The sequence below is a fragment of the Rhododendron vialii genome, chromosome 10a, assembly GCF_030253575.1.
Source record: "Rhododendron vialii isolate Sample 1 chromosome 10a, ASM3025357v1".
Taxonomy (NCBI): Eukaryota; Viridiplantae; Streptophyta; class Magnoliopsida; order Ericales; family Ericaceae; genus Rhododendron; species Rhododendron vialii.
In genome coordinates this window covers 23,420,654-23,564,832 of record NC_080566.1, presented here as the reverse complement: position 1 = coordinate 23,564,832, position 144,179 = coordinate 23,420,654, and the positions used below count along the sequence as shown (strand labels likewise).

The 144,179-nt window shown below is 41.6% G+C and overlaps 4 protein-coding genes and 1 long non-coding RNA gene across 8 annotated transcripts; 1 reads left to right on the top strand and 4 right to left on the bottom strand.

Moving 5' to 3' along the window:
* Positions 1-43,828: 43,828 nt before the first annotated feature.
* LOC131303373 (histone-lysine N-methyltransferase SUVR5) lies at positions 43,829-73,490 on the bottom strand. 4 transcript variants are annotated; one of them, XM_058330212.1, is made up of 13 exons: positions 71,048-71,120; positions 70,804-70,957; positions 68,095-68,649; positions 66,570-66,872; positions 66,358-66,468; positions 59,729-59,839; positions 52,468-55,203; positions 51,620-51,781; positions 50,953-51,069; positions 50,762-50,865; positions 50,528-50,665; positions 46,717-46,804; positions 43,829-44,232 (listed from the first exon to the last, which is right to left on the bottom strand). In XM_058330212.1, the coding sequence occupies exons 3-13, from the start codon at positions 68,578-68,580 to the stop codon at positions 44,125-44,127; spliced, it is 4,464 nt and encodes a 1,487-aa protein (XP_058186195.1). In that variant the 5' UTR covers positions 68,581-68,649; positions 70,804-70,957; positions 71,048-71,120; the 3' UTR covers positions 43,829-44,124. The 4 variants fall into 4 exon arrangements, with proteins under 4 accessions (XP_058186195.1, XP_058186192.1, XP_058186196.1 ...); XM_058330209.1 differs by lacking the exons at positions 70,804-70,957; positions 71,048-71,120 and adding an exon at positions 72,931-73,490; XM_058330213.1 differs by lacking the exons at positions 70,804-70,957; positions 71,048-71,120 and adding an exon at positions 72,931-73,490 and having other exon boundaries at positions 68,095-68,550.
* A 10,867-nt stretch (positions 73,491-84,357) lies between these two features.
* On the top strand, positions 84,358-86,131 carry LOC131303372 (uncharacterized). Its single transcript, XR_009191998.1, has 2 exons — positions 84,358-85,229; positions 85,794-86,131. It is a non-coding gene; the product is annotated as an uncharacterized LOC131303372 (long non-coding RNA).
* A 32,505-nt stretch (positions 86,132-118,636) lies between these two features.
* LOC131303371 (thioredoxin-like protein HCF164, chloroplastic) lies at positions 118,637-123,095 on the bottom strand. Its single transcript, XM_058330208.1, has 4 exons — positions 122,819-123,095; positions 119,711-119,929; positions 119,226-119,329; positions 118,637-119,039 (listed from the first exon to the last, which is right to left on the bottom strand). The coding sequence occupies exons 1-4, from the start codon at positions 122,993-122,995 to the stop codon at positions 118,757-118,759; spliced, it is 783 nt and encodes a 260-aa protein (XP_058186191.1). The 5' UTR covers positions 122,996-123,095; the 3' UTR covers positions 118,637-118,756.
* A 14,770-nt stretch (positions 123,096-137,865) lies between these two features.
* Positions 137,866-138,955, bottom strand: LOC131303369 (uncharacterized). The gene is made up of 2 exons (XM_058330207.1): positions 138,102-138,955; positions 137,866-138,023 (listed from the first exon to the last, which is right to left on the bottom strand). The coding sequence occupies exons 1-2, from the start codon at positions 138,741-138,743 to the stop codon at positions 137,886-137,888; spliced, it is 780 nt and encodes a 259-aa protein (XP_058186190.1). The 5' UTR covers positions 138,744-138,955; the 3' UTR covers positions 137,866-137,885.
* LOC131303009 (protein MAIN-LIKE 2-like) lies at positions 138,796-139,493 on the bottom strand. The gene is made up of 2 exons (XM_058329801.1): positions 139,068-139,493; positions 138,796-138,969 (listed from the first exon to the last, which is right to left on the bottom strand). The coding sequence occupies exons 1-2, from the start codon at positions 139,491-139,493 to the stop codon at positions 138,796-138,798; spliced, it is 600 nt and encodes a 199-aa protein (XP_058185784.1).
* Between the last annotated feature and the right edge of the window lie 4,686 nt (positions 139,494-144,179).

Sequence of the window (144,179 nt, the reverse complement as noted above, 5' to 3'; positions counted from 1 at the left end):
GGCTGATCATCGTTGAATGACTGATATGGCTGACCGTCGTGGATGATATGGCTGACCATCGTTGAATGACTGATATGGCTGACCGCCATGGATGATATGGCTGACCATCGTTGAATGACTGATATGGCTGACCGTCATGGATGATATGGCTGACCATCGTTGAATGACTGATATGGCTGACCGCCATGGATGATATGGCTGACCATCGTTGAATGACTGATATGGCTGACCGTCATGGATGATATGGCTGACCATCGGGTTGATTGGATCGGACGATATGGCTGACCGTCGTTGATGATATGGCTGACCATCGGGTTGATTGGGTCGGACGATATGGCTGACCGTCATTGGACTTGACAGGACCGGCTGTCGTGGATGCGGACGGAGAGATCAATGAGCTGAGTGATCAAACCGTTGAAGAATTTGACAGGATGGGACGATCATCAGTATAAATGATCAAGCCGTTGAACATTGGACAGGACCGACTGTCGTTGATTTGAGATGGGCGGATCAGTGTGCAGAATGATCATGCCGTTAAGTTTTGGACAGGACCGGCTGTCGTTGATTTGAAATGGGCGGATCAGTGTGCAGAATGATCGAGCCGTTGAGTTTTGGACAGGACCGGCTGTCGTGGATTTGAGGCGGGCAGATCAGTGTGCAGAATGATCGAGCCATTGAGTTTTGGACAGGACCGGCTGTCGTTGATTGAGATGGGCGGATCATCAATCTAAATGATCGTGCCGTTGAAGATTGGACAGGACCGGCTGTCGTTGATTTGAAAAGGGCGGATCACTATACAAAATGATCGAGCCGTTGAATTGGATTGAATTCTGATTCCCCAAAGTGCATTCTAAGTGCCAACAGAGCAGGACAGCGAGGTTGTGTGCTTGATGGTTACCATGGCAAATGAGACAAGGAAAGTGGTGTGTGGCATTCCCCCATACTTGCACTAACCCACAGAAGCGATTCCGTCATAGAATTTTCCTGCTTTAAACATTTGATATACAATATGCAAAGATGCATACTAAGAAAATGCACAAATTGAAAATGTAGATGCAAACTAAGGGCGGCTCCTACGAGGACAACGATGCCTAAGGACTACCACTAAGCCTAAGTACTTTACTGCCTTTTGCCCTGGAGATGCGCACCAAGATAGAGAGACATTGAGCGGGCTGGCGTGCCCAATTGACATGTAGCAACAATAGTGGGCCTGCGTGCCCTTTCTTTGATGCTTGGGCGGACGAGCCCCATGGATGTGCTTTGCTTGGCCTTGGGCTGATGCGCCCTTGCTGCTTCAAGAGATTCCGCTGCTTGCGGATTACAGATACTAGGGCAGTAATGTAAAAATTGCGTTTTCCAGTTTATTGACACTCTTTTACAAGTGTTGAAGAGAATGCAAAAATTAACCACTAATATCTAATTTGCATTGACAAGTGATTTGAATCGATACACAGACGTGCGCACATAAACAGACTCGCCTAGCTCGAACGAAAAGGGAGAAAGAGCCCCAGGATACGATGCGGATCCTTAGACAAATGGAAGATAATGAAATTTTGGGCATTAACGTGCCAAAACTCACAATATCCCTTTAGACAGGTGAAACTGACACTTGCGAAAGACGCAAAAAGGCACAAAGACCTGTACAAACAAAATCGAGAAAAGCATCTCGAAACGACAGTTGATTGAAAAGCTGGAAAAATGTCGCAAAAACGGACATAAGACGCAGATAATGACTCGTATAGGCCCGGACTGAAACCGACACCCCCGTGCAGTCACATTAAGTCCATATGACTTGCATGGTATGACAAGACTTGGCAAAAGCCCCTAGAATGACATTCGAGGGTAGTAGCTAACTGCTACTGTCTGTTGCAAGAAGCGTGCGCAGGTTTGAGACCAACGCGCATCACTTCGAACAAACGCGCTACGGTTGCTTATACCAGACTTCGCTGAACTTAGAATAAATTGTGAGCCGGTTAAGGCCTCTAGCATTTCGTTCTGTTTTTGATGCTTCAAATATTTTAAGACTTATGCTCAGCCTGTAAATTGAAGAAGCAGTTTGTAATAAAATTGAAAGACAAAAGTTTTCCCCCTTCTGATTCCTCCAATGCAGCTTGATCTGATCTTCGATCCTCTTCGACCTTTGATGTGTACCAAAATGTCAACCATGGATCCAATTGATAGAATGTGACCGAGTCTCAAAGAGAGACTGCCTACGTATCCCAAGCTAGGGAATCAGGTCAGAACGTAGTTCAGGCTAAGGTTCACTCCAGTATTTTACCTTACCTTTTACGCTCTAACTTTTGTCTAGAACCGCCCATTCGGGTTTTCAGTCTAGCGAGCTTTCAAATGTTGCCTTTACTTTTGCCTAGACCTCCTTCATAGGTTCTTGGTCTAGCAGGCTGCTCTAACTTTTGCTTGGAACTGCCCACCCTTGGGGTTTTCAGCCCAACGAGCTTCTCTCAGGGAAAAGACTTTTGAATTGATCCATGTTGACCAAGGTATTTGAAATTGATTGCCATCGAGGTCGTCGAGATCGATGATCTCTGGCCACAGCCTCAGATAAAACGGCTTTGATGGCGCAGAGTCCAGTGTGCTTCGGTTGACATGTCTCGTTCCAGACCAATTTTGAACTTGCTAACTTGTACTTGGTGGAACGCTGTTCCTTCAAACTTGAACATGTATGAGGCGCTGGACCTTTTGAGCTTCTGCTTTTTGGCTTGGCATCCGGTAGCAACAAGATTTGATGTTCCTTTATCTCAGGGTCTACGTTAGGCATGTCATTTGAGAGACCATGTCAAAATATCGATGCTTGTTTGACCGGGCGCAATGCTCCTTTGGGGACAGTGTTGAACCAGTTTGAACCATTTGGAGGTCTACTTCATCTTTCAAGTTTATTTGAAAACTATTATTTCAATTTATAGGCTGAGCATGCCTTTCGTCTTCCCTTTCGCCGAGGGAACACATTTCCTTGGGAATGATCCCATCGAAATCTATCCCTTCGTCGTCTGGGTCGACACAGTTTATTCACAAGCCAACAAAGTACTTAGAAGCAAGATAATGCATATCATAAAGAAAGCCCCTCGGGGTTGCCAAGTACAGCAGACTCAAAACTTGAAACAAAAGCTACGATGTGGAGGGCCAAGAGGCACAACCTCCGACTCAGAGCTAGACTTAGACGACTCAAAAGACTCTGTGTCAGACTCAGACAAAACGCCAATGCAAACTAGACATGGTTTTGAAAACGCAATATTTAAAAAGCTACCCATAGCTTCCATAAAAAGAGGTAGGATCCAGCGGGTGTCAAGCCCAAGCAACAGCACTTCGTCTTCCTCAGCTTCTTGGACCAAACCTACTCGGTGCTCCTTTGATTAACGGACTTCAACCGGCCAGTCCGCTCCTTTGTAAGTTCCTCATTACTGTCAATCCAGGTGTCGGCAGTGAAGACCTCAATTGCCCAACCTACAGCCATCATGTTAATCTCCGATTCGTACGGGATGGATACGATTGGTTTGGGTTGGCTCTCTGGGACGATATAGTGTCTAGGGTTGAATATGGTGGAGCTCGGGTTGATTTGAGTGGAGGTGATAGATATCTGACCAACCAGAGGGTCAGAGTTGTGTTGAGGCAAGGAGTTGGAAATGACGTTAGGCTTTGGTGGAACTTGAACCGTGCCATTGTCAATGAGATCTTGAATCTCATGTCGAAGACGATAGCATGCGTCAGTGGGATGGCCAGGCATTTGGTGGAAGGCACAGAAATGGTTTGCATTGCAGTTGGCTGGTAAGACTTTGGGTGGGGAAGTCGGGGTCAAAGGCTTGAGATGCCCGGATTGGAAAAGCTTCTCCATTACTGTAGATAGAGGTGCCTCGAAGACAGAGAAACTCCGGGGTTGGGTTCGGGCTCGGAAGCTTTGAGCGTTTTGAACCTGATTGGTATCGGCTGTTGATGGTGGTGGGGTTGTGATGATACCACAATCAACGAGATCTTGAACGGCATGTCGAAGCCGGAAGCAAGCACTGGTAGGATGGCCAGGCATCTGATGGTAGGCACAATAGAGGTTATACTTGAAGTTGGGTGATGGATTTTTGGGTAGAGGAGTTGGATTGAGGGGCTTGATGGAACCAGTATCGAGGAGCTTCTCATAAATTGAGGCCAAAGGTGTAGAGAAGCGTGAGAAAGTCCTTGGTGGGTTTCGGCGAGTGTACTGAGAATCCAAAGCGGAACCCTTGTTTGCTTCGCAGTTGTAACACATTGCCTCATCAATAGGATGCATTCTTTTGCCTTCGGGGCTGAATTCATCACTAAGTATGTCCTCCCCTTTGGCAATGGCTTCGACAAAGGAATCAACATCCTCCTTCGAGTGAGTCTTAGCCTCATGGAATTCAACCAGGTCGTTGAACATGTCTCCTGAGCACAGTTTGATTCCGACCGTTGGAGAGTGGTAGGCTTGAAGAGGTTCTTTGACTAGCCCCATATCTGGCTGCGGGGCTGTGGAGGTAACGAGGCCAACGAGTCCCTGGACCATAATCATCTGTTTGTCCATCTTGTGACCCAATTCTTCTACAGCCTTCTTGAGCTCAGCCAGCTCCATTTGTACTGCCATTCTGAATTGATGAACGAGGCAGGTGATATGACCTTGGAAGCAAAGGTGCAACAGCTCCGGCAAATGTTCCCAAGCAAGTTTGGCTCTTCTTTTCGGTACTCTCCGACAATGCAATGGCCTTAAGCTTCGGACAGCAAAGTAAGACAAAAGCTCAGTGGTGTTCCTACAGCAAAATGCAATGTACACGTCGTTGTCGGTGTCAACCCTAGACTCTAGAACTAGAGACAAGTCTGTCTCATGATGTTCGGAGGCTGCCAGAATCCTCGGAATTCTTTTTGGGGGTGTATCCTTTGAATAGATCAAACTGATCCTAAGAGATGTCAAAATAGACTAAGTCTTCGACTAGTCCCATTTGAAGATTCGACTTTGAATTAGAAACAACTCGGTATTGATGGCGTGACACCTTAACTGGGGTGGCGTGAGCAACACTATGCTTTAGCCGGGGTGGTTGTAAGTGACAAGGCACTTGTAACCTGAATGATATCAATGTCACAACATCAATACTTTGTGGTTCCTTATTGTCGGTCGAATCCTTAATCGGGCATGAGCCAAGGACTTAATAAGGTTTGATTTCTCAAAGTCTCGCTGATCTAAGGACTTTGGAAAAAATTAACAACGTGCACCATCGAGATACATGACTCTTCATCGGGTCTAGCAGCGTCCTAATAAGCATAAGACAGACTTGAAAGAGAGAGACAACCTAGAAGCCGCCCTAGACATGCTCCTACGCAAAACAGAATGTATGTATGTACAGTTCCAGAGACGAGTTTGCCTCACGAGTTTCAGACGTTGCCGAAATCCTCAGAATTCTTTTCGGCGATGTGTCCTTGAGTAGATCGACAGATCCTAAAAGAAGTCAAAATAAACTAAATCTTCGACTAGTCCTATTTAAAGGTTCAACTTTGAATTTGGAACAACTCGGTAGTGATGACATGGCACCTTAACCTTGAACACGACGGTGTATAGTGACTTCGCACTTCAACCTGGGTAGTACCGGTGACACGACATCCATACTTTGTGGTTCCTTATTGTTGGTTGAATCCTTAATCGGGCATGAGCCAAGGATGTAGTAAATTTTGATTTCCCAAAGTCTCATTGAACTAAGGACTTTGCGATTGATAACGAACATTCGACAGAATGAACGACTCCTCATCGGGTCCAACAACGTCTTAGACAGCGCATGACAAACTTGAAAGACCAGACAATCTTAAGCATGCTCCTATGGATGTACAGTACATGCGATGGGGAAAGCAGTAACACGTAGACAGTATATGGGGGTTAGATGCAAGTAATCTTACCCTGTAGGTACCTGTCCTAGTTTGGAGAGTTCTAATGCTTTGTATATGCAAAGGCTGGTTTTGGCTTGTAACGGGTTCCTCGGACTAGAGCCAAGATATACCTCCCGCTGCCCGCGTAATCGCAGAGCAACAGTCAAACGGTAGAATGACTCATCATCGTCGAAGGTTGTTGGTCATTCGGGGTCCCCGAGCTCCGGTAAACCGTGCCGGATTGCCAAAACGATCCAACGAGGCTTTATCCCACATCGATGCATATGAAAAATGCTAAAGAATTTGATTAATCGAACAGAATCGCAAATTCGCAAATGCCTTTTCAAACTTGGCTCTCTTTATTGATCCATACTTAGAAGAAACTACACGAGAGAACAATCGGAAAAGCCCCAGATTGGATGGCCGGACATGAGGTCCTGTTAAATCACCAATCCTTTCTTTAGCAGCGCGAAGCTCACTATTTTGACAGACTTTTGTGGGATTGTTCTCGAGCGTATTGAAATCTAAGTATAGACCAATATTGATTTACATCCCCAGCAGAGTCGCCACTGTGGGCATGCGTGCCCTTCGGAATTTCCGAATTCCGAGACGCGAGGGGCCCAGATCGAGGGAGCGCGAGCGGGGAAGCAAGCGCTCGCAAAAATACAGAGTCGCCACTCGGGTTTGAAGGTCCGACACCCAAGGAACCGTATTTCGAAGCACTTGTCGCGCTGTTTGATTTGAAAAAGTTAAGGAACCAGTCCGTCATAACCATATCTGGGTTCGGGAGCCAGGTTACGAGAGGGGAAGGGTTTTATGGCACCCCTCTCGCCCAATCCGGAGATCGGTCTCTACTTAGGCATTTGCGAAAATGTGTTTGTTTGCGATTCTGTTTGATTAATCAATTTTTAGCCAATTAGGGCGGGGGAACAGTTAATCGGGGATTAATACTGTAACATGTTTGCAGGATGTGATAGATAGCATGGACGAGCAGTTAGTATAGGATGAGAACAGACTGCTGTGGGAGCTTAAACAAACTGGGAGGCCCCTGTTTTGGAGTGACGTGCGTAGGAAGAAACCAGCATGCACTGAACGAGTCACTGCATGCTGTTTACTCATGCGCGCACAACTCCAAGACACGCGCGCGCCGGTGAGCTCAAACCCACAACTCTTATTCTCAAACCATCTGGGCTCTGGAAGGACCAGTGCACACCCAGGACAAACCACGCAGTTCATATAGCAGCATAATATACAGTTTAAAGGTTGTAAAGCCCTATAAATTAATAAAACACCCCATAAACAGTGTGGGGACAAAATAATGACCTAAAACCAAGCTACCCGTGCAAGGCCACTCACTAGTCAGAGGCATACTATCGCGCGACGGAGCCAGTCTGGCGCGCGAGGATGCGCCCTGGCGCACTGTCGCGCGATGGAGCCACTATGGCGCGCGAGGATGCGCCTTGGTGCACTGTCGCGCGATGGAGCCAGTCTGGCGCGCGATGAAGCGCCCTGGCGCGGGATGACCGCGCCCTGGCGCAACCAGACCAGTGCTTGGTTTACACTTTTCTAGGTTCTCCAAAACAACAGAAACTCATATTGAACTAAGACTAACAATTTATACTAAGGAAAGCAGTAAACTGATTTTTATCATGCTTAACAGTGATCTATAACATAATAAAGCATAAAACGGTAGGAACCAATCCCCACGCGGACCAGCGAGCATAGACTAGAACAGTCGCGCGCGTGAGTGGGTCTGTCGCGCGCTGATTCGTACCACGACGGTTTTTGAAACCTTGCCAGCGTTAGGACCAGAACTGGTATTGATTACCAGCCTTGGCCCTGCCAGCCCCCCTCAGAGATTAGAACAAAAAACAGAACAAAGGTAAGCTATACCTTCGGTTTTGAGTTTGAAAGGTGTTTGAACTTTGATGTTTGAAGGCTTGATTGAGGAGTTTGAGTGGTAGAAGCAAAGAACAAGCTTTGTTCTTGGAAGGTTGAGGTGTGAAAATGGGGAATGGTGACCCAAAGTGTATTCTTTTGAAATTCTTGAACCCCTTTAATGGAAGAAGAATGGGGGTATTTATAGAGAAGGATGGAGGTGAATCTGGTTGGTGTAATGAGAGGAGCTCAACCAGTCCACGAGGCTGGTTGAGGTTTGCTTGGTGGCTAAGCATCCCAGCTGATAAAGGTGATGGGGACAGCTTTGACCGTCGCGCGACATAGTGAGTCTGTCGCGCGATGGTGCGCCCTGGCGCGGGATGGTTGCGCCCTGGCGCACATCAGTAGGGTTTTTGGTTTTTGAAGTGGCTTAGGCTAGGTTAGGTTCAAGGATTTTTCAAACACTCAAAGCTCAAACACGCTATCATTCCCAGGGTGTTCTTGATCCATTTTATCATCGGGGAATCAAAAACCGTAAGTAAACTAATCTGGAAGCCCAGATTGGGGTGTCTACATATAACATGGGGTTTCCCGCGCACCCTCGGGTCAATCAAATATGGCTAGACCAGTGGGAGGGAGAATGGAACGCGGCACAGGCTGACCCTCTAGATGGTCTTTATTTGTTCGCGCTCTTTTACCAGCCCGAATTAAACCAAGTCGAAGTGGAAGCCGAGGAATACGTGTGGGATCCACAGCCTGATGAATGGCAATTGGGTCGGGGTCTCGAGACCGATGTGAACCAAAACGACATCAGTGAGGAGTACTGGGACCAATTCCAAGAAGGGAAGATTGTGCCCGATATCCGTCGCCCACTAGGCGCCATGTTACCTGTGGTGAATTCTATCGCTGACACGGTCGACCGTCGCATCCATGAGTTCGATCCTACTCTCGACATTGTCTCTGTGGAACAGCCTCGCCCTATTGTTTCTGCTCCCGGAGATGATTGCTCAATCATGGTCCTGGATGCGCCTCCAGCCGACCTCTGGGATGCGGAAGAAACCGTTAAGACCCTTCCGCCTGCTGATATTTGGGACGTCGACAACATTGTTGACCTAAACATGGGGAGCAAAGTGTGGACCGTCAATGCTGCTCTCGTCGATGGAGGATTTTGGGACATTCCGTTCGTCACTAACCCGGGGGCACCATTTGAGGAAGAGGCTGCACAGGATCCTGCCTTTTGGGAAGGTCTAGTGATGGAGGACTTGGAATGGGACACCGCTCTGGGGACAGACTCGTCTGCAACAGTGGCATCAATGGACAAGGGAAAGCGCAAGCTGGAAGAAGTACCGGCCGATCTGTGGGATTCTATTGACTCGTCTTCTTGGTGGGATGTGGCCAACGTCACTAGGAGCGGCCGAGTGTTTCAGCCGTCCAACCTCCAGGCTGGAAGCTCATCCAATCCGCCCGGTCAGAAAGCCACTGCTCCCGCTGCTCAGAGGACTGATCCGCTCTTTCCGAATGGGGTTCCAGAAGAAGACGCCATTTTGAAACAGCTCGAATGGATTCCGGCCGCTGTCTCTATCTGGGGTTTGATATCGTCATCAAAGGAGCATCGTGAAAAGCTGTCCTCCGCGTTGGCCCGGCTCACAGTACCGATCGACATCACTCCCGAGGCCATGATTGCCCTCGTGCTGCCACTTCTCTCTAAGCACTCCGTCACATTCACCGAAAGGGATCTGCCCGTCGAAGGAACCGCTCACAACCGCCCACTGCACATCACCGTCAAGTGCCGGGGACATTGGGTGCCAACCGTGCTAATTGACAATGGCTCAGCCATCAACGTTTGCCCAATGAGGGTTGCCTATCGTTTGGGGTTCTCAAAGAGCGACCTAACGCCCTCCAATCTGGCCGTCAAGGCATACGACATCACTCGCCGCATGGTGGAAGGAACTTTGATGCTGAAACTGGATGCTGAAGGCTTTGAGATGGACGTAGAATTCCACGTGGTCGATGTCCCTGCCACCTTTAACCTGCTGCTGGGCAGGCCATGGCTTCATAGGGCCGACATCATGGCCGTACCTTCAACCCTGCACCAGAAAGTCATGCTGGGGCTGCCTACCGGAACTTTAACAATTTGCGCGGACTCTGGGATCCGCCCGCTCACAGATGACGGCACACCTGTCTTGGGCATTATGCACGGGGAAGAAGACTCAGACTTCAGGGGATTCTCTTTCGACACATCCGGCTCAGTCCTCGCCATCGCCATGGATGATGACTTCACCATAAGCTCAACTGTCCTCGAAATGATGAGGAAGATGTCATTCATGCCGGGCCTAGGACTCGGGGTCAACCAACAAGGGATCGCTGAGTTCCCTGTCTTTCCTTCCACCAAAGGTCGCTTTGGTCTTGGTTACACTCCGCCGGCTAAAGACGCCGAAAAGAGGAAAGACACGGGAAAACCTCGAACCCTTTTTGGTAACCTCGACAGCTACTTTGTGCGAGAGGGAGGAGGCTCTGCTTATTCGGGACAGATAGAGCCGTTTTGGGATCCGAAGACTTCCATTTGGCTGCCGGGATTTGAAATCTTTGCTGCGGACACCTGGTCCGATGAGGAGACAGCCGAAGAAAAATTGGCCAAAAGGGAGTTCGAGAAGCAGCTGGGTCAGACCAAGGAAGAGTTTGATTGGCTGAAAGCTTTTGATCAAGGGGGTCTGGAGATGCTGTTCTCCCAAGTAGGTTTGGTTGGCGAAGGCGAAGAAGCTGAAGTGCTGATGCTCGGGCCTGACTCCTCAGATGCTCTCGAGGATCCTACCTCTCTCATCGTGAAGGCACAGGGAAGTCTCAATAACTGTATTTTCACTCCGCGTCTAACATGCATTGACGATGAGTCTGAGTCTGACACAGAGTCTGTCAAGTCTAAGTCTAGCTTAGAGTCGGAGTTTGTGCCTCTTGGCCCTCCACGTCGTAGCTTTTACTTCGAGTTCGAGTCTGTTGTACTTGGCAACTCTGTGGGGTTTTATGAAATGCATGACCCTACTTCTGACTACTTTGCTAGCTTCTATATAAACTATGTCGACCCTGACGATGAAGGAACAGACTTCGACGGGGACATCCCGGCTGAGTTGCGTTCCCTCATCGAAAAGGAAGACGAAAGGCGTGCTCAGCCTCTAAAAGAAGAAGTAATTTTTGTAAATTTGAAAGACGAGGATGACCCCCGCATGATGCAAATCGGTGCAAATCTATCCCCGAAAAATCATGTCGGAACGATCGAGCTTCTCAAGGAATTTCCCGAGGTTTTCGCGTGGTCTCACAAGGATATGCCCGGCATCGATCCTGAAATAGTGCAGCATCGAATCCCGTTGGAGCCTGGGGCTGTCCTTGTCAAACAGAAGCTCCGCAGGATGAGGCCGGATTGGGTTCAGAAGATCAAGGAAGAGGTTACAAAGCAGATTGATGCGGGATTCATAAAGGTTGCAGAATACTCCAAGTGGGTGGCCAACATCGTGCCTGTCCCTAAGAAGGATGGAAAGATCCGAGTCTGCGTCGACTTCAGGGACTTAAACAAGGCAAGCCCCAAAGATAGTTTTCCCTTGCCACACATTGACGTGCTTGTGGACAACACGGCGGGGCATGCCTTGCTCTCTTTTGTCGACGGATTCTCCGGATACAACCAGATCTCTGTGGCACCCGAGGACCAAGAGAAAACGACGTTTGTCATGGAATGGGGCACCTACTGCTATGTGAAGATGCCTTTTGGGCTGAAGAACGCCGGGTGCACTTTCCAACGGGCTCAAACGACCTTGTTTCACGATTTTATCCATAAGACCGTCGAGATCTACGTCGATGATATGATTGTAAAGGCAAAGGAGGAAAAGGACTATCTTCCCTTGCTCAGGCAGTTTTTCGAAAGGCTTCGCAAATACAATGTGCGTCTGAATCCACAAAAGTGCACATTCGGGGTCACGTCAGGCAAGATGTTGGGATTTCTGATCACCTCGAGGGGAATTGAAGTGGATCCTTCCAAAATCAAAGCGATTCTTGTGATGGAGCCGCCCAAGTCTGAGAAAGGTGTGCGAAGTTTTCTAGGGAAGGTCCAGTTCATCAGCAGGTTCATCTCCAAGTTGACTCTAACCTGCGGGCCGTTATTCCATTTGCTCAAGAAGGGGGTCCCATTCGAATGGACAGAGAAATGCCAGGCCGCTTTCGAGTCTATTCAAAGATACTTGTAGAACCTACCGGTACTGATGCCGCCAACGCCGGGTCGACCTTTGATTCTCTATCTATCCGTTTCTTCAACAGCCATGGGATGTCTGCTAGCACAAGAAGGAAGCAATGGGGTCGAGAAGGCTGTTTACTATCTGAGCAAGAAGATGGTGGGATCTGAAGAGCGCTATACCCCTCTGGAAAAGACGTGTTGGGCGCTAGTTTGGGCTACCAGAAAGCTTAGACACTACATGCTAGCCTATTCGGTGAGACTGATTTCTCGGATGGACCCTATCAAGTATCTATTCGAGAAGCCTGCGCTCACCCATAAGCTAGCACGTTGGTTGCTTCTGCTAGCTGAGTTTGAACTCCAACATGTCACGAGGAAGTTTGTAAAAGGGCGAGCTGTGGCCGAATTTCTAGCCGATCACCCGATCGACAGCCCGGAAGACGTGGATTTCACTTTCCCCGACGAGGAGGTTCTAGCAGTGGTCGAGGAAGTATGGACGCTCTACTTTGATGGGGCTGCTAACCAGAAGGGATTTGGGATCGGGGTGTTGCTGATCACGCCCGCCGGCGCTCACATTCCGCTCGCCTTCAAGCTGAATTTCGATGTCACCAACAATCAAGCCGAGTACGAGGCCTGCATCGTCGGAATGGAAGCAGCCATTGCTCTAGGGGTCGAGAAGTTGGAAGTAATTGGCAATTCGAACTTGGTGGTTTCCCAAGCCAATGGAGATTGGAAAGTTCGTGAGGAAAGGCTGAAGCCTTATCACCAAGACTTGGAAGAACTGATTCCTCGCTTCAATAGGGTGACTTTCACCCACGTCCCACGCTTGAAGAATCAGTTCGCCGATGCCTTGGCGACTTTGGCTTCAATGATCGAACTTCCAATTGGTGTTAAGTTGCGGCCGATTGTGATTGAACAGAGGGACTTGCCTGCTTACGAGTATGTCAACGCCATTGATGATGTCGATGATGGCCTACCATGGTACCATGACATTTGGAACTTTGTGGAGCGTGGGGAGTTTCCTACCGAGGCCACAAAGAAGGATCGTATTGCTTTGCAGAGGTTGGCTTCTCAGTACATCATCTGTGGGGGGAAGCTGTATCGAAGGTCGCACTGCGAGACACACAAGCTCTGTGTCGACGGCGTCGAAGCAACAAGGATAATGGAAGAGGTTCACGAAGGAGTCTGCGGGCCTTATATGAGTGGCGTCATGCTCGCTAGGAAGATCCTCAGGCAGGGTTATTACTGGTCTACAATGGAGTCTCAATGCATCGACTACGTCCGGCGCTGTTACAAATGTCAAATCCACGCGAACTTGCAGCATGTCCCTCCGTCTAAGTTGTATGGCATGACTTCACCATGGCCGTTCTCTGTTTGGGGCATTGATGTTATTGGGATGATCAGACCGTCTGCCTCAAATGGCCATAAGTTCATACTAGTGGCGATAGACTACTTCACCAAGTGGGTCGAAGCCGAATCCTACAAGACGCTGACAACGGTTCAGGTTGCTCAGTTCATTCGAAAGAACATCATTTACCGGTACGGAGTTCCTCAGGCATTCGTATCCGATAACGGAAGTCATTTCAAAGGAAGGGTTCTGGAGCTCTTCGAGGAATTCGGTATCGAGATCCACCATTCAACAACCTATCGCCCACAGACAAATGGAGCGGTCGAAGCTGCAAACAAGAATGTCGAGATGATCATCAAGAAAACTGCCGAGTCTGCAAGGGATTGGCATGAGCAGCTGCCTCTCGCCCTTTGGGGGTACCGAACGTCTATCCGCACTTCAACTGGTGCAACTCCTTTCTCCTTAGTCTATGGGATGGAGGCAGTACTTCCCATCGAGCTTGAGGTACCGTCGCTGAGAATCATGGTCGAAAGCGGTCTCGAAGAAACTGAGTGGTTGAGCGGGAGGTTTGTCGAACTGATGTTGTTTGATGAGAGAAGGCTCCGAGCCTTGTATCACGTTCAGGGGTATCAGCGTCGAATTGCCCGCGCATTCAACAAAAAGGTGAAGTCCAGGGGCTTGGTCGAAGGAGACATGGTCACAAAGAAAATTCGTGCCCCAGTGTTTGATCCCCGCGGGAAGTTTAGACCGAGGCGATCCGGGCCGTACATCATCAAGACCATCCTATCCGGGGGTGCTGCTAAGCTCATCGACCTCGACGGCAACGAATTCAACACCCTAGTCAACCTGGATCAGCTCAAGCGTTACTATCCCTGAGAGATGCTCGTTGGGTCGAAAACCACAAGGGTGGGCGATTCCAAGCAAAAGTTAGAGCAGCCTGGTAGACCGAAAAACCTAAGGAGGTGGTTCTAGGCAAAAATAAATAGGCAAGAGTCGAAAGCTCGCTAGGCCGAAAACCTGAAAAGGCGGTGCTAGGCAAAAGTTAGAACGTAAAAGGAGAGGTAAAATACACGAGTGAACCTTAGCCTGAACTACGTTCTGACCTGATTCCCTGAAAAGGGATACATAGGCAATCTCACCTCGAGATTCGGTCACGTTCCATCAAAATTTCGATCCAGGTTTGACATTTTGGGTACGCGTCGCGGTTTGGGAAGGTCGAGCACAAGTCAAGGTTGCACTGAAGTGAATCAGAAAGGGGAAATCCGCTGTCTTTCAACTTTAATTGCAAATTACTATTTCTAATATATAAGCTGAGCATAAAAGCCTTAAAAACAGTTGAAGCATGAAAAACAGAACAAAATGCTTAAGAAGCCTAACGGCTCGCAGTTTATTCTAAGCATAGTAGAGTGGCCCGAAGTCAGTCAATATTTTCCCTTGCATTCACATCGGCTCTCAGCCACTGCCTGTAGCGGCTCCTTAGCCCTGTTGCAAAATCCGGCATCTCAGCCTGAAGGGCTCTAAGGCCCCAGCGCCTCTGGTAACCGTTGAGTGTTTGAGCGTTGAAATTCGGGACACGGAAGTCCCCAATGCTGATGCGGTGGTTCTCTTGAGAAGCGCCCAGCTGTCGAAGAGCACGGCCGGGAATGTAGAAAGTAAAGCTCGACAGTCCCGCGATCACCACCCTGTCGAACCCATCGGAGTGAATGGCCATGTCCGGGAGGTCCAGCCAGGGGCACCTCCAGGCAATCTCGTCAGGCTGCATTTGTCGCATGAACTCGTACCAGCCTTCTGTGTCCATGTCAGGGTATCGCATCTCCCTTTGATGAATCCTCTTCGGAAAGAGATTCCAACCCGCCACCGGAGGATGCAATAGATTCAACTTGTCCGACAGCCACAACTGCATGAGAGAAAAAAGACAAGTAAGAAGTCAGATAAAACCTGAGCGAAAAGACAAGTAAGGAGCTAAGGAGCAGCCTAAGCCAAGCGTCGAGGTAAAATGAGAACGTGCGAAAAACCGGAAAAAGGTGAGCTGAGTGAGATTACCTGAAACAAAAGCGGGCTGCCGCTGAAAACGGCCGACTGGCCCGTATACACCAAGTCCAAACCCGAGAGTGTCTCAGCCAGGACCAAAGGGATCACGTTCCTTCGTGCCCCCATCTGTGCAGCAACGCTCACCAGTGAAGGGCTAGCCTGCCCGTGGGCCGGCACGAGCAAATAAGCGGCAAGCAAGCAGATTACCAAGGCGAAGCGGCGGCGCGCCTGAGCGTCATCATTATCCAAATTGTCGTCCGGGCTGTACATCTCAATCAGCCGCATGATATTCATTTGGCCACCCTCGAGGATAGTATTCGCCAGGCCCCGGGAAATGTTGAGCGAGCTGGCCAGCAGTTTAGGCATGCTTGCTTGATAAGGCGGAACTACAAGCATAGGGGACGAGTAGGTCCGAAGGTACACCTGGAATTCCTCAACAGTTGGGCACATCTCGTCATCGCCAAAGCGAAAGACATGGACGTCAGGATCCCAGAATCTGAGGGCGGCCTGCAGGAGCGCTGGGCGGAGTGGCACATGCCGAAGAAAACGGAACGAAGCAAGGCCGTGATATTGAAAGTTGAGCCAGTCGACACTTAGAAATTGGGCTAACCAGGGCCTAAGCAAAGTTGGGAGGGGGTTATCCATGGCAAATGTTGAAGTATACTGAGGAAAAGAAGAAGCGGAGCAAGCCGTGGAGGCCTCAGTGTAATCCCTCTGCTTTATAGGCCTTGGCCTTTTCCTTCCCATTACCAAAGATCAATGCAAGCATCATGCTAGGGTCCAAAACACAATGCAGCAGGGTACACTGCCCTCTGAAGGATCAGAAAGCGTGTGAAAACCGCGTGGGGGTAAAAAACAAAAGTGGCCCCTGAAAAAGGACAGTTGGTCAGTCAAGTGGATCTGGCGTTCAGAAACCTGGCGTACGCCAGTTTATAACTGGCGTGTCCGTGTCCCCCACTTACTGGCGTACGGGCCTCCATTTCTGGCGTACGCCAGTAGGTTTCACCAGAAACCAGTTTGCAACAGCTACTGCCTCCACATGGTCATTTTCAATTTCGGGGCTGGCTTTGACCGTTTGTGGGTTCCTACAAGTCACAAACATCATTTAAGGCTATGGCAAGGCGTCGGATTCTAAAAGCCATGCCCGATGGAGAATTTGGACCCTCGGTGGCCCATTTCAAGCTAAAACCAAGGATACGGGAGGTCAAAACTCGTTTCCAGGGCTTTTGCCAAATTTTGTCATACCATGCGTGTTACATAGGCCTTATGTGACCGTATGGGGGTGTCGGTTTCAGTCCGGGACCATATCAAGTCTTCTTTTGCGTCTTATGTCCATTTTTGCGGCATTTTTAGCTTTTTTTTGGTGTTTTCCTCGCACCGGGGCAATCCTGCCAGTTTTGATGGTTTGTGCAAGTCTCTATACACCTATGTCACCTTTTACAAGGGTCAGTTTCTTTCCCCGGGGAGAATCTCGGAGTTTGGCTTGCTAACGCCCAAAAATCCCGTATCCCCCGCGTGTCTGGGATACGTGTCGTATCCTAGGGCCTTTTTGTCCGTCTTTTCTTCAAGCTAAGTCAATCATGTACATATACAAGTGTCTATTGTCGAGTCAGAGCGCTCGTCAATGCATGTTAGATATTAGAGGAGGGTTTATTCTTTTCCTTTATCGAATTTCACCAAAGCAAGGGAAAAACAATAAACCAAAAATGCATATATTACGTACTACTGTGGTAAAGTGCAACGGTAGAAATGTGTCAAGTATCGAACGGCACAGCGGCCCAAGCGGAACTAAAAGTAGCAAGGCACACTCGCCCAAAAGTCAGGAGGCACGCAGGCCCCATCCAAAGCGTCAAGTATCAGAGTATCTGTATCAAGGGTATTAAGTGTCAAGTAGCAGCAAAATAACTAAGGCTCGGTGATAGCTCTCAGTCGTCAAAAAGGTCCTCCTCCTCGTTGTCCTCCTCGCTGTCCTCCACCTCTCGAGGGTCTATGCGGAACCTGGGGTCGCTCGCTGAGTCCGAGCCGCTGCTGAGGGACGTCTCCTCCTCTTCTTCTCCCTCCGCCTCTTCCTCTTCTCTCCTCTTCTTCTGTGAGGGTCCCTCGGCAAGCCTTTTCTCTACAGGCCTCTTCCTCAGCTCTCGGCGGAACTGGAGCTCCTCGCTAGCCGGAGTAATCTGCGCTCCCCGCTGTACTCTCGCTGCTGGCTGAGAGGAGCTCGGTGCTACCTTCTTTGTTGGGGGAGGCCGCACGTTTTTCCCCCTAGGAGCCGCCCTAGCATGTCCCTGCATGATCGTTCAAAGTCATTTAGCATACATTGTGCATATTGTATATATTGAAATGCAAAGTGCAGGAAATTTCAAAAGCAACCCTATTCAAAAAGCAGAACGGAAGGTTAGACCTGAGGCTGTACAGCAGGAGCTGGAGCTGGTGATGGGTAGTGCAACTGCAAAGAAGCGCCGCCGGCTATCCTGTGAAACTCTTTCTCCATGGCTTTCATCAGGCGAGCTGCCTCCCGTACCCATTCCATCGGAGCCTGTGGGACGATTTTGGGCAAATTCAGAATTCAAGCCAAGTATACGTGCTGGAAGTAAAGTACAGGAACTGCAAAGAGATGAGGAATGTCTTACCGGCCCTGTGATCTCTGTCGGGTCTGTCCGGGCAGGCTCAAACTGAACTACGGCCTCCTCCCCTTTGGCGTCCCGCACTGCTAGGGTCCAAGAAAGCCGAGGCAGCCCGGTTGCGGTGGCATAGTCACTCCTCTCTCTCGGGCGAGCTGCCCTGCTCTCCCGGCTCCGCCTCTCCTCACCAGCCTCAAGCGCCTCCCTCTGCACGGCGACATGCTCCAACACCCCAAGCGGCCTCGCCAAGCGCTGCCTCCGGTAGACAGCGTAGTCACGCTCGGGCCTCAGAAAAGCAGCAAGCCCGGTCGGAACAGTGAAGCGCCTCAGCTCGGCCAAAGTGTACCTGTCCGTATGAGAGGCGTGAGGTGGCAGTGGCCCCGGAACCTGGAAGTCAAGAGCGCCCAGTGACTGCCGTGTCACCCGGTCACCCAGGTACCACCGCCACCCGAAGGCCGACTCCAACAGCACCCGGCTCGCAGTCACCACCCTGCTCTGTGCCAGGTACTTAGGCTCAGGCTCGGCGCTGCTCCATGGGTTCCACTCTACCTGCAGGACAATGGCACAGATTGTAAAGCATCAGCGACAGCATTAAAGCAATTCAAAAGGGCAGGATAATCAATTTGACATGTTGCATACCTGAGTACCGGACAGCTCGTCAAGGTACGTTCGAAAGGCTAGGAGGCTCCCTCTTGATTTCTTCTTGCCGCTATACATGGGACCCCAAATCATGGCACGAGGGAGCATCCGCAGGTTCGGGCACTTGTTCTCTGGCGGGTACATCTTTAGCACCTCGTAGGCCCATAACTACAAATGGTCAGACAATCAAAAGCATCAGAATACAGTTCATATGCAAATCAAATACAAAGTGCAAGAAATGGAAAAGCGGGAAGTAAACGACAAGCCTTGTTTCTTACCTCCCACACCCTCCAGTAGCCGGCCGTCGCCTTCTTTCCGCGCGAGAACGCCCCCATGAAGCCATAGCAGGTGCCCAGCGCTGCTCCTCCCCAATCAAACCTCGACGCTGTGCTCAAGTCATAAAGGGCCGGCAAGTAGGACAGGTGCACCGTGGATCGCTTGTTCGGGTACAAGGTAGCCCCGAACAAGTACAACAAGTAGGCCCTTGCCATCTGTTCCGCCTCCAAGTCTGACTTCGGCTCCCTCCCATGCAAATACCGCTTGAACTGGTCATAATGGACGGTCTCCGCCTCACCCGCCGGCGCCTGCCCCAAAAACCATGCCAGAGCCTCAGGATCCCTGTAAATCTCTGAGTCGAGCGGGATAGGCTCTCCTCCTACCCTCAGGCCAGTGAGCGCTGCAAAGTCAGACGGAGTCACCGTCATCTCTCCAATCGGCAAGTGAAAGGTGTTCGAGGAGTCCCACCACCTTTCGGCCAGCGATGTTAACAGAGCGTGATCGCTCTTCACAGGTGTCAGCGTAAGGATAAATGGACAGAACCCTGCAGCGTCGACCAAGGCCCTGACTCGCTCGGGCAAACTCTGGTACAACTCCAGAGAGCTCGCAGGACCTCCATGGCCCCGAGTGCTGGCTGCTCCCCTCTGTACAACAAAGACAGGCAACAGAAAGAGTTTCATCAGTATCGTAAAGGTCGAACAAAACTATCAGGCACCTATATTATCCTATCCCGCTCTGCTATCAGTTGAATCAATTCAAAGGTATTTTTCAGTCGAGTTTCGGGCTCCGAAGGCTTTATTTCTCTCGAGGCACACCTCTCGGTCGATTTCACAAGTATTCAGTTTATCAATATGGTCGATTCAAGCTATTGGGCACGCCATCCGGGCGTTCGACGTGTCGTGGCAATCTACATAGTCGAATTCAAGTTCAAAGGACAGTCTTATTGATCAAGGCAGCTTATGGTTCATTCAAGTTAGGCACCAACGATTTTGTCAAAATCATGGGCATTCTACGAGTCGATTCAACTACTTCAAGTGTTCTATCATTCAAGTTAAGTTTCAAAAGTCGAGGCATGCTATTCAAAGTTCTACTTTCTCGGTCAAGTTACAGTTCAAGGTTTTAGCCTACATGCATTACAAGTTAAGCTACAGCAGTTCAAAGCTACGTATTGTTACAAATGACAAGGCATGCATATCAAAGCAAGTCCAAAGGAATACCTGCGCCCAGTCCACGAACAGGTGTCTCTGTGGGTCTCTCAGAACAAGCTCCGCGTCATAGCTCTCTCTCAAAGGGGCAAGACTCTCAACCCCAGACGGGATAAACACATGTGGCTCGGGCAAAACGTACGTGGCCGCGTCGAACCTAGCACGGGGTGCCAGCCGTATGGACTCTGCGAGCGTCACTGCCCGCTCAAAGGACCACACCTCCCCCTGAGCCTCCTCGGCTGCCTCAGTCTCGCTCACAAAGGCCTCCTCCTCGGCCCTGGCCCTCTCGGCCTCCTCCCTCAAGCGCTCCTCCTCCTGCGCTCTCTCAATTTGCCGGGCTCTATCCTCCCTTGCTGCCAGCACTGCAGCCACTACCCTCGGGTTCTCCCAGAGCAAGCGACCGAGTTCCTCCTTCGATACAAACTAGGCAAAGTCACCCCGTGTAATGGGTACGTGTGCCGAGGACTCCGCTACAGGCCTGAACTCAACCATTGGTACTTCTCCGAGTGCTCCCTCTTCAACCACAGGACCTTTGCCCCTTGCCGGATCTCTCACCGGTGTCTTCGGCCGACCACCACCGTCACCACTGCCACTACTACAGACGCCGGCTTCAAACGAGCCCAAGCCGATGATCACCACACCCTCTACCCCACTGCTTGGATCCAATCGACGAACCTGTGGACCCACTATGACAACGGAGCCTGGCGTACGCCGTATCCCTCCTGGCGTACGCCGTATCCCTCCTGGCGTACGCCACCCATCATCACCACCAACCTCCGCTGCATGGCCATCGCCGCCCCCATCACCGCCTGTACCCGCTGCACCAGTACCCGAAGCAACCTCCCCTACTGTTTGATCGTCGATTTGGGGCCCCGGAGTCTTGGTTTCATCTTTGGATCGCCTTCCTTCTTCTCCACTGCCGCCATTCCCGCCACCTTCACTGGGCTCCGCCATGGTTGCACTGTTCCGAGCGAATAATGGAGAGGATGAGAGATTGGGTAGGAGATTGAAGAGTTTTTGAGAGAGTTTTTGGGAGTATGGAGTTCGAAAACTGAAGACTGGCAGTTTTCCTGCCTTTCGCAGGAGTTATATGACGTATGGAGCCACTGGGCTGGACCTGGGCCGGGTCTGGGCTCGGATCTTTTTATAAAGTGGCGCACGCCAGTCAGTGTGCGTCGTACGCCAGTCATTTGTGGGCCTCAGGCCCAAATCGTATCCTGTGCCGAAATTTATCCGCAATTGAAAGCCCGGCTCTTCCTAAGAAAGTCTTGGGCCCATCCCCAAGCAGAGATCCGTCCAATTTCAAATCAACGACGATCTATCCGTCCAATTTCAAATCAACGACGATCTATCCGTCCAATTTCAAATCAGCGACGGTCTATCCATCCAATTTCGAATCAACGACGATCTATCCGTCCAAAATCTCAAAACAAACAGGTCTTTTAAAATTCACGTATTCTGGATAGCCTCGAAGAGGGTGTCTAGAAAAACCTTTGACGTTACTTGTCTCCAGTCGATGGTGCCTCAAGTGCCGTCAAAGGGGGGCTTCTGTAGACACCCCATTCTGGACTGTCCAGATAACGTTATTTGTCGATCCTTTATTGCCCCAATGATGATTTTAGTCGAAAACAGTTTGAGGACAAAGGTGTGTTTGAGCTTTGAGCGCCCTTAACCTTTCTCAAACCCGTTTCAAACCTTTCAAACCATAGCCAAACAGCCCCAGCAAAACCCAACTGGCATATGCCAGTGTATTGGACGCGTACGCCAGTTATCTGCCACGTGTCAGTCATCGACCGTTGACTCAGCTATCACTGGCGCACGCCGGTCCAAGTGTGGCGCACGCCAGTCAAACCCAGTCAAATCAACTTTATTCAGCCACATGGACGAGACTTTTGTGCCACCCTGACGTCGGCCACAGTAGCCCTTGATGATTATATCGGCCAGGCCCGCTCCCCCTCTCTCCTACACCCCCCATCAACTAGTCCCATGCATTTAATGCATGGGAAGGCTCTCTTCTTGACCCAAGCCAGCCAAACAGGCCTTAGCACCAGACTGATCTCAGTCTCTCTCCACTATAAATACCCCCCTTGCATTCATTTGCAAGGGGTTAGCCTCATTAAGAAGCATAAAGCTCCCTTCTCCTCTCTTCTTGCTCTTCTTCTTCTTCTATTGAAAGAGAAAGGAAAGAAGTCTACTTCCATACACCCACTGATGTTCAGTCGCCATACAACCTCCATCTTCAACCTCTAAAGCTCAACACAACCTTCAAACCTCAATACCAAAAGGTATTCCACCTTTACGTTCTTTTCTGTTTTCGACCCCTGAGGGGAACCAGTAAGGCCCAGGCTGGTAAACAATACTAGTCCTGGCCTTAAACTGGCGAAATACAACAATCGTATGAGATGGAATATGGCGCACGCCAGTACTCCTATGTCGTACGCCAATAATGGCAGAACGAGCACTACTGGCGTGGGGATCATGGATCACTATTTCTATCATCTTATCTTTCTGTCAATCACCCTTTGCATGCTAAATAACCAGTTTTATTGCTTTCTGTATGTTTAGAACTGTTTAGATATAGTAGTTATTGCTTACTCTTTGCTTGTTTAAAAGGCCTCTGGGATCCTTCTGGTCATGTTCCAGAGCCCAGATGATGTAAAGCCAAGCATTGGATCAAGGTCAAAGTGGCGTACGGCTATCCATAAGTGGCGTACGGCAGTTTGTCCCAGGATCCAGTGGCTGGCCCTTGCATCTTAGCTTAATCTTGGCCTCTTTCATGTCCCCGCTCTGTTTAGGGGGTTTCTCGTCTATTTTCATGGCTTCAAGCCATCTCATCTGTCTGTAAGTATATATTCCGCTTTATTTAACTGCATGGTTTGTCCTGGGTGTGCGCTGCTCCCTTTCCAGAGCCCAGAGGGTTGAAAACAAAAACTGAGTAAACAAACAAGTGGAGTATGCCACTTATGTTGTGGCGTGCGCATGTTGTATCAGCATGCAGTGGCTCGGCCAGTGCATGCTGACACAGAATCTGCTCGCGCCCCTGCAAGGCAGCGTACTTCAAGTTATCCAGTTTGCTCAGTGCTTGTTCTCAATCTATATTTAGCATTGCAATCAAGTCATCCATAAACATTTTGCCACATAAATCACAACTTGTTATAGTTTTAACCCCCGTTAACTGTTCCCCCGCCCTAACTGGCTAAAAAATGATCAAATGAGAGAAAAATACAAACGTTTCATAAAATGCCCGAGTAGAGACCAATCTCCGGATTGGGCGAGAGGGGTGCCATAAAACCCTTCCCCTCTCGTAACCTGGCTCCCGAACTTCAGATATCGAAGGTGACGACGGACTAGTCTACAAGCCTTTTTTTTAAAATCAAACAAACGTGACAAACGTTCTCGAGTTCGGTTCCTTGGGTGTTTTCATCGCTAAAACCCAAGTGGCGACTCTGAATCGAAGCGTTTCGCCGCGCTCTTCCAACGAAAAGGGCCGCACCCAAATTTTGCAAACAGAATTTCCGGGGGCCGCGTGCCCACAGATATGATCAATTATAAAAAAACTGTAAGAAAGTAGAACTGTGCCAAGCAGATGGACGATTTATGCCATTGAACATTTCAACATATATTTTTTATGCAATATGCTCATTCTGTGTGCAAATCAGATATTTCACAAAATTCAAAGGAAAGATATACCTTCTCAGTGAATCCAAACACTTTTCTTTTCCAAGCTGTCCAACATTTGTGGAGTGCAAGAATACTTGACAGTTTGTCTATGCTTTCAATAATTAATGTTGCAGATTGGGATTACTATAGACAAAATAATCACAAAATAAGTGAATACAAGTTAGAGTAAAGCGTTCAAACACAGAGTTAACATAAATCAAATTCAACAGAATTTAAGAAACCTCAAAAGTGAAGGTTAAACATAATTACAAAATTAATGGAGTACAACTTCCAAAATGCAAATGTACTGTCAGGCCTAACATAAATAGGCAAAAGTTAATGTTGTGTACAAATAACTACCGAATTTTGGACTTAAATTCCATGAACAATCTTTTGAAATAGCTCCATTTGTTATCTATCAAATTGTACTTCTCTTAATTTTTCAAGAAGTCACCCCTTGCCACAGACACCATGACTTCGATCTCTTGTTCGTCATAGTTGATGTTGGCCAACTCATGGTTGAATGATTCCTTCTGTGCCAATAGCGACTTTCTTTCTTCTTTGAGTTTGCCCAAATGGGTAACAAGTTCAGCTTCTTCCATATCTATTTGATGTAATTTATCCTTCAGATGTTGAATGTTATTGTAACGCCCCTGAATTTTGGTCAATAAAAATTTCGTTAAAAATTTGAATTTTATTTGAATTACTTATTTTCTCTTGAGTGGCTATATGATTTCTTGCTAATTTTCGTCGTAGTTAGATTTTGGTCGTTGGTTAAACTCTCGACTAGAAACCCTACTTGACCAATTTAGTTAGTTTCTAACCAACTACTTGGAGGAACCGAGCAACCAACTCACCTAGTCACTAGATGAACCTTTTGGACCTTTTGAACTTTTGCCTTTACCCATTGGTCAATAGAAGTTCGGGTAATCTTTGTCCATTGGACAATAAGCTTTTCATTATTATATTTGACTAAAAGTACATGTAGTCTTTCAAAATCTTATTTTAAAGATAAAAAGTACTTGTACTTCTATTATCCTTTGGTTATTAACCGCTAGGGAATTTATTACCCATTGGGTAATAGCTCAAATCTTCCAACAAGGTACAAGGTTCTATTTAAATAATCAAGTATGGATTTCCCATGTGATTTTATGCATTAAAATATTGGGGTATATCTAAACCCTAGATTTCCTAGTACTTTATTGATTAAACTAGTACTTGACCTTTTTTATTATTCTAATGGGGAGAGAGAGAGAGAGAGAGAGAGAGAGGAGAGGGCCGAGAGAGAGAGAGAGAGAGAGAGAGAGAGATGGGCCGAGAGAGAGAGAGATAGGAGAGAGGGAGAGAGATTTTGTTGTACTACCTTGGTACTTTCTTATTCTTTCTTGTAATATATATATATATATATATATATATATGTGTGTGTGTGTGTGTGTGTACTTTTGCAGGAGAGAGAGAGAGAGAGGAGAGAGGGGCCGAGAGAGAGGGAGAGGAGAGAGAGAGCCGAGAGAGGAGAGAGAGGGAGAGAGAGAGAAGGGATTTGATGTGTACCTTGATCCTTGATCTTCTTGTACTTCAAATCCTTGGCCATGAATATCCTTCCTAACCAAAATCTTCTAGGATTGTTTAAAGACCAAATCTTGTACCATTGTCTCCTTTCCTTCCAACAAATCTTCCAAAGATCAAATCCAAGGACTAACCTAGCCTTGCAAGCTACCTAAATAGGCCTAAGTCTATTTTGCCTAATGACAACCTATGATGGGCCATTATGACACAATCCTAGCCTTTATTAGCCTAAGATTTTGACTACAAGCTAGACCTAGGTTATAATTACCTAGATTTACCTAAAAAGCCTAAGATCTTACTTGATTCTATAGCCTTACACCTAAGATATGATTGGACAAGGCATGGCATGACATGTGAGGTGATTTGATAACTTAATGGAGCAAATCCATGGAGGATTTGGAGAGAAAGAGGGCCAGCCATGAGAGGGGAGGGAGAGCCCAAGATTTTGGCTATAAATAGCACCCCATGTTTCTCATTCAACTCACACCTTCACCTAGCAACTTCTCTCTCTAGAAAAATCTTGTTCTTTCTTTGTTCTTTCTTTTGTTCTTCTTGTTCTTGAGTTCTTCTTGTGTTCTTCAAGAAACTCATCCAAGACCGCCACTAAACCGCCACCCGACCACCCTTCGATCCATAAAGTAGAGTAGTGTTAGTCAATAAGAGGTTTCGAGAGAGACCATTCTCTTTCGAAGCTCCCGAAGGCATACCGTAGGAAGTTACTCCGTCCGACCACCGACTAACCTTCCGTAGCCGACTACCGCCAAGAAGTAAGGTAGGAATTCCTTATCCCTATTCCTAAGTATAATGTAGGTACCATATTTACTCGATGAATACGTAGGTTATTTACCATGTGAATCCAAGTATTCGTATTTTGATCTTTAAAGATGATTATGAGCATGCATATATGAATTGCTTGTATTACTCGTGGTATGATAAAGCATAAGTGATTTCACTCCAAAGGCATCTGTACATGTGGCGTTGTGCTTTGAATAAGCATAAGTGATACACTCCAAGGGCGTCCGTACATGTGGCGTTATGCTGTAAGTGGTGATTGAGCGTGATAAGTAATATAGAATTGGATGATCTTGTTAGCATGTTTCATGCTTACTTTTGTCCTACCGCGGAGTCTATGCATGATAACGTGACACGAGAACCGAGGAAGTAGAAACATGACACCTAGGGTGTGGTTAATGAAAGGAAATGTTTTTCGAGGAAGAAAATATTTTTGAAACTACATAATGACCTGTTTTGTGTGGCATTGTGTGTGTGTGTTGTGTGCCAATGGGAACCCGGGACGGCGGAACCATTGTGAGGATACTCGGGAACCCGGAACGGTGGAACTGAGGTTGGGTGTGTTAAAAATGAGTTTTTGAAAAGGTGATACGTTTATGAAATGTGAAAATGTTGACACGGTCTATGATGAGTCGCGTAGGAGAAACAAAGAGAATCATGGACACCTACGATAGTTCGAATAATGATTGCGGATGTGTTTTTGACATTGACTTTTGTAGCTGTGTATATACATATCATGTGGAAATCGATGTCTTATTGTTTGTAAGTTAAGGTTGGTGGGTAAGGTTTATCCTATTGAGCGTTGTAGCTCATGGTGTTACCTTTTGGTGACCCTGACATATTATATTGGCGGTGACGCCAGTATAATGTGTCAGACCTCATAGATGAACAGGGTAAGATGTACACCTTGGAGGCTTTTGGAGCTGAGGAGCTGGCTAGGATGGAGGAGCAGGTGGAGCTGTAGTTAGGAACCCTAGAACCCTTTTCATTTGTGTAATTATTGAACTCTTGTGGGAGTTTTGTTGTAATAAGAGCCAGACTCTATTTTGAGGTTTTCAATGAAATTGTTTTTTTTTTAACGTACCCAAAATTCGGGGCGTTACAGTTCTTTCCCATTGTATCCACATTCTTGGAAACATTGACAAATTGATCTACGGTGTCACGTTTTTCCTTCATCTGCTTCTGGCAAATAGCTACTGCAGTCAAATTTTCGCTTAGAGTTGACCAAAACTCTTCAAGTCTAATGTGCTCTGACAATGGAAGCACCTTCTTTGCTATCAACTGGCTCACAGAGTTAGTGAAAACTGTGGTATGGTCAGTAGCAATTTCTGCCAAAGGAAGTTCTAACATCCTAAAGAAGGATTTCAGTTCATCTTTGGTGTCTTCTCTGAGCTCATAGAAAGCAGAAGGAGTCAGGGATTCAGAAACTTAGTTACAGACCTAGAAAATGATTCAGAATATAACTTGGCCTTGTTAAGCATGAGATCCAACTCAAAAATAGGAGTCCTAATCAGTTCAGGATTTACTTCATTGACTGAAAAACGTGAAGCAATCGGAGCCTTTTCAGTTGTCAATTCTTGGCCAGCACTTGGGAAAACCTCTGTACCTCGTGGTTGCTCTTGCACTTCAGTAATCTCGGTCAACAGAAAAGGTTCGCATCCAATATTACGATTGGAATCAGTGATTAACTGTCCATCTGTTTCCTGTGCAGTCTGGAATATCAGAGGGATCATATGAAAGGTAGGAGAAAGAAAACCCTTGTTTTCCATATCAATGGTATCCTTTTCTTCAGAAAGCACTGATTGAACTGCTTCTTTATCTTTGGAAGACATAAAAGTATATTGGCATTCAAGCTCAACAATGGATTGTATTTCTTTATTCTTGTGAAGTATTTCTTCCTGTACAACGGTCGCTTCAGTAGTTAGCATATCTGTCATTGAGATGTCAGCATTTGGTTCGATCAATTTCTCAACAACTTCAGCAGATATTGTTGGTTGGCTAGGGCTGGTATCACCAACATTGGGAATTGTTGTGAATAACTGCGGAGCTGAATTTTGTACTGAGACAATAACTATTTTGTGGACTTTGATTGGTCTGAAATTTCAACCTTCTCAGATTCTTTTTTCTCTTGGCTTATTTGAACTCGATGTTCGAGAGATAACTGAATATTGAACGTGACGTTCAAAGGTTCAAAGTCCACAAGACTAGAAAGCTTCATTGGTGAACCTTTATCGAGACCATTTTCTTCATCTAAAGTGGGTTGCAGCTGTAGCTTTCTTCTTGTTTTCTGATAAACAAGATATCAATATATTTAAATAAGCTAATAAATGACCACACAATGTATTCAAATGGTCATCTACAAACAATTATTTGACATAAAATTCATACCCTTCTGTACGTCCCTATGATTTCAGAATTTTCAACTTCTTCCTTGGAAGTCATTTCTTCTTGTTGAATGGCTGCTTTATAGCTCTTCATAGCATCGGCCATTATTCGAGGATTATGAATAACGTCTGCAGCTTTAGAACTCCCAGTTCTTTTCTTTAGATTACTTAAATCTTCTGCATATGTAGCCTTATTACCCTTCTCTTTGCCCTGGGCTTGAGGAGCACGTAGCTTTTTGAGAATTGTAGCTATAGAAATAACTCGGATAGAATTAGTAAGTGAAACAAAACGTGCTGGATTAAACAACTGAATACAGGTAGTATCATACCTGACTTGGTATTTTTGGAATCTAGCCTCAAAAGGCAATTCTCCAAGTCCCTGGTAAATAAAATTCCTTGGGTACATTTCCACCAGAAATTGAACTCTGGTGTAGATGTAGGGGTAGCAACAAAGCTTTCAAACTGAAAAGTTGTTATGCTTCCTTTGAAATGCCTAACCAATTCTTTGATAACAGAAGTTTCAGTCACATTTGGCCTGGTTTTCACCAAATCTTTAATCTTGGGATGCGTATAAGGAACAGGAATCCCTTGAACCAATCCAAACTTACTAGCACATTGGTTAGGACAATATACCTCAAAGCTGCAATTGGAGAAATTTGTTGTCAATGGAGAAAATCCAACGAAGATGAACCGAGGAATCAAGATGGTTGCCCAAAATTGGTTCACCACTCCATCTGGAATCATTAACTGAAGTATGGGTTTTATCCCCTCAGATGTTGGATAGGAGCATTCCTTAAAAGGGAGCCAATTTGGTGTATCTCCGATACCAGGTTTGTAAAAAGTCTTGAATTATCTTTTAAATGAAATATTTTCCTGTTTTGGCTCGTGAGATAAGAAATATTCAGCATAACTTAAACATTGTTCACCGTCTTTTCTCCTGGCATAGTTGCTAAGAGGTTTAATGGCCGAAAAATAAGCATATAACCATGCCTGAAGAATCCAAAGGGCCCACCGCAATTATTGGTTATTTTCTTTTGTACAAATGACCAAAGCCCCTTATATAACGTTCCTAAAACAAATGGAGCCAGAGCCAGCTTGGTATCTTGGGCTAGACATATAGCCCAACAGATATATTCATTGGTGATCTTTATACCAGATACACACATAAGGTATTTATTGAGCCAGTACAAATAGAAGGCAATTTTCTCATTAAAACAAGGCTCTTGATCATCAAACCCACTGTACTTGGCAATGAAATTTGCATAACTACATGGACCTTCGGACATTTTAAATGGTGGATCATAGGGTTTATGATAAGGGCGGCATTTACCTCCTCGCCCAAACATGACAGACCAGTTAGATGAATAATATCCAATACATTAAGAGTCATTGGTCCACAGGGGAATACGAAAGCATTTGAAGAAACAGACCAAAAGCATGCAGCAGCAGCAATTAAATTTGGGTTTAATTCAAATGATTGGGTAGACAAATCAATAGCCTCATAAAGGTTCATCTCTCGCCATGATGGAGCTAAAAACTTTTCCATTCGACTAACCCACCTTTCCCAAGATAGAAAAACAGTTGGCCATGATCGAATGGTACCCTTAGAAACCAAGCCAGTTCGATGTAAACCCGGAAGTGAAAGGAGCAAAGGCTCATCAAAATTTACTGGATAATAAGTAGGAAGTTCCACTGGTGCATGTGGGTAATAGATTGGACCAAGCACAAAATTTGTTGGATTATCGATTACGGGGATAAGATATTTGTTCCTCACCTATTTCGCCTCTCTGAGGCATTGAGGATATCTTGGTGGATAATTTTCCATCAAAGCTTTGGGCTTTGGCGAACTTTGTTTCTTTGCCTTGCTCTTTCGTGAAGCTGATGATCGAGAAGAAGCTTTCTGTTTGGGCGCCATTGTTTTGCTCGATGGATTTTTAAACTAAGAGTGAATTAAAATAACTATGCCCTAATTTTTTACAGTGGAGGAGTTATACATGTTTGAAACCCCGTATGCCACTCACGTCTTTTAGGTAATTATTTACTTGGGGTAACTATTTTTACTCAACTAAATAAGAAGCCATTGGATTTTACTTCTCTTTGTCAATTAGGGGACACGTGATATGCATAAAAGGATATAATTGGAAAATGAAAGGTAGCTTCGGTTTACCTAATAACAACAATAAAACTATAATAAACCTTTATAAAATTGTTCAACTATCGATTGACCAGTGTATGACAAATTTTTTCTGTCGATTATGTAATCTAACATTTGTTCCATCTGGCGATCCAATTATAGGTGGTAAAACGCAATAAATTTAGATGTCCCTTGATCAAACACGCAATTATGCATCATTCTAACAACAACTATACATGTTTCTTTTACTGATCAACCTTTCACACTTGATTTTAACATGGAAGTTATGCAATCAAGAATAAGTGATATTGTTAGTTCTATCTTCTTGGACAAGGGTCCAAATCAGGTCTTGAAGTTGTCTAACACTTTACAGCCTTTTCTTCTAGAACATTTATTTTTTCAAGAATTTAGTGTGGGATTAGAAGATTTTTTCATTCAAAGAGCTGTCTTAAAGGACATTTATCATGGTCTTGAGGAAATTTCCCCCTCACTTGGTAGGTTGCATTCGACATACAATGAGTTAATCAACCTCCGACTAGTGAAAAAGTTACGATTTCTGCAATTACCTGTTGTTAATTTTACTACAATGAATTTTCAAAGCAAGAGTAAAGTACAAGAACTATGCCCTAACTTTTTGCAGTAGAGGCGTTATGTACATTTGAAAGCCTATATGCCAATAACATCCTTTAGCAAATTATTTAGCTGAGTTAACTATTTTTAGCTCAACTAAATAACGGGAGCATTGTTTGCTCCATATCTGTCATTTTACTTCTCTTTGTCAATCAAGCGACACATAGCCCAAATAAAACGGCATAATTGGAAAATCAAAGGAAGGTTCGGTTTATCTAATAAAAATAAGTTTAAGATCACAGCTTAGTTAATTATAATAAGACTATAATAAAGCTTTACAAAATTATTCTACTGTCAATTACCTAATATATGATTGGTTTTTTCTATTGATTATGTAATCTATGGGTTGTTCCTTGTCACGCCCTCGATTTTCAACATAAATATTTAAGGTTTTCCATAAATAAAAATCCTCACGATAATAGAAATATTACCCAAAAGCCATTTCTATTTCCCCTTGTCGCAAATCATTTCCAAAGTCCAAAGCATTTCCAAATTTACATCATTGGCCCAACAGCCTAAAACCACTAGATCAGGTTAAAAGAAAGTTAAAAGTTTACAGGAATCCTTCATTTAATAAAAATAATCAGATTACAACTTCTTCATCCGAAGATAAAGTTTATAAAAGATGCAAAATTAACTCTCCGAAGTCGCTTTCAAAATGTAGGATCACATGCAAGCACAGCATCCCATGTCACAGCCTCTAATTGTACCTGAAAAATGATGGGTTTGAGCAAAACACATGCCCAGTAGGAAAATCTCTACAAACTTTATATGCAAATGTGAAGATTTGAACATAAAAGGATGGAGTCGGAGACTATGATAGAGAATGCAACCAACATAACTTCATGAGGGGAATTTAGGATTCAAGGGACACTTCACTGGTCATTCATCGATCTATTAGCCATCTTTTTCGTGTTCTTATTGACCAATTTCATTTTGTACACTTCTGCGGTTATTAGCTTACATTCCGGGTCTTAAGGACCCCGTACATCTCTTATTGACTTCCAATATGAGCTCAAGTAGTTCTTCCTCAATTAACATACCGAATAGTGAGCTTAAGAACTCTTCCGGGTCTTAGGGCCCCATATACCCACAATACCTTTCCGGGTGCTTGAGACCCTGTATATCCATTCTACATTCCGGGTACTCATGACCCCGTACGTCCAATTCAAGTTTCGGGTACTCATGACCCCGTACATCCAATTTACATTCCGGGTGCTCATGACCCCGTACATCCGATTCAAGTTCCGGGTACTCATGACCCCGTACATCCGACCACAACTCATTTCATTGTTTTTCGACATATGTAGTTCTAAGGCTCTGATTGTACGATTATAAATAAAGAGAGGGATTGATATCGAGTCAACGGTCCACATACCAATTCATATTTCCATTTTATTTCCAAACTTGTTATCTTCGTACGATATGGCATCAAGTGTCAAATTCTCGCATTGCGTCTCTTGATCTATCCATCCTCCTATCTAACATTCAATCTTATCAACACCCACATTTAGCTCAAGCATGATCACTCCGTCTATCTTAGCATCTCACATTACCACTAATAGTTAAACAAACGCATCAACAAAGCATTAGGACGATAATTTATTCCATTTGATATTTGTGCTCAATGCGACGAGAACCAACGAATGAGGATGACCAGGGGATCATTAGAGTGCGAAAGACTATGTTTAGAAGTCATTTAGAATGGCTAAAAGTGATCGAAAACCAAAACGGTGAAAAATATAGCAAAAACAGAGAAAGCTGGAGATAAGTAACAAGTATCGATACCAAGGGACAAGGTATCGATACCTTTGGACTAAAAATCTTCCAGACGCTAGGGTATCGATAGCAAAGGCTGAAGGTATCGATAACAAATGGTTTTTTGGCTTTTGGAACACGAAGGTATCGATAACAGTGCTATGGGTATCGATAACAATGGGTTTTCTGGGCTTTGGAACACGAAGGTATCGATGACAATTACAAAAGGTATCGATAACATTGTTGTTCGAGCAAATTCTCAGCAGATTTTCATGGGGTTTTCAACAACAAACACATCAACAACCACAACAATGATCAAAAGCACGATTTCATGCACAAAACCAACTCAAGAACATATAAAGAGTGAGAGAAATCCCTACCTCGAGGGTTAAAGCCGAAATCAAAAGATCACCCAAGCTCTAGAACTTCAAACTCCGAACCAAGCCGAATACGAACCACCGAGCTCTTACAAACGCAATTTGAGCTTCAATACGCGAAGAGATGAAGGTTTGGAGGTTGATTGAAGAAGGGAAGGAGTTGATTTGTTGAGTTTTGAGTGAAAATGGGAGAGAGAGAGAGAGAGAGAGAGAGAGCGCCGAGAGAGAGGGAGAGACCGAGAGATAGAGAGAGAGTGTGGAGTTGGGATTTTAATCCCCTACTCCTCCACACACCTATATATACTCACACACACACACAACTCACATTTGCACTCCCTCCGCTAACAATCCTTGCACATTGAACCCAAATCTCATAAACACATATTTCACGTATTTCTCAATTTCTCATATTAATAAACCTTTTAATATTTTTTTTGAAATTACGGGTCTCTATATTTCTCCTGACGATTCAGTTACAGGTGGCAAAAGGGACTATGTTTAGTTGTCCCATGATCAAACAAGCAGTTATGCATCACTGTAGCAGCAGTTATGCATGTTTCTTCTGTCAATCTACTTTTCGCAATTGATTTTGCTAGGGATGTTATGGAATCAATAGTTAGTGATAATGTTTCTTCTATATTCCTAGAAAATGACCCAAATAAGATGTTGAAGTTGTGTAACTCATTACAACCTTTCATTGTGGAACATTTGTTTTGTCAGGGATTCAGTGTTGGATTAGAAGATGTTTTCATTTAGACAGCTACTTTACATGATATTCATAATCACCTTCAGCAAATTGCGTGCTTGCTTGGCAGCTTACATTCGACATACAATGAGTTAATTGACCTCCAAGTACACAAGCAGCTATAACTTCTGCAGTTACCTGTTGTTAATTTTTTTACGAAGGTTTTTCAGCAAATTGGATTTTTGAGGCTTCAGCTTTTGACAAGGTGAAAATTTTACACAGAGTTCTTGGTTGACGATATCAATGCTCTCTTCCATAACAAGTATTTCATACATGCTAGCTACAAGTTACGGGAATATAAATTGACTAGAAGCTACCTGTTTAATAGCTTGACTCCTATCAAGAGATAGCTTATTCTATCTATTGGAAAAAAGTTATTGTCCATTCATCCAGAAAGTAGGTAGAATCGTATACTTTATTAAATAACTTAACGGTGATTCTTTCCCATGTTATTATCTGTTATGATGACACGGTCATGAACATGTGGATTAACTCAATCACACAATTTGACTATGGAATTAAGAATATGTTTGTTACTGGTGAATCAGTTGGTAAGTTGCCTGCAGTAACTCAATCAAACAATTTGAGCATGGGATTAAGAGTATCTTAAATTGCCCGCTTGCTTGGTCACCTGCGTGCGACCTGCAATTAGTTAGTTGAGTTGCAAGTAGACATTGCACTTACGGCTTCTGAAATTACCTGTTGCTAATTTTATTCTCACATTATTAGCAATAGGATATATTATTTACCCCAAGAGTCGCTACTCTTTTGCAAATTGGATTCTTCGAGCTTCAACTTCTGACTGGGGGGAATTTTCCAGAAAGGCCTGAGTTGAGCACATGGGTTCTCTCTTCCATAACAAGAATTCTATACATGTTGATTACCCATCAGAAGAATTTGGGTTGGCTAAAAGTTGCATGTTTCATCGACTAGACCCTATTAAGAGATGATTGATTCTATCTCTTGGAGAGAAGTTATTGTTCGTTCATCCAGAGAGTTAACAGAATCAGGTACTTTATTCCAAAACTTAATGGTCATTCTTTGGAATGTTGTTATCTGCTCTGATGGCACAAGGTGGAATGTCTGAAGTGACTCAATTATACAATTTAAGTATGCGAGTAAGCGTATGTGTGCTACTGGTGAACCAATTTGTGTATTAGCTACAACTTCGATGTCTAATCCTGCATATAAGGCTGTTTTGGATCTTCTCCCAACAGTAATCCCATGAGCGAGATGATGAAGATAATGTTTTGATAGATACTGTAACATAGAGTTGTTTTTTAATACCTGGTTTAATTGCAACACAATATGTTGTTTTTCTGTTTGTTTAGGAAATAATACTTTGCTCAACAAATTCTAAGAACAATGTTTCTGATTGACGTGTACTATTGTACTTGAACGATTGTGAATGCCAAAGAAAATATTGCCGAGAAAATGCTACATATTTCGTGAAGGACCAGTTGAAAAAAATCAATCTTAAGCATATTACTGATGAGCTCTTGATTGAGTACGTTTTTAACGTAATTGAGCTCTTCTTGGTTTTCTTTCTTTGTCTCTAAATGCCTTTGAGTTGTTATGCAGTGAATGTTGCTAGAATATAATTGTTCTCGATGTATTAGTTAATTTTTGTTAAGTTTTAAATAATATGCATGATTTGGTCATGGTTTAAAAAAAATAAAAACCGCGTTATATGATTTTCTCTGGAGATCTAAGTTTGTGGTTATGATTCCAACTGATCTGAAACGTATAACATATACATATAAATATATACTCCATATTATTTTATTATAGTTTGTGAAATAAATATGGGAGCCTTAGTTAAATACTTCGCTAATTTATTGATCCTATTAAATTTGCTACAATATTTAGTGTTCCTTTCCTATTGGATAATTTAAATCAAACTTATATTGTAAACTCATTATGAATTTCGCATATTCCATTCTATTTGTTTATTATTTGGGGTGATTGTTGGTATTCTACTATTAAGCAATTGATCAATATTAGTGCGTTTTAGTAATTTCATTCAAATTGGTTTTAATACAGTATAAGTTTTAATTTAATTTATCTTTATAATTTTGAGTACTTTAAATGTCTCTCATAACATAATACTTTTCTTCAAGGCGAAACATGGCTTAAAACTGAGACACAACTGTATTTTAGTGGTTTAGATTGCTTTCGTTATATCCCTTCTGTGAATTGGTTTAATTCTCTAGATTCCTAATCCATGGACATTGATTTTGTTCTTAATTTAATATAAAACTGAACCAATTCGAATCATAGTCAACCCAACTCAATGTCAAACAAGTAAAGTAATCGATTAATATTGCAAGAGAAGCGATTCAAATTACAGACGTGCAAAATTAATTTTATATCACTAAATAAATGATATTTAAAATTCAACCATTTGACATGCTATTTATGTGAATGAATAAACTAGCTTATTTTTGTTTTCGACTTGTCCAAATTTTAGTTGTATTTGTTAGTTTCTCATAAAGTTTATGAACATTATTGCATCCCCATGATCAAACAAATCCCAAAAGGTGTAAATTTTGAACGAAATCCAATACTAGATAAATAAAGGCCAAAATATTATCCTACTGGCTTGTTTGCATCTGTAGCAGAAAAAAAAATATTTGCATAATATTTTTAAAATTTTAAAATTTCTTTCATCATGACACTGCATCAATTCCCAAAAAAAATAATGAAATAATAATAACAAATGAACACAAAACTAATTAACGACCCTTTGAAAAAACTCAGTTGCCCTATTTAGTGAAAATAGGCCTAACAAACCATAAGTGAAATAGGTAAAAAATATAAAAAACAACGTAAGTGAACAACCCCTACACAAGTGAACAGTATTAAGAAAATGAATAGTATTCAGTTACGTCTCTGTAACTACCCATCAACGACATTAGTTTCCGCGGTACCCAAGATTAAACTCAAAACAACTCTGCCATTGTGACACACCAAATGCTAACTCCATAACCCCACGATTACTACACCCTTTCGTTTACCAAAAACTTCACTCAGACGTCTCTGTAGTTTTCCTCCGTACTTTAAAACTTCGGAATCGCACAGAGTGCAGTAATCTTCACGCCATACAGAGCAACACAGAGAAGCACTTCCACTCTCTAATTACCGCTACTTGAGAAGGTAAAACTTCATTATCTCCCTTCCGATGTAATACATAAATTTAGGGATGGATAATTTTGGCCCTGCTTATCAAATCGCGAATTTTACAAGAGTTTATAATGCTTAAAACATGTATATGCACAGATGGCCAGGTGTACCCCTTTGTGCGATGCAGGTACATAGAGAGCATCAACATCAACAACAGTACTGAAACAATGTTTTATCTGGTTAATATTTATGGACATGCTGAGTCGATTGCAACAGTAACCAATCGAAGTACAAATATAGCAAAATACAGAGCTCATAACGCCTTCATTGAATAGTACAGTTATTTGCATGGCAATAGCCCAAACGAATGGATGTTTGAGGATGATTTCCAAGACTGGATAGCCAAACTGCAATATTACTCATTTGTTGAACAGCGATTGGAAAATAAATACATATCTTTGTTTCTATAAAGTACATACTCATTTGATGCATTTTATCCTTCAAATGTTGAATGTTATTTCCCATTGTATCCAATTTCTTCGAAACATTGGCAAATTGATCCATGGCGTCACATTTTTCCTTCATCTCCTTCTGGTAATAAGCTGCTGCAGTTAGGTTTCCACTTAGACTTGACCAAAACTCTTCAAGTCTAATGTGCTCTGACAGTGGAAGCACCTTCTTTGCTATCAACTGGCTCACACAATTAGTGAAAGTTGGGGTATGGTTAGTAGCAGTTTCTGCCAAAGGAAATTCTAACATTGTAAAGAAGGATTTCACTTCATCTTTGGTGTCTTCACTAAGCTGGTAGAAGACATGAGCAATCAGGGATTCAGAAAACTCAGATACGGACCTAGATAAAGATTCAGAATATGACTTGGCCTTTTTAAGCATGAGATCCAGGTCAGAATTGGGAGTGCTAACTAATTCAGGATTTACTTGATTGATTGAAAAACATGAAGCAATGGGAGTATTTACAGTTATCAATTCTTTGCTAGCAATTGAGAAGACATCTGTAGCTCGTGGTTGCTTTTGCACTTTAGTAATCTCAGTAAAAAGAAAAGCTTCACGTCCAATATTACAATTGGGATCAGTGGTAAGCTGTATATCCTTTTCCTGTGCAGTCTCCAAGATCTGAGGAATCATACAAGGGGCAGGAGAAGAAATATCCTTATTTCCTATATCAATCGTGTCCTTTTCCTTGGGAAGCACTGATTGAACTACTTCTTTAGCTTTAGGAGACATAGAGATATATTGACCTTGAAGATCAGGATTGGATTGTATTTCTTCATTCTCTTGAAGTATTTCTTCTTGTACATGGGTCTCTTCAGCAGTTGGGATATCTATCATTGGGATATCAGCATTTGGTTCTATCAATTGTTCAACAACTTCAGGAGATATTATTGGTTGGCTAGAGCTGCTGTCACCAACATTGCAAATTGTTGTGAATCCTTGTGGAGCTGGATTTAGTACTGGGACAATAACCATTTCTATGGGCTGTGATTATTCTGAGATTTCAACCTTCTCAGATTCTTTGTTCTCTTGGCTTGTTTCAAGTTGATGTTTGAGACATAACTAAATATTGGACTTGGTCATCAAAGGTTCAGAGTCCACAACATTCGAAAGCTTGGCTGGTGAACCTTTATCGTGACCATTTTCTTCATCTGAAGTGGCTTGCAGTTGTAGCTTTCTTTTTGTTTTCTGATTAAGAACAGATCAATGTAATTACATAAGCTAATAAATGACCAAACAATATATTCAAATGGTCATATAGAAATAATTATTTCAGGTAAAATTCATACCCTTCTGTAAATCCCTATGATTTCAAGATGTTCAGCTTCTTCCTTGGAAGCCATTTCTTCTTGTTGAGTAGCTGATTTATAGGCCTTGATAGCATCAGCCATTATTGGAGGATTCTGAACAGCGTCTGCAGCTTTAGAACTTCTGGTTCTTTTCTTTAGATTACTCAAATCTTCTACAGATGCAACCTTTTTGCCCTTTTCTTTGCCCTGGGGTTGAGGACCAGGCAGCTTTTTCAAAATTGAAGCTATAGAAATAATTCAAATAAAATTATTAAGTTAAACGATAAGTGCTACATTAAACAACTAAATACGGGTAGTATCATACCTGTCTTGACATCTTCAGAATCAAGCCTCAAAAGGCAATTGTCCAAATCCTTGGTAAAGAAAATTGCTTGAGTACATTCCCACCAAAACTTGAACTCTGATGTACATGCAGGGGCAGCAACAAAGCTTTGAAACTCAAAACTTGCCATGGTTCTGTTGAAATGCCCAACCAATTCTTTGATAAGAGAAATTTGAGTCACATTTGGCCTGGTTTTGACCAAATCTTTAATCCTAGGATGAGTATAAGGAACAGGAATCCCTTGAACCAGCATATAACCATGCCTGAAGAATCCAAAAGGGCCCACCACAATTACTGGTTGTTTTGTTTTGTACAAATGACCAAAGCCCCTTGTATAGAGTTCCTAGAACAAAAGGAGCTAGGGCCAACTTGGTATCTTGAGCTAGACATATAGCCAGACGGATGTATTCTTTAGTGATCTTTATACCAGATACACACATAAGGTATTTATTGAGCCAGTACAAATAGAACGCAATTTTCTCGTCAAAAGAAGGCTCTTGATCATCAAACCCACAGTACTTGGCTATGAAATTTGCATAACTCCATGGAGCTTCAGAGCTATTAAACGGTGGATCATAGGTTTTATGATCAAGGGCGGCATTTACCTCCTCGCCCAAACTTGACAAACCAGTTAAATGGATAATATCCAATACATTGGGGGTCATTGGTCCACAGGGGAATATGAAAGCATTTGAAGAAACAGACCAAAAGCATGCAGCAGCAGCAATTAGGTTTGGGTTTAATTGCAACGATTGGGTAGACAAATCAATAGCCTCATAAAGATTCATCGCTCACCACGATGGAGCTAAAAAATTTCTCATTTGACTAACCCACCTTGTCCAAGATGGGAAAATAGTCGGCCATGATCGAATGGTACCCTTAGAAACCCATCTAGCTCGATGTAAACCCGGAAGTGAAAGGAGCAATGGCTCATCAAAATTTACAGGATAATAAGTAGGAAGTTCAACTGGTGCATGTGGGTGATAGATTGGACCAAGCACAAAATTAGTAGGATTATCGATTATGGGGATAAGATATTGGTTCACCTGGCACGCCTCTTTGAGACATTGAGGATATCTTAGTCGATAATTTTCCATCGAAGTTTTGGACTTTGGTGAACTTTGTTTCTATGCTTTGCTCTTTCGTGAAGCTGATGATCGAGATGAAGCTTTCTATTTGCGTGCCATTGTTTTCCTCGATGGATTTTCAAAATGAGAGTAAAATAAGAGAATTGTGCCCTAACTTTTTACAGTAGAACGGTTATATACATTTGAAAGCCCATATGCCAATCACGTCTTTTAGCGAATTATTTACTTGAGTTAACTATTTATAGGGAAAATTTCTTTTATATCCGTTCGACTTTGACTACAAATCTATTTTGGTGCTTCACCTTTCAGTTTCGGCATAAAAAAAACTTCGACTTTCTATTCCTTTTCAATGTCATCCTTTAGAAGGAATCTGTTATCTTTGAGTTCTGTTATAGGGACTGACAACCGTGCCAGGCTATCTCCAGCCACCGTACAGCCAATCCGAGCCATCAAAAAATTCTATAAACAAAAAAAAATGACACTGCCAACGCAAGAATCAACGACATTCGATGTTTGTAGGGTGCTTGATCCAAACATCCTATTTTCGTGTATATATGTATATATCCCTAAATAAAGGTGTTGAAAAAAATTAGAAAGTCGAAGTATTTTTGTGCCAAAATTGAAAGCTAAAGGACCAAAAGTAATTTTTTGTCAAAGTCGAAGGGATATAAAAGGGATTTTCTCCTATTTTTAACTCAAGTTAATAAGGGGGGCATTGTTCACTTCATGTCCGTGATTTTAATTTCCTCGGTCAATTTGGGGGCGCGTGACATAAATGAAAAGGCATAATTGCAGTATCAAAAGTAACCTCAGTTTACCTAATAAAATAAGTTTAAGGTCACAGCTTAGTTGGTTACAATAAAACTGTAATAAAGCTTTATAAAATTATTCAACTGTCGGTTACACAGTATATGACAAATATTTCTTGTCAATTATGTAATATATGTCTTATTTCTTCTATTGATCCAGTTACAGGTAGTAAAAAAGGGTTTGCTTTGTTGTCCCATGATTAAACAGACAGTTATGCATCATTATACCAGCCGTTATGCATGTTTGTTCTGTCGATAAACCTTTCACAAAAGATTTTGGTAGGGATGTTATGAAATCAATAGTTATTGATATTGTTAGTTTTATCTTCTTAGAGAACACCCCAAATGAAGTCTTAAAGTTGTTTAACACTTTACAACCTTTCCTTGTGGTACATTTGTTTCCTTGAGAATTCAGTGTGGGGTTAGAAGATTTTTTCACTCAGAGAGCTATCTTAAAGAACATTCATGATCCCCTTCGGGAAATTGCCCCCTTGCTTGGTAGCTTGGATTCAACGTACAATAAGTTAATTGATTTCCAAGTAGAGAACCTGTTACGGCTTCTGCAATTACCTATAACTAATTTTATTACGATAGATTTTCAAAGTAAGAAAAAAGTAAAAGAACTGTACCCTAATTTTTTACAGCAGACGAGTTACATACGTTTAAAAGCCCATATGCCAATCATGGTTTTCAGGGAATTATTTACTCGGGTTAACTATTTTTAACTCAACTAAATAACGGAGGCATTATTTGCTCTATATCTATCATTTTGCTTCTCTCTGTCAATTGGGAGACACGTGCCAAAAATATAGGGGCAAAATTGGAAAATCAAGGGTAACTTCGGTTTACCTGATTAAAATAAGTTTAAGATGACAACTTAGTTAATTACAATAAAACTGTAATGAAGCTTTATAAAATAAGTTACCTCCCAATTACCCAGTGTATGACATGTTTATCTCTGTTGATTATGTAATCTATAACTTGTTTCTTTTGTCGATCCAATTACAGGTGGTAAAACAAAGTACATTTGGTTGTGCCATAATCAAACTACCAGTTATGCATCATTATAGCAACAGTTATGTATGTTTCTTCTGTCGATCAACTTTTCAGAATTGATTTTTCCAAGGATGTTATGCAATCAAAAGTTAGTGATATTATTAGTTCTATTTTTTTAAAGAACTACCCAAATGAGGTCTCAAAGTTGTTTAAGTTTTTACAACCTTTGCTTGTGGAACATTTGTTTTCTCAAGGATTCAGTGTGCGCTTACAAAATTTTTAAATTCAGAAAGCTGCATTAGATAACATTCATGATTGCCTTCAAGAAATTGCCCCCTTGCTTGGTAGCTTGCATTCAACATACAATTAGTTAATTGACCTCCAAGTAGAGAAGCACTTATGGCTTCTGCAGTTACCTGTTGTTAATTTTATTTCAAGGGTTATTCAACAAATTGGGTTCTCGAGGCTTCAGCTTTTGAGTACGAGAAAATTTAACACAACGACATTAGTTAACGATATGGATGCTTTCTTCCATAACAGGTATCCTATGCATCCTGACCATCCGCCAAAGAAATTGTGATTGGCTAGAGGATATACCTGTTTCATGAACTGGACCCGTATCAAGATATGGCTCAATTCTATCTCTGCGAGATAAGTTATTGTCCATTCATCCAAAGAGTTAGCAAAACTGGATACTTTATTCAATAATTGAATAGCGATTCTTCGCGATGTTGTTATCTACTACAATGGGACGATGAGGAATATCTGGAATAACTATCATACAATTGAAGTAATGGACTAAAATTATGTTTGCTGGTTGTGAGATTCTTTTAATATTTTGGACTTAAAAGCGCCCAAATGAAGTCTTGAAGTTCTTTGACGTTTTACAAGCTTTGCTAATGAAAGAATTTTTCCCTCAAGAATTCTGCGTGGGATTAAAAAATCTTTTCGTTCCGAGCAATGTCTTAAAGGACATTCATGATCTACCATCAATAAATTGCCACCTTGCTTAGTAGGTTCCATTCGACATACAGTGAGTTAATTGAAAGCAAGTAGAGAAGCACTCAAGACTCCTGACATTACCTGTTGCTAATTTCATCCTGAGGTCATCAACAATAGAGTATTTTATTGATTCCAAAAGTGACTCCTCTGTTACAAAGATTGCTCAGACGATTGGATTATTGGGATAATAACTTTCAAGTGTGGGGAAATTTTACCCAAGGTCCATAGTTCACGACATAACTTCTCTATTCCATAACTAACTACAATAATTCTAACAGCACACCCATTTACACACCTACACTCAACATATGGTTAGCATAATTCTGCTTCCCAATAGTTTCTTTTAATTGATCATACCTTATCAAATTAAAACTAAACTGGCAAAACAATCATTTTTCCCATTATGCTATGAGCTAACAAACCTACATATTTCCGGAAAATAAATACCAACCGCGATCCGTAAAACTGTCATGCCACACCGCGTCGGCATCGCACTAGTATATATAATGGCAGTACAACGAATAACAAGGAAAGCTACTTGCATACACTAAGATTACGGTGAATATTCATTAACTAAAGCATCCATTACAACACTAACAGAGATGTGATCCACAAATGCATCTGTGAATCGCCAAACTCGAGCAGCTTCAACTCTAACCAGTGATAATTAACCGAAGAGAAGAAGGAAAAAGACAGTAGGGGGCTTAATGATCACCTCTTTAAGTGCGTTGTGCAAAACATTTTTACAATAAACGGAAAAATGAAAAGCCATACACCAACAGCAGGGCACACTTTATTTATGATGCAGAGACCACCAGGGCGTACAATAGATTAACATTTCAATAAAGGCGGCCCCTGCAATTGAGAGCTCCACAGTGGCACCGCTGTTCTTCTCCAGGCAGCAGCTTGTATCGGTAATCATATGTCAGTTCTTCACCTGCATCTATCTGCTCACGAATATTAATCACTCGCCATTAGAATCAAACTAGATGGTGCATGGCAGAATGTTTTGTTAGACAAGGTATTACTGACCTCCCTACTACTTACTTGGCCATAGGGTTCTAGATTGCAATAGCAGGACACGTGATGATATAGGTCATACTGCTTTCTATAAATCCATATCCTATAATGTCAACCATCATATTACTAAGCATCTGAATTGCAGTATTGGATATCCATAATTCCCTTATATATCAGGCGATACCATATGAAAAGGCAGATATTTAGAACCCTTCGGTTGCCATGGAAGAGATGAACAATGAGTAGGGATGGCAATCTTTACCGAACCGATGGATTCCCGAATCGTAACCGATTTTTTTCCCCGAACCATAACCAATTTTTTCCCAGTGGGTACCGGCATGGTGGAGGCTATGAGATACCCGAACGGGTTTGGTCCGGTTATGGTTTGTCCGATCCCCGAACCGAACCGAACCGAACCGAAAATACCCTCAATACATACATACATACATATATGTGTGTGTGCGCGCGCGCGTGTTCATTCTCTCTTCCCCAAATTCCATTTCTTTCCACACCTATTTTCTTTTGTTGATACTAAAGAACAAAGTCGTCCACAATAAAATTGGGTTGTCCAGTTTGACATTCAACATTCGTCCACATTTGATTGTTGAAAGCTATGAAGTACCAACACCTCTAGATGTCGACGTATCGCAGTGTCCGGACACGCGAGGACACCTTGGGGGCACGTAATGGACACGCCACGTGGCGTGTCCCATAATTTTATATAAATTTTTTAGGGGGGCACGGCTAGGGACACGTATGGGACACGTTACGTGGCGTGTCCCATAATTTATTATGGAACTATGGATGTTTTATCATGTTTTATTTTCAATTGGGTATTTGGATTGTATTGAACTTATGGATAATGGATGTCTTGTTTTGTTTGAATGGTATTAGAACTATGGAAGTTATGTTTTGTCTACATTTTGCCATTTAAACTTGGAAGAAAAAATTGGAATATATATATATAGACACACGCGCACACACACGTGGCGTGTCCCCATTTTTTTAGAATTCCCGTGTCAGTATCGGTGTCCGTGCATCATAGGTTGAAAGACTTCGTTTCTTACCCGCCTTTCTTGAAAATTGGGAGTTGAGAAACTAAGAGGACAGGGGGAATAGAAAACAGAGGGATTTTTGTCAGTTTGGTGATTGGTTTTCAGAGATGGACAAGAGAGTAGTGATTTGAGGGGGTTGGATTGCATTAATGGTGGTTTCATATGAGCAGTTGCCCGGTTTCTTTGCTGGATTTAGGTGGAAGTTGAGTAAAGGAGATGACTACATGAGTGAGATTAAAGAAAGGAGAGCTCCCTTCCTGGGTTTAGTTTTGTCCATGTTTACAAGGAGTCAAGAGTCCCACATCGGGAGTTAAAAAAAGAAGAGGAGGTTCCTTGCTATATAAAATGGGAATGTACGCGGTGAAAATTTAAACAACTTCTTGGATACCTGTTCTGTTCGGATATAACCCGAAACCGAATGGGTTTGGATATGGTTTCTCTTATCCATTCCCCAATGGGTTTTGGGGCGGATTTGGGTAGTTATATGGTTTCAGGTATCGGGTTCGGATTTGTAGATATCCGCCTTGATCCGCCCCGTTGCCATCCCTAATAATGAGTGCAACAGTGACTCTATCCCAAGTGGTGTCATCAACCAATTGGAAGCCCTAAATGGAATGGTTGTATCAAATCGTCCAACTGGTCCCCCACCTGTCCCATTTCAGAGATGCTCAATGCTAGTCAGTCACCATTGCACCCAAAATCTACTCTTTGGAGAGTATGGTGTTAGGACCTTCAATTGGATAGTCTTACCCGAATAATCTCGAGCTCATGAGAAATTGAACATAAAAAACAAGTTGCAACACCCTCACCAAGCGATATGAGACTTGTGACCACCCATCCAAACGTCTACCGCGACCCTCTACCAAAGCCCGGACCCAACCGGGGGGCGTCACAATGTCCCCCACTTAGGAACCCACGTCCTCGTGTGTGGGGTCAAGATTTCTCCCACATTTCCAGGCTTTGATACCACTTAATGAGCCGCTCCCACTTTGTGCAATGTTATCGGCTTTGGCGTCCCTAACCCCCTTTGACTTCCCAATAGGTCACCCATCATTGCATTGCTGCGGGATGAGTACACTTAACTGAAGTTCAAAAGGGCTTTGGCACCCTCACAGATTTAAAAGGCCTTGTACAAAGTAGGGTCATGTAGCACTTAACTTTTGCATTCACCAAGCGATGTGGGACTTGTGAACACCCATCCAGACGTCTCCCAGGACTCTCTACCGAAGCCCAACCCAGCCTAGCTATGGGGTGACACGTAAAGTAAAATGGACTATATTCGCACCACTGTCATCCTAGTTTTTATAGCATAATTATAGATGGTTAGGAAGTTGGCGAAAAGGGTACTGTACATACATCTCCACTTGCATAGAGACCAATGTGCGCAAGCTGACAATCCATGCTTTCCACAAGAACTTGGTGATTCACTAGATTCGGTGAGCAGCTGTGATTACAACAAAGAACAAAAAGTAAATTACACACACATGGCAATTAACCACAAGAGAGAAAAAAAATGAATCCTTTTTTTTTTTTTTGTGATTGGCAAATAAAAAAAATGAATCCTTGTTACTATCCTTCCAAATTTCTCCAATGATCACACACCCTAAAAGGTAAATGGACCCCTAATACGCATTTGAAAAATGCAGGTCCCAACTAGTCACATAGTCGTAGACACCTTTAAAATATGCATGTTACATAACTTTGTATGTGACGGATGACATGCATATTTGCACGACAGTTCTATGAGCAAGTTCAATGACAAGGGATCAAAAGGCATAAATCAACATTGGTTTGCACTACAATCATATCGCAAACTGTTTTTAAACCTTGCAACAGGCATGGTATATCTACAAGTGATTGGCATGCATGTCCCCCACGTGTCAAGAAGCATGTTTAGTTCGAGAGAAGACAAGAAGAAGACACATTTGAAAGAAAGCCCATGATCACGGATACTCTATTTTGGCCTTCGTATCACGTACCGTACGCGTATCGGATACCGATACGCTCGGATATGCTCCGGATACGTATCCGGTTTTTAGAATTAATTTTTGGTATCCCAATACGTTTCGGATACGTTTTGGATACGCTTGGATACGTTTCGGATACGTGCGGGAGTGAATATGTTATTTCTTAAAACATATGGGTTTGAACTGCAATTAGGGCTATATATTCTTTATTTTCCCCCACTGACTAGAAAAACAGAACGAGAAGGCAAAAGAAAAAGGCAATAGATCTCCTCCCTGTCGTCTCTCATCTCTCTCGACCTCTAAGTCTCTCTTCTCTCTCGTCTCTCATCTCTCATCTCTCATTTCTCTCTCACTGTGTAGTGTGTATATATATCTATCATCTCTCTCTCGCTGTGTAGTGTGTATTTATATATCTTCTCTCTCTTCTCTCATCGCTGTGTAGTATATATTGATATATATGTATACATATAAAGTATTTATATATATAACATGATATAGATATAGAGCTGTTACTGGATTTTTTAAACAGTATATGGAACGAGAAGGCAGAAGAAACAAAGGCAAAACTGCTTCTTCTTTTTTTAATCATTAATGGAATTTTATTTTTACTTATTTTTATATTCACGTATCCCCAACGTATCGTATCTTAGTTTTTAAAAAAATCACGTATCGGCGTATCCGTATCGTATCCGTATCCGTATCCGTGATTCTTAGAAGAAAACAACAGACTTATTTAGGAGTGTCCAACAAGTGTCGTGTCTTCTCTCAGTGTCCAACATAGGGTCCGACACGACATGCTACCATCTTATGAGCGGGACGCTTTGTCCAAGGTCAAGTACCGGCATTTTTCGGATACTTGTCCGACACGGAGTGTCCTATTTTTTCTCCATGTTTTTTATTTGGACACTCCGGAAACACTCCAAAAAAATGCTCCGGACACTCTTGGGACACTCACAAAATAGGTTGGGGATAATAAGCGAAATAGAAGACTTTAATTAAAATTTAGGGAAGTCTTACTTTTTGTGGACAGATGATGTTTTATTGGTTACAAAGACACTAAGCGATGAAACGTATTTTGTTCAAATACTTTATGAATGAGTTTAATGATGAATATGGTTTAAGGTATGCATGGTGTTACATATTCACAATTAGAGATCTATACTTGTACTTTTTATTCATATAATGGTATGAAAAATGTTTTGTGCCCTCCAATTTTTAAAGTTTATGTGTCAATGTCATGTTATGCATCCGTGTTAGTGCTACATAATCAGAAGTGTTGGTGCTTCTTAGGATACAACTACACAAAATACGTAAATCAAAGGAACTATATGCAGATAGTGGAATAATTGACCAATGACATTTTTGATGACGTTAAAAAATCCCTCTGTATCGGTCGCTTGAACAATTTCAACAAAGAGTGATTGTATCATGCAACTCTGATTTGGCCTACATTGGGTCCTTAAGGAACAAAGATTTAAGATTGCAAACTCTTTACCTACTTATCTTTTTCATTCTCCCTATGCATACTTTACGCAGCTGCATAGACAACTTACTATGGAGATGTGTGGACTAGGGGTTTGCAGCCCGGTCTCCTAGATCCTAAAAAGAAAATGATGTTTTCACTAGGAAGAACAAATCAAAGTACATGTTTTCATTGCTTTTCTGTATTCTCTCTTTCGTACATGAAATCTTCCACCAATATGTTAATGAGTATTTAAGTCTTTCTCACATAGTGGTGGGCTTGTGGCAAAAGCCTTAAAGCACCTAGATCCAAATCTGTTAACTCTCCATGCCATATTTTAAATGTGCACATGAGGAGCACAAATCAACATCGGGAAAAAAACAGTTCCATTACAGATTAGAAGTTAACAATTTCATTTTCTCAATTTCTGATTTTATTTGTGTGCAGGGACAAATAACAAGACATCTGGTGCACTACAAGATGAGTAAATTGGGACGTAAATTCTACAAAGTACCATGGCAGCAATCAAGCATATTAGACGGATGGGCACCACGAAGCATGGGTACTGTACACTACTTGGAAACTACTGGAAGAGTCACCGACACAACCATACAATAAAAAGACGCAACACGTAGGGAAGACAGCCAAATTGTTTATGTTGCATAGCACATTATCGTCTCACATAAAATAAATAAATAAATAAAAAAACATCTAAAAGAGAAATATCTCAAAAGGACACAATTCTCATTGAAAAAGAGCACAGTTAAAACAATCAGGAATCCAATCAACAGCGTACATGTCAGGTCATCACATACTTGTGGTAACTAATCATTTAGAGAGTTCTGCACATGATGGAACATATCCATAAAATTCTAAGTTCACACACTGTTCCTATCTTGGGATTCAAACGATTCCCTTTTTTCCGAATTTCTTAATTCTCCCTTGAAACTTTTTGAAATTCCTATTTTTACTTCATCTCACTGGACACTGGTCCAAGTGTCCCTGGAAAGAGAAAACACATCCGAACAGGGGACAGGGAACCATGTCCTCTGTGTGTCCATCCATTAGAACAAAAAGAAACGGTCAACAAGTTGTTCGTCATTGCCGCAGAAGGTTTAGGGTTTTGTGTTCTTCATAGATTTCAATAACTATAGATCAACAAAACCAATTTTAGTTTACTTAGTTTGGAGCCCCAATCGTGTACACTGTACACAAGAGAACAAAAGCTGACCACACATCCATGGTAGTGAGTAGTCATAGTCGGATACTTAAACTGGGATATATGTGTCTGGGCCCGAAATAACAGCCATAACTGAAACGGTGAGAACTCTTGAAATGTGATTCTGGAAAAAATAAATTTTGAAGGGACTAAAAGGTACATTAATGAATGCAAGTATGTATTTGTTTCATATAGTTGACATCTGCTTCTTCGTAAGAAACTCTACGAAGGTGGCGTATAGCGCAAGTTGTACCTTTATTTTTCACAAAGGCAGAAGACAAGTGGCAGCTCATGCATGAAAAGTGCTCGCATTCATATTGTTTGGTATGCTGCCTTCCGGTTATTGCTTTTATAGCGTCTGAAAATTAGTAGGCTTAAATACAGCCTTAACTTCTACGTCTAGATTTCAGGATGCAGGTGGTTCTTTTGATTCGTGAATATGCTGCCATGTTAGCTAGAGAGAGCTCCAAAGTGAAGTACATCACATGCCCATGGTACTAAAACTGACTACTCCCTCACCTGTGGTTGATATACCGAGAAACATTTCCATAGTTCATTGCGTCAATTATATATGGGACCTGCCCTCCAATCGATCTGCTCATGTCACTACTGTGTGCATCAATGTCATAGAAATATCCCCAACTTTCTCCTCCATACCTGAAATACACAAATGGTTGACGAAAATAAAGAGTAAAATAAGAAGACTGTACGATAACTAGCAGACGAAAACATCCTTCTGACATAATGCCAAACCTATTCCGCCGCTTATTTGCTTCCTTTTCATCTATAACCTCCCCGACATACTCGCAAACAAATGTGCCTCTTGGGATTGCTTCTCTGGCCCTAACTGCCCAACCCTGCGAACAACATGAGACGACGTCGATGCAGGACTCGTTATTACCGCACACACACAAAAAAAAGAAGAGTGAAGAGAATAATGATACCTTTTTCTCAGTTTTGAAGACTTCTAGCTTAATTTGTACGCCATTCTGCAAAACCCTATTCTGACAGGACCTACTGCAGCCACATGAGTAATTGCATTCATAGACCAAGTAACCCTCCTGCAGAGACAAACTTAATGCAAGTGTTTGATACAGGTTCATCCATGATATAACAACTTGAAAGTTCAAATCGCTATGCATGAAAAAGCAGGCTAAACAGCCCTAGTTGCCTGTCATACAGCAGAAATGGAGCTGCCAAAACAAGATTTGGAAGTTCATGGCTTATTGATCTTGTGAATGAAGAAGCTTTTATCATTCTACCACATGCTTTTGACAAAAAAATTTACAGGCAGCAGACTGGATCAGTTTCATTATACGGCTATGGTGGATAAAACCTGTAAATGCATAATTTTATACATGCTAGGGCTGCCTGGGGAAAAAGAAAATAGCATTTGTAAAAATAATACAAAACCAAATTCGAACAGGATGTCGTAGATCTGCTCTTTCAAAAGAGATTAGGAGTTCTTGCACAGCACAAAAAGCTTTTCAGATATTGTCCTGCTTTAAGAACCTAGGGACTAGTGTATATGTGCACACGCAGGGGCATATCTACAAGAACAGTAGTTGTGGTAAAACAATCAAAGAAGAATATTATTTGAAGTCACTTTACCTCCAAAATGATCCGCCGCTTCTCATCATATGGAAATCTGCCGCGCATGGGTTTGCCATATATATCCTTTGCATCTTCATAGTCATTGTCAAAAAGGTATACATGATCGCACATTCCAGGAGAGCATGATGAATGAGTGCAAGCACACCCCAACTGCAAACTCTGCATAGAAAGAGTAACCAGAAATTGCAATACATCACCGTACTTTTAATGGTACTCGGATATAGATGAAGAGAGGCCACTCTTACTCCAGTGAGCTGCAGTAATCTAATTTTGCCAAATATAACTCATAGTTTAACATCAGAAAGACTCAATCCCACATTCTAATGGGTGATTGATAAGGTTTGATTTCAGATGTTGCGATAAGGACATTAAGGTATGTTAAAGCATCCAACTCAAAACCAATTGGCAATGAGTGGAGAGGCCGCTAGGCTCATATACTACTGCTCATATACTACTTTTGCAGGAGATAACAAACGATGTGGGACAAGCTCTAACAATCCCCCGCACGTGTGACCCCTGACTCGCACGTGGTGAGGTAAACAAACGATACAACAAACGATGAACCATTAACGACAAAGGGAAACCAACCATGAACAACATAGAGTCTTGTCCAAAAGCCTAGCTCTGATACCATGTTAAAACATCCAACTCAAAACCAATTGACAATGAGTGAAGAGGCCGCCCAGGCTCATATACTAGTTTTGCAGGAGATAACTAACGACGTGGGGCAAGCTAACAAGGTACAATACAGTCATCAATCTTACATATCAAGTTAAAATGTGAAAATCTATATAAGCTGCATCAAGATAACATAATCAAGGACTAAATAAGCAGAGTAACATTACCTCCGCTTCAAGACAAAGGGATTGATCAAGCAATGGTTTCCTGACATATCTGAAGCTCTCCCAAGGCATAGAGTATGCAGTAACTTGGCCACTAGAACTATCTGGAACCATGCGTATGGAATCCAAAAGATTTTCATCCACTACACATATTATTGGAACTGATTCCAACCCAAAACTTAAGTCATCACATAAGATGAAGGTTTTTGGCAATGAATTCTGTTTTAAATGCCGGAAATCAATAACACAGTGGCACTCATCCATCTCCCATTCAGGATTCGCAGGATCTGCTTGAAGTTCAGATCTCAGCCTCAAAACATCTTCTGAAAGAGGCCTCAAAGAAGGAACCAAATGTTGATCTGTCATTGGTTCACATCCTTTAGGACAAATATACCCCTCTCTATGCCATTCAACCAAAATATTATGTTCACTACAGAGTTTTGCAGCCTTCAGGTACAAATGTTCTGGTAACAGTTCAAATTTATCCTTCAGCAAGGCTTGGAGACTGGCCTTGCAACATGCAGAGCGAGCAATGGATAAAATGTCAATGTTATTTGGACGTGGTTGAGTTTTTTGAATTTCAGAAAACAATATCTTTGCAACAGCTGAGCACTGAGATTCTGCCAATCTACCGAGACTTCCTGCCTCAGTTAAATGAGATCCCACTTTCATCTCCCCAGTGACAACAACATTTGATGCCTGGATTCGTTTTTTAATACTTAAACTGCCCCTGTTCCGAATACGATATGCTGCGGATCCTAGACCTTTTCTGAATCTAGGTCGGCTCAGTCTCCCTGATTTCATCTTATAAGAATAATAATGGATACCCCTCTTTGAAGGGCGTGGTACTACAGAATTCAGCCCCATATGAGCTGCTTGATGGTGACGGCCCAGGTCTGGCAGCAAATCAAACTTTAACCCACAAAACCTGCAAATGAACTTCCTAACACCACCTTGACTCTCAATGTTCTTCATATCAACTGAAGCTAAATTAACCAGGTCAAGTTTCTGCACAGAATCTTCACCCACTGACATGATAGTCTGTTCAACTTCTGGCATCTTGAGATTTGAAGGGTGTACTGAAATCACGTGCGACCATAACTGCTCAGGATTTCCAAAATGTGCACTACAAGCAATACACTGTAGAAGCATGCATTGTTCAACGAATTCCACATGGTGTCTCTCCTGCACATGTGTTTCCAAAACCTTCTTATTAGTGAAAGAATCTAGGCAAATGGCACAAACATAACCTCTAAACAGCCACCGGGCTTCCTTTTTATGATTATCCATCCAGTGTGCACCAAGTGCTTGGTCATCTGAAAAAAATTTTGAGCACATTTTGCACTTGATAGTATTTGGTACTTGGTGCCCAGTATCTGTAGCCACTGGAACTAGAACTGATTGTTTGACACATGAGGAAACTTCTGTATTATTTTTTTCAGCATCAAAGCCCCAAAGCCTCCTCAGTCTCTCTATTTCACTGCAAACCAACTTCTTCAAGAAATCCCCAACACTAAAATCCTTAGAAGCTTCGGACATGGCCCACTGAAATTGGATTTCCTTGGGAACTGGGTTTCTTAGGGACAGGATACTTTTGAAGAGCCTGTAAAACACCTCACATGCTTGATGTAAATGTAGTTTTTTCTCCCGAGAGTAGCAATCCTTCAAAAGATCCAAAAACACTTCCTTTGAAATTATCCTGCTCTTCCCGTTCCTAGCACGTTTAAGCCAGCTAGGCAAGTGATTTTCACAATATAGAGAATGCTTCTTTGGTATTTCTAGACAAGGATTGCTGCCGTCATGGGTACATGAAACTATGCAATGCGGTACCTCAGCACCTTCATAGGCAATCAAGCTCCTTTCATTAGAACTCTCTCTACCAATAACTGAGATTGGATCCACTTGGAGGGGTGCTTCAACTTCTCCCACTAAAACAATGTCCGTGCAATTCGTGGTCCCTAGCCTGCTCATAAGCTCATCATGCTTTCTCTTGAGCTTATTATCAGGCAAAGTGAAGGTCATTGCATCGCGGGGTCCATGTTTCTTGCAGAAAGAAGAACCATATTGAGACCGATGCTTACACTTGGTACCATGAGTGGTTGTACCTTCGCACATTGGTGCATCAACAGGAGGAGTAGCCTCTACTTTTGCAGCACTGCCAGCAAAACGAGAGGCCAAATGCACGCAACAGTAGACATCACCTTCGTTTGCCCACCTTACACACTGCCTTCCCTTGGCTTCAATAAAAGCAGCACACTGGCGATTCTTAAACACCTCTCCATTCCCAGGCGTTATTTCGACATCTCTAGTCTGAATGACCTCAGAATTTTCGGCTTCCACTACAATCTCACCCCATGTATCAGCCATCTTTCTAGGGGAGTCTTTAATCAGTGCTTCTTGTGTACTGGTATCTCCTATTCCCTGAGCATCAAAAAAGCAAGTGTCAATGTCCATAGTGATAGCTTGATGTGAACCCTGGGTATCAACCTGGGACGAATGTGAATCAGCACGACGAACTTCCAGCTTGGGTCTCTTTCTGCTTATCGGAAGCCCTGTGCCCAAAGGACTACTACCATTAGTCTGTTGGCCCATGTCTCCGCCACTAGGTAAGGGATGGGATGTTGAAAAACATTTCATAACTTCCTGTTTCCAGTTCTTCCACTCAGAAACCAGCTCAGGCTGCATTGTTACATCTGAGAGTAAGTTGACTTCATCCCACAGTATGGAACCAACTAATTCCTGAATCCAAAAGGAATTCGTATCAGCCAGTACTAGAACAAAAACCGCCAATTACAAAGTGATAGAGGTTCAATTTATAATTGCAAATGCAAGTACTTACTCATAACATTTGAACCTACGTCTAGCTCAGTAAAAAGGAAAAAATGCCCCATTAATAGTCAACCTATTTTAATTCCCATAAATTACTTAGAAGGTTCTAAGACAAACTGTCATAATTTGGAGACAACAAATTGCATTGACAATTCAAATGAGAACCTTAATAAGGAGCTCTCAAATATTAAGAGTATAAAAGAACTGGAAAGACTGATGGCCCCATATACGAACCAATCCGTTCATTCTTACCCCAATCTTGCACATAGATTGTTCATATCTCGTGCGCGACCATAATTCACACAAAATTAACTGCATATGATTGAGTCAAAGAAGAAAACTTCCATCTGCTTCCTCCGAAAGAGCCTAAATGTCTTGTAACTTAAAACATTTGAGCCAAACAAGTTTTATAACTCTTGTAACTTAAAAATATATAACCCAAGTTTCCAATTATTTGTAAATAGTAAGCAAACAAAATTGCCCAACAGTACACTAGTTCTTACATCCATCAGCTTAAACATAACAAAATGCACCACATCAAAAGACAACATATTCAAACAAAAAAAATATTCCTACTCATATTTAGGAATTTACATATGTTTATGTGATATCATTCCTGTTTTTTTTTTTTGATCGGAGATATCATTCCTGTTAATATGTATTATAAATGACATAGTAACCTATGGTAACAATTGTTTGAATTTATTATAGTTGTAACTTGTAATTTTGTGAAGGTTTAGAAATATACTTCAATCTATGTTACCAGACATTCCCATCTACTTTAGGATTTGTTTTTCGCTTCATCAAACACGTAAACCATTTTCGAAATGTTTTGTTTCCTTAACTTTACGTTTTGATGGTAATCAAAACAGACCAAAATGAAATTTTGACCTGGGGATTGCATTCAAGAAGCTTAATTCAACGACCTCAAAATAAAACAAAGACGACAAGGGATGCGAATAATCAGGCAGTTCCTCAGTATTGTTGTTTTATTCTCCACTAGAACAGACTCCATAGGTACAATTATACACTCTACTCAACAGCAAAAAAATATTGCTGACTGAAAATACGAGGAACCAGCTAGATGATGGTACCATATAAACTTATTCAGGGCTACCATTTTTTCAGTAACCTGATTGATGTTTGTTGTTCTTCCATTAAGAGTCAAGACCATTCACTGTACTTACCTAAATATTGTGAGAAACTGTTTTTTCCCACTTTTCCGCCATGTAGGCGTGGGTGAAAAATTAAAAGGCGTTAGCGGAAGTGCAGAAATGCTAGGACTTGTCATGTCCAATGTTGAAAGACTGAGTGCCTTTATCTAACTTCTAAAAAGAGCGAATGCCTGTGATCCAAGGGCGAGATCACAAAAGGTTTGTGGTTTGCCACAACGAAGTGGACTTCAATATTTCCCAATCGCGTGAGGAAGAAAACAAGAGTGAAATAAAATTACTCCATTGAACGGCTTAATGAAGTGGAATTGGTTACAAGGAAAAGTAAATGGTACGGATAAATCAAGTACAGGGTACTTGGAAAAGTAAAGTTGCTGGAAATGTAAAGGATAATTGAAAGATAATTGGAAGCACTAAGCTTATGTGGTGTTGGAACCCCAAATAATCCTTTGAAACTCCAATTTTAAGAAAACTGGAAGCGCTGAGCTTATGTGGTGTTGGAACCCCAAATAATCCTTTGAAACTCCAATTTATAGACCCGTGGCAGTTTCACGGCTCATGAGGCGGTTAATGGACCTGTTCTTGTTACCATCTGTCCCACTAAATCCCATAAAAACAGGCCCTTATCTACCACTACTAGAATGGGTAGGCAGTTGTTTGAAAACCAACTGAACATGGAGTCCAGATTATGAAAATGTGCTTGCCATTTTCTTTTTCAGTTAAACTAACCCACCAAGCATCCATAACTGTCTCCACTTCTAGAAGGATATCTCAACTGCTAGTGGGCCACTTCCTTCTTTGTAGCAACACATGCCCAAGCCAATCTCCAGTACTTCCAAATGTGCACATCTCCGAACAAATCATCATAAAGGAAGATTATCCGGTGCATTTCGCTCCATTTGGATTTTTATTAATTGAGCCTTGCTCCAAATCACAAAATAAATGCGGCCCATTAATTTTTAGTCCGAGAAACTCATAACTATCAGCCCAATTTAATTAATACCTCCAATGCTTGGTGCCAAAAATGGGTACAAACAGAAGCATAAGCCAACTTCCATGCCTTTCTGATTTTCAGCAAAAACAATTTCTACAGGACAATAATCTAAAACAAATATGTCAAATAAACTATTGTGAGAATAGCATATGTTATGCTATGTTTGATTGAAAAGGAACAATGGAAGAAGCATCCCATAAGGAATGAGAGTTATCCAAGTTATTTGGTTGGATGGAAATTAGAGGACAAAGAAGGGATTACGTTTACTAGAATTCTATATAACCTTATGTTTTCATAGGGAAGAAAGTCATTACCAAAGAAGATTTGCTACCAATTTTACATATTGCAATGAGATCAATATGCAACCCACAAGGACAATTGAAACACAATCCGAAGAAAGGATAGACACTCAAATCTAGTTAATCTAGACCAATAACCGACATCTTGAGAGTCCAGGACAAAGACAGAATCAAGCGACATACAGAAATGTCCCTCAAGAGAAGTACAAGCCAATTAGGAACAACGCTCAAGTCCCTAGAGCTAAGCCATCACAATAGACAGACAGATCACCAGAAAATAGTAAGAATGTTCAAGCAATACCAGAAGAGAAACATCCAGTCCATGCTTTACATGTTGCAAGCTAAGCTGACCAAACAGTATAACGTGATGACAAGGAAGCTTCTCCTTTTTCCCCACCCCCTTCCTTCATTCCATATTTCCAATGTATGATCACACATTAATACAGCAGACCCAAGAAAAAATTGGGTGTATTCATTAACCCTCAAAAAGTTCCTACTGTAAAGGAGGAGCCAACAGTTCGCTGTCAAACCCGAAGAATCGGTCCAATTTGGCTGCTTTTGGCAAGACCTAAACCTAATGCATCAAGATTTCTCGTTAACTTCTTTTAGTTTGCCTGGTAAGTGGTAACTACTAAATAAACATCCATGGGAGTGGTGCGCCAATAGCCACAGCAGTGGAAATCACGAGACAGCCATGGGGTAATGTTCACAATGGCGGTGGTGGTCACATACTATGTAGCACCGACACTTCAAAAGGGCGCCGTGTCCACGTATTGGACACGGGGACACGCCCAAATACGTATTGGACACGCCACATGGCGTGTCCAATAATTTTTATTATTTTTTGATAGGGGACACGCCGGGACACGGCTGGGGGTCAAAATGTAATATATATTTTTAATTTTGAGGGGTTAATATGAAATTATTCAAAAATATTTGGGTTAAACGGTAATTATGCCTTTATTTGAACCATGGTAATCTTATACCTTCATATAGGACATGTCTTCATCAACAGTGGAAGAAAAGAAAAAATATATGTATACATGTATTTATCGGGGCGGTTCCGGGGACACCCAAAAAAACACCTAAAAAACACCTCATAGTTCCCGATCAAATTTTGATGATCCAAGCCGCTCAATGTGATCACAACGTGATTTTAAATGTACCCGCGAGAAATCAGCAAAAAAAATGACCGGGAAGGGCTTTATCTGAACAGTTTTTTATGAAACGGTTTAAATAAAAACTGCTCAAATCAAGCCTTTTTCGGTCATTTTTTTTGTTAATTTCTCGCGGGCACCCTTAAAATCACATTCTGCACACATTGAACGGTTCAGATCATAAAAATTTGATCGGGAACTATGAGATTGAGATTTGGGGTGTTTTTTTAGGTATTGTTTTGGGTGTCCCTTGAACCGCCCCGTGTATCTATATATTTATTTATTTATATTCGTGGTATGTCTACCGCCGTGTCTGTATCCCCATTTTTTTAAGAATTGCCGTGTCCCGTGTCCGTGTCCGTGTCCGTGTCCGTGTCCGTGTCCGTGCTACATAGGTCACATAAAGCTGCTCCCATAGTGGAATGAACTAAACAAAGTTGTAGAACCGTAATTGTGACGCTTAAGCAAGAGTGATGTTAGAAGCACAAAGAGAGCAAATGCTTGCATGAAAAAGAAATCTTTTTTTGAAGAGTAACTTCATCCTTTTCTATTTGTAAAATAAATGTTCAAAATGCATACTAACAGACATAAACCAAAATGCACCAGCTCTGCGGACATGGATGCATAAAACTTGCAAATGGGGAGCATAATTGCAAACCAAAAACAAAAAAAAAGAACTTGAATGGTAACTACTGATTGGTTGTTTAGAATAATAAATGAAAACAGGGGAATATCAGATTCAAATAAATCCAAATGCTCCATCTATTTTAAGAGAATAGCTAGTCCAATAAGTATCCAGAGTTGGCCATTTACCTCCCGCAGCATTTCAACAGATTCAGCACTATCTGCAATCTGACACTTTTCTACCCAAGAGTGGGAAGAAAGCTGTAACCAAGCAGAACTTAAACAGCCCTTCTGTATCATCTGCAAAACAAAACAAAGCATCAAATATTGATCAGAAACACACAGGCAAAGATCACACGTAAACGAAGCACAGAACTGAATTTTATGGCCAGCATAATCTGAGACAATCATCGTCTAAAACTAGAACCATTTGGAGTGTCCAAGACAAATACAGGCCAAGCACACCATTCTATTATTTTTATTCATTGAATATCCTTCTAATGCTATCAACCAACAAATACAATCATCAGAAACCAAAGTTCCTTCCTTCACATGCGCTGGTTATAGTAAGTTTATAAGATTAAATTCCAATTTTGAGAGCCTGCAAGGATGAGACTCATAAAGATGCAAACATAATTCCCCCAATTGTGTAGTCCTAGATCAATAAAACTCCACAGATAGCATGCTACAAACATAATGAGAACTCACTGACAGCATGAAACAAGCATGTAAGTAGCTGACTGACATGCATATTCTTGAAGAACCCAACAAGCAGCCCTGATTAAAGCAGAACAGAAAGCTTCAGAGAGAAAATATTAGGCCACCATTAGCTCTAAGGTGGAACTTCCCACTGAAAGTGCAATTGTCATGCTTGTGATGATGCTACTGCTTAAGACTTATGAAAAACAAAAAAAAATAATGTTGTTCTTTAGGTGTTAATTAAATTGTATTCCTTTCCCTTCATGCACTTAAATTGAAGTAAACAACAACCATGATTAATTCTTCAAGCTGCGTATTCTTCCAATACTACCATCTAAGTATCATTCTAACTTGCATAATCTAGAAAAATACGTAGCTTCAATAGACAGGAAATGGAGATTAATCCGTGCTTAGGTTACATGGGCACTTCTAAAAGTATAAAGTTCTAAATGCATCACGTACAAGTGCTGGGCAATCCAACGTGTATAAATTCTCAAAGCACAATAGAAGTTCCATGTGTCTACCGTAAGTAGTTGGAGATAGACATTAAGAAGCACATTTAGTAATTCAAGTTTCCTGAAAAGTTGTGTACAACTCCACAAATCATGCATGAAATGTTCTATGGAACCTTAGAATTAGAAACACCATGTTACCTAAGAAAAGAAATGGAGATATTCTAAACCAAACCAAACCGAGCCTTATGTCCCAATCAATTGGGGTCGGGGTCGGCTACATGAATCATTTTTCTCCATTGAACTCTGTCAAGGGCCACTTGTTCACTCAAACCCATTAAACTCATATCTTTGTGCATAATAGCATCTAATGTCAATTTAGGTCTTCCCCTCCCCGCAGCATTGCTACGCAAAGCTAAACCAACTGCTCTCTTAACTACTGCATCTTCAGGTCTAAGGTAGACATGCCCAAACCACCTTGGCCTATTTTCCCTCAACTTCTCCTTTATAGGTGCTACACCTACCATCTCACGAATCGTTTCATTTCTAATCTTGTCTCATCTAGTCTTATCACACATCCACCTCAATATTCTCATTTCCGCTACACTCATCCATTTTTTTTTTGATAAATAAATAGTTATATTAAGAAGGCGGCATTAAGGGAATGTCACCCGTATACAAGAGAAGGCCACATAACAAAAAGGCCCTATACAATGCCGAGAGAATAGTAAAGCTCAAACCAATCTAAGAATTGGTTAAGGGATGGAAAACAATCTCCCTTGTCCCTACTGTACAAGCTATTCACCAAAAAAGATTTTATCCCAGACAAAGGTTTTTCCACCCCTTCAAAAACTCTTGAATTTCTCTCACGCCATAAGACCCACATTAAACAAATCGGAATCATGGCCCACAAACTCTTTCCACTACACTCATCTTGCTTACCTTTGTTTCTTAATAGGCCAACATTCTGTCCCATAAAACATCACTGGTCTTATGGCAATTCAATAGAATTTTTCCTTCAATTTTGTGAGTACCCTCTTGTCACATAGTACACCAATAGCGCTCCTCCACTTGAGCCACCCCACTTGGATCCTATGGGTCACATCATCGGCAATCTCTCCATCTTTACTAATAATTGAGCCTAAATACCTAAAATGGTCACTCTTTGGTATCTCCTAGTATTGGATCATCACTCTTTCTTCATGCGCACTACTGGTACCACTAAACTTAGATACCATATACTCAATTTTACTCTTACTTATCTGAAATCCTTTGACTCTAATATTTCTCTCCGAATTTCTAATATCGTATTAACACTCTAGCGGTTCCATCTACAAGGACAATATCATCACAAACAACATACACCATGGGATATCCTCCTAAAACTGTCTAGTCAATTCATCCATAACTAAGGCAAAGAGGTACGAGCTCAAGGCTAACCCTTGATGCAATCCTACTGTGATTTGAAATTCACTCGTTTCCTCTACTCGTAATCTAATGGTAGTGACGGCACCTTGATACATGTCCCTAATCACATCGATAAACCCTTTGGTCACTCCCTTTCGCTCCATCCACCATATGAATCGTAAGCCTTTTCTAAGTCTATGAAAACCATATGGAGATCCTTCTTCTTTGCTCTGTGTTTTTCTATCAATCTCCTTAATAGATAGATAGCTTCAAGGGTTGATCTCCCAGGCATGAACCCAAACTGTTTCTCTGACACCGTAGTCAACATCCTCAAGCAATACTCCATAACTCTTTTCCACAACTTCATCTTATGACTCATCAACTTAATACCTCTATAGTTGTTGCAGCTTTGAATATCCCCTTTATAGTTGTCTTACCCTCCCCTTAGAATTTTATTATAGCTTGCCTTTGGCTTTGTCCCACGAGTCCCTCCCTTGAGTAGATTACTGGATGGAAAAAGCTAACTAGCGTCGTGTGATGCATCTATTGTTGCATCCACTGATGTTCATTGCAAGCGACCAATAGATGCAATATTTGAAAAATAACTTGAGGTGTGCAATTTACATACTATTCAACCGAAGAAGCATTGACACAGACACCAGACACGAATATGAAACTGACAAACGAACACATTATTTTGCTATAAAAAGTAGGACAAAAATGTTAGGGATATATTCACTTCTACAAATATCCAAATATATTGTTGTGTGCAATTGTGCATATAATACAAAAAAATAAAAATTGCAATAAGATACAACAAATACGAAGAATCTCGATTGACATGGGCCTTGAGACATCCTCACAAAAAGGCCAATGGCATGGCTATGAATCCTTTCTTTTAAGAAAAAAAAAATACTCACTACAAATTTGAAGTGAATTTATATAGAATTACTAGAACAAACTATTATTTTTTCAACCTCATATGTCATACTCATTGCTCAAATTGTAAATTTTTTGATAAACACATGTTAGTGAGTGTTTAAGAAGTGACGACTACATATTTGTTTCCTTTTCATAAACACCAAAAGAGTGCCAAACACATTGCAACTAGAGTGTCGAATGCATGTACGAATTGAGCTTTTTTATTTTCTAATTCTGGACATGGAGAAAAGAGTATCAGGCACGGATATGTCACCTTTAATTTGTTCGTGCTTCTTGGTATTTAACACTCCAGAGCAACCAACTAACCTTTATCAACAAATTAACACAACTATGCTCACAATGCCATTAAAAACATCCAAATACATAACATGCATTCTCCGTATGTGTCCTAAGATGTGCCTATAAGCGGACTTGTGTGTCTAAATTGTGTCCTATCATGTCCAACAAAGCGATAATGATAAGTATCATCCATGGCATACTGAATCCGTATCCCAGCTTTCCTAATGTATCAGACAATCCAGCTCAAAGGAATTGTCGCACTTCATGCACAGCATTAATGCCCTTGCCTAATTGGATTTAACATATTTTTTTATGTGTTTGTCCCGTTAACAAAGAAACAACTTTATATTGTCATTTGTTCATGTGTGAAAGCCTGTATGAGCCAATAACTACATATTTATGTACGCATAAACAGCCCTTCATAATAAATTTTTTATTATATCCTGTCACTATGCCATTAACTTCTCGATTTTCACTGTATTCTTATTGCAATAACGACAAGTATATTCATTCCTTTATTGCTATAATATTGTTGCCGCCTATTTCGGTGTATCACATAATGCCACATTAAATTTTTTTTTTTTATTGCTCTTCTATCAATTATGAACTGATGACAACCTACATCTTAGTAATGCTATTTGTCTTCTATCGATCCATTACTTGCAAAAGGTCTTCAACTTCTTGCAGAATCCACTCCAATATTAAAAATAATAAAACAAGTTCAAATCCTAAAAGATTTGAATCACCAAAAAAGATTTCGCAAATATTAAAAGGAAGATTGATAACCGAATATTCAGTTTGATAACCTGCTACTAATTCTTCTTGTACTTCTCGTAAATCAAAAGTAATCTCTCACACTCGAGCCAAGAAAAATATTAGAAAAATGATAAATCCTATATCTTGGTGCCCCACAAATTCCATCCCCAAAAACCCTATTTTGATTGCGCTTCAACTATATCAAGAGTACTTGAATTGTTAGATAATCATTATCATTCTTTCAAAATATTGAGCTCTTATGCAAAAGACATAAAATTGACAAATGAAAAAATTGGATGCACGAAATTCATCACATTAGTTAGAAGATCCAAGGCTACCTATCAACTAGCCTGGTCACTATTTAAAATCCAACCAGCAAAATGTGACAATGTGTCACATAGACATGAAATAAAAAATTAAGAATATGCTAGCATCTTTCCTTATGCAAGAAAACTGAGATGTCGTGATGAACAATCTCACACGAAAAAGAATTTTGTTGGTACTAATTAAAGCAATCATGTGAAATGTGAACTATCCACCAAAATACAACTTCCATCTCACCTTTTTAGAACGTCATCTGAAATTTATCTGTATTTCCAATCAGTCTTTATGTGCCATATTTTGCAAGGAGTCGCATTTAATATAAAAATGTAAATATCAAAATTTGTGGTTACGCCAATATAACCCGACGAACTACAAGATCCGACACAATCTATTTTGAAGAAAGAGATACTAGCATCTTAAAGCTACCAGACTGCATGGTAAAACCGTAATCAAGTGAATCTAACAATTCTCTCTGTACCTCATCATTCAAGTTGCTTTAATAATAAAGTTGCCTTAGTATTAGTTGCCTCAATATCCAGTGCAAACCAACAAATAACAGAGGAAAACAAAATATGCAGAGTCTAGAATAAGAGATTCCAACAGGACCAAATATTGGCAAAGGACATCTTATCCACTATGTTCCATGTAAAGAAGTTCCAGAAACAAGATTGGCTAGCAGTATTCATTGTTCCTACTCTAAAGCAGATGAAAGTCAAATTTTGCGACGACTCAAACCAGTCATTTCCTCAAGGACTGCAAGTTGTTTAATGCCATACAAATGTAGAGCAGCCTATCAAAATTATAAGACGTGTGATTAGGGTCACATCAGGATTCTATATTGCAGTATCGGGATCAATATTGGTCTCGGTGATACGGCCATTTTTGGTCGGATACCAACAATATCAACCGATACATAGATAAACAAATGTATCAGAGTTCCAGAATTCCGTTATATATCGACCAATACGATAAGAACGGCCGTTACGTAGCGGAAATAAATTAAAAGGTTAAAACAAATCAAAAGTGTCATCATAAGAAATGATTAAATACATGTCTATATACACAAAAGAAGGCCCAATCCAACAATCATATCACCTAAGATGCACATAATCACCTCTAAAAGGAAGAGTTTTATTTTCCTATTTTCCACAGCCAGTACACCTGGATAATACCTATTAATTGGTATATTTGAGCAATGGGTTGGGTACTGATGCCAAAGTGCCCATCTTCAGACTCAGAACCCGCAACCTAGAGGTTGGTAGGCTGTGCAATACCAACTGAACCTCAAGCTCTAAACTAGTGATGAGAGTCAAAATCACATGAATACAAAAATCAAACAAGATCCAAACGCCTATCAATCCCCCAAGTGACGTCCCATAAAATCTGAAGATGCCAAAATCGATACTGAAATAACTCTCTTCTTGATTATAACAGTGCCCGGTTAATGTATCACTTGGCCGCCACAGAATATCAATCACCCTTTCACCACCAAGCAGGCAACTATCTATTTCAAGGCACACAATGTGACAAAACAAAGTAGGAAAAGCTAAAAATTTAGCGAACGTTAAAGCCAAAAATCAACTTTTCCTGCACACGAACCTCCCACTCAACCACTCTCCAGCCATGATTATGACTAAACACTGGCTAACGTGCTTGCAGTTCATCTGCTTTGAAATTAGGGTACTAGATAATGCCAGCCACTTTACTGAACGTGACTCTTAATGTCATATAATATCAGCACTAGATGAAAACTAGTTCAGTATAACTGCAACCAATGCAATTAGATTTGAATACATGAGAAGATAGGGAATATGTTAAACCATTAATATTCCAGTAATAAATCAAACAAAGATAAGGTATTCCAAAATGCCCAATCCAGATTATGGAAAACAAAGCAATGTGAAGAAAACAGCTTCATATTTCTATTTCTCCATTATTTAGCAACAGAGAGGGAGTTACATGCTGAAGTTTCGGAAGCATCCTTCCTAGATCAGAATAACTCTTGCAGCAGGAAGCTTCCAAAGCAAATTCCTTCCAGACCATCACATTTTGAGCAGTGTCTACCAGAGCCTAATTAAGTTTGCAGGATTTCAATTATAAACCAACTTGAAAGGAAGATCCAAAATTCGAGAAACAAGGAGAAGTAAATAAAATGAGAACCGCAAACACACCTTTGCATGTAATTGGTCAATAATATTTAGCATACCAACTGCCAATTTTTGCATGATAAACCGTCGAGCAAGAGTCAAATCTTTAACCATTTTCATGCCAACTTTGTGCGACCTATATGCAATGGGATCTGGAAATTCATTAATTGGTCGCACAAGTAGGACATCAGCCCAAGAGTAGTTTCTTGTGCGTGGAAAAAATATCACAAGATACTTTTTCCTGTCATGAGTCGGCTTTGCTTTCACCGTTGGCAATGGCCAATCTGCCCTTGCACATCTGATTCCTGCTTGCCACTTCCCTCTCCACTATACACCGGAAAAATTTGACAGATGTTAATACCGATACAAATCAGCACATTTATCTCTATGATGTTGTGTGTAACACTAAGATGCAACAGCTTGACGTGACAAAATTTATAGGCAATAGCACCAGAAAATAAACATCAAAATTATTGCCGCCAAAGAAGAATGCCACTGATCTGATTTTCTGGAAATCTATGTTAAATCACTGAAATGGACTCTTATAAATGTTATAGTACAAATGTCGCATGCTGGACACAAGGATAAGGGAATGGATCATTGACTCACATATTTAGTTGAACATTCACCTAGCAAGAATATTTTGTATTTGCATGGATGCGTTTTCCAATCAGGCGGCAGTTTGGATGACGGGTGCTGTTAGGGTTTTTTTTTTTTTTGGTTGGTCTCTTGCCAACGCTTGGGTCTCGGGTAGCCTTGGTTAATAATATTAGCCTTGGTTGCCCTTGTTCCTTTTAATTTTTGTATCTTTTCAGAGATGAATAAAATTTCTTCTGCCTATAAAATAAAATAAAAGAATATTTTGTATTCTAATATTACAATGAATTATGCATATATCGATTTGTTAAGTTACCAATTCTCCCTAGAGTTTTGGCTTGTCAGGAAATGGGCCCAATAATGTATATCAACCTATCTAATATAAACATCCATACATATTGCAAAAGAATGCAAAGAGGATAAACATAATGCAAACGGGGAGGCAAATAGAGAGACTTGAACTAAGATCTATTAAAATCTAGAGCTCTTATACCATGTTAAGTTATCAATTGTCTCAAAAGCTTCAGCTATTAAAACTGGGTACAGCAATGTATGTCAAGCCATCTAGTACTATTATAAGGCACCTTGTAAACTCTATTAATCAAAGAAAATAAGCACAATCTACCGAGCAATATGGATATTTTGGCATGTCCTTCTGTCATTAAGATGAGAAGTACCAGAATCTGACCCATACCTGATGAAGGTACCTGAGACCATGTACATAGCTAGCAATCAGACCATCTAAATGCAACCATATGTAAAAACCAGGTTAAATTGACATCTCCTCAGCAGAAACCAACACATTAAATGTTTTCAATCAAACCTCAAATCAACAAGGCAAATCATAGAGTAACACCATCCCACAACTATCCAACCTGTATGTGTCCACTATAAGAGCTAGTGACGTGTAAGGAGAAAAGCTAGAAGACAAAGCTACAAGATTAACACATACCTTCACCCAAACAGCAACAGGATCATCACGTTCTAACCACTGCAGTCCTGAAATTGAAGGTTCATCCTCCTCCCTGTTACCGGACAGTCCACTATCAATTGTATCCACAATTAAATGGGAGCTCTCAGAGGCCACGGAAGTTTCTGTGAAAAACTCTTGCACATTCAAGTTCTCATCCTCTGACTCGTGAGAATCAGAAGAAAATTGTTGGGCCTCCACCTCAAGCTCAAAATATGAAGCTCCATTACAATGAACTTCAGAATCAGGCAATTCATCAACAGTCCATTGAGCTCCCCCCTGTCTCTCTTCCTGAGGCCCTCCAGTATTTAGAACCAAGTCATTCACTTTAACATCTGCCACCTGAACTTGTTCTCCATGTTCAAGGCAGTTTGATTCTGCACCATACATGAAAGTTGTTCCTGAAACCTGTTGCGAGCAATCAGATTCCCCGCCATACTGTACGCCAGAACAAGAAAGCACTTCCATAATTGCATCCTAAAATTGGTAATGCCATATAGCGTGTATAGATCAACAATTACATTTCTCTCACATTCCCTGTGGAAACAAAGCTCAACCACATGAAGGAGTCATACAGATGAATCGGGTCTCAATCGTAATGAAACAATTAAGAACGAATCTCAATATAGAAACTGGTGGTTAATATGGGTTAGAAGTCACCTTAAAAAAATTAATCATGTGGTATGCATATGTCCTTCCTAATTACTATCGCCCCATGTTTATTAGTGTGTACCATGTTTATTAGTGGTACACACAGACTATTTTAAAACAAAAGTTTTGGATTTAAAAAAGCTACAAAGCCAAAGGCACCAAACTTGAAGTCGCCATAACACGTTTCCATTCGACCTGGCCTACCTGAAATTTCAATAATCAGATGGACATATCAGACACAAAAAACACATGTGAATTGGGTTACGGAACCAACCCCTAGGTGTCCGTCTAGCTCCTTATTTGTGAGAGAGATTCATTGTGAAGAACATGACTAGGAATATAATTAATAGATGCTCTGGGGTCCAGAAATTGTGAATAGTAGGGCTGCAAACGAGCCGAATCGAGCTAAGTTTTAGAATGTTCACGTTCATTAAGTTTTTAAACTCAAGCCAAGCTCAAGCTCAATGAAATTTGACAAGCCGAGCTCAAGCTGAGCTTCCCTGGATTTGAGTTGAACTCAAACTTGTTCACGAGCTTTAACGAGTAAAAAATATTAGATATATATACTCTCATACAGGTCTAGAACTGTAAATGAAGTTCTTATTTTGTACATAAATAAGTTCTTACATATACAAAATTATAAAAACACAGCACACTACTTGTCAAAGAAAAAAAAACATAGCACAATTTAAGTTTATAGTACTTTTAAAAAGTTCGTACATGTACAAGTTACAAAATTTTCATTATGTAAATGTAAAAGTTTATACCTAATCAAGGTTATACATAGAATTTTATGAGATATATACATATACTCGGAAGTCATGAGCCTAACGGAGCCGAATGCTGTCAGGTTCAGATTCGGCTCATTTATTAAACGAGCCTAAAATTGAGGCTCAGGTTCAGTTCATTTAGTACCCGAATTGAACTCAAATGAACCTTTACCGAGTCAAGCCTCAAACCGTTAACAAACAGCTTGGTTCATTTGCAGCCCTAGTGAATAGAGGATAATCAACTCACCTTCATTAAGTACCCTTTCATGTAAAATTTGACGACCAGTAATAGTGTTTTCCAGTTCTACGTGACACAATCACACTGAAAGCTTTTTGAGTAAAGTTTTAGACAAATTACTCAAAACCAGCAATGAACCTGAACATTATGAAATGAATGTGTCCAGTGACTAATCTTCCAAATCCGCCCAACTTTATGTTTTGACTCAATATAAACCACACGCAGAAAGGAGAAGTCAGAACTGTAGTATCTGGACAGATACCAGATCCCAACTCCAAATACTAGGACCAGAAAAGGAAAAAAGAAAGTTGCAGATTAAAAAAAAGTTTACAAAGCGAGGATTACAGACTCAGAATACTTTCTAATTGATGTCATAAATGGTAGGCACTTAAAATGGTATTTCAGACGCTGAAAGAACAAGTCTCTGAAGTTGCAAACTTCAATTAACGGTGTTAAATAAAACCTTGAAGTAATAATGCAAGACGTAATACCACTTCTGCTGAAATGAAATTTTGCACGACCAATTCAAGAAGCTTCTTGATGAACCTCGATCTAACTAGCATACGAAATTCCACGAACTGTCATAATAACTCATGCTTTGTAACTAAGCAAGCATCGCAACTTTTCCCATGTTAAATTTTCAACGACATAGTCACCTAAATGGACTGATAATTTTGCTTAAACAGGGAATCAAATGTCTTTAGCTTAGACCACAAACTAAATCCTAGAGTCCAAACAATATAAGCGTCCTGACTTCCAAAAGTTACAATGGCTATAAGTACATTTATGTAGGACAATGCTAAAATTTACCGTAGCAGTTAGGCCCTGTTTTGCTTGAGGCTTAAAGCCGGAAGTTTTATGTTGGCTTAATCAACCACACAGCAGAAAATAAGAAAAAATCCCCCTTCCTTTCATTTGAGGCTTTTAAGCTGGTTTTTGCCATGGCTTCATACATTAATGTAAGATCCCATTTTTTGATACTCAAATAGTCAATTCAGTTTGAAGAAGTAGGTTTTGTCCAGCCAAGGCTACCTTGTTAACAAAAAAATCCAATCCCTCTCTTGAACTTGAGACTACTGCAAAAAGAGTAAGCTTCCATTTTGCTTTGGGTATAAAGAGCCGAATAAGTCCAGCTTTAAGCGTCCCACGGTCCCATCAAATGCAGCCATACATCCATATGAAGAAACTGTACCATGGTCCCACCACATCCAGTTCAACAAAGAACAAATTTTTTGAAAACAAGCAAGACCTGATGGACACATGCTGAAATGCTTACATCGCACTCACATGGGTGTTTAAATAGGGAATCACATCGCACAGGTTGAAAGCACAAAGAGCATCCATCACACCTAAGGACCAGGTAAAGGGGCAGTTAATGCTCTTTTCTATACTTTGTTGCGTCATTAATAACCACTTGTCCTTGCAGAATGAAATGACTTCATTTTTGTTGGACTAATCACAGCACCATTTGTTTGCATATGAAATTGAATGCATCTTGTCACATTGGCATCATTAAAGGTTTTACCGAGAAAAAGTATATTAGTAATTACCAACTCATTATCTTTATTGAAATCTAGATGTTGATCTGTAATGGAATTGAGCATGACTAATTTTTAGCGTAAACCGAAGTATTTAGAGTTATCTGATTGACTAGCAAAGTTCCCGACTCCCCCTCCCTTCCCCACTCCAAACCAAGCACACACTGAGTGTTCGGGTTCAAGTCTCTCCATTTGCATTTGTCCCCCGTTTGCAGCATACTTCTCCCCTTGCATTCTATTTCGTTGTATGTATGAAAATTTGCATCTCCATGTGCAAGACAATCAGTGTTTAGGTCAAAAAAATTTAACAGAACGCGGTAAAAGAAAAGCAATGCCAATTGTCGCCTCCCTAAAAAAGCGGGGAAAATGTAATAAAAAAAATTACTAGCATATTATGGCACTGTAAACTAAGAAATACAAAAGATTAAAAATTAGCTGGAAATCAAAGCAATTAAAGGAGAAATTGAAACATATACCGACAAGTAAAAGGTTTACCAAATTCCTTCTGCTGAGACTATATATTAAAGCAATTAAAGAAGAAACGAAACAAATTAACAGATATTTAGGTTTTAAGTTTCTACTTTAACCTATCCTAGAAAAGGCAAATACAAAAAACTGATTTGTGTATAACAATGTACCTAACCATGCCAAATTCTGTACACAGACTATATAAAAATAACTTTACCACCCTCCAACTGAAAAAGTAAATGCAAATTCGTCATTCAAAACATCTAGCTTTCCATCTCATGCAAAATTGCAGCTTTTATAGGAACTGGAACTCACACTGCTTTACAACTTAATTATGCATGTAAATGCACCAATCTCACTTGCCTAAAAATCTTACATGGCCTTTTCACGACCTTTGAGTGAATTAGGGTTTGGGTTCATAGTCAAACTTACAAAAACCCTAATTCATAACTTACAAAAACCGTCCACCAAAAGAGAAAATAAATGCAAAATCATTATCCAATCTTTTATAGGAACTGGAACACATGCAAAATTACAGCTTTCATTGGAACTGGAACACAGCAGCTTTATAATGTAACTATGCATGTACAGGCACCAATCATTAACCAAACTTACTTGCCTAAAAATCTTACCTAGCCTTTTCACGACCTTTCAGTGAATTTGACTATGAACAAAAACCCTAATTCACTAGACTAACTTAAAAAAACCGTCCACCAAGATATAAATCATCAAAAGCCCTAAATTATCTTAATTCAATAAAACCCAATGGAAAACATCAACATCCAGGGCCAATGCACACAGATCGTCAACGTGTAAAACAGGGCCCGTCTTTGGAACAAAAAAGGTGGGTCCGATACACAAAGTTCCCGATCAATGGACCCATGCACCAAAAAATCACAACGAAGATACCAAAAAAAAAAAAAAGAACATTTGATTTAATTACGAACTGAACTGAATGAAGGGTATCATCCATCTTTTCTGATGAATTGTGCGTTTGTGCTTTTTGGGTATAACAATTTGGGGGAAGGTGGAGCAGCTAGGTCACATAGAACATGGCTACAAAAAATTTGTCACGCAAATAAATTTGTGATACCATGCCTAAAGGTGAAAATTACAGATAAGCTAGGAATATGGAGGAATGGGAGTAATGTACCTTTTTTGCAACTGAAGATCACACCTTTATCTCATTGTTGTGTTTGGTATGGAGGTGAAAATGAAGGATGCGTGGTGTGCCTACTTTCTTTCTTCTTTTTTTTCTCTCACTATATAGGCCCTAGACTAGAAAGTGCAGTGATACATAAGGATGTTGTGACTATCCAGATTTTCGAGAGGGGGGGTGTGGTGTGCCCGCGGTCAAAATCTAAACTGTAGAGAGAGGCGCACTACAAATTAAAAATGGTAGAGAGAGATTGGGGCGATGATGTGAGGGTACGCTTTCTTAATGGAAGTGGTCTGGTATAATGAACGGGGGAAAAAACCCTAACGAAAAGGACTGATTGGCTGTAACGTGAGGCCGGGGGAAGGCGACGAAGCACGCTTCTTTAGGGGGTCGCTATAGTTTCGTAACGTGGAGTGGGTCTGAGTTTAGGATTTTATAACGAGAATGGATCGATCTGTGTTATTTTGGGAAATTTGTATTCGTAGGCATACATGCAGCGATTTCCTTCTGGACTGCTGCTGTGTTCCAGCCCATCGAAATTGGAACGCAATCGAGAGTCGGTATTTTTTTCTTTTGAGTGTTATTAATGTCAAAATTGTTTTTATTTTTGTCAAAATTATAAAGCATAAAATCTTTGTACTATGTGCAAAGTATAAGATTTTTATGAACTATAGTTTTGACACAAATCAAAAACAGTATTGTATACATTAAATTAGGATTAGCAAAAAAATAAGTGAGTTAACACTCATTCCTCTTCCCAAATCTTCTAAGATAGAATAGATTAAGATTAACGGATGACAAAAAAAAAAAAGGATTCAACGTCTTTACATAGACTCGAACTCCAAACTTCACCCTTGAAAGTCAACGAGTACAACCAAATTAGACGGGTACCTTTGACAATCAAAGCATAAGCTTACATTTGTGTCATATAGTTAAGAGCCGCTATTCGCAACCCACAATTTACTCCACACAATTCACTTTCTTCGTACAACCCATTAAAATTTTCTAGAAACCCAATTCACTCCACGCAACCCAATAAATTTCCCAAAACTTCTCACAATACCCCTCCTCTAAAATTCCTTCCACCACGGGGTGTAAACGAGCCGAGCTTCGGCAAGCTCGAGCTCGGCTCGTTTACTTAACGAGCCAAAAACTCGAGCTCGAGCTCGGCTTGAGTCTTAAGGAGCCGAGCTTAGCCATTTACTAAACGAGCCTCTTTAATCGAGCCGAGCCTCCCTTAAAGAGCCGAGCTTTTATCGAACGAGCCGAATACTCGAGCTCGAGCTCGGCTCGTTTGCTAAACGAGCCGAGTCGAGCCGAGCTCGCAAGTTGTTCGGCTCACTTACAGCCCTAACCACCACCACTCCTCCATAACCACCACCAATCCCCTCTCTCTCTCTCTCTCTCTCTCTCTATGTGTGTGTGTGTGTGCACTCACCACCACCACGACAACATTTGCCAATAATAAGTTTAACATGGTTGTGAAACCATTTTTATTTGTGAGCATGTGAGATTGAAAACGAAACTCACCTAATCAGTTCAAAATCGAAAATCGAAACCCAAAAAAGTCTAACAATTGGAAAGAAGAACTCAGACAATGACCAACTTTCGGTATCTAAATGTCGATAATATGACCATAAATCGACATTTCTTGTAATGCCCCGATTTTCGGACACATTAATTAAATCATTTCCATTTGATTTGATATTTCTAAAATTATATAAAGTCTTGAAAATAGAGTTAAGCAGCAGAAGTTCTAATATTTTGTTCAAAAGTTGTCATAATATCTATATCTATATACTATATAAAACAGAGCGGTATTTTAAGGGAATATTCCAAAATTTATGTACACATACAAATAAGAGCACATTTTAAGCCGTTAGATTGAGTTTTCAATACGTTACAGCCATTGGATCTTACACCATGACATTTTGGTAAATACATTACATTTGAGTAGCATTTTAGTGAGGGAGGGAGGAATCTTAAACAAAATTCTCTCTCAAAACCACGTTCCCCCTTGCTCCCTATAGGTTCTCTCTCTCTCTCTCTCTCTCTCTCTCTCTCTCTCTCTCTCTCTCTCTCTCTCTCTCTCTCTCTCTCTCTCTCTCTCTCTCTCTCTCTCTCCACGCAAGCAGTAGAAATGGGTTGAGTGTGGTCCGACGAAGTAGACCACGGCCATGACGTCACTGCAAAATCATTGATACTGCTCTGTTTAAACTAGTGGTTTCTAGCTTCCTTCCTTCTCATGTACTCACTACCTTTTTTATTTAGCCAATAAGGTGTTTGATGGAATGCCCAACAAATGTTCGGTGAATCTGTAGCAGTGAATTGGTTTTTATAGTAAGTAGACTACTTTTTATTCAATTGTATGTGTTTTGAAAAATCTTTGGAAGCAGGTAATGGCTATTGGCCATCCATTTAAGTTGGAAAATGTGTAAGCGTATGCAGTGTGTGAACAAATAGTTCATGACTACGTGTTTTATCATTTTTTTCTCAAGTATAAGGCTGCATAAATCTAAAACATCAAATTAGAAGGATGATAATTTTCGTCCCCTACTTTTATTGCTCTCTCATTTTTATAAATTAAACCAAAAGGCCAAAACTAGTACCAAAAAGAGTTTCCATTATTATTTTTCATCCCCTACTGATTTAGTTGACATAGAGCATTGGTTGGTATGTTTAAATTTTAAAAAACCAGTACCAAAAAGAGTTCCCATTATTATTTTTTATCCCCTACTGATTTAGTTAATGTAGAGCATTGGTTAGTATGTTTAAATTTTAAAATGTTGGTTCTTATAATCTTACTCTTGGACAGGGGTTGATATATTGGGTTCAATATCCAGTATTTATTTGCAGTGTGATGATCGTGGAGTTGTGCCTTCAGGCATGCACTAGCAACGTGCCTATAGATACATTGCACAGGCACGGGCATGCACTAGTGAGACATACAAAAGGGTACGGAGTTAGTGATTACTATTCTTGGAATTGAAAGTACAGTACTAAAAGTAGATTAGAGCGACTTCTAATGGTTTCTCCATGGTTTGACAAACTCCCCATCCTAGTTCGGGCGGTCTTCGGTGATGTACGGCTCCTCCAGTTGGTTGTACTGCCTCCTCCTTAATACCTAGCGTTTTAAACGCCGTGAGTTGACACTCAGTAGATAAAACCCTTACCCTACTAACCCCTTACTTTACAGCTAGCAGATAATACAGTTGATAACAATTGAAGAACAAAAATATAACACGTCATCCTTTTCTTACAATCCATTCTCTTACGTGAATCTATGATCTTTTCCACAAGATTGATCCACCCCCCAATCACTGACTATGACCGTGTCATGGGCGAATCCCCCCTTGCCTGTCCTACACGCAAGGCTCTAAAAGGATATATTCCATTTATAGCCATAACAAGGGCACGATAACCTCTTGGAAGTGCCCATGGCATACCATCAATTAGGATCATCACTAAAACCAAGACTAGACCCCCTTCGCACCCATCTTACTAAGAGACTGGGCCCCTGTTTGCACCCATCCTCCTACAGGACTAGGCCTCTGTTCGCACCCATCTTCTTGCAAGACTGGCCCCCTGTTCGCACCCATCTTACTACAGGACTGGGCCCCTGTTTGCACCCATCCTCCTACTAGACTATAACTTTTCGGTTCATCCATTTATCTAGCATCATCTAGATGAATGCTAATGTATACCAACCCAGTGATCTAAGCTAAATCTTTATCAATCATAGCATAACCGAAACTTTAAAGTTGATACGAAGGTACAGAAATAATAAGCAAATCATACAGTAATGTACAGCCATTAAGTCAACTCATATGGTAGTGAGAAAGCATGTTTCGATGTGGGCACACGCCCCAAAAATTGATGGGTGCCCGCCTTTTGAAAGAGCATGGCAAAACGCTCAATTCAGAGTCGCCATTTGGGTTTGAAGGTCCCCCACCCAAGGAACCGAACTTGAAACATAATGCTACGTGTTTGATTTGAAAAAAGGCTTATTTCTAGTCTGTCATCACCAGAATATCTTAGGTTCGGGAGCCAGGTTACAAGAGAGGAAGGTTTTTAAGGCACCCCTCTTGCCCAATCCAGAGATCGGTCATTTGTAAAATGTTTGCGATTCTATTTCATTAATCAGTTTTTAGCTAGTTAGAGCAGGGGAACAGTTTAAGGGGATTAAAACTATAAGATGTTTGTAGGATGTGATAGATGACATTCTCGCTTTATTGAAATAGTTAGAATAGGATTAAAGCAGATTCCTATGGGATTTAAACAGATTGGAGGCCACTATTTTGGAGTGTCGTGCACAGGAAGAAACCAGCATGCACTGATCAAGCCACTGCATGGTGACCAGACCTGCGCGCGCTACACCCTAACTTGCACGCTCCAATGGGTTTAAACCCACAACTTTCTTTCATCCCTCTAGGCTCTGGAAGGATCAGTGCACACCCAGAACAAACCAAGCAGTTTATATGGCAGCTAAATATATAGTTACAGACAATTTAATTTGCATGGAAGCCACCAAAAGAATAGTACACCCCATAAACAGTATAGGGACAAGGCTTAAGGCCAAGTTACCCATGCAAAGGCCACTCACTGGTCAGAGATGAACCAGTGCGCGCGCTAGTTTGAGCCATCCTATCAGTGTTTGGTTTTGCATGTCGTGGGCTCTGGGACATGTCCAGAAAGACCCCAGGGGTATTCCATTGAAACAGAAAATGCATATTGAAAGACAACTAATAGATCTAGCATAAGAAAGCAATAAACTGGTTTTAAACATGCTTGTAGTAATGCCCCAAGCGTAGGGCTTAATACGTCATTTGAAGCATAATAATCCGGAAGACCGGGATCGTACCTAAGGGAATAGATAATACGGCTTGGATGGCTTTGTAGATGTAAGTATGGGTTTTCGGCTTTTAGGCAGCCAACTTTGTTTTACGTATGCGGTAGAAAGTAAAAAGGCTAATTAAAAATGAATTAACTAGGATAAAAAGTAGGTTAGGTCTAGGAATTACTAACACCCATGACTAAAGTAAAACTACATTTTTCACTCAATTATACAGTTTAAGATACTGAACTAAGGTTCTTAACCTGGAAAATAAAATGGTTTGATTACCAAGCTAGCTCTAAAATTTATTTAGCAAACACCTCGAGCGATAGAGCTCTAAGCATCATGTATGGAAAGTAGGCGATGCTCTTGCTTACACATGATCAAAGAGGTTAACAACTTAGCAATTTGACAAATAAATCCGAACTACACATCGATTTTCGAACCAAAGATTCAAATTTTATTGGTGAAAAATGCAATTTTTTACTCAAGCCATGAGATGCTAATCACCCCATGACCTAACCTTGGAAAACTACTCACACATATCTAAAAAGATAAGAGCAAGCAAAAATCTAGCTAGCATATTTGAAATAACAACACTTGAAGAAAACTAGATTAAACGATAGATCGGAGGATTGTCTACAACTTTAATGAAGACAAAAATAGCAAAAACAAATTACTTAAAGCAGAAAATTAAATATTAAGTGCTAGAAAATGAAGAACACCAAGAACAATTCAAAAAGTGATTCAAAATCTATCCTAGATCTAGAAAATATGCCATCCAATCTATTGGTACAAGGTGACATCACGCCCTTTTATATTATCCAAGATTTGCGCACGGAATATTCCAAAGATGCTCCAAAGATCTCCCTCTGAAGCCCTCGGTACCGATAGCAAACACCTTAAGCTGCTGTGCTAGGCCGCTCAGTACCGATAGAAGGAAAGATATGGTACCAGTACCGAGCTCGCTAAGGCTGGTGTGAAGGCCGGTCGGTACCGATAGAAAATATTGTAGGGTATCGGTATCGAGCTCTTATGGAGCAGCTCTACCTCTTCGATCCTTGTCTTTATCTTCGTGCCATCGGGTCACCTTCGGGTCTCTAACTCTTTGTTCATGATCATCTTTGAGCCCTTGAAAGTCTTTGATACGCTTTAGGCCTTAAAACTTCTTTATTGAGTGATTTTCCTGCAAATCAGAACTAGCAAACCCTACATGCAAAAATAAGTCAAAACGACTAAATTAACAACGAAACTAAACTAAACTAGAGACTTAGCACCCCCTCAATGGTAATATCGGGTGTTTATCACACCCCCCAACTTGAACTTTGCTAGTCCCTAGCAAACACAATGCAGAAAATTTGAAAATTAAAAACTATGCAATCCTTCCGCTATCATAACTCAAAACATGCTCAACACTACCAACTAGCAAGAGTTCCACAATCTGGATTTTTATTTCATTTCTTCAATTCACAATTTTAGCATCCAACTAAACAGGCTAAGTATTAAGCAAGTTAAGAGCAAGCTAAATAAAGTTTGTGTCCTCGAACAAAGGGAGGATACGGGACAGAAAACCTGCGAATTCAGACTAAAACCATATCCCACAAAAAAATGCTTGATAAACAGGCAACAGTGAAAAAGAACTACTATGCCTCAAACAAAGAAGACACTTTATCAATAGAACTGAAAACTAGCAGATGAAATTTGGATAACGAAAGGAAAACATGTCATGCAACTAACTATGCAAATATCAGACAGTCAATCTTACAGGAATCCAGGCGCACAAAAGATCAACTAAGGACTTTTTTAGCTTCTAATGACCTTGGTTACAAAGAAAGGGTTAGCAAAAATGGGCGACGGTCTTTTTCTAGCTTGGATATCTACCCGATTGACCGCCGCCAACACATAAAATCAACCAAGTCAATGGCCAAACTGACCCAACCAATAACAACTAACAATGTGCATAAACTAACTACGGAACGAAATGCAGCTAAACAAAAAGGATAGAGTGGTTGGCATGTCAACCAACCAAGACCCCGACCAAGTAAGGGGAATTTCTAACCACCAACTCACTACCTCATCAGTCAGCCAACTCCACACTTTCGTACCCTGCAAAATCATCACTAACTTCTCCCTCATCAACTGGTTCAGGATCATATTTCACCCTATATTGCTGCTTTAGAAGTGATGTTTGCCAAGCCAATTCCTTTGCCTGTCTTTCTTGCTCCTTCATGATCTTCCTCCTTTCAATCTTTTCCTTCCTTTGACACTTTATGATTGCAACCCCCTGACAGAACAACTTCTTCATCCAAGATGCTTGCCTTTCCTTCTTCGACGACATAGTGGTCAAATAATCCCCGGCCTCCACTTGTTTTTCCTTTGCAGCATGAGTCTGAGACAAACTCTTCTCATCAAATGTATCATCTATAGGTCCCGAAGAAAGCTCTTCCAATTTTTCATAAGCTGCCCCCTAACTCCTTTCTCCTTACATAAGCTCGTAATCATACAAGGAAAAGGCATGTTGGCAGTAATCAACGTGTTAGCTCGGAAATCACGCAGCTGAGTACAAATGAACATGGCCCAATCTACTACCAAATCATTAGCCGTGAAAGCATACATAATTTCTCCACTTTTCCTTATAGGTTTGTGTTCCGTGCCTCGAGGGTAAAGGTTAAAGTGAATCAATTTATTCAAAAATCTGTAACTAGCTTTGAATTTCCGAGCACATGAGGCATAGTAGCCTCCGTGGGGTCTCAATAAAGGGCCTCATTCACAACTTGTAGATCAATCATCTCATCTTTCCTGGGATAATTCACAGCCTGGGGAGGGGGGCGTTGGATTTTCAAATATGCAGCAATATCATTAGGAGTAATGTCAATGTCAATGCCCCCCACGCTCGAGGTAATTTTCATAGCCAAATCATTCTCCCAATCACCCTCAGGAATATGCATAATCGTATAAAACTCAACAACTGCATTTTTATTGTAACTAACTAATTTCTCAGTCTAGAATTTCAAACCTTTGCGCATGATGTATCGGAGGCCCACGTGACCATCGGGTAATGCCTCGGCATCCACTTGCCACTCATTTTTGAACTTCCGGCTATCAAAGCTAGCCTCCCAACCTCTCCTTTTATTTGCTGCAATTTCCTGCCGAGTCCGTCTCTGTTTCTGACCTCGAGATCCCGAAGCCTCCTCCGGCTGATTTTCCTCCTCTTCTGCCATAAAATCATCCTCCTCTTCAATCTCCGGTTGAGAAGAGATAGCCCGATGTGCTGTCTGTTTAATCCTTGGCATTGAAAGCTAAAAGGGGTTTTGGGTTTATTTTTTTGTAATTTTCGGATTTTTGTGGGGTTTTTCTAGGGTTTTCAATTTTTGGTGGAAAAAATGGAATGTAGGTAGAAAAATATGGTGCATGATGGGTATATGGGTAGAAAATAGGAAGAAACTACATATTTTTTTTATGTAAAAGAGGTGAAAATTTTGGATTTGAAAAGAGGGGAGATGGGTTTACCTTGTTTTGGGCTTGAAACCTTGAATTTGGTGGAGAAAACTTGAGTATTGTTGAAAGAGATGGAGGATTTGGGTGTTTTGTGCGAGAATATGGAAGATTTGGTGGGGATTGGAGGTTTAGGGTTAGGGTTTTGGAGTAACAATGGAGGGTAAGAGATAGAGGGGTTTCGAACTTGGGAAGATGAAAGAGTTCTCTGTATCGACTGAGCCCTAGACTGATCTGCTGCTGAAATGAGGTCAGTACCGATAGAAAATTATTCCTTCTACCGATGCCGAGCTACTTAGGTGTCTTCGAGAATAACTAATTCGGTACCGATAGAATTAATTGTTTCCCATCGATACCGAGATGCTTTAACCAGCTCTTGAGATCACTTCGCTACCGATAGAATAAATTACTTTATACCGATACTGAACCTGTTAACTCCGAACTTTTGCACTTCTTCATTTTTCACCCCGGAACTTCCAACACTCAAATAACACCCCCAAAACACCTTTGAACATTGAACACTCATCCTAACAACCCTCCAAACAATCGGTCGCCTAGGTTAAAACAAAGAGCGGGAAAAGAACAGGATGCAAAATAGGACTAGGTGACACATATGTGGTATGATCATGTAAAGAATGCCTTGTATCCTTTCTTAAGTACGCCATGGATTCTAAAATGATTGAAAGTCGACATAATACATAATTAGACATGGACATGCGATTATTCACCTAACTACAAGCATTTTATTGAAAAGATGGGGATATGGGCCAAAGCTTGCTCGAAAACTTAACTCAAAACCTAAACTGTTCAATCTTAACCAATCATGCAAATTGAGAAGCACAAAAATTCTTAGGATTGCTACGAACTCTTGTCAACTAACCATTCTTGAGCATGCAACAAGTCATGAAAAGAGCTAAAAACTTATGACAAAAAAAAGGGTTGCAAGTAAAAACTTTATTTATTTTTGAAAATTTTCCATTTTCTCATTTTTTTGGATTTTTCAATTTTTATTGTTTTTGAAATTTTCAAATTTTCCATAAAATGAAACAAATAGCACATAAAGCTAACCCCTCCCCCTAACTTAAGGCGATGCTATGCCTTTATAGCATGAAGAACAAGAGCGAAGAGAGAAAAGTGAGCGAATGTACCGTCCAAGGGGAATGTCAAGCCCTAAATACCTCGACCAAGTTAGAGAATTTTATGTCAATGTCTCGCTCCAGTCAGATTAGATGCTTCCAGGGTTTACTCCTTCGGTTCTGCTAACTCGGAACCACAGCTAGTCACACTGGGTCATATCCAAAGCTTTATCAGACTAACAACCGCGGCTCGTACCGCACCCATGCTTATGGCTCCTGAACGCCTAACTCACCCCAGCTTTAGGCCCAAACTACCAAGGCTGGTGTGGTAGCATATAAACCCTGCAGAAGACTTGAGAGAACGACTTTCCACAAAACAATTGACATTAGAAACACCGGCCCGTGTTATCCGGTTTCAAACTAAACAAAACATAAAAGACAGAAAACACAAAAAACACAAAGAAATGCAAAACAAACATTTGAACACCACCCGATCATCACGCGATCACACGAGTCATACGATTTCTTACCAGTGGAGTCAGAAATGGGTGGCTATACTAGACCATCGAAAATTTGTTATGCTAGCACCCGTAATAAAATTTATCACTCGACCTCACCAAACAATCAAGTCTAGCGTCCCCTATGATCAAAACAAAGCAAGAAAAGATACAACCTAGCGTGCACTCCAGGAAATATCAAACCTCACCCACAAACCTAAGCTGCCACCAATAAGGGCCTATTCGGAGAGCATGAATCATTAACGATAAACTATTACAAGGAAGAACTAACGAAAGTCCTTTTACACTAACACATTGGTGAAATCTTTTGCATGTTAATCATCTCCAAGATTTTATTCAAAGTAAAACACAACAAAACATAACAAAACATATTGAAATATGGCAAAACAAGAAAGAAAAACAAATGTGCACAATATATATAGATTTAATATCAGAACTCGGAGCGTCCAAGTCACAGTTAGACTCCGCCAAACAATGTGTAGACACCCCAATTTGGGCTTCCAGATTAGTTTACTTATGGTATTTGATTCCCCAATGATGAAACGAATCAAGAACACCCCGGGAATGTCGAGTGTTCGAGCTTTGAGTGTTTGAAAAACCCTTGAACCCCTAACCTTAGCCAAAAACCTTACTGGCACGCGTTGGTTTAGAGCCTGCGTGCACAGATCAACTTGACAGGTGTTGGTCAATGGTCAAAGCTTGACCGTTGACCAACGCATGAGTAGGTGGTACACGCGCGCTGCTCCCAAACTCGCGCGCACGAGTCAAGCTGCCAGGTGTGGTCAACAGTCAAAGCTTGACCATTGACCCACGCGCACCAGGGCGCAACACGTGCATGCCGGAGCGCAATGCGCGCTCGCCAGTTAACCCTGTTCTCATCACCTTTATGGGTTGGTAAGCTTAACCACCAAGCAACCTCAGCCAGCCTTGTGGACTGGCTGAGCTCCTCTCTTTGCAGCTGTGACACCCGTGGGGTTTAATTATGCTAATCATGCTTGTTTAAGTATAAGTTAATCATAGATGTTAAATTATGTGGTTTTAAGTGCTTACATGTCCTCTATGTGCTATGTGCTATGTGATACACAAATTATGTTCGCATTATGCCATGTATATTATTTATGTATTATGTGCATCTATGTGACTAGAAATTTTATGTGAGGAATAATTATAATTACACAAAGTTATAAATATTGTGACACATGGAGTATTGTACACGACACCTCATAGGACTATTTTACCCTTAAAGTGAGATAAAAATCAACGCCTCTCCTGCTCTCATATACAACACTTCTCTCTCTCTCTATCTCTCTTTTTCTCTCAAGAACTCTAGAAAACTCCATGACCTACTACTTCTAGGGTTTCAATCTAAGGAGAAATCAAGTATCTAGAGCAAGATTAACCCTCAATTCCATCTCTCATCAAAGTATTTGAAGTTCTCAATCCATGATTTAAACCTAGAAGTGGTAAGTTTTCTTGTATTGACATGAATCTTTAAGTATGTGCACATATTCATGTAAGATTGCATATGCATCTTAGAGAATAAGGAACTTTGCTTGAGATTATGCAATAATGTTGTTTATATGATGTATTCCTCTAAGTTTAGTTGGTAAAGAAGAGGGTTAAACCCTAGTTGTGATGAAAGAGAGTTTGAGAAAAATCTGTCAAGAGAATTGCTGAATTTTTTACCTTAAGCCACGAATTTTTAGACATAGTAAATCATCTTCAAAAATTACGAAATTTTTGAGGGATGTTACTCAATGAGTCTACAATGTTCTGTAAACATTTGGGATTAATATTCCTTGAAACGAAGTCTAGAAAAATCTCGCACTAGACTGCATTCTGTTTTACTGCTACTGCTGAACCTCTGTTTTGGCCTTCGTTTTTTGATGAGTTTGACCTAGTTTCTCATCGCGTTATTTTCTGAAATTTTTATGTGAGGTACCCATATGTGTCTATTGTATTGTGTCCAAAAATTAGAATAAAACTCAAAGAGAATAATTTTAAACAATTCGTTTACTAAGCTGCGTTCTGTTTTGGACTGTGCTGAATTCTGCAGTTTTGTTCCTTATGCTTCTAATTTGTAAGGGAAGTTCTTGGCCACGTAAATTCTTAATAAAATTTGATACCATGTGCATATGAGTCCCCTTTATGTGTTAAAATTTTCGAGACCTAGTTCATTGTGGTTTATCCTCAAGAATTGTTGGAGCAGGTCATGGTTAACTTGTCATTTTTTTAGGGAATCATGCATGTGCATCATTTTATGAGTTCTTTGTGTAAATGATGTATGTTCATATACAATATGTAGGATTTGGTGAACAAGAGAAGGATATAAGGGATACAAGTTGATGTTTACTTGAAGTGCAAAGGAATGTGAGTAACCTCATACTTTGAAATGGGAAATTTTATGAACTTCTTTTTTCTATGAAGTGTGGTTTGGTTTTCCTATTCCATGAAGTAATATGTCTACGTGATTTGAGTGTTATGTTATAATGTGGAATGGTTCTCAATGTGCTTTTAAGATGTTACAAGTCTTAGTCTATGAAGTGTGTATGTGCCCTTGCGTTATATTGTATGTGCCCGCTAGTGGGTTCCATAATAGCTAGCATTATGTGCCTCCCTGGAGGGTTCTATAATATCCAGGTATGTGCCTTTCTAGAGGGTTCCATAATATCCAGGTATGTGCCTTTGCCGATGGGTACCAATAATCGGCTGGGATCCCGATATGTGTGAAGTATGTATATGTGTGTGATAAGCTTGGCAGTATTGGCTATGTAAATGTGTTCGAGTACTTTATGCTTTCATATAAAATATCTTTTGGATTTCTTTTAAATGTTTGTAACTAGGGTGCTATATGTGTTAAATATTCAAAACCCAAATTAGAGTATGAGCTTTACTCACTGAGCTTTCAGCTGACGATTTAATTACCAATTTCAGGTGATGAAGTATGATAGCTTATAGGTGCAATGTTTTGTGCAAGTTTGGACTTCATGGAATCGTTTTGCATAAAGAATGGAAGTAGAAAGAAGACTTGTATTTTTGGACATGTTTTGTACTTGTTTCCCTTATGATCAAGGATGTATATATTTTTTTTTGCAAAGTGATGTACGTAAGCTATGTATTTTAGGGAAAGGTTATGGATGTTCATCCTAATGTAATTATGATATCATGAAAATTATCAATGTATGGATGCTCTAAACCAAATGGGTTGTGCTAATTTTGCTTAAACTTGTTTATGGTTACTTTTATTAATAGACCCCATAAATTTAAGTGAAGTTTTCTTAATCGCTTCCGCAAATGATCCTTGTTTTTTAATTTAGAGCACTTTTTCTGAGCCCATTTGGTTATGTAAGAAGGCCTTGTTGGCCGGTCATGGGCCGTGATTCCCTTATAAGGGGTCTAGGGATATCGGGTCGTGACAGCAGCTCCATACCTACCACTTCTCTCCTATATATACCCCCCATATGCTTCCATTCAAAGAGTTAGAAAAATCCATACATCTTGGGTTCCAAATTTTCATAAGGTTATAAATTCTCACACATCTAGGGTTAGAAAAATCCAAAGTTTCCAAGAACATAGCTTGTTCAAACACCTCAATCAAGCCTCAAATCTCAAAGTTCAATCTCTTTCAAACTCAATCTAGGTATAGCATATCTATTGTTTTTTGTTTTGATCCCTGAGGGGGGTTGGCAGGGCCAAGGCTGGTAATCAATACCAGTCCTGGCCCTAAAGCTGGCAAGGTTTCAAAAATCGTCGTGGTAGAAACCAGCGCGCGTAGGTCGTCTGTACGCGTGCACCACTACGTGGCTGCGCGCGCAGGTCTGCGTGGGGTTTGGTGTCCTACTGTTTATGCTTTAGTTTGTATAGATCATTGTTAAGCATGCTAATAACCAGTTTACTACTTTCCTTTGTTAGAACTGTCACTACAAGAAAAATGAAAATTAGCGACGAAAAAGTGGCGACAAAATTTAATTTTGTCACTAAATGAGTATATTTGGCGACGAAAAAATAAATTCGTCACTATTTTGATAACTTTCGTGACGAAATAATTTCGTCACCAATTATGCCTGTTTAGCGACGAAAAAAATATTTTCGTCACTAAAGCTACCCATTTGGCGATAAAATATATTTTTCGTCACCGAAAACTTAAAAAAGGTGACAAAATTATTTTTTGTCGCCAAAGATAATCATTTGGTAACAAAAAATATATTTCCTCGCCAAATGTGAGCAATTTAGTAACGAAATATTTTTTTCGTCACCAAATGCTTAACTTTGGTGACGAAAAATAATTTCATCACCATTTTAACGCTTTCAGCGACAAAAAATATATTTCGTTGTCAAATGGGTACCTTTCGTGACGAAATTTATGAATTACGCTTTGTCACTAAATGTATTTCAGACATAACTCTTTACTAAAATCTCCGATTGAGATAATTCAAATTGGGTTTGAACAATAACTCAATTGCCTACAACTTTCATGTTTATCAAAATTGCTAATTTTAATGTTTAAAGGTCCAAAATTACATTCGAAATATATTTTCATGTTAAACATATGTGTTATATATTAGATATTTCAAATATTTACTGAAAAGTGTGTGTAGTGCAATTGGTTGGAGCTTGCGCGAAAAACTCAAGGGACTCAGGTTCGAAACCCAGCAGAAGCAAGAAAGATGGATTTCTTTACCCATATGAAAACATCTTTCGCAACGAAAAATTTCGTCACCGATTTCTTGTATTAGTGACAAAAAATTTTGTCACCAACGTGACCCATCGGTGACAAATTTTTTCGTCGTCAAAAAGCACAATAAGTGAGGAAAAAATTTTCGTCACCAATTATTCACTTTTTGGTGACGAAATATTTCGTCATCAAAAGGCACTATAGGTGACGAAAAATAGATTTCGTCACCAGGTAGGAATCCTCGACAACCTTTAGTCGACAAATTTTTTTTCGTCACCTATATTATTTGTGACGAAAAACATGCAATTTGTGACGGTTTTCATTCGTCACCCAATTGAATTTTTCTTGTAGTGTGTTAGCTGTATTTCAATATGCATATCTGTTGCTGTGGAGTACCCCTGGGATCTTTTTGGACATGTACCAAAACCCAGAAACATGTAAACTAAACACTAGTTAAATGGCTTAGACACGCACGTGCCAAAGCACCATACGCGCGCGCCAATTTGTCTCTGACCAATGAGTGGCCTTGCATGGGTAACTTGGCCTTAGGCCACTATTTTGTCCCCACACTGTTTATGGAGTGTTTTGTTAATTTGTAGGGTTTTTCAGCCTTTAAGCTGTATATTATAACTGCTTAAACTGTTTGGTATGTCCTGGGTGTGCACTGGTCCTTCCAGAGCCCAGAGGAGGATAAAAATAGAGCCCGTAAGAAAGGCACATTCGCGCGCGCGTGTGGCATATTGGTGCATGCAGGTTGGAACCGTGTGCAGTGGCTTTGGTCAGTGCAGGCAAGTTCCTTATTGCGCATGTCAAATTTTGAAAAGTGCACTGGGTTTGCTCTTCTGAACAGAACCTGGCCTTTACCCTGTTTACTGCTTTCGCATCCATGCTCTTCAATCACATCTTGCAAATTGTGTTACAGCTTTAAATCCCCATTAAACTGTTCACCGCCCCTAATTGGTTAAAGAATTGATTAATCAAACAGAATCGCAAATGTTTTCGCAAATGCCTAAGTGGAGACCGATCTCTGGATTGGGCGGAGAGGGGTGCCTTAAAACCCTTCCCCTCTTGTAACCTGGCTCCCGAACCCAAATATGGTTATGACGAATTGGTGCCTTCACTTTTTCAAAATTAAACATAAACAGCGCGACAGGTGCTTTGAAATACAAGTCATTGGGTGTCAGACCTTCAAACCCGAGTGACGACTTTGTATTTTGAGCGTTTGCCATCCGCGCTCGCGCTCCCTTTATTATGGGCCCTGCTTTGGGAAGGAACGGAATCCTTCCTAAGGGCATGCTGCCCACAGAGGGGACTCTGCTGGGGATATAAAATCAATATTGGTCTATACTTAGATTTTAATACACTTATGAACAATCCCACCAAAGTCTGTCAAAATAGTGAGCTTCGCGTTGCTAAAGAAAGGATTGGTGATTTAACAGGACCACGTGTTCGGCCATCCTGATTGGGGCTTTTCTGATTGTTCTCTCGTGTAGTTTTCTCTAAGTATTGATTAATAAAGAGAGCCAAATTTGCAACAGCATTTGCGACTTTGCGATTCTATTCCATTAATCAATTTCTTTAACATTTCACTTGCATCAATGTTGGATAGCTGTGTTGGAGCGTTTTGGCAAGCCGGCATGGTTTATCGGAGCTCGGCGACCCCCAATGCCCAACAACCTTCGACGATGATAAGTCATTTTACCGTTCGACTGTTGCTTTGCGGTTACGCGAGCTGCGGGAGGTATATCTTGGCTTTAGTCCGACGAACTCGTTACAAACCAAAACCGGCCTTTGCATATACAAAGCATTAGAACTCTCCAAACTAAGATAGGTACCTACAGGGTAAGATCTACTTGCATCTAACCCCTATATACTGTCTACGTGTTACTGCTTTTCCTATCGCATGCACTGTACATACATACCGTTTTGCGTAGGAGCATGTTTAGGGCGGCTTCTAGGTTGTCTCGTTTTCGAGTCTGTCTCATGCTTATTAGGACGCTGCTATGATCCGATGAAGAGTCATGCATCTCGAAGGTGCATGTTATTAATTTCCAAAATCCTTAGATCAACAAGACTTTGGGAAATCGAGACTTTCTAAGTCCTTGTCTAAATACCCGATCGAGGTTTCAAACAGAAAACAAGGAACAACGGAGAGAATGTCGTGATGCTTATACCACCTTGGTTATCGTGCACAACACATACACCGTTTAGGCTATGGCGCTGTGTCGCCTACGCCGCCTCGGTTCCGGTATCACGTCATCTACACTGAATTGTTCCAACTCCAAAATTGAAACTTCGAAAGCGGAATAGTCAAAGGCTTAGACTATTTTGACATCTCTTAGTATTAGTCGATCTATTCAAAGGATACACCCTCAAAAAGAATTCCGAGGATTTTGGCAGCGTTCGAACGTCATGAAATAGACTCGTTTTTAGTTATAGAGTCTAGGAGAACACCGACGATGATGACGTGTACATTGCATTTCTTTTTGCAATTAACTGTTACTGCAGGAACGTCACTGAGCTTTCAATTGCTTTACCGTCTAGTTTGGAACCATTGCATCGAACAAGAGAGTATCGAAAGAAAGAGCCAAACCTACTTGGGAACGTTTTCAGAATCCAGTTCAAAGACTTGTCAGGCTAGATTCTCAATCAGTCGCGACGAAGGCTTCTTCAGATTCATTGTTGGCCGCCCTACAGTCGGGTTCGCCATCGATTTTGCAAAAAGCCACGCCGCCGACTTCCCCATCCTCAGCTTCTTCATCAAGCTCCACTGAAAAACCTGCGATGACAGATCAGTTGCTCAGTCTTGAAATTATGCTCACGAACCTCCAGAACAGTATCACTGCTATGCAACGGAGGGCCACTCAGACTGATGCTTCCATCACCCGTCGGAATGATCTCATCAACACTCGTCTTCCACCAGCGCCAATGCTTGAAGAGGAAGGCGAGGGCGATGAGGATGTTCTTGAAGAACCTGTCTTTGTTGAGGATCCAAACCATGTAGGGCGTCTCATTGTTCAGCTCATCCCTAGAGAGGCTTGTGTGCTTGCTCCAAACCCGAACCTTGCTGTTGTTAGGCTTGTTCAAAACCCTGACATGGCCGCTCTTATGGCCAAGATGGCTGAGTTGGAAGAAGCTATCTCAAAATTCGAGAAGATCAACATAGGAGTTGAGAATAGGATTTTGGTACGATGGCTTGGTGGAGGTTTTTTTTTTGAACGTCGAAAAAGAAATATTATTTAACCTTTGAAATTGTTACAAAGATTAATAGGAGCAAGTAGAGAACAACATAGTGTCCAGGATAAGCAAAGGCAGGTGCAGGTGCTCTGTTGTGATGTAGCACAGCAACCTACGGTGGTAATATTGATGTGGGCATACTGAGGTTGTTATCAAGGATGGACTGAGAGTGAGGGACAGATGAGCTCGAACGTCACCCTATCCAAAGTTTCAAAATTCATAATATCTTCTAAAAAATGTCAAAATTGTATCGTTTGCCTGCCCAACGTTTCTTAAAAAAATCTAACATCTGCCGGCCATCCAAGTTTCTCTTCAAAAATTCAATATTCATCCTCATAAGTATGCCTTCATTAAAAACAAAATTATGTTTTCTGTTAACCAATTGAAATGGATGAGAACATGGGCAGCTCCAAGACTTTAGCTCAACGGTGACAAAGATGTACAAAAAATTCTCTACAACACATTATTTAAAGTAAAACATGATCATTTTGGTTAAAATTTTATTGGGTTTCGTTTATTTTGTTTTGTTGAACTATACTATCTACTTACTCACAAATATAAAAAAAAAATTCCATCTAATTTGGCTTCGTACAAATGATCCAGTACAGACAATATTAAAGAAAAACTAAATTATATGCACAAAATATTAAATGTTAGTGCATTTTTTTGAATCGAGGGGTTCAAACAAACCCCTGAAGCTATGGTAGAGCCGCCCCAATGCACTAGATTGTATGCGTCTACACTTTATAATTTATATGACTACTTTTATAATTGTGCAAGTTGACCGTGAATATAAATGGTAATTTAACTGATAGTGCTATTTTGCAGTACGTATTGAAATAAATTATATCAGTTTTCATGGTAGCAAAAAAATAATTTTGGCCCATCCAGCGTTAAAATTCTGCATCCGTCCTTGATTGTGATCGGGTGTTAAGAGAAAAAGTAAGGATAAGTAAAATGAAAATAGAGAGCATTGTTTCGAGCTTGGAATTGGATGGGGAAAGCAAACTCTACTGGAAAGTATGGCCTCAGAACGGAGTTAATGAGCTCCCACTGGTTTTTGGAATGGGCCCAAACCCCATTCAAAAGGAGTCCTTCAGTTGCAAAAGGAATAAATATTCCACTCCATAGAGCAAAAAGACAATAAATAAAAGAAGAAAGAAGAACCAAGTGGTCTGTTTTAGTTACATACGCCTTTCTCTATAAAAATCAGGGACTTAAAATTGACCATACCACCCATGAGATTAGAAGTGTCAAATGGCTCAACACGATACGTTTAACTCTGTGCTAACCGTGCCGGTCCGTTTATAGTATTTACTCAAATCATGTCGTGCCGTGCTGTGCCGTTTGTCAATCATGTCGTGTCGTGCCGGCCCGTTTACTTAAATCGTGTTGTGTTGTTTGCCAATTGCGTCGTGTTATGCCGGCCCATTTTCTTAAATCGTGTCGTGCCGTGCCATTTTCAATCGTGTCAAGCTGTGCCGGCCTGTTTACTTATTGAATCCAAAATGAAAGTTGTAATAAAATGGTATTTTTTACCTTTGTATAAAATTGTATTTAATTTATGTGAATTTCTTCACCCCTATTGATTGGGGAAATTGTTGCCATAGTGTTTCAGACTAACTCTTTACTTTGACTATGTGGCTATGCCACGAATCATGTTTATGGCATGGGATATCATTTTGTAAGTTTTCAGAACTGCTTTTGTATTTTTTAAGAAAAATGGTTTTCGTTTCAGCGTGTCAAAATTTTAGAACTGCATTTGTTTTTTTTAAGAAAAATGGGTTTCGTTTCAGCGTGTCAATATTAGTATTGAGGTTGCATGATCGAATTCGAAATAGGTTGTATAAAGTTGTAGCCGAAATGAAATAAAGTTGTATTTGTATTAAAATGCTAGTTCCCTACAGGTAGGAGTTCTGAACAGGGCACCTCTTTCACAGCAGCTTCATGCATGGTTCATTCAATCTCTCTAGGGCTTCAACGATGCTTCCCGGGGTTCAACCATCGCTCTGATTAGACTCCTCGGGTCTCCGGTTGACATTGGAGTGAGTCCGTGGCATTAAATATGCCTTATTCTTGTAGAAAACCTGTAGACACCAAAAACGCACCTTTCGCGCAATATCATTTAAAAATCATAGAGTTATGCTCGCGAGTGTGGCAAAAATGAGCGAGATAAGCCCGAATATTCACACTTTTGGGGGCTTATCAAAAGGTAATTTCATATATTCATGAAATGGCTATGCTTGCCACTCTTCTCCTTTTTGCCCTTAAACCCAATACCAAGCTACATAAAATACCTCAACCTCTTGAATTCATCCTTGCCAAATTAAAAGGGCAAATTCATCTTTTCACAATATACCTCATTTTCTTCTTGACAAAGCAACATTTGTCATAAATTAAGGGGGAAAAAAAGTGAAGAAAGTACTTCAAAAGTCAAAAGTAAGCCATAAATTAAGGAAAAAAAGTGAAGGGAATACTTCAAAAGTCAAAACTAAGCCATAAATTAAGGGAAAAAAAAATACAAAATAAGGATAGTCACTCAATTTTCCTAAACAGGATAAGTCCAAAATACCCTCAAAATTTCAATACGATCCCTTTAAAAACTACAAGGGCAAATTCGCTGATGTGGCTGTGCCAAACACAATTCCCTCTTTTGCCCTCCAACAAAATACCAAACTACAAAAATACCTCTTTCATCATAAATAAAGGAGGGCATTTATGTCAAATCACATTATGGCTATGCTTGGTGTAACCACTCTCCTAACAAACTACATGGGCAAATCAGTCATTTCACCAAGTGGCTTGGCTTGCCATCCTACATTCTTTTATTACAAGCGAATTGATTGATAAAGTCAAATACCAAAACCTCCCAAACACTAACATTTGTAAGGGCAAAACGAAAAGAAAAGGTTTGGAGGGCAATAATGTAATTTCATACCATGCCTTGGCTTACCATGATAGGTTCTTCTATTACAAGTGTATTGATTATTGCATGGATTTATCATACCAAACTAAAAACTAGATTCAATTCAAGAAATTCATAAAAATCCATTCGATGAAAAAAATTCATATACAAAATGAAGTAAAATTGAACAATTAAAACAACAACGTATTACAAATGGTCCTAACTACCCCTAATTAAAAAGAAATTCTTGGTCTTCACTCTTCCATCCTTTGCTGCTTCTTCCTGTGCGACTCAGTGGTGGAGTGCTTGGATACTTAGATATGTGTCGAACACTTCTTAACATTTGGCTAATTGGCTCAGATAATTTGCAAGTTTATAGACCACTTTTTGAAGGAGTAGTAGGCTGCGACAATAGTTACCAATTTGACCTTCAAATGTTGCCTCGCCTAAGTCCAACACATCTTATAAAAATTTATCATCATAGCCAAATAAATCATAGCCAAATAAAATTTATCATCATAGCTGATTGGAACTTACACACACACACACACCTGCACTTTTTTAAACTAAAAACCTCCAGTCTTTGAACCAACAACCAACTAAAAACCGCACATTTTGAAACTAGCAAAAAATTGCCCCAAAAACACAAACCAAACCTGCCAAACTAGTTGAAAACTGCCCAAAACACAACCAGAATTGGAAAGGGCCCGATTGGAACACACACACACCCATAACTCCGCTAAAAACTGCAGTTTTGCAAACACCCAGCTGCAGTACCAGAAGAAGTAGCAGACACACACACACACGCACCTACACTTCACACACACACATATGCACTTCACAGTAAAAGTGCAGATTTCTCTCAAATACACACAGCCCAGTTTTTCCTCACAAATTCCAAATGCATAAAGTCTAGATTACTCTCAAATACACACACACATCTTGCTTAATCCAATAAACACACACACACACACACACACACTAAAACTTACATTGAAAGACACCCACACCCACACACATACACAGAGTTGTTCAAACAGCAGCAGCAGCACACAAAGTCATTTCTGCTCAGTCCAATAATAGATGAAAACTTGAAGTATAACCCGCCACAGTTGTAACTCAGATCTACATCACCAGCCACCAAATCTACATCACCCATATTATCTCATTCATAGTCCATTTGGCTCAGATTATATCATCATAGTCACACTAAACACCAATTAGGCTAAGATTATATCATCATCGCACACACTCAGATATACAAAGAAAAGCACCTAGATGCGGCAAGCAACATTAAATTGCCATTTAAAGCCTTCATAAGTTACCAACAGCAGCACCCCTAATTAGTATCTATATCTGAGTCTGAAAAATAATCTCTGAATTCATCTCTAGGATGGCATTTTTGAATTCCAAGACGTGCATCCTCCCAATCTCTTAAGCATAACGACAGTCCAAAATGTCGGAAGCTAGTCTGCTCCTCCTCTCATCCAACACTTTATTACATGCACTAAAAGCAGATTCGGAAGCCACTGAAGACACAGGACGTGTTAGTACATCACGTGCCATGATAGAAAGAAAGGAAAATGTCCTTTCATTTTTTTCCCACCAAAGCTAAGATATCAAAGGTTTGTATGTCATCATTGGTAAGGAAATTAATCTCTAAATATTTACTAAGTTCAGAGCATGAAGAAGTTTCACTTCTACCTAATCCTGAAATCAGAAACCAAGATGAGTCATTGTTACTTGTAGAAGATGGGTCATTGTTACTTGAAGAAGATGGAGCAGCAGCAGTAGTAGTGCATGCAAATTTAGACTCATATGGAGCATATACAGAATTCATTTTTGCAGTCACAATAGAAGTAGAAGGTAATGTAATCCCTAAATTCTCACCAATCCGTTTTAAGAGCAATTCAACACCCCTTAACTTAATCCTTGGGTCCATTACAGAAACTACAATAAATATTGTTGGCATGACCTCGAAATATTTTTTGAATTTTTCTTCCATAACATTACAAGCAGCTACAAAATTTGGTTTTGTTCTATAACTAAAAAGAATGGGACTAATATTATGCAAGTATTTAAGCACAAGACAAGTAGTAGGATAACGAACACCTGAGCAAGCTACAGTAGCAGCATAAAATATTTTCAAAAACTTCATAAACTCAAATGCAATTTTTCAATTAGCTAGATTTAACCCACCTTCAACATAAGTATCCTTGGAATTAATATAAGCAGAAATTACTTCATGGTGATTCCTACAAGAATTTAACATAAGAAATGTCGAATTCCAACGATTTTTAACATCAGTTTTAATGCTTTTGGGTTTAACATTGAAACTTGCACACAATCCATCAAATTCTTGTTGCCTAGCTGGAGAAGTAGCAATAAAAAGAATAGTTTCTCTAATTTTTTCTAGTTGTGGTGTTATATGTTTCAAACCATCTCGCACAACTAAGTTAATGATATGGCATACACATTGCATATGAAAAAATTGTCCAGCTTGACGAGTAGTCAAATTTCCCCTAAACAAAGCAATTGCACTGGTATTAGCAGTATGGTTATCAAAAGTAACACTGAAAACTTTATCAACAATTTCAAACTCCCTAAAAACACCCATTATATATTGAAAAATGTGCACAGCATTATGAGGATACTCCATTAAACGGAAAGCAATCATTTTTTATGCAAAATCCAATTGGAGTCTATGTAATGAACTGTCACAGAAATATAGCCAAGATTATTTCGACCACTCCATAAATAAGAAGTAAAAGAGATTTGTACGACCAAGTTCCGTAATTTCACTTATCAAATTTTTTCTAACTTCAATAAAAGCTTTCAAAGAATCACTTTTGGTTGTATTTCTAGAAACTTTCGAAAAAAGAGGATTAAGATAATTTTTGACAAAATATTTAAATCTAATATATCACCAAAAGTAAGTGATTGTTCTGGTGCAATTACGTAATGGGCCAATCCCTCTCTCATACTAGATTGAGAATATACGAAATTCAACGTACCACCTATGTATCAGTACCACCAGATTCACCACTGACTTGGCCAACTACGGTATGTTTAAATTTATTATTTTTGACCTTTAAATGTCGTTGAAGATGCCCTACGCCGCCATTTACTAGAGCAGCTATAATTATTTGGACAATAATTACATACAACAGCTCTATCTCTTATATCCATTCCCTGTTCACCTTTAAAGTGCTCAACTATGGTTAAATGATTCCATACCCAGGAGCGATGCCTTTTTGCACCAGAATGGGCCGAATGGCTACGGCCTGTAGGAGTAGAACCTGTTGCAATGTTTGAAGTAGCTTCACCTACAGACTCCATTCCCAGTGGTAAAGTTGGTCCATCATCATCCGAGTCAGGGTGTAAACCCTCATTGCCAAAATTAATATTATTAGGATCCATCTCCTATAAAAAAAAATTGAAAACAAAACAGAGAAAATTAGTACACTAGAATATTAGTACAAAATATCAGATCTGGCCATTTCTGGGAGAGTGAAAATTAGTACAAAATTAGTACTAAATATACGAAAGTAACAAAATCATCAGATCTGGCCATTTCTAGAATATTAGTACAAAACTAAATGGTTGAATGAGTTATAAAAATAAGTGCGTGCAACTCATATTTATCTCTATTTTAGTACCAATTTCTAGAAAAACCATTTGGCGGCCAATCGGGTAGATATCCAAGCTAGAAAAAGACCGTCGCCCATTTTTGCTAACCCTTTCTTTGTAACCAAGGTCATTAGAAGCTGAAAAAGTCCTTCGTTGATCTTTTGTGCGCCTGGATTTCTTTATGATTGACTGTCTGATATTTGCATAGTTAGTTGCATGGCATGTTTTCCTTTCGTTATCCAAATTTCATCTGCTAGTTTTCAGTTCTGTTGATAAAGTGTCTTCTTTGTTTGAGGCATAGTAGTTCTTTTTCACTGTTGCCTGTTTATCAAGCACTTTTTTGTGGGATATGGTTTTAGTTTGAATTCGCAGGTTTTCTGTCCCGTATCCTCCCTTTGTTCGAGGACACAAACTTTATTTAGCTTGCTCTTAACTTGCTTGATACTTAGCCTGTTTAGTTGGATGCTAAAATTGTGACTTGAAGAAATGAAATAAAAAGCCAGATTGTGGAACTCTTGCTAGTTGGTAGTGTTGAGCATGTTTTGAGTTATGATAGCAGAAGGATTGCATAGTTTTTAATTTTCAAATTTTTTGCATTGTGTTTGCTAGGGACTAGCAAAGTTCAAGTTGGGGGGTGTGATAAGCACCCGATATTACCATTGAGGGGTTGCTAAGTCTCTAGTTTAGTTTAGTTTCGTTGTTAATTTAGTCATTTTGACTTACTTTTGCATGTAGGGTTTGCTAGTTCTGTTTTGTAGGAAAATCACTCAATAAAGAAGTTTTAGGCCTAAAGCGTATCATAGACTTTCAAGGGCTCAAAGATGATCATGAACAAAGAGTTAGAGACCCGAAGGTGACCCGATGGCACGAAGATAAAGACAAGGATCGAAGAGGCAGAGCTGCTCCATAAGAGCTCGATACCGATACCCTACAATATTTTCTATCGGTACCGACCGGCCTTCACACCAGCCTTAGTGAGCCCGGTACCGGTACCATATCTTTCCTTCTATAGGTACTGAGCAGCCTAGCACAGCAGCTTAAGGTGTTTGCTATCGGTACCGAGGGCTTCAGAGGGAGATCTTTGGAGCATCTTTGGAATATTCCGTGCGCAAATCTTGGATAATATAAAAGGGCGTGATGTCACCTTGTACCAATAGATTGGATGGCATATTTTCTAGATCTAGGATAGATTTTGAATCACTTTTTGAATTGTTCTAGGTGTTCTTCATTTTCTAGCACTTAATATTTAATTTTCTGCTTTAAGTAATTTGTTTTTGCTATTTTTGTCTTCATTAAAGTTATAGACAATCCTCCGATCTATCGTTTAATCTAGTTTTCTTCAAGTGTTATTATTTCAAATATGCTAGCTAGATTTTTGCTTGCTCTTATCTTTTTAGATATGTGTGAGTAGTTTTCCAAGGTTAGGTCATGGGGTGACTCATGGCTTGAGTAAAAAATTGCATTTTTCACCAATAAAGTTTGAATCTTTGGTTCGAAAATCGATGTGTAGTTCGGATTTATTTGTCAAATTGCTAAGTTGTTAACCTCTTTGATCATGTGTAAGCAAGAGCATCGCCTACTTGCCACACATGATGCTTAGAGCTCTATCGCTCGAGGTGTTTGCTAAATAAATTCTAGAGCTAGCTTGGTAATCAAACCATTTTATTTTCTGGGTTAAGAACCTTAGTTAAGTATCTTAAATTGTATAATTGAGTGAAAAATGTAGTTTTACTTGAGTCATGGGTGTTAGTAATTCCTAGACCTAACCTACTTTTTATCCTAGTTAATTCATTTTTAATTAGCCTTTTTACTTTCTACAACATACGTAAAACAAAGTTGGCTGCCTAAAAGCCGAAAACCCTTACTTACATCTATAATGCCATCCAAGCCGTATTAACTATTCCTTTAGGTGCGATCCTGGTCTTTCGGATTATTATGCTTCAAATGACGTATTAAGCCCTACGCTTGGGGCATTACTACAAGCATGTTTAAAACCAGTTTATTACTTTCCTATGCCAGATCTATTAGTTGTCTTTCAATATGCATTTCTGTTTCAATGGAATACCCCTGGGGTCTTTCTGGACATGTCCCAGGGCCTACGACATGCAAAACCAAACACTGATAGGATGGCTCAAACTAGAGCGCGCACTGGTTCATCTTTGACCAGTGAGTGGCCTTTGCATGGGTAGCTTGGCCTTAAGCCTTGTCCCCACACTGTTTATGGGGTGTACTATTCTTTTGGTGGCTTCCATGCAAATTAAATTGTCTGTAACTATATATTTAGCTGCCATATGAATTGCTTGGTTTGTTCTGGGTGTGCACTAATCCTTCCAGAGCCTAGAGGGATGAAAGTAAGTTGTGGGTTTAAACCCATTGGCGCGTGCAAGTTAGGGTGTAGCGCGCGCAGGTCTGGTCAGCATGTAGTGGCTTGATCAGTGCATGCTGGTTTCTTCCTGTGCATGACACTCCAAAACAGTGGCCTCCAATCTGTTTAAATCCCATAGGAATCTGCTTTAATCCTATTCTAACTATTTCAATAAAACGAGAATGTCATTTATCACATCCTGCAAACATCTTATAGTTTTAATCCCCTTAAACTGTTCCCTGCTCTAACTAGCTAAAAACTGATTAATGAAATAGAATTGCAAACATTTTACAAATGTCCGAATAGAGACCGATCTTTGGATTGGGCGAGAGGGGTGCCTTAAAAACCTTCCTATCTCATAACCTGGCTCCCGAACCTAAGATATTCTGGTGATGACAGACTAGAAATAAGCCTTTTTTCAAATCAAACACGTAGCATTACGTTTCAAGTTTGGTTCCTTGGGTGGGGGACCTTCAAACCCAAATGACGACTCTGAATTGAGCGTTTCGCCATGCTCTTTCAAAAGGCGGGCACCCATCGATTTTTGGGGCGTGTGCCCACATCGGAACATGCTTTCTCACTGCCATATGAGTTGATTCAATGGCTGTACATTACTATATGATTTGCTTATTATTTCTGTACCTTCGTATCAACTTTAAAGTTTCGGTTATGCTATGATTGATAAAGATTTAGCTTAGATCACTGGGTTGGTATACGTTAGTATTCATCTAGAAGATGCTAGATAAATGGATGAACCGAAAAGTTATAGTCTAGTAGGAGGATGGGTGCAAACAAGGGCCCAGTCCTGTAGTAAGATTGGTGCGAATAGGGGCCCAGTCTTGCAAGAGGATGGGTGCGAACAGAGGCCTAGTCCTGTAGGAGGATGGGTGCAAATAGGGGTCCAGTCTTGTAACGGCTAGTTAAATGGTAACGGCTAGTTAGCAATGAGAAACTCAAATATCGATGTCTGGACTCTAGGGTTTCGTTTGAGAGAGAGAGAGAGAGAGAGAGAGAGAGAGAGAGAGAGAGAGAGAGAGAGAGAGAGAGAGAGTAAATCGCAGCTGCTAAGGCCTGCTGATCTCATCTCTCTTTCTATATATACTTGGCCAAGTTGTGATCATGTGCATAAGTAACACCTCAATCTATATGCACCAAAAAACGGAAAATTCTCATAAAGTCCTATAATGCATCACTCGAGGGCCGCCCGAGCTATTTTTTGAAAATCAGAACCGTTTATCTTTTATGTGGGAAAGATTATATCATTCGTGCCAAAAATTAAGTAAATTGGTTATCGTTATATAGTTGATTGTTTATAACGTTCATTTTCCTATTGACGAATCTACGTCCCAATGAAGGGGCTTCGAAAACCCGATAGAACAAAATTTTTGTGAGAGTGATTAAAACACCAAGAACAACAAAATGAACGGTATGGATTGTCATAATGGTGTCGCAATCCCGTGGCTAGCGTACATTAGACTATAGTAAAATACCTTGGTTTAGAACCAAGTAAGTTCAATGTATAGATTTGAAAGGTAGCTACAGAATCATTTTTTCGCTTGTTCGATCCAAACCGTTATTTAACGTCTTATCAAATTTATCATTCTCCCTTGAATAGGTGATAATCAGATGTTGGAAATCACATGATCGGAACACATTCAGTGCTTCTACAGGCATTAAAGTCTTATAATACACCACTTGAGGGCCGCCTAAGCTATTTTTTAAAAATCAGAACCGTCTAACTTTTTATGTGGGAGTGATTAGATCATTCATGCCAAGAATGAAGTAAATTGCCCTTCATTACATACTTGATCGGACATAAAATAATAATAATAAAACTATTTTAACAATGAATCTACGTCTCGATGAAAGGCTTTCAAAATCTGATAGATCAAAATATTGCGAGAATGATACAAACACTAAGAAAAATAAAATGAACAGTATTGATTGTCGTGATTATGTTGCAATTGTGTGGCTACCATACAAGGGGCCAATTTTTATACAATAGAACTATATAATATATATTAGTTATTCCATTAAAAATCACAAGATGACTTGTGGCTTGGTGGTTTGGTTGTGTGCATAGTGTTTGGGGCGCTTGGGTTCGAATCCCAGTTGAGCCCCTTTCTAAAAGTTTGTTCTGAAATTTTTTCTTATTTCTTATTTGAAACTTATTTGTTTTCTTATTTCTTGTTTGGAACTTATTTTTTATTATTTCTTGTTAGATGTAGGGGTAGATAATGTTTTGATGAATTTTTTATTTTACTTGTTATCTTGTAATGTCAAATTTACAAACCAAAGGTCCAAAGCCTATTCACTAACAAAAACAAAAACAAATAACCGAATAAAAATTAATTATTTTTTAAAGGTAAAAAATTGATTTTTTTTAAAACTTGATTTTTTTAAGATACAATTATTTTTATATTAAAAGTCTTAGTTGTTTACTTTTTTTTCCTGAGAAATGAAAAATGCGAAAAAAATATTGAATAAGGATAAAAAAAGCCATTTGGCTTATTTAATAATTTGTTTTTTGTTTTTCTGTGCCTTGTGTCGTGCCCTTTCGTGCCTGTGCCCGGCTAGAACCGTGTCGTGCCATGCCATTCCGGTCCACTTTCCGTGCCCATGCCTGTGTCGTGTCGTGCCATACTAGTCCTACTTCGTGCCATGCCGTGCCGCCCACTTCCGTGCTCCATGCCCACTAAGATCGTGCCGTGCAAGGCCAAGACCGCGCCTATCATGCCCTGAATTTTCAACATAATAATAATAGTGTTTCGAATAAAAATACTTCGCATCAATACAACATAATACCCCAAAATACTTCCCATAATTCATCCAAGAGAACAATTAAGTTTTAAAAGTTTACAATAATGGCACTCTGGCCCCATATTTCATAGTTAAGCAAAAGACAGCAAGTTTAGAGATTACATGATTTTCAAGTCAAAAGAATAGCTCAAAATTACAATTACATCTCCCAAAAGAATTTTACAAAGATGTCAAAGTAATTCTTCCATGTTAGCTTTCAAAATGATGAAGTCTTATGCACATCAAGCACTCCATATCAATGCCCTTGAGGTGTACCAGAAAAGAATAATAGGTTGAGCTACACTAGCCCAGTAGAGAAATCTTTGCTCAAACTATATGCATATGAGATGGTTTATGCACCGGAAAGAACAATGACAACAATAAGATTTCTCATATGAATAAAAGCAAGGAGGTATGACATGATAACCGACAACGTTCTCATACAAAAAGCTCAACAATCCCTAAGTTCTCCGATTTCATTATATCAAGTATCCTCGATTTTATTTCCAGGCATATGGGACCCTGTGCATCCCGTATTTGTTTCGGTATCACACCGTGCAGTAGATCTGTGGTTTTTTTGTGCACTTTCGAGCATTTGGGACCCCGTGCGTCCCATTTCCGGCATCCCACCTCATAGTGGTTCCATGGCTTTCTTCGTGTCATTCTATCATTCTAAATTGTGATTTTTCGTTCTACAAGCCTCAATACCATAAAGCACGACATATGACAAGTCCGTATCATTCATAAAACATGTCACAATGCTCACATAATAACCCGAATGCATAAGCAAAGGAACGAGTATCATATTCATTTAGTTTTACACCTTTCTTTGTTATAACGGGAGCCAAAAGAGTGGGGACGAACAACGAATCGTTGGAATGCGAGCAATCATGTTTAGAGGTGATTAGAATGTGATTGGAGAGTGTTAGAAGTGATCAGGGATCCATAAAATCGACGAATGATCAACAAAGTTCAAAACAATTTTCTGAGTCATTGGTACCAATACCTGAAAAAGTTGGTATTGGTACCAAACCAATCTAGTGAGCAATCAGAGTCAAGGTATCGGTATCTCAAAAAGTAGGTATCGGTACCAAAGGTACCTATACCTCAAAAAAGTGGTATCGGTACCACTGCGTTACAGTGGGCGATTTGAAGAAAAACCAAGAAAGAGCATAACTTCGAATCCAACCAAATAGAGCACAATTTTGGCACACATTCAACTCATAAACATGTAGAGAGCGTAAGAAATCCCAACCTCGATTTCCGAAGCTAAACCCAAAGAGATGGATTGAGCCCTAGAACTCTAAAATTGACGCCGAGCAAGAAAACTTCTCTCCGAGCTAAACCCAACAAGATAGGATCTCCAATACGCGTAGAGGTGAAAGATTGAAGGTTGTTTGGTGTGGGTTTTGAGTGATTAAGTGGGATTTTGGGTGTTGGAGGAAGAGAGAGAGAGAGTTGCCGAGAGGGAGAGAGATCGGGAGATTGGGAAAGGGTGAGGAGTGAAAAATACTCCTCTACACACACCCCATTCATATTTATACTATTTATACTCATACACATACACATCACACTAACACCCCTTCCACTTATAATTCTATCACATTAACCCAAAATCAATTAAACTCCACAAATTTCTTATTCTGGCATTTATAAAACCTTTAAACGATTTTTCGAAAATACGGGGCTCTACATTCTACCCTCCTTAAAAAAAATTTCGTCCTCAAAATTTGATAACCATTCTCAATCAAATTACACATCGCATAAACATGGCCAAGTTACAATAACAATCATTATTTAATAACGGTACTACTTAAAAGTTTAAACTTAGACTCTTACATTGATTTCTACGTCGAAAACAAGTGCGGTTACTTCTCCCTAACCTCATTTCTTGTTCCCAAGTCGATTCTTCCTTGCCTTGGTTACTCCACAAGACTCGCACTAACGGTATTGTCTTACCCCTTAACACTTGATCGCGCAAATCTAGGATACTTATCGGTTCCTCCCTATATGACGCATCGACTTCTAATTCAAGTTCTAACCACTCCAAGACATGAGACGGATCCGGTTCATATTTCCTCAATATGGACACGTGAAACACGTCGTGCACTCCCGAAAGTTTCGGCGGTAAGGCCAAGCGATAAGCCACTTCCCCAATCTTCTCAATGAGGTCAAATGGCCCTGTAACACCCCGTCCCACATTGAGAGTCTACATGGATGATCTTGGGCATATAACAAACCTTGTGGGCTACTACTAGTACCTTGGGCTTAAGCTTTTGGGCCATGTGGTTTGGCTTGTGGATCAAAATCAAGGTATTGGGCCAGTGGTCTACTTGGGGCATTACAGGTCGATATAACACGGTGAAAGTTTTCATTTCTTCCCAAAACGTGACAAACCTCGATGTGGCGATACCTTAAGAAATACGTGATCCCCCTCTTCAAATGATAACGGTCGGCGGCGACGATCAGCATAGTTCTTTTGCCTACTTTGTGCGGTCAACAATCTTTGACGAATCACCTTGACTTGTTCGATCATTCTCTCTTGAGCCTTTAAAAGGCGTTGGCGAATTGCTTTCATGCTCTCGGACGTCTCCTTAATCATATCTGGCCCTACTAATGTAGCCTCGCCTAACTCGGTCCAACACACGGGTGATCTACACGGCCTCTCATACAAAGCCTCATACGGTGCCATCTTGATACTCGATTGATAACTATTGTTGTACACGAACTCGACTAACGGCAAATGATCCTCCCAACTATCCCGAAAATCCATGACGTAAGCCCGAAGCATGTCCTCCAAAATCTGAATCGTTCGCTCGGATTGCCCGTCTGTTTGAGGATGATACGCGGTGCTAAACAAAAGATTGGTAACAAGAGCAGCCTGTAGGCTCTGCCAAAAGCACGCGGTAAACCTCGGATCTCGATCGGATACGATAGAAATAAGAATTCCATGGAGACGAATAATCTCTCGAATGTATAATCGGCTATGTGTGTCAATCGAATCGGTGACTTGAATAGGTAAGAAATGAGCGGTTTTGGTCAAAAGGTCCACAATCACCCATATAGCATCGTGTCCCCTCGACGACTTCGGTAAACCCGTAACAAAATCCATGGTCACGATCTCCCATTTCCACTCGGCCACTGGCAACAGTTGTAACTCTCCCGCAGGTCATTGATGTTCGGCTTTCACTTGTTGGTACGTGAGACACTTAGACACGAAAAATAATGACATCCCTCTTCATTCTAGACCACCAAAATTGTCTACGCAAGTCATGAAACATTTTCGTCCCTCCCGGATGAACGGCTAACGGAGAATGATGGAACTCTCGCAAAATTTCTTCCCGACAAGAAATGGGTACGAACAACTTTCCTTGGTAACGTAAGCCCCCATCGGTATGAATCATCCACCCTTCTTGAGCATTCCCACTAAGGAATTTGGTACGAAGTTCCTCCGCTTCCTTGTCATGTTGTTGTGCTTCAATGACTCGATTCGACAAAGAAGATTGAATAGTCAAATTGCATAAGGTAACCCCATCTCGGACTTCCTCAAAGTGCAACACGCAGAATCCCAGATCATTCATCATTTTCCATTCGTGAATCGCTAGACTCGCAAGGTGTGTCGATTTTCTACTCAATGCATCGGCCACTATATTCGCTTTCCCCGGGTGATATTGCAAATCAAAGTCATAGTCCTCTAAGTGTTTCATCCAACGTCATTATCGCAAGTTAAGCTCTTTTTGGGAGAATAGGTACTTAAGGCTCTTATGATTAGAAAAGGCCTCGAATCTTTCACCGTAAAAGTAATGACGCCAACTCTTCAACGCAAATACAATGGCCGCAAGTTCTAAGTCGTGCGTAGGATAATTCCGCTCGTGAGTTTTCAATTGCCATGACCCATACGCTACCACTTTTCCCAATTGCATCAAAGCGCACCCAAGCCTTTCTTTCGAAGCGTCACAATAAACGGAGTAGCAGACTCCACGTTCGGGCACAATCAAAACCGGCGCAGTAGTCAATTGTTTCTTCAACTCCTAAAAGCTGTCTCGAATGCGTCACTCCAGACAAAACGTGTCCCCTTCCGTGTCAACCTAGTCATAGGTGCCGTTAGACGCGAAAAGTCTTGGACGAAACGGCGATAATAACCTGCCAAACCCAAGAAACTACGAATCTCGAACACATTTTTCGGTCGCTACCAATTCATAACGGACTCTATCTTCCCCGGATCAACGGACAATCCACCGTTCGAAACCACGTGACCCAAGAATTTGACTTTGGACAACCAAAACTCGCATTTACTAAGCTTAGCGTACAAGCGGTGCTCTCTCAAGAGTTCAAGAATGATAATGAGATGAGATTGGTGTTCCTCCACCGAAGGTGAGTATATGAGAATGTTGTCTACAAAAACGAAAACGAAGCGATCAAGGTAGGCACGAAAAATACGATTCATTAAGTCCATGAAAGTAGCCGGCGCATTTGTCAACACAAAAGGCATAACTACAAACTCGTAATGACCATAACACGTACGAAAAACGGTTTTCGGAATATCCTCTCTCCGGACCCTTAATTGATGATAACCGGACGTCAAATCAATTTTAGAGAAATAAGTCACACCCCGAAGTTGATCAAACAAGTCATCGATTCTAGGCATTGGAAACTTATTCTTAACGGTGACAAGGTTAAGCTTACGGTAATCAATATATAAACAAAGCGAGCCGTCCTTTTGCGCAAAAAGTGCCGGTGCCCCCCACAGAGATGTGCTTGGACGAATAAACTCCAAATTTTCCAATTCTTGCAACTGGACCTTTAGTTCTCTAAGTTCTACGGGAGCAAAATGATAAGGAGGTACGAAGATTGGTGCGGTTCTAGGAAGTAACTCGATAGTAAACTCTACTTCTCTCTCGAGAGGTAGACCGGGTAACTCCTCCGGAAACACATCCAGGAAATCGCAAACAACAAGGGGTAACTCTCTACTCATGGACACATCCTCATCTAGAGTTAAACTCGCCAACAAAGAATAAATGAACTCCTGCTCTCGAGACCCACACAAATACGGCTCCAACGGTTCTCGACGTTCCCTAAAGAACTCAAAACAAGCACCCTCAGGAGGACAAATACAAACTCAACGCTTAAAACAATCGATAGTGGCATGAAACATAGATAACCAATCCATTCCCAGAATAAGGTCAAAGCCTGACAATCCCAATACAATGAAATCAAAGGTGAAGCGGCGATCATGAATAAGAAGTTCGCAGTCTCGACAAATACGATCCAAAGGTGTCCTACCCCTCAAAGGTGTCTCAATAAATAACGGTGGACTTAGACTTTCAATTTGCAACTCCAAAGCACACACAAGGGATGCAACAATAAATGAATGAGATGCTCCAGAATCAAAGAGTACTTTAGCAAAGGAATTGAACAATAGAAATGTACGCCTCACGACCGAAGCCTTTAGAGCATGAGAAGTAACTGAGGTGGTGGAATAGTAGAAGTGATGGCGAAACCTCTTCCCCGCTATCCGTCCTGAAGTCTGAGAAGGAGAAGAAGAATTCGCACCCCTTTCATTCTGAGAGCCTTGAATGGTAGTGGTCTGATGGAAATGTGGTTGTTGCTGCCTTTGTGTACCTCTGAATGACTGTTGGCCAAACTCATTCCCTGACCCCGATTGCTACACAGAACCCGACTCACTACGAGTGCCTCTTGCTCTATGAGGACAATCCTTGGCTAGATGGCTAAACTCCCCACACACATAACACTCCTCGAACCCCACTAACACTTGGTTGGCTTTGAGTTGTAGAAGACGACTCCCTTGCCCTTTTTCTCCCCTGGCTCCTAAAAGTGCCCGAAGAACTAACGGTAACGGTCGATTGCCTCGGTTCCCAAACTCCCTTATTTCTCTGAGACTCCTTCGGTATTTCGACACTCCTCGCGCACTCAACAACCTCGGACTATCTCATCTTGTGCTGAGCCACTACCAATCTCTTTACGGAAGAATGCAAACCCCTCTCGAAGTGTCGACATTTCCTATCCTCGGTTGCTACTAGCTCGAGAGCAAATCATGACAAGGACTGAAACCTTAATGCGTATTTAGAAACGGTCATATTACCCTGCTCAAGCTTTTCAAATTGATCCCTCAATTGGTCACGAGATGAGTTTGGAAAATACTGACTCGCAAATAGATCCTCGAATTCGACCCACGTCGAATTTTCAACATCTGGCTCATTCGCTTGAGCCGCGGTCCTAGCTACCCTCTTCGCGTCCTTCCTACCTTCTAAAATAGATTCCCACCACTCACTGGCCTTTCCGACAAGTTGAACGGCCACGATACTCACTCGCAGGTCATCCTCGGTAATCTTAAGTGCGGTGAAGTTCTTACGGATTTGCGCCAACCAATGGTTAGCCACGAGAGGGTCACTACTTGCCCCATCAAACAGAGGTGGATTTAGTTGACTGAATTCTCGCATGGCTACTAAGGCCCGACTGTCCGCATTATCCCTAGGAGGAGGTTGCAAAAGGTTAGCACTACAAGTGCCGCAATAATATCCCTAGCAAGAGCTGAACATTCTGCGCCCTCGAACCCGGTCCGGCCCCCAATTCCACATCCCCACTTGGGTTCTCCCCTTGATGACTAACCTTATCCTCTAACGGTTCCGCATGACCACGACCTCGGCCACCCCGATTTCCAGCCCTACCTCGCCTCTCGTGTAGTCTCGGAGGCATCTTACTACAGGATTAAGAGAGAAAACTATCAACCGCAACATATCAACTATGAGGTCAAACCCCCAACTTCCCAACACGGGTTAATAACTCTACGCCACTCTACGATAAGGTAAATCTAATGCCACAAAATTCTATGAATGTCAGTCACACAAGCACACACATGTCATGTAAAAAGATGCAATACTTTTTGAACCCATGAGACGAAGTCTTCCCATGGTTTCGAGGTATTCTAAAACTATGCTCTGATACCAAGTTGCCACGCCCTGGATTTTCAACATAGTAATAATAGTATTTCTAATAAAAATACTTCGCATCAATACGACATAATACCCCAAAATACTTCCCATAATTCATCCAAGAGAACAATAAAGTTTTATAAGTTTACAATAATGGCACTATGGCCCCATATTTCATAGTTAAGCAAAAGACAGCAAATTTAGAGATTACATGATTTTCAAGTTAAAAGAATAGCTCAAAATTACAATTACATCTCCCAAAAGAATTTTACAAAGATGTCAAAGTAATTCTTCCATGTTAGCTTTCAAAATGATGAAGTCTTATGCACGTCAAGCACTCCATGTCAATGCCCTTGAGGTGTACTGGAAAAGAATAATAGGTTGAGCTACACTAGCCCAGTAGATCTTTGCTCAAACTATATGCATATGAGATGGTTTATGAACCAGAAAGAACAATGACAATAATAAGATTTCTCATATGAACCGAAGCAAGGAGGTATGACATGATAACTGACATCGTTCTCATACAAGAAGCTCAACAATCCCTAAGTTCTCCGCTTTCATTATCTCAAGTATCCTCGATTTCATTTCCGGGCATGTGAGACCCCGTGCATCCCGTATTTGTTCCGGCATCACACCGTGCAGTGGATCCGTGGCTTTCTTGTGCACTTCCGGACATTTGGGACCCCGTGCGTCCTGTTTCTGGCATCCCACCTCATAGTGGTTCCATGGCTTTCTTTGTATCATTCTATCATTCTAAATTGTGATTTTTCGTTCTACAAGCCTCAATACCGTAAAGCACAACATATGACAAGTCCGTATCATTCATAAAACATGTCACAATGCTCACATAATAACCCGAATGCATAAACAAAGGAACGAGTATCATATTCATTTAGTTTTACCCCTTTCTTTGTTATAACGGGAGCCGAAAGAGTGGGGACGAACAACGAAACGTTGGAATGCAAGCAATCATGTTTAGAGGTGATTAGAATGTGATTGGAGAGTGTTAGAAGTGATCAGGGATCCATACAATTCGACGAATGATCAACAAAGTTCAAAACAATTTTCTGAGTCATTGGTACCAATACCTCAAAAAGTTGGTATCGGTAACAAACCAATCTAGTGAGCAATCAGAGTCAAGGTATCGGTATCTCAAAAAGTAGGTATTAGTACCAAAGGTACCAGTACCTCAAAAAAGTGGTATCAGTACTATTGCGTTACAGTGGGCGATTTGCAGAAAAACCAAGAAAGAGCATAACTTCGAATCCAACCAAATAGAGCACGATTTTGGCACACAATCAACTCATAAACATGTAGAGAGAGTAAGAAATCTCTACCTCGATTTCCGAAGCCAAACCCCAAGAGATCGATTGAGCCGTAGAACTCCAAAATTGACACGCAGCAAGAAAACTCCTCTCCAAGTTAAACCCAGCAAGATACGATCTCCAATATGCGTAGAGATGAAAGATTGAAGGTTGTTTGGTGTGGGTTTTAAGTGATTAAGTGGGATTTTGGGTATTGGAGAGAGAGAGAGAGAGAGAGAGAGAGAGAGAGAGAGAGAGAGAGAGAGAGAGTTGCCGAGAGGGAGAGAGATCGGGAGATTGGGAGAGGGTGAGGAGTGAAAAATACTCCTCTACACACACCCCATTCATATTTATACTCATACACATACATATCACACTAACACCCCTTCCACTTATAATTCTATCACATCAACCCAAAATCAATTAAACTCCACAAATCTTTTATTCTGACATTTATAAAACCTTTAAACTATTTTTCGAAAATACAGGGCTCTACAGTGCCTGTGACGTACCGTGCCACCCCATGCCCGTGCCGGCCTTGCCCATTTGACACCTCTACATGCGATGAACCCTTATTCACAAGTATGTTGACAATCTTTCTACTGTTAGTGTAGAGTTAAGTCCATTATTAGGTGTCTGCATGTTTTTGCATATGTCAATTAATTATATATATATATATATATATCAACAATAGTAAATCCGTGGGTGAATAGTACTGTGAACAGTAGTGAATAATAATTCGGATGAATAGTGTAGTAATGAATAGTGCAGTTGAGTATAGAATAACTTAGCATGAACAAAGTATGAACAAAAGTAAGAACAGAAGTAATTACTGGAACTGTAATTCAATTGCTGAATTAAAACAGTACATAAATGGGTTACCGGTTTACAAGGGAAGCTGGAGTAGATTGATACTCAGCAATTAACTGGGATAGAAGAGTATATTCAGAACTCTAATAACTTTGTAGAAGAGTATCTAAAATATCTCTGGGTTAACTCTTGAGAGCAAACTATGCAACTAACTGCCTCTAATTTGCCTCCCCTACTACATTACTCTTGGATCCTTTTATAGACTAAGGTCCTGAGTATTACAAATAGTACTAGCATGTGACTTTTCCCCTTTCGGTGGAGAAATGATGACTAAAGTAGGTGACTAGCCCTGCTTTCGGTGCTGGTAGGACCAGAAGTAGAAATAATTGGTTGCTGTTGCTGCTTTCGGTGCAAATGGCCAAAAGCAATTGTTGACTGGTAGGACCATCAGAAATAATTGGTTGCTGTTGCTGCTTTCGGTGCAGATAGCCAAAAGCAATAATTGACTGCTGACTGTTGAATAATACTTTCGGTGAAGCAATAATTGACTGCCGAATAATTGATTGCTGAATAATTGACTATGCCATTTTGTTTAGGCAAATGGGTCTTGAGCATCTTGAAAAGCAGACCCATATGGGTTTTTGCAAGATGTTGCTGTGGCTGACTCTTCAGATGAATTGTCTTCTTCTTCTTGACTGGCTTGAGCAATTAATTGTTGAGCTAACATCAATAACTGTGAACACTTGGTTTTTGACTTGGATTTTGACTGTATGAGAGAACTTGGAGTTGGACTTCCAAGTCTAATTGTAGAAAAAGTTGGTGAACTTGGTTCAGGAAGAACTGACTTCTGTTTATTCGGGTGAACCTGTGTAATTGGAACTGGAGCTTTGACTGGAGTTGGGACTTTGACTGGGAATTCTTCTTTGACTTGTTCAATGATGCGATGATGCTTGTATGCACCCCACCATTTTACCAAATACTGGCGAGTAACTATCTTGTTATTGATGCTGTATCGCCATTTGAAGATCCATGGTACCTTGTATTTTGCCATGAATAGTAGGAGAATAGGAAATTGACCAGTGTGATGGTTGGTTGGGTATAAAGTGGAAAAATAGTTGACTTGATCCATAAGTTCAATTGGTAATAGTTCAGGAATGGCTCCATTTTGGTGCCACCATCTGGAGAACCAAGACGGAATTACCGATTTGAACTTGTGATCAAATGAGAAAAACCAGGAGTGAATAAATGATTCATTTTCATGGAGGATGACTTTAAACCAGGAATCAATATAATCATAATAATTATATTGAATCGAATGACCAGGGAGGTTTCTGAGTAAAGATGGGTGTCCCCATTCATCAAGACTGACTATGTTGTGAATATAGAGGGAATGGTAAATGACTTTATTTGGATTAACTCTATCAGTAATAGGTTTGATAATAATTGACTTGTGGTGGAGAAGAATGTCTTTATAGAAAGAAAGAGTTTTATCTGGGTGAGCAGGGATGAAATGCCATCCTGGAGGAAAAAAGGCTTTGACTAATTCAATGGGGCTGTGGATATTTTTGTGGACTGGTTCAATGGAAAATAAATTGGTTGCTACTGGTTTGAGGACATATTCAGTAGTGCTTGCCGGGTAAGTAAATTTTGGTTGACTAAGTTGAATGGATTGGTTTGAGGAAAAGGGATCCATTGTGGATGGTGTAACAGTGTGACTAGAGGATGGAGTGTATGCTAGTGCAGAACTGTAACTTGTCCTGGGGATTTGCCCAAGAACTTGGTACCTGTTGCCGCAATCTGCTGGAGGAAGTGCAAGCTGGTTTTTTGTAGGTAAAGCTGGATTCTTGCTTTTGTCTGTCATTGTAAGACTGAATTGGGTTGTTTGTAAGTATGATGAATAATGTATGCTGCTGGAAAATGGTTTTAAATAGCTGAGAAGTACTTTTGATGAATGAGCTACTATTATGATTTGTTAAATAAAAATTCTCTGGTAAGAAAATCAGGGACAGAATTTTGATCTCCTTTAATATATTCAATATCAAAATCAAAAATACTTAAAATTGACTGCCACCTGGCAAAGATCTGTTTACTAGCTATGTTCTTAACATCTTGTTCTAGAACATATTTCGCACTTTTACAATCAATTTTGACTAAAAACTTTTGGTTTAATATATCATCTTGAAATTTTGAAATGCATAAGACTAGTGCTAAAATTTCTTTTTTAATAGTACTGTAATTACTTTGTGCTTTATTCCAAAGACCAGAATGAAAGCGAACAATTTGTTCAGGGGAACTAGGGTTGACTTTTTGGAGGAGGATGCCACCATAACCAATATCTGAGGCATCAGTTTGAATAACTTTAAAAGAATTGACTGTAGGAATACCTAGACATGGTAATGACTTAACATATTTTTTGACTTGCTGGACTATGGAAGTATGTAGAGATGACCAAGGAGGGGGTTTGTCTTTTAATCTTTCAAATAGTGGTTGACATGTCTTCCTAAGATCTTTATAGAATTCTGCTATATAATTTAAAGATCCTAAAAATCTTTGCAATTGATTTTTGTCAGTAATTTCATCAGGAAATTTATCAGCAAATTGAATTGCTCTACTAATTGGTACTATGGTGGACTGATGAATATCGTATCCTAAAAATCTTACTTTAGTTTGAAATAATTTAATTTTAGGGGCAGATATGACTAAACCATTATTTTTAATGGTATTGACAAATGTATTTAAGTGTTTCCAATGTTCATCAATAGAATTGGAAAAGATGAGAACATCATCTATGTAAACAATGATGAATTGACTAAATGGATTAAATATTTCATTCATGATGTTTTGGAATTCACTTGGTGCATTTTTTAATCCAAAAGGCATTACATTCCATTCGTAATGTCCAAAGGGTGTAGTAAATGCTGTTTTGTACCTATCATTGGGATGTAACTGAATTTGCCAAAATCCACTTTTTAAATCAAATTTTGAAAAGATGACTGCATTGCTTAATCGGTTGATTAAATCTTTTTTATTAGGTATTGGATATCTGATCCATTCTAATACTTCATTTAGTGGTTTGTAATTAATAACTAGTCGTGGTACACCTCTTTCTTTTTCTGCATTTTTATTAACATAGAAAGCTGGACATGACCATGGTGATTTACTTTTTTGAATGATGTTATTACTTAGTAGTTCATTAATTTCTTTTTTACAAGTTTCCATTACTTCAGGATTCATTTGAATAGGTCTAGATTTTGTAGGGATCTGATTTTCATTAAATTCTTTTATATATGGTAGAGTTACTATATGCTTTTTCCGATGCCAAAAGGCACTGGGGAGGCTAGAACAAACTTCTTTTACTAATTTTTCTTTGAATTTTTCAATTTGTTGACTAAGATTTGTATCAGTAAGGTGTTGTTCAACTAATTTATATCTGATTTCATTCTGTAGGAATCTTAGTTGATTTTCTTTCTGATTTAAAGAAGGTACAGGGTGGTTTTTAATTTGCTTTAATGCACGAAATTCTGGTTTTGTTAAAAATTTAAATGTTACTTGTTGACCAAAAGGTGTAGTGGTAATTCCTTCGTGATTAGTTGTAAAAGGATAAAGTAAACAAATGAAAGGTGTTCCTAAAATCACCCTATCAGTTAAGTCTTGGACTAACACAAAAGAAGTTCTAAAGCAAACTTCATCTTGACAAATATGTACTTTGGGTAATTTATAATTAATTTGCATTTTACTACCATTTGCAGAGCTCAATTGTTCAGTTGTTTTGTGAAAATACATAGTAGGAACTAAACCTTCTTGAATGCAATTAAGGTTTGCTCCTGTGTCAATAAGAGCACTAACTTCAATTTTGAAATCATGTACTACCAATTTTACTTTAGCATACCATTTTTGGTAGCAATCCTGGTAGTTAGTATCTTCTTCATTTTGAGTCTTTAACTGATGGTCAGATTCTTTTAATTTGGTAATTTCTTTTTTAATAAGATTAACTTCTTGTCGGAGATTTGGTATAGTAGTTTGTTTAATAATTTGATTTTATTTTATTTTAGCAAGGGATTGACCAGGGGTGTTATTCGTTGTTTTCTTTGTGACTGTTGTAACTGTATTAACTTTTTTGTAATATTTTTCTAGGTAATGGAAAAAATAGATTTCGGATCTTATTTCGTTCATGAAATTCTCCCATTGAGCAATTATCTTTGTTTGTCTAGATTGTGAATATTTACTAGCATAGTCTTTCCTTTTTTGTTTATTTCTTTTAGATTTAAATTCTTTGTATAATTTATCAAAATTAATTTCAAAATCTTTATGTAAAACGAGTAAACTTTGGTCAACTATTTCTTCAAAATCTGTTTGAGTTGGAGACCCTTGGGAGGTGTCTTCATTTTCAAAGTTTGACTGGGTAGAATAACAGGGTTTACTAATTTGTGAGCTTGACTCAACACCTTGCAGTTTAATGTTATGATCAAGTAAATTTTTGTCTTTCCTAGGCTTGATGACTGATCTATCAATAGTAACTGAGCTATTTTGACCTACTTAATTCTTTGATTCTCAGGGGAGGGTTTGTTCTTTTTTGATCAAAACTTATCCTAACCGTACCATCTAGGTATTGTTGAATATAATCTAGATCAATCGTGTCATTCTGGAGTTTCTGTGGGAAACTCTCATTTTCACTTAGCCAACTAGCTGGTAACTGGATGTCATTCCAAGAAATGGTTTTGGGTACTTGAATATTGGCATTTGTACTACTTTGAATAAGGACAGTTTTGTCTTTTGGACTTTTGACTAATGCATGAATATTTAAATTAGTTTTCATACATTTGTAATAAAGACGGTAGATTAATGCAATAGACTGACTTCCTTCAAGCATTTGAGGGATAGCGCCAGCAGTTTGAATATTTAAAGTTAATGCTTTTAAAATATTCTTGTCATTTAAACTAAGGGGTAAATCGGGGTAACAGTTGAAGTAGACTGGACCATTATGTAGGCTTGACTCCATTAATCCTAACATACTGTCACTATAGACTGTGAATCTGCTATCTCTTAGAGACAGTAATACTGAGGAATTTAATCATTTTCTTGTAAGTGGTTTAATAGCTACTTGTATTAATCCTACATGAATATATTTATATCCTCTTTCGAGGTGTCTTTTAATTGAATGTTGACTAAGAAGAGAACATCGTTCTTCTTGTTTAGTAATAGCGTAAACATGTTCTGCAGTTTTTGCTACTTGATCCGTACGAAAAGTATCATCTAGGAAACTTGACTTGTAAATCTCTTTTACTGGGATTTTGGGAATATTCCAATTAGTTAATCCTGTATCTAAATCTTGATACTCATGTTCTTCTTGGTTGACTATGTCCGACAACTCAGATAAATTAGCCATTGAAGAACTGGCTGAAGAACTACACTTGAATAATCTGTTCATTGTGTTTATTCCTAAAGATTTGTCTTTTAGTAATTTACTCCTAAAGTCTTCTCTTTTAGTATTTTAACCCTAAATTACCATGATAAAGACATACCCCACTTAACACATACCTATAGCCTACTGAACACATACCCTAAGTTTTTTTCCAACCCCTAACTGCCCACCTGGGACTTACTCACGGGGACTTTTACGGATTACTACAGGGTGGCTCAAAGTGGGTGGCCAGTGCAAGGTGCTCGACCGAAGGTAACTAGAATTAATCTACCAATTGAAAATACAGCAGGAATAAAGGAACTAAAAGAAAGATCAAGGGGAACAAATCAACTTACAGTTTACTCAGGGTTTAATCCTTCAACAATTTTCTACTTGGCTTTGATACCAAATGGGGGCGGAAGCACAGACACAGTAGAGGAACATGGGTTATCAGAGTAGGGGAGAGAGATACAGAGTGGGAGATGATTCAAAAGGAGGAGGTGACTGAGATATTTATAGAAAGTGACTAGAGAAATCAATCAGTAAATCAACAATAGTAAATCCGTGGGTGAATAGTACTATGAACAGTAGTGAATAATAATTCGGATGAATAGTGCAGTAATGAATAGTGCAGTTGAGTATAGAATAACTTAGCATGAACAAAGTATGAACAAAAGTAAGAACAGAAGTAATTACTGGAACTGTAATATATATATATATATATATATATATATATATATATATATATATATATATATATATATATATATATCGGGGCAGTTCCGGGGACCCTTAAAAAAATCCTCCAAATCTTAATCTCATAGTTTTCGATCAAATTTTGATGATCCGAGCCGCTCAATGTGTTCAGAACGTGATTTTAAGGGTCCTCGCGAGAAACTAGCAAAAAAACTAACCAGGAAGGGCTTGATTTGAGCAATTTTTTATTGAACCGTTCAATAAAGTTCAATAAAAAACTGTTCGGATGAAATCCTTCCCGGTTATTTTTTTTGCTGATTTCTCATGGACACCCTTAAAATCACATTCTGATTACATTGAGCGGCTCAGATTATCAAAATTCGATCGAAAACTTAGGGAGTTTTTTTTAAGGGTGCCCAAAATCGCCCCGTATATACATATATAGAGTTAGGTTCCGGTGAGGGATCTTTCATTTTATTAAAATGCGGGACTCCCCTTCCCGATTGAATTTCGTTGATCCGAGCCCCTCAAAGTGATCAGAACGTGATTAAGGGTCCCCGTGAGAAATCAGCAAAAAAAAATGACCGGAAAGGGCTTCATCCGAGCAGTTTTCATTGAACGGTTCAAAAAAAACTGCTCGGATGACGCCCTTCCCGGTCATTTTTTTTGCTAATTTCTCGCGGGGACCCTTAAAATTACGTTCTGCACACATTCAACGGTTCGGATTTTCAAAATTTGATCGGGAAATGAAAGTCCCTCATTTTAGCAAAATGAGGGATCCCTCATTGAAAATTCCTCTATGTGTATATATATATATATAGGTACATGAATTAACCATCACATACATTGTATACTTCTGTTTTATGTTAGTATTTCTTTGATTCCCGTACGGTAAAGCCCAAAACTAGCTCCTATATATCTACAGGGCTCTTTCTGAATGCATAAGTTGCCTGAACGAACCAGAAGTCTAGAATCCAGGGATCCTGAGAGACACGTGAATAATGCAAGGCTCATTTTCCGTATAATACTATTGTCAATATCAAATGGGAACTAAAGTGGGGGTATAAAACATCAGTTTATAGACTATATCTGTTTGTATGATAAATGTACAACACATTTCTATCCATGACTTCTTGGATCAACAACTTGGTGAACTTTCCTGGCTTCAGCACTTGAAAACTGTCCAACAACACGGGCGTGAGGTATGGATGCTTCCCCACGGGCAAGGGCATCCACATTCTCAAGAAAGTATTGTCTTGGAAGCCTGCCCACCACATTTCCTTCCTCGTTCCCCTTTTTGTCCAAGAATGCAAAATGTGGGATACCTTCAACCCCGAACTCATCAAGCTCCTGTTCCCATTTTGTGTTGTCAACATTCAGCATCACAAAGTTCACACGGTCCCTGAAAAAAGAATTTTTGGAATTACGAAACTGTGTCCGTACGAACGTACTACGGATTTTTGAAGAGCAATGCGAAGTTTGCCAATCATTAACAAAATGGTGGTAAACTGAAATTTCAGGAAGGGGCTGCTTTTCGTGCAGGTGGGTGCACGCGCTTGAGGCTAAAGAAGTATGGAAAGAACATTACTTAAACTGCTGTTCAACTTTGTACACATCTGGAGCTAATTCTCGACAAACTTCACACCAATCTGCATAAAACTCCACAACAGTGGGCTTCCCATTGGACATCGCCTGAGACAGATATAACCCAATATAAAGGCAATGTGAAAAGCATCACTGATCACACCGTAATAAGCTGTAATAATCCTCTTGGGTCTTTGATTAAATTACTTCTTCTGGCAGAATCAAAGCCTGTCAACTGAGATCTGTGAAGATTTCTTGTTTAACTTTGGTTTTTGTGTAAAAAGATGAACATTCCTTGTTGTATATTTAGTCCTTTCAAGGCCTAAAAAGGGAATAATAAAGTGAAAATATCGAAGTTAAAGGACATAAAGAATTTCCATCTACCTCGTCAATAATGCTCATCCAATGCTCCTAACACACATTCAAGTATAATACAGCAAGGAACCAAGCACAGCATAAATTGAGTAACAAAGCCGGTAACAAGCAAACCTCTTCATATGGTAATGCCACAGCAGTCAGGTCCTTCAAAGAAACACCTAAATCTAGCCGTGTTGATAAGAAAAGTCCCACTGCTGCAAGTGTTGAGACCAAAGCTATTTGTCTGTTAATACTTTTGCTTGGATATTCAGGAATACGAGCATCAGTGGAAGAACCTGCAGCTTGCGTAGTCTCAACATTAGCTAAACCAGGCTCTTCGATCAGCTTTTCCTGCACTAAGCTGCAATGCATAAGATAGTAACAAACTTTTGGACAATGGCATGTACAATTCCAATCCATTTTAAGGTCAGGACTCAGGAGGCAAGCTTACTGCAATAATAAAAAAATTCCTGGTGTTTAGTTTCCAAAGAAATTAAAGTAATTGGGGCTGGTAAACTAAACCGTAAGAGCCTTGTACTAATAACCAGAAAAAGTTTGCACTTACTACTGAGGACGCCTTATTTTATGCCCTGGGAGTTCCATGGAACTCTGCAATTTTTTGCAATCAGTAACAAAGTTTGGACACATTCTAGGATTCAAGTCCTCGGTGCCAGCTATGGAACGATCACCAATCAAACGAAAGGAAATAGCCCCAAATAAGCACAGGCTTACTTCAAGGCCCGACCGGCTAAAGTCAGCTGATCAATAAGAGATTTGCATAAACAAGAGCATGGTATGAATTACAATACACCCACTCACATGTACCACAATAAGATGTAAGTAACGTCAAAGGCTACAATTCAGCTATATTAGTTGTCCTACTTTCAATAAGAGGTACTGATACCACCTTAAGAAACAGAAGAAACGGAAAATCGGGTCATCTGGTTCGGGTAATTCAGAAAGAGATGATGGTCTTCCTCTGATGTCTTTCTAATTTACCCCGTGCCGTGATTATTTGTTGTAGCAATAGCGGTGGCACCAAGAAGGAAGGGAAATAAATCAGCCACAAATTTCCCGCAACTTGTTTAGCTTAGTAAAGATAACATACGGTAAATTTTGTCAGTATTGATGACCCTAAAATGGAATTACATATTTTTCGTTTTTGGTAAATTAGTTTACATATTTTTCGTTTTTGGTAAATTAGTCTATTGAAAACCAACCCAAAAACCAGGAAGCAGGGGGAGGAACCCCACAGAAACAACAACCTACAACACTACTACAGAATAAAAAACAAGCAAAAACCAGATCAGACATCGGCCAAACAGAAACCAAAACTAAACAATCAGTTAACTACTAGAAAACACTATGGGAGAGGTGTTCCAATAGGAGCAGAGTAACCTATTGTCATTAGTCCTCTTCACATGCCTCCAAGAGGAAATGCAAGCTCTCAAATCAGATTCAACTTTGGAAGAAAAATCCACAATATCCCGGCTCACCCTCTGAAGATTCTTCCGTTCCTTTCACACCACAACCCCCTATGCTGCACAGCCCATTCAACTTCATTTTGAATATTACGAGCAGGTATAAGGACACCATTCAGAATTACTGAATCATCCCGGCTAAATGCCATTTTCTCATTTTTCTCTCTCCATGATTACATCAAACTCCTCTTATGGTCTACACCATCTATAAAACACAAGGTTCTGAATACCGAACCAGCAAGAGTACCGGTATTCTTACTTACTGGTACGGTATGTACCGGTACAGGTTAAATAATGGCTACCGTTTCGGATTTAGCGCAAATACCAATATATATAGTTATAAATTCATTATTTTTCTCATTAAATCCAATTCTTTATAACAAACTTTTTTTAGACAATAAAAATTAAACTGTCATTATATAACTCTCATCTAGTAAATCCAAAAAAAGGAAGAGCACTCCCATGACTATCTAAGTTACTAAAATTTTATTCCCGTAAACAATTTTGGGCTCAAAAAGATAGAAAAAAAAAAAAAAAAAACCTTCTCAATTACTCCTAATTTTTTTTGATAATCACCTTCTCAATTAATCATTTTTGCCTTTTTGAAGAAGGCCTAGTGGCTCATGGTCAATATGTCTTTAACCGTTTCAAAAGTAAAGGGTAATTAAGTACTTTTGTAATTCTAGGGCTTCACACATTTATAAGCCTTCTTCCTTCTTTCTATTGCTGCTGCCCCCGAACCAGTTCGGGACATCCAGTGCTGCGTTCACCTCTCTCTCGCTCTCACAGTCATGGCAAATAGGTAGGGCTCTCTCTCTCATCCTCTCCCTCCCTCTCTCGTCCTTTCCCTCTCTCTCTCTCTCTCTCTCTCTCTCTCTCTCTCTCTCTCTCTCTCTCATTGCGATCTGATTTTCTTACTGAGATGCACTGCTAAAACCTACTGGTTGCCGTTTGGACCAGTTTAGCAAAATACCGGCCGAAATTTCCGGTAACTACATCTCGGCCGAGATTTTCCCGGTACGCCGGAATCGTCCGAGAACAGCTGGAAAGTTGGACAAGGCGGAAATGGAGGTCAAGGTTACCGGATTTGTGCTAAAACGGAACGTACCAACCGGTCCAGAATGATATCTACAACCCTGATAAAACAACTACACGGCTCCACTGGCACATTCGTTTCAACATTTAACCGTTTCCTGTTTAACAAAATTTACCCATTTCCAAACTCCTGGTCAAGAAAAGTTTCATGCATACGTACTGTGCTGTTTATCTAAAATTGTAAAACGAACTAAAAAGGCTAAAACAACCACGATTCAGACACTGACCAAATAAATTTACAACAATAGCATTAAAAAATCTTTTACTCAAGTATACATGTTAATTTGAATATTGTCATTGGACGGCTTCATAGTCATTGTTCATATAAAATGAATATTTCACGCTAATTTGAAAAGGTATTTGAGTAAAAGTATTGGGTAAGGGCTGAAGATGCTCGCTCTTCTTGCACATTCTGATATGAGAAAAACTCAAAATTAAAGAATACAACAAACTAAGAAAATATCCGGATCCTTGTACACAAAAAAGAGGTTGACCCCCCAAATCAATGACGGAAAAAACCCATAAAAAATGATAGAATTTGAATTGCACCAGCTCTTTCATATCCTAAATTCAACTGTGGACAAAGAGGTACATGCAGGAGAAATTAAAGATTTCAAACTTGTGTGTGCGTTGTGTGGGACAAAAAGAGAGGAAAGAGATATACCGTTGAGGAGGAGGAGTCGGTTGGATTTGGGTCTGTTTGGCAGCATATCTTTTGATATCTGCCATTCTTGTTGTGCGATCGAAATGAGAGTATAATCGGACTCAGAGATTGATGACTCAGAAAGCCATGCGGTCGGAGTTTAAGGGGAGTGATGTAGGTTGGGGCTATCCGAGCCATCGGAGCTCGATTTCTTCTGATATTCGTAAAAGAGAAATGGCGTAGAGTTCTCTGATATCTGCAATTATGTCTGAGCTTGCACTTGAAGAAGATAATAAGATCCTCGTTCAAACATTAAAAAGTAATTATTGAAAAATTAAATTTTGGATTGTACTAGTAATTACTTTTCTTTTCGAAAAAGGAAAGATTCTAGTAACTATTTTATTTATTTTTTAAAATGAGTTATTGATATCGTTTATGTAACTTTTGGGGTAAAATATGTATTTAACCTTTTAACTAGAGAAATGATTTTGCCATTATTTTTTTTTAACGCTACTCCATTACAAGTGCATTTTTGGTGCAAAAAAATACATTTGTAGGAGAGTGACTTTAACAAAAAAAAAAGAGTGACAAAATCAGCAGCCTTTAACTATTCGATTTTTGTTTACTTATCTTTTAAGTTTTAACCATTAATTGAACATTCTTACCCCTTTAACTCTCCAAACGTTACATACTTAGTCCAATTACCATTTCCCATCCAAAACATGGTCGAAAAAGTTATATGTGGGGGTAGTTATGTCTTTCACCTACTATCCCTTACCCTCACCAGTCATCCCATCTATCTCTCTCTCTCCCCCCCTACATATTTGCATAATGCCAAAGAGCAACTACACTTGCCGAATTTTTCAACGAATTGCACTTTCGCTTCATCAACGGCGAGGTTTCACGCTACCATTGATTGTTTCAAGCGTCGAATTCGTATTTGTCCTCCAAAGGGTCCTTGTTTCGAATTCTTTGGGTAACGTCGGGAGCCGTTGGAACCGTACCTATGTGGTTCTCGAGAGTGCAAGTCAATTTATTCCTTATTGGCTAGCTTGACATTAGATGAGGATGCCTCCGTGCGTGGGGAGTTACCCTTAGTGGTTTGCGATTTTTCCGGACGTGTTTCCGGAAGAGTTACCTGGTTTACCTCCCGAGAGAGAAATTGAGTTCACTATCGACTTGCTTCCCGGTATCGCTCCTGTAGACACCCCAATTTGGACTTGTCGAATTTCCTTAATTTGTGGCCCTGAGGCTCCCCGATGATGAATATGGATCAAAACAAGCCATGTACCAATTGAGACGTTGCCCCTTAAAGGATTTGAAAAGGAAATGGTCAAAATCATTCCCAAGCGCTTGGAAGCAGTCCCAAGCGCTCCAAACTATTTTCCAAAAACCACTGGCCTGGCTCACTCTCGAGCGCTCGAGAGTGAAGTCCCAAGCGCTTGAGACCACTCCCGAGCACTCGAGACCTCTACCAGTGCCCAATGGGTGAAAAAGATTCCCACTATCCATGCAAGCCATCATTGCATTCCCCTTGAGCCGGCTGAGGTGAGTCAACACTCAACCTCAGTCAGAGAAGATATCAGCTGAAGATTTCTTTCTTTAAAAAATGGTTTATTTCAAAATCATTTCATTTTCAAAACCATGGGTTATATGCTCTATATATATACTTGGTTTTTCAGCTGAAGAGAGGAGGCTACGAAAGTTCTCTCTCTTTAAACCCCTCCTCTTTTCTCTCTCTTGTTCAAGGGAAAAAACTTTCAAACTCAAACTTCTTTCCCAACTTCAAAGGTTTTTTTCAAAATCATCAAGGAAAAGGGCAAGAAATCCAGAACACTCTTAGCTTCTGATCTCTTGTCTTTTTCACTCTACATTCACCTTTCACAACCATCCAAGGAGCAAAGTGTCAAGCAAAGGTAGAAATATTTCTATCCTTGGTTCAAATCAAGAGGCTGTTCTCCCTTCTGAGGGGGGTCTCTCAGCCTGTCCCAGTCCTTAATGCTGGGTGCATGGTTGGGAGACCTTAGTGAAAAAGCAAGAGCAAAGAGTCCACGAATAATGTTTTCCCAAAACCCCAACTGGAAACACTCTCGAGCGTTCAAGAGTGCTCCCGAGCGCTCGGGACTGTTTCCAGTCCCATGCATGGCATTTTGGTAAGCAGTAGGCTGGGGGTGAGGTGCACTTTTAAATAAAAATGGTTTTATTCTGGCATGCAGACACAGAAGATCATTTTTCCTAAAACAGAAATGTTTCTTACAAATCTCAAGTAAGAACAAAGTTTTCCTAAGTTAAAAATAAGATCTTCTCTTGTTAAAAACTTAGATAAGGGTGTTTGCATGATGAAGTGGTGCCATTTTCTATTTGAGAGTAAGCTGGCATGCAGCTCACTCCCAAGCGCTCGAAGCCATTCCCGAGCGCTCAGGAGTGCATGCATGCCATTGCATTCCATTTTCCCAGTTTTCTGTGTTTTCTGAGCTTCTACATGCATAGATGTGTACATTTGCTCTTTTAAAATTGTAGATCTGTTCGTGCAATGGCAATGATACATGATTTGAAAACTTGAGGTCCTATCTCAGTCTTTCAAGTCCTCTGCTGAGCCAGTGGTCTGCTTAATAGTATTTCATTTTGCAGTCTTTACATTATGTTTTGTCAGTACTAACAGAATGTGCAGGTGGGGTTCAGACACTCCCAAGCGCTCGAGAGTGCTCTCGAGCGCTCGAGAGTGAAGCCAGTGAGCAGTGTTTCATTTCCTGTTATCTTGCTGTCTTTCATCACATAATCACCCCCCTATACACGTGCACCAGCATACACTGTTATTTGGCATCCTATTTGTGACTAACAAACTCTGCAGGATTTGGTCAGTAACACTCTCAAGCGCTCGAGAGTGCTCTCGAGTGCTCGAGAGTTTATCCAGTGGCAGTTTACACTACTTTGCCATCATGCATGTGTCCATCATCATTTCATCACTCCTTGTACACAAGCACCAGCATGCACCTTCTATTTGCTATACCTGTGGATACCTGCTACATGCTTAATGAAACAAAATCCCTTTGAAAAATCCCACAAATGCTTAGTAGAGACCGACATCGCATCGGGCGAGGGGGGTGCCGTAAAACCCTTCCCCCCTCGTAACATGGCTTCCGAACCCTCGAATGATCTCTGGTTTTCAATTCAAATCAATCAATTTTCAAATCAAAAACGGTTTCTCGGGTGGCGAACCATAAATCCGGGTGGCGACTCCTCAAATTTTTCAAATCTATTTGATGGAGCGGTATGTTTTTCGGGCCGCCCCGATCTCACCTGGGGCTGTGGTAGCCCACAGTGGCGACTCCGCTGGGGAAATGGTTTAATTAAACTTGTGAGCCAAGCTTGAAAAATGTTTGTGGAATTTTCAAATTGATTTTGTTTCATCGTCTATTTCTTGTGTATATATCTTGTGCAGCCCCGCTGTTGTCTTTTGGCAATCCTACCCGGCTTGCTGGTAATGGGGAATCCCGGAACGCTCAGCAACCCTCGACCGTGATGAGTCATCTCTACCGTTTGTACCATTATTGGGTGTACGCTCAATAGTGGGAGGTATACTTTGACTCTAGTCTGGGGAACCCATTTCAAGCCAAAACCGGCCTTTGTACATGTTTAGCAAGCCATAGAACATTCCAAATTAGGACAGGAGCATGCAGAGTAGGATTATGTGCTATATCCTATCTATGTCCTGCATTTCATCTCACGTCATCATGCTGTCAGCCACGGTTCTCGAGACTTGCTCGCGCGGTCTTTGGGAGGTTGCCGAGACTCGATGAAGAGTCACGCACCCTTGTGCGTGTTGTTAACCGTATGAGTCCTCAAGCGAAAACCTAAGGGAAACTAGGATTTTGTTAAGTCCTTGACTAGTGTTTGGTCGGAGAATTAACCAAAGGGAGGAATGACACGGAAACAGAACATCGTGATACCGACACCGCCCAGGCTAAAAGCAAATGTACTGCTTATGCCACTTCGGTTATCGTATCACGTTGTTCACCCCAAGTCATTCCAAACCGATGGTCAATTTCTTGATGAAATACTAGCCGAATCCTTAACTTATTTTAGCATCTTTTGGAGAACGACGCTTCCTAAATGAGGATACACCCTAAAAATCCGAGGATCAAGGCAACCTCTCATAATAGATATTCAATCATTTTTCAAAAATCAGAGTCGATGACGGTGATGGTGACGCACACATTTTCCAAAGAATTATGCCCAAATCTCATAAAATGTAAGTAGGGACCACATCTGAGCACGGTTTTTGCTTTGCTATCAGTTCTGAGCAATTGGTCCAAGGAAGAAGAATATCATACCCTCCTGGACCAGACCCTTGGGATAGAGATTGAAACGGCTCCAACTTCAGGCAGACTCCGCCAGTGCATCGGATTTAAGGGTGGAAATGGACCTGCTAATCGGAAACCTCAACCCAAACGGAGACAATCCAAACCCAAATCTAATCCTAAAACTCAACCTTAACGGAGGCAATCCAAATCCTAACGAAGGCAATCCAAACCCAAATCCAAATCTGCGTCCCAATCCTAATCCAAACCCGGAACCGAACCAGGAAATCCCAAATGGAGAAATGGGGCGAGTCATGCAAGCTATTCAGCGTCTGGGCGAACGTACCGACAACCAAATCGCCCAACTCATGATGATGATAACCGGGGTTGCCCGACGACTCCCAAATCCAAACCCTAATCCAAATCCAAACCCTAATCCAAATCCGAACCTAATCCCAATTCCAAACCCAAACCCTAATCTAAACCTGAATCCCAACTAGGAGCAGCCGATCCTCGAAGTAGAAGCCCCGCAGAACACCGAGATGGCAGCGGTCTTGGCAAAGATCACCCAGTTAGAACAGTCTGTTGCGAGAAACGAGAAGATTGCCTCGACAGGTTTTGACATCAACAAGCTTTGCCTTTTTCCCAATGCGAAGCTTCTGGAGAAGTTTAGACCAATCGACTTTGCTAAATTCGACGGGACTGGGGATCCGAAAGCGCATTTGACTGGGTACATCGGAGCACTGTCTATGTGGGGAGTAGAAAGGGACGCCATGGCCCAGATGTTCTCCCAGACCTTGGTGGGACATGCTCTTTACTGGTTCACTTCGTTGGATGAAAGGAAAAAACGCTCATGGGAAGACATATGTGCAGCTTTCGTGGCGCAATATGATTATAATATCCTACTGGAGATTACCACTCGGGAACTCAAATCTACAAAGATGGAAGCCAAGGAAGCCTTCGCAGACTTTGTGAAAAGGTGGAGATCTAAGGCAGCACAGATGAAGGATAGGCCGACCGATAGAGATCAAATCCAGATGATTGTCCGGAATCTTCAGCCCAACCTTGCAAGGCATATGGTGATGGCTCAGGCCTGCTCTGATTTTAAAACATTCTCCGACACAGGCTTGGCCGTCAAAGAAGCAGTTCAACTAGGAATCCTCGACAAACCTGAACCTCCTCCCAAAGCCAAGAAGGTCTACTCCGGTAACAGCAGCACGCTGTTCGGAAACTCCAACTACACCCAACTCCCAAACACCTCCTCAAACACGGCCCAAGCCGAACCCGTCAACCAGATTGTAACCCAAACTAGTCAACCTCGGTCCCAACCCCGTGTGTTCGCCCAATTTTCAGCACCTCTCTTTGTAGTGTTTGAAAAGTTGGTCGAAAGTGATCTCCTCAGACCGCTTGCTCCCACCCCACTGCCACAAAAGCTCTCTGCCTCTCACAACCCCAACGCCTTCTGCGCCTATCACCAAAATCCTGGCCACCTAACCGACAACTGCTTCCGCCTTCGCCACGCCATTCAAGACCTCATAGACAACAAGACCCTTCCTATACCTCACCAAAAGCCGAATACCATCTCCAACCCACTCCCAAAACATTCAAACGCCTGCACAAACCACATTTCCCTAAGCCACCCCTTCAACCCAAGCCTTCACATCATCCTTATCACCGAACCCAAGCCAATTGTCGAGATTCCGGCCGAGGATGCTATCTGTGTACTTGAAACGGTGGAGTGGGATTTTCAAAGAAGGTGGGAGGACCTGGCAAGTGATTTCCTTGCAGTGGAACAACGAGCCATTGTCAGCAGAGTGTGGCCCGTGTCAGTTAATGCTCAGCAAGTCGAAGAATTGGAACATGGTGAGTGGAGACAAGACTGGGATGAGATGATGGCTGATCCATTTGATGGATATTCCCTGTTTGCTCTATTCTTGGAGCCTGAACCAGTCGAGGAATTTGACGAATGGGACCCAAAACCCGGTGGGTGGCTCTGGATAGACGATTCAGACCCTCTTGACAAAAACATCTTTGGTGTACTTGTTCTGGGAGCAGGAAGAGGGACAGGGCCCTGATCTGATGAACCCCCGCTTATTCTCCGGACTCTCCACTTCAGCCATAATCAATATCGCCAGGGATTCTGACGCCCTCGCCCGTACCTTGGATCATGTCTTCTGTCCGCAGGAGTACATTATTAATGAATTCTTCCCACAACCGGTTGTTGAGATCCCTGACGAACCCCATATCTGTGTGCTAGATCCTGAAGACCTTTGGGGTAGGGCTGAAATGGTGAACGTATGGGTCGATGGTGAAGAGCTAACCGTCAATAAGGCTATGTTGGACGAAGGCTCTCTGCAAGTCAACAACGGCAACAACGTCAACTTCTGGAACTCTTTTGAAGAAGAGAACATATGGGATATCTTGGAGATGGAACTCTTGAATGACACCCTGGAGAAGACAAAGCTCGACAAGGGAAAACGCAAGGCCAATACTGATCTCTCCAATTTCTGGGAGGGTCTTTGGTTGGAGTCCGCCCCCAAGGCAGTCAGTAATCTTACCAGAAGCGGTAGGGTATACCAGCCCGCCAACCTCCAGGAAGGAAGCTCGTCCCGAGCAGCACCACCTCAACAGAGTAACCCTCACATCCCCGAGAATCCCGCCAACTCCACCCCTGTCTCGCCAGCTCCACAAAATAACTCCTCAAACTCCAATAACCTTCTACGTCAACCTAACCCGCCCACCCACCTTAATCCATTTGTCAGCTCAAACCCAAATGCCTCTCACCACCAAAACCCAAATACCAACGCCGACCCCATCATCCAGCAACTTCATGAAACCCCTGTCCGCATGTCCATGTGGGGAGTGTTGGCAGCTTCCCGCGTGCTTCGCGAAAGGCTTGTCAACTCTCTCTCCAAGCTTGAGGTCCCTTCTGACATAGCCCCAGAAGCCCTCATCGCCCTCATAACCCCAAACCTTGCCCAACACACCTTGTGCTTCACCGAGAAAGACCTCCTGCCTGAAGGAACCGATCATAATAAGCCTCTCCACGTGACCATGAAATGCCTGGGAAAGTGGGTCCCCGCAATACTCATAGACAATGGTTCGGCCATCAACGTGTGCCCTCTCCGCATCGCTTACTGCCTGGGCCTCAAAAGCAAGGACTTTGCGCCATCGACTCTGGGTGTCCGTGCTTATGATAACACGCGGCGTGATGTCCTGGGAACAATCAACCTGGAACTGGCAACTGGGAAGTTCAAGACCACCGTGGAATTCTGTGTACTAGACATACCTGCTTCGTTCAACCTCTTACTGGGGAGGCCATGGCTGCACCGTTCTGACGTTATGGGGGTACCCTCTACGCTGCATCAGAAACTCATCCTAGGATTGGATTCTGGGACTCTTATCATCCACGGGGATTCCGGTATTCGTCCACCCTTTGAAGATAATTCCCCGCTGCTGGAAATCATGCGCGGAGAAGAAGACGTGGCCATGGGGGGGTTTGCTGTCCTGACCTCAAAGGTTTGCACCATTCGGGCTGAAGATGGTTTCTTGGTGAGTTCCGCGGCATTGGAAATCATGAAGCGAATGAATTACTTGCCAGGCATGGGCTTGGGGCTCTATGAACAAGGAGTCTCCGAGTTCCCTCATTTCCTCGGGAGCAATGAACGCTTTGGCCTGGGTTACGAGTTCAAGAAGAGTGATCCAGAGAAAAGGTGGCGCAACCGCGCCCGAGCTCATGCAGTCGAAAAGAAGCAGAAGGAAAAGGAAGCACCGTATCAAGGAGAACCCGAGCCTTTCATTGATCTCGAGACAAAAGTGAAATACCCTAGGTTTGAAATCTTCGCCAATGACACTTGGGAGGATGATGAAGAGGTAACTAAGATGGAAGAATTGTCTGAAGCACTGGATTGGCTTGAAGCCTTTGGTTTGGGTAGTCTCCAATCTCTGTTCGAAGGTGAGGAACCAGAGGGTATGATAGAAGACGCGGCTATGCTCATGTTGGGAGGAGAAGATGAATTGGAAGACCCTTCTAAGCTCATTGTGGATGCCATGGGCGCTTATGAAAATTGCACTTTCATTCCATTTGTAACACGCACTCACGACACTAGCACCGAGTCCGAGTCTGAGTCTGATACTGACTCTTCGTCTAGTAGTGAGTCGGAGTTTGTGCCTATCGGCCCTCCTCATCATAGCTTTTACTTTGAGTTTGAGTCAACTGCTGTATTCCCTCCCTCCGAGGAGCCTATCAATGAAATGAACGACGCCTTTGCATACTTGCCGGATTTTGAAATAAATTGTTTGGATCCCGACGATGAAGGAATAGATTTCGATGGGGACATCCCCAAGGAAATCCGTTCCCTCATCGAGCGTGAAAATGAAAGGCATGCTCAGCCTCTAAAAGAAGAAATAATCTCGATAAACTTGGGTGATGAGGAGAACCCTCGATTGGTTCAGGTCGGTTCTGGGCTGTCTCCGGATGAGCTTCAAGAGCTCACCGATTTACTAAAAGAATTTAAAGAAGTCTTTGCTTGGTCCCATGCAGACATGCCCAGAATCGACCCAGAAATCGTCGAGCACAGGATCCCCCTCTATCCCGATGCAAAACCCGTTAAACAAAAGCTGAGAAGAATGCGGCCCGATTGGGTGTTAAAAATAAAAGAGGAACTAACGAAACAAATCAACGCTGGTTTTCTAATCGTAACTGAATACCCCACTTGGGTTGCAAACATCGTGCCTGTCCCCAAAAAGGATGGAAGAATCAGAGTGTGTATCGATTTTAGAGATCTGAACAAAGCAAGCCCTAAAGATGACTTTCCATTGCCGCATATAGACATACTCGTTGATAACACTGCAGGGCATGCTTTACTATCCTTCATGGACGGTTTCTCGGGGTACAATCAGATTCTCTTGGCTCCGGAAGATAGGGAAAAGACTACATTCATCACCGAGTGGGGAACCTACTGTTATCGGGTTATGTCGTTTGGGTTGAAAAATGCCGGTCCTACATATCAGAGGGGTGCTACAACACTGCTGCATGACATGATCCATAAGGAAGTCGAGGTGTACGTCGACGATATGATAGTGAAGGGGAAGGAGCGGAAAGATCACCTCCCAGCGCTGAGAAAGTTCCTCGAGAGAATTCAGAAATACAGGATGCGCCTTAATCCACAAAAGTGCACATTCGGAGTCACTGCTGGGAAAATGCTCGGGTTCATGATCACAACCCGAGGGATTGAGGCAGACCCTTCTAAAATCAAAGCCGTTCTTGAGATGGAGCCACCCCAATCAGAGAAGGAGGTCCGGTGTTTCTTGGGAAAAATTCAATTCATCAGTCGATTCATCGCCAAGTTGACCTTGACTTGTGAACCATTATTTCAACTACTCAAGAAAGAAGTGAAGTTCGAGTGGAACGAGAAGTGTCAAAAAGCTTTCGAAGCGGTGCGAACTTATCTCCAGAACCCTCCGATCCTGATGCCGCCTACACCAGGAAAACCTTTGATCCTATACTTGTCCGTCACGCCCTCATCAATGGGGTGCATGCTGGCACAAGAAGGAGAAGATGGGGTTGAAAGGGCGATTTACTACTTGAGCAAGAAGATGGTAGGATGCGAGGAGCGATACACTTCACTGGAAAAGACATGTTGTGCACTTGTATGGGCCACAAAGAAGTTGAGACACTACGTGCTCGCTTACTCGGTGATACTGATCTCTCGGATGGATCCTCTCAAGTATCTATTCGAGAAGCTTGCACTTACCGGTAAGCTAGCGCGTTGGTTGCTCTTGTTAGCGGAATTCGAAATCAAGTACGTCACTCGCAAGTCAGTGAAAGGGAGAGCGGTGGCAGAGTTTTTGGCAAATCGTCCGATTGAAGGGCCAGAGCACACAGAATTTCAATTTCCGGATGAAGATGTGATGTCGACTATCAATGAAACGTGGATGTTGTACTTCGATGGAGCCGCAAATCAGAAAGGATTCGGGATTGGCATACTGCTGGTCTCGCCTGAGGGGTCGCATATTCCCCTCGCATTCAAGTTGAACTTCGAAGTTACGAATAACGAAGCTGAGTACGAAGCATGTATTGTGGGAATGGAAGCCGCATTGGAGATTGGTGTCAAGGTGCTAGAAGTCATCGGAGATTCCAACCTGGTTGTATCGCAAGCAAACAGAGAATGGAAGGTCAGAGATGAGAAAATGAAGCCGTATCATCAGCAGCTCTATGAACTTCTCCCGAATTTTCAAAAGGTAACCTTCACGCATGTACCGAGGATGAAGAACCGCTTCGCAGACGCCCTGGCCACTTTGGCATCCATGCTGAAACTTCCAATTGGGGTGAAGCTGAGGCCTGTCATGATTGAGCAGAGGGGAAAACATGTGTACGACTATGTCATGAACATCGACGAACCGAACGATGGACTCCCTTGGTTCTACGATATTCGAAATTTCGTCGAAAAGGGGGAGTTCCCTGTGGATTCAACTAAGAAAGATCGGATCGCACTGCAACGACTCGCATCTCAATACATCATCTGCGGAGGACAATTGTACAGGCGATCTCCTTGCGGAGTTCACAAGTTGTGTGTTCACAGTGACGACATGAAAGCAGTAATGGAAGAAGTTCACGAAGGAGTTTGTGGACCTCATATGAATGGGATGATGCTGGCTAAGAAGGTGTTAAGGCTAGGCTACTATTGGTCTACCATGGAGACAGATTGCATCGAGTATGTACGCCGGTGCCACAAGTGCCAGACTCATGCCAACCTTATCCATGTCCCGCCCTCGGAGTTACACTCGATGGCAACGCCATGGCCATTCTCCGCCTGGTACTCTTTGAGGAATTCAAGATCCAAGTACATCATTCAACCACTTATCGGCCACAAACGAACGGGGCAATCGAAGCAGCAAACAAGACTATTAAGACGATTCTGGAAAGGACTACTCAGTCAGCAAGAAATTGGCACGAACAGCTACCACTAGCTTTGTGGGGATACCGGACGTCTATGCGTACACCAACAGGGGCAACACCCTACTCTTTGGTGTACGGTATGGAAGTCGTTCTCCCTATCGAGCTAGAAGTGCCATCTTTGAGGGTCATGGCGGAATGCGGAGTGGACGAAGCTGAATGGATCGACGGAAGGTTTGAGGAACTCATGTTGTTTGATGAAAGAAGGCTGCGCGCGCTATACCACATTCAGGGCTATCAGCGAAGAATCGCCCGGGCATTCAACAAAAAGGTGAAGTCAAGGGACCTACAAGAAGGGGACATGGTAGTCAAGGAAATCCGTGCGCCAATTTTCGACTTACGAGGGAAGTTCCGACCTAAATGGGCAGGGCCTTACATCATCAAGACCATCCCCTCTGGAGGAGCAGCTTCAATCGTTGACCTCGATGGCAACGAATTCGCGAATCTTGTCAATTTGGATCAACTCAAACGTTATTATCCCTGAGAGAGCTCGCTGGGCCGAAAACCGCAAGGGCGGGCCGTTCCAAGCAAAAGTTAGAGCAAGCCTGCTAGGTTGAAAACCCGAGAGGGCGGCCTAGGCAAAAGTTAAGGCAAATAATCAAAGAAAAGCTCGCTAGACCGAAAACCCGAAAGGGCGGTACTAGGCAAAATTTAAAGCGCAAAAGGAGAGTGTCAATACCCGAGTGAACCAGTAGCCTGAACTACGTGCGGGCCTGATTCTCTTTTACGAGGGATACGTAGGCAATCTCATCCCGAGATTCGGTCCTAATTCCTAAATATCAAAATCCGATCCCAAATCAAGTCCAAATTGACAAATCCAAAATGCTTTTCAGAGCCGCATGTGATCAAATGAACCGAAAGGGGGAAACCCTTAATCAGTCAATTTTATTCAGATTACTTCTTTATTACAAGCTGAGCATGAAAATGAAAAAGCACAAAATCAAAGCACACTTTTTATTTCAAAGTCTGGCAAAGTAAGCAGTCAACCCATCCTTGCTTTCACATCTCTCCTTAGCCATTTGCGGTACCTTCCGGTCGAAGCAATAGAAAACAGTGGGTCACTTGGCTCGGTCCTACGAGTCCCACGACCGAGTGTAACTCTGAAGGCCCGGAATGTTGAAGGGAGGGAGACGAAGCACTTCAGAACCCGGCGGCGGCACCTCCTGGCTAAGTCCAAGCTGACGGAGAACACGGAAGGGTGAGTAGAAGGAGAAGCTTGTCAAGTCAAGCACAAACACATGCGTCGAGCCCATGTTGCCAACGGTCATAGCAGGAAGCCTCAGCCAATGGCACCGCCAAGCAATGTCATCTTCCTCCGCAGAAGCAAGGAAATCAGCCCAATCATCTTCACTCCCATACATCACTTGAAAGGGACGGTTCCATCCACTTGCACGATACCACTAATCATTGGCTGGGGGTGTCAACAGACTTAATTTGTCGCAAAGCCACATCTGTCAAAAAGAGAGAAAACAAGTAAGGAGCCAGATAAAGCCTGAACCGAGTGTCTAGGTAAAATGAATGAGAGAAATAAAAAAAGGAGAGTTGAGTGAGGTCTCTAACCTGCAGCAACAGCGGACTACCACCAAAAACCCTTGTGCGACCAGCATGAACAACATCTAACCCCATCAAGGTTTCAGCAAGAACCAATGGCGCAACATCCTTGCGAGCCTCAATCGGAGCAGCAACCCCCACTAGTGAGGAATTGGGCTGACCAACGGACGGAACCAACAAGAAGGCCGCCAGGAGGCAAATGCAACAAGCCATCATCCTACGACCTTGGTGCTCGAAATCCGTCAAGTCTCCAGGTGGGCTGAACCTCTCGTACAACTGCACGATGTTAATGGCATTACCCCGAGTAAGAAACTCAGCGACGTTACCACTAACACCCAGCTTTGCCTTCAGAATATTCTTCATGCTCTCCCTGATCATAGGAACAACCGGCTCAGCAGAGTCATGGCTTCCGAGATAAGCATGAAACTCCTCGACGGTGGGGCACAGTTCTTGAAAACCAAAGTGAAAGACGTGCACCTCTGGATCCCAGAAGCGCGCCGCCGCATGCAGCAAGACGGGATGAATTGCAACCTCTCGGAGATGTCTTAGGGCGTAAAGCCGATGCCCTCGGAAGTTCAGCCAGTCGATGCCTTCAAGACTGTCCAACCAAGGGCGAAGTAAGGCTTGGTTTAGCATGGTGATGGAAAGAATGGATTTTTGAAGGGAAATGATGAAATGAAGTGTGAATGGCTTACCAAAGGAGAGCCTGGTATTTATAGAAGCTTAAAGTGGGCAACACCACTTCCCCACCAGCCTTGAAACTCATCAAGTTTATCATTTTCAAAATCTTTTCAAAATTCAAACTTTGGAAACTTGAAAAATATTGGAAAAACCACAAGTCAAGCTTTGGGAAGCCATTTTGTTCTGGGGAAGCAGCTAATACGAAACCATTCAGGCACATTGAAAACGTGCGAGCAGAAGAAAACAACAAAGGACAACCAACAAGTGGCATTGGAAAAAAGCAAGGGACAGTCCATGACAGCAGTCCCGAGCGCTCGGGAGTGAAGTCTCAAGCGCTCGAGACCACTCTCGAGCGCTCGAGAGTACTGCTGTTTTGCAGCAGATTCTAGTTTCCCCATTTTGGCTTCCATGCAACATTGAAACCCTGTTTCATCAAGTTTAACAGTTCCCAGCAGTTGTCTAAGGGGTATAACAGTTCTGTCCATGTGTTTTGTCGAGTATTCAAGTGTGTTACGTGAAAAATCATAAGTTTTCCAAAGTTTTCACTCCTTGAGCATGTCGGAATCCGTATCAAGGGCATTTGGTTGAATCGAGCAACATGCTCGAGCCCTGACGGGTCTCAATGACTGTTTGACGCACTCCAAAAACGTGTCAGCACTCTTAATTCAAGCTTTCATCATTCAATCGTACCAAAATCATCATTTTAAATGCAAGTGTCGATTGTCAAAAACATTTTAGTAATTCTCCCGATCCCCTCGAGTCTCAGCACTCATTGTCAACCGCGCAACGCACTCGGTTACGATCAAAAGCCCTTAAATCTAAATTTCATGGTCGATCGCTTGAAAGTTTGTCGTTTGGTGTCGATGTCAAGTTTTATTCCTCACTTTGAGAGTATCGGTCGAAATTCGCGTACTCTTTACGCTCTTTCAAAGCTAGATGAACATATTTCATAAACAGCAGTGCGAACGAATAAAAGAATAAAGTGCGAATTCTCATAAATGAACACGGTGTTTACAATGAGTGAAGAAAGAAGTACAAAAGCTGGGGCAAACACGCGCCCAAATCCTAACTACCGGGGCACGCAAGCCCGAACAAAACTGAGGCACGCAGGCCCAAAATCTACAACTACGCTGGCATGCAGGCCTATGTACAAGATAAAGCTAGCAAAGCAAAACACGAGGCTCAGACCCGTCGAATTTTCTTCTGTCGTGGTCCCTCGGACTTAGAACTCTCGGGCTTGTCATCACTGTCGTCGTCAGGAGAACCAGAAGCAGTATTCGAGTCCGACGTCCCCAGGACACGTGACTCGGAGGACTCCTCTGTCCCCTCCTTTGACTCCTCCGGCTCCACGCGAGCTGGTCTCCGCTGAGACGCCTCCCGAGGCAAAAACTCAAACCGTCCCGCACCTGCAGCAAGCCATGGCGCACGTCCTGCACCCCGACCTCGCGTGCTGGCAGGAACGGGAGGGCTCGTGGTGCCCTGCGGACGCGTCCTAGTTGAGCGTCGTGGCTGCACTTGCATATCACAAACATTTTCTCATTTTGTGCATATTCGAATGTAACTTTGCTCAAATCGAAATATAGAATATATGTGCATGTTATACCTGAGTGGCAACAGGAGAAGCAGTCACAGGGGCAGGTCTCGTCTGAAGGGCTCTCCCCTTAGCGCAGTCCTTCAAGAGGTGGCGCATCCCCACCATCAGCATCATGGCCTGCTCAGCCCACTCTCGCGGCACCTGCAGAATGATCCAAGATTCAGAATATGCAAACAGGGAATGGTCAATATACAAAGCAAGCAGAAATGTTGTTTATACCTGAGCAGGAAACTGCATCGGCGGCTGTGGGAGACGTGGCACGTCGATCACCTCCCGTGCGCCCGACGAACTCGTCACGCCTATAGTCCACTTCAACGTCGGCAACGCCGGTGGTGCTGAAGTCTCCGCAGTCTCTGGAACCCTCGTGCTCCCCTCTCCCCTACCTCCAGTACCTGCACCTCGCCCACCAGCAGGGGCTCTAGCACCTCGTCCCCGACCCCATGCAGAGCGACCACCGCGGCTCCGCGGCTCGTCCCTCCAAGCTCCCACTCCGGCTACCCGTCTCTCGAACTGCTCCTCCACCCCCAGGCTCCTCGCTAAGTACCGATCTGCATAAGCTGTGTAGTCCAAGGAGCGTCGAAGGTGCCTCTCCAGATCCGTGTCCGGCACGGTGAACGGCTCAAGCTCAGCGCGAGTGTAGGACTCAGTCCTCTGCACGCGTGGAGGAAGCAGCCCAGGAACCACGAACACTGGAAGACCAAGTGACTGTTGAGTCACTCGATCCCCCAGGTACCACTGCCAGCCCAGAGGGCACTCTAGTAGGACCCTGCTCCGTGTCACCTCCTGACTCCTCGGAAGAAAGTCAGCCTCCATCCCCGCCCACCTGTCCCAACGAACCTGCAATTCAAATTTTGGATTCATTCATAAGTCTACTCGCCGAAAAATTTGATAAAAGAAAAGCAAGAAGTGTCGATCATACCACAACCCCTGTCAGGTTATCCAGCCAGCGCCGGAAAGTCATCACCTCCCCTCGTCGCTCCTTCGCTCTCCGATACGCCTTACCCCAAGCTAAGCCCCGTGGAAGTAAGTTCGGGTCCGTACAAGTATTCTCGGGTGGGAACATCCCGAGAACCTCGTAAGCCCAAAGCTGCAAGTTTTGTAATTCAAGTCGAATCAATCTCAAATGCATAATTCAAGTCGAAAAGCAGTCGAAAGCAATTCAAAAGCAATAATTCAAAGTTATACCTCAAACACCCGCCAGTACCCTCCAACTGTGTCTCCAACCCCGCGAGAAGCAGCTCCAAGGAGACAGTAGAGCGTGCACAGAGCAGCACCTCCCCAGTCGAAGCATCCCGCCTGTCCCAAGTCAACCAATCCCGCTAGATAGCACAGGTGCACCCGACTACGCCTGTTCGGGAATAGAGAAGCCCTGAACAAGTATAGCAAGTATGCCCGGGCCATCTGGGCCGCCTCCTCGTCGGTCGCAGGCTCGTGGTCCCAGTACTCCACGAACTGCCCGTAAGCTGCCATCCCCCCGCTGTGGCGTGGCACTCGCCCGAGGAACCACCTCAAAGCCGCGTCGTCCATCACCAGACTCGAGTCGTAAGGGATCGGGTCTCCTCCAACCCTGAGCCCTGTGATCGCCGCGAAGTCGAGTGGCGTCACCGTCATCTCCCCAAACCGGAAGTGGAAGGTATTGGTGGTGTCCCACCAGCTCTTCGCTAGCGCTGTAAGCACAGCCCGGTCCACCCTCACCACTGTCAGCAGCTGTACGAAGGGTCCGAACCCTGCTGCCTCCACCAGTGCTCTCACCCTCTCAGGCAAGGCCCTGAAGTGCGCCAGTGAGCTGGCTGAGCCCCCATGGCCGTACACGTCCGTCGTGCGTTATTTCAACAAAGCAAGAAATAGCATCAAATCTCAAGCAGGAAATAAAATTTGAAGTAATTTGCGAAATTCAAGAAAAGATAGTGATCGAAAACTCACCGTGGCCCACCCAGAGGAGACGTGTGAAGCTCGGTCCCGGAGAAGCATCTCCTCAGGGTAGTCAGTGTAGCCGGGGACGTAAGCCGTCATCCCCACAGGCTCAAAAAAGTGTAGTCGAGGAGCATACGTAGCCGGAGTGAACTCGGGCCGCTCCCCCGCCAGGTAGGCTCGCCGCTCCTCCAAGTAGGCTTTTGCCTCGTCTACTGCGGTAACCCGTACCTCAATCGCCGCCTCGGCATCCACCCTATCCCCTCCCAACTCCTCCACCTCCGGTACAACCACCTCTGGAGTGCCCGAGCCTGCTCCGCTCAGCAAAGCCCCTAAAAGCAACGCCGAAGCCCAGTCCTCAGGAGTACTAGCGTCCCTCAGCACCGCCGCAACCCCAGAGTCGAGACCAAATGTGTCCAAGATATCCCGAGGCTCCGCGTCCTCCAGGAAGTCCCTATCCGCGAAGGGAACAGGGCGTGAGGCCCCGATCCTACTGTCCCCACTCATCGGCTCTAACACCGTCGCCGTCCTCAGCACCGGCGTCTCGCTGAACTGTCCACCAACTACCTCCTCACCACCGCGGTCAGCTATCCCCCCGTTGCTCGCCCGCTGGGCAGCCGCAAACAACTCCTCCACGATAGGAGTGAGAGGCCTGCCCGAACCCCCGCCTCCACTGCCTAAACCTCTGTCCCCGCTGCCGGAGCCCCCTACTGCCGCCACCTCTGCACCCTCACCGGCAGCGACTGCCACTGAACTCCCTTCGGCGACCCCCTGGTCACTAGCAGCCGCCACCACCGTGGCACCAGCCGTGGCGTCCCCGCCGCTGGGCTCTGCCCCTGCGCCACCGCCATTCCCCCCAGCTGCCACCACCGTGGCACCAGCCGTGACCTCCTGACCGCTGGGCTTCGCCCCTTTGCTGCCGCCGACCACCCCGTCTTCATCCCCCTTCGCCATGCCAAGATCGAGAGAGAGAGAGAGAGAGGATCGTGAGTGAGAGAGAGAGAGAGGATCGCAAGATCGTGAGAGAGAGGATTGAGAGAGTCGAGAGAGTGAGAGCAGTCGAGAGAGAGGGAGAGCAGTCGATCTGGTTCTCGAGCGCTCGAGAACCAGGGTTTTAACCCCCAAATCAAAAAAGGAAGATGAAAGGGCGGTGGACCCCAGTGATGGTCCCGAGCGCTCGACACCACTCCCAAGCGCTCGGGAGTGGGTCCAGAGCGCTTGACTCTTTTCATCGCCATGCCATTTTTTTTGCTTTTCATAAGCTCATGCATTTCACCTTGATTAATGATTATTGTCTATCAAGAATTTACAAAATCAATCTCAGTCCTGTTTAAGTCCGAGTCAAGACAAAGCAATCGACGGTGGATTTTGTTTCGTGATCTATTCTGGATCATCCTCATTTGCCCAAAAAGTTCTGCTTAGAGGTCGATAAAAGTTTCCTAAATTCTACAATCGTCGATGTATTTGCAAGAAGTTTTACCCAACGCGTAATATTTCTTTCATCATTTTGTCCACCAAACAGAGTAGCGGATGGGCCCCATTTCTTGTTTCTATCATTATCAGAGCATTTGTCGATCTCTTTCTAGTGCATGCATTACACGTGTTTGCATTTGCCCCAAAGAACTACGCTGGTCTGATCCCTACAAACGGGGTACGTAGGCAGTCTGAAAAGACACGACCTCATGCATTGAGTGCTTGTATGCTTTTTATTTGCATTTAATTCGTAAATTGAAGATTCGATTTGGCTCGAATTGGGTTGTCTCGATCTTTGGGCGACACTCGCATCCAAACATGATGCCAAGCGCCGTCCAAAGAGGGGCAACTGTAGACACCCCAATTTGGACTTGTCGAATTTCCTTAATTTGTGGCCCTGAGGCTCCCCGATGATGAATATGGATCAAAACAAGCCATGTACCAATTGAGACGTTGCTCCTTAAAGGATTTGAAAAGGAAATGGTCAAAATCATTCCCAAGCGCTTGGAAGCAGTCCCACGCGCTTCAAACTATTTTCCAAAAACCACTGGCCTGGCTCACTCTCGAGCGCTCGAGAGTGAAGTCCCAAGCGCTCGAGACCACTCCCGAGCGCTCGAGACCTCTCCCAGTGCCCAATGGGTGAAAAAGATTCCCACTATCCATGCAAGCCATCATTGCATTCCCCTTGAGCCGGCTGAGGTGAGTCAACACTCAACCTCAGTCAGAGAAGATATCAGCTGAAGATTTCTTTCTTTAAAAAAGGGTTTATTTCAAAATCATTTCATTTTCAAAACCATGGGTTATATGCTCTATATATATACCTGGTTTTTCAGCTGAAGAGAGGAGGCTATGAAAGTTCTCTCTCTCTAAACCCCTCCTCTTTTCTCTCTCTTGTTCAAGGGAAAAAGCTTTCAAACTCAAACTTCTTTCCCAACTTCAAAGGTTTTTTTCAAAATCATCAAGGAAAAGGGCAAGAAATCCAGAACACTCTTAGCTTCTGATCTCTTGTCTTTTTCACTCTACATTCACCTTTCACAACCATCCAAGGAGCAAAGTGTCAAGCAAAGGTAGAAATATTTCTATCCTTGGTTCAAATCAAGAGGTTGTTCTCCCTTCGGAGGGGGGTCTCTCAGCCTGTCCCAGTCCTTAATGCTGAGTGCATGGTTGGGAGACCTTAGTGAAAAAGCAAGAGCAAAGAGTCCATGAATAATGTTTTCCCAAAACCCCTACTGGAAACACTCTCGAGCGTTCAAGAGTGCTCCCGAGCGCTCGGGACTATTTCCAGTCCCATGAATGGCATTTTGGTAAGCAGTAGGCTGGGGGTGAGGTGCACTTTTAAATAAAATGGTTTTATTCTGGCATGCAGACACAGAAGATCATTTTTCCTAAAACAGAAATGTTTCTTACAAATCTCAAGTAAGAACAAAGTTTTCCTAAGTTAAAAATAAGATCTTCTCTTGTTAAAAACTTAGATAAGGGTGTTTGCATGATGAAGTGGTGTCATTTTCTATTTGAGAGTAAGCTGGCATGCAGCTCACTCCCAAGCGCTCGAAGCCATTCCCGAGCGCTCGGGAGTGCATGCATGCCATTGCATTCCATTTTCCCAGTTTTCTGTGTTTTCTGAGCTTTTGCATGCATAGATGTGTACATTTGCTCTTTTAAAATTGTAGATCTGTTCGTGCAATGGCAAGGATACATGATTTGAAAACTTGAGGTCCTATCTCAGTCTTTCAAGTCCTTTGCTGAGCCAGTGGTCTACTTAATAGTATTTCATTTTGCAGTCTTTACATTATGTTTTGTCAGTACTAACAGAATGTGCAGGTGGGGTTCAGACACTCCCAAGCGCTCGAGAGTGCTCTCGAGCGCTCGAGAGTGAAGCCAGTGAGCAGTGTTTCATTTCCTGTTATCTTGCCGTCTTTCATCACATAATCACCCCCTATACACGTGCACCAGCATACACTGTTATTTGGCATCCTATTTGTGACTAACAAACTCTGCAGGATTTGGTCAGTAACACTCCCAAGCGCTCGAGAGTTTATCCAGTGGCAGTTTACACTACTTTGCCATCATGCATGTGTCCATCATCATTTCATCACTCCTTGTACACAAGCACCAGCATTCACCTTCTATTTGCTATACCTGTGGATACCTGCTACATGCTTAATGAAACAAAATCCCTTTGAAAAATCCCACAAATGTTTAGTAGAGACCGACATCGCGTCAGGCGAGGGGGGTGCCGTAAAACCCTTCCCCCCTCGTAACATGGCTTCCGAACCCTCGAATGACCTCTGGTTTTCAATTCAAATCAATCAATTTTCAAATCAAAAATGGTTTCTCGGGTGGCGAACCATAAATCCAGGTGGCGACTCCTCAAATTTTTCAAATCGATTCGATGGAGCGGTATGTTTTTCGGGCCGCCCCGATCTCACCCGGGGCTGTGGTAGCCCACAGCTCCTATCTCCGTACCTCCATATCGTTTCGCGCTCGCCGAATTGAGAGAGTTAAAGACTCAATTATAGAAATTGGAGAATTTAGGATCCATTCGTCCGAGTATATCACTGTGGGGAGCACCGGCTCTTTTCGCGCAAAAGAAGGATGGTTCACTCTGTTTGTGTATCGATTATCGTAAGCTAAATTGAGTCACCATTAAGAACAAGTATCCCATGCTTAGAATCGATGACTTGTTTGATCAACTTAGGGGTGCAACTAGCTTTTCCAAAATTGATTTGAGATCCGATTATCACCAATTGAGGGTTCAGAGAGAAGATATTCCTAAGACCGCATTTCGTACTCGCTATGGTCATTATGAATTCATTGTTATGCCTTTCGGGTTGATGAATGCCCCAGCTACTTTCATGGACCTGATGGATCGTATCTTTCGTGAGTATCTTAATCATTTTGTGGTCATATTCG

Excerpts from the sequence above, each read along its gene's own strand:
- LOC131303369 (XM_058330207.1), bottom strand. The coding sequence starts at position 138,743 with ATGAATCCAAAATTTGAATTGCAGGTTCGTTGGGACAGGTGGGCGGGG. Across the intron at positions 138,024-138,101 it reads CGATGCAGTTTCCTGCTCAG|GTGCCGCGAGAGTGGGCTGA; the intron begins GTATAAACAACA and ends ATCATTCTGCAG.
- LOC131303371 (XM_058330208.1), bottom strand. The coding sequence starts at position 122,995 with ATGGCTCGGATAGCCCCAACCTACATCACTCCCCTTAAACTCCGACCG. Across the intron at positions 119,330-119,710 it reads TGGCATTACCATATGAAGAG|GCGATGTCCAATGGGAAGCC; the intron begins GTTTGCTTGTTA and ends TATCTGTCTCAG. Across the intron at positions 119,040-119,225 it reads AAAGTTGAACAGCAGTTTAA|GGACCGTGTGAACTTTGTGA; the intron begins GTAATGTTCTTT and ends TTCTTTTTTCAG.
- LOC131303373 (XM_058330209.1), bottom strand. The coding sequence starts at position 68,580 with ATGGAAGTGCTTTCTTGTTCTGGCGTACAGTATGGCGGGGAATCTGAT. Across the intron at positions 66,469-66,569 it reads TTGACCAATTACATGCAAAG|GCTCTGGTAGACACTGCTCA; the intron begins GTGTGTTTGCGG and ends AAACTTAATTAG. Across the intron at positions 50,666-50,761 it reads GCAAATAAGCGGCGGAATAG|GTATGGAGGAGAAAGTTGGG; the intron begins GTTTGGCATTAT and ends TGTGTATTTCAG.
- LOC131303009 (XM_058329801.1), bottom strand. The coding sequence starts at position 139,493 with ATGACGGTGACGCCACTCGACTTCGCGGCGATCACAGGGCTCAGGGTT. Across the intron at positions 138,970-139,067 it reads GGTACTGGCGGGTGTTTGAG|CTTTGGGCTTACGAGGTTCT; the intron begins GTATAACTTTGA and ends CAAAACTTGCAG.